This window comes from Anolis sagrei, chromosome 3 (genome assembly GCF_037176765.1).
Source record: "Anolis sagrei isolate rAnoSag1 chromosome 3, rAnoSag1.mat, whole genome shotgun sequence".
NCBI lineage: Eukaryota > Metazoa > Chordata > Lepidosauria > Squamata > Dactyloidae > Anolis > Anolis sagrei.
The window spans coordinates 25,993,619-26,120,156 of NC_090023.1; the positions used below are offsets into that span (position 1 = coordinate 25,993,619).

Here is a 126,538-nt window from a genome sequence, read left to right on the forward strand (position 1 = left end):
TCCTACGGACATTAGACTAGCACCATCTCTAATGGTATTCCGCAAAAAGGTGAAGACCTGGATGTTTGTGCAGGCGTTTGAGTAATTTAGTGCAATCTGGTAATGGAACATAGGAATGGAACAATGGACGACGAACCTGGACTACACTTGGATGATGAGAAGATTGGGTACGGTTGTTTTTTGTAATAATTGTGCATTGTAATTGCTTATTGGTAATTTATGGATAATGTGTTAAGTCAATTGTTATATGTTGTATGGAACCACTGCTGTTTCTACTGTTTTTACTGTTTGTGAACCGCTGTGAGTCGCCTTCGGGCTTGAGATACAGCAATATATAAGCAAAGTAAATAAATAAATAAAAACAATGAAACACAGGCAAAGGCTTCTCCTTTCATTTCTGGCTCTAGAAGCAGTGCTTATCTCCAGCTCTGTTTTAAACGAGATAAGGTGTTTATCTCTTTTAAAACATCTTAACCATTACTTTGTGGGAGTTGGGGCCCAAAACACCTGGAGAGCCCAAGTTGGCCCTTGGCTGCTGTAGAAGCCCCTGCATTTTGGGCGCCTTTCCCTTGCAGTTCCCTTCCCTGGCCAGCAGGGGGCCGCAAGAGCGCCGCGCTCTCCTCCTCCTCGTCCTCTTCCATTCATCTCCGTGGAAGCTGCGCCTTTCCTCCCAGCGGCGCGGTCGGAGGCTGCAGAAGCACCGGCTCCTCTGTCGCCTTTCTTTCCCAGGACTTCGCCACCCGTTGTCCCGAATCCACCGGCGAGGATGGGACCCTGAGAGGCGAGCCAAGAGGTGAGTGAGTGAGCCAGCCCGCACACAGCTTTGGGGGGGAAAGAGGCGAGGCGTCGTTTGGTTTCCTTCGCGTGACCTTTCCTTCCCTCTCTGCAAAGCCCACAATGGGGAAGATGGGCCCTTCTTAGGTTGGGGCGCTTATGCCCCGGGGACTCCCTCTTTCCCCTTCCTCTCTGGCTTCTTTCAAGGCTCCATGGCTGCTGGTGTTCAAGGGGGGGTTGGAAGAGGAGCCAGCTGGGCGCGTGGGTCGCCTAGCGACTGCTGATCAATTAATAATCATGGCGAGAGAGCGAGCGGAGAGAATGAATAAGTCGGCTCCCTCGGGCCCCCAATTCCAGAGACCCCCATCTGCACAAGCAGGAGGAGGGAGGCAGATGGGAGGCAAAGGGGGGGGGGGGCTCTTGGCTGTGTCTCTTGGGGCTTCTGCTCCTCCTCTGCCCCTGGAGATCTGCAGCAGCCTCTGCGCTCCCTTCTTGGCACTTCCATTCATTGGTGGCTCACTCCTCTGCCTTTCCTGCCTGGGCTGGCCTGCCTGCCTACAAGGTGCTTTACTTACCTCGTTCTCCAAGTAGGATAGTCTTCCAAGGTCAGTGTACTGGTGGGTACTGTAGAGCCCTATTCTTGACCTGCATCTTCTCCCACAGTGAGAGCATCGGTTTCTAGGTGGAAGGCGGTCTCGGTTGGGGTTGGTTTGATGCCCCTTCCTCTTGGCATGTTTCTCTCTTTCAACCGCCATTCGTGCCTCTTCAAATTCTACAGCACTGCTGGTCACAGCTAACCTCCAGCTGGACGCTCAAAGGCCAGGGCTTCCCAGTTCTCAGTGTCTATGCCAGAGTTTTTAAAGTTGGCTTTGAGGAAGGAGAAAGACGAGGCGAAGGAGGAAAGATGGAAGGAAGGAAGGAGGAGAAAGGGAAGAGGAAGATAGGAAGGAAGGAGAGGAGGAGGAGGAAAAAAGGAAGGAGAGGAGAGGAGGAAGGAAGAAGGAGGAGGGAGGAATCTCTTTTCCTGCCCACCAACATTGCATTTTCCGTTCTTGAGTTTGGAGTAGAACAACTGCTTTGGGAGATGGTGGTCGGGCATCCGGACAACATGGCCGGTTGAGCAGAGTTGGTGGCAGAGGACCATTGCTTCAATGCTGATGGTCTTTGCTTCTTCCAGCATGCTGACATTTGTCCATTTGTCTTCCCAAAAGATTTGCAAGATTTTCCAGAGGCAGCGCTGATGGAATCATTCCAAGAGTTGCATGTGATGTCTGTAGACAGTCCAAGTCTCGCAGGCATATAGCAGGGTTGGGAGGACAATAGCTTTATAAACAAGCACCTTGGTATCTCTACAGATGTCCTGGTCCTCAAACACTGTCTGCTTCATTCGGGAAAAAGTTGCACTTGCAGAGCTCAGGTGGTGTTATATTTTGGTGTCAATGTTGACTTTTGTGGAGAGGTGGCTGCCCAGGTAGCTACATGATGCAATCATGCCCTCAAAGCCTTCGCAACCTTCTTGCCCATTGAACTGGAGGCAGGAAAGTCAAAAGCCCCAGGAAGGTGGGTTTTAATCAACTTGTGCCCCCTTGTTCCAATTGGTCTTTTTCTTATTAGGATCTTGGTGGTTCCATAGAATCAAAGAGTTGGGAGAGACCTCATGAGCCATCCAGGCCAACCCCATTCTGCCAAGAAGCAGGAAAATTGCCTTCAAAGCACCCCCAACCATCCAGCCTCTGCTTAAAAGCCTCCAAAGAAGGAGCCTCCACCACACTCCGAGGCTGAGGGCCCTTCTACACAGCCCTCTAACCCAGAATATCAAGGCAGAAAATCCCACAATATCTGCTTTGAACTGAGTGGCACTGTGGATACTAAAAGCCATGGGAGATCAAATGCCATTGTGTACACTAGATCCTTCATATCCACTGGGGCTTGCTTATAGAGCTGGAAGAGACCTTGTGGGCCACCCAGTCCAACCCTATTCTGCCAAGAAGCAGCAAAATCACCTTCAAAGCACCCACGACGGATGGCCATCCAGCCTCTGTTTAAAACCCTCCAAAGAATGAGCTTCCAACACACTCCAGGGCAGAGAGTTCCACTGCTGAACAGCTGTCACCGTTAGGAAGTTCTTTCTCATGTTTAGGTGGAACTTCCTAACTGTGAGAGCTGTTCAGCAGTGAAACTCTTTCTTGAATGGAACCTTGAGATTTGGTTCCCAGACCACTGTGGATACTAAAAGCCATGGGAGATCAAAAGCCATTGTGTACAGTGGATCCTTCATATCCACTGGGGCTTGCTTATAATACAGTCATAGAGTTGGAAGAAACTTCATGGGCCAACCAGTCCTACCCCATACCAAACAGCAGGAAAATTGCATTCAAAGCACCCCCACCAGATGGTCATCCAGCCTCTGCTTAAAAGCCTCCCAAAAAAAAGGGAGCCTTCACCACACTCCAGGGCAGAGAGTTCCACTTCAAACTACAGGTGGAACCTCCTTTCCTATAGTTTGAGGCCATTGTTCCACGTCATAGTCTCCAGGGCAGCAGAAAACAAGCTTGCTCCCTCCTCCCTATGATTTCCCTCACATATTTATGCATGGCCCCCATCATGTCTCCTCTCATCCTTCTCATTCTGCAGGCTAAATATGCCCAGCTCTTTAAGCCACTCCTCATAGGGCTTGATCATTTGAGTCGCCCTCCTCTGGATACATTCCAGCATGTCATCCCAGCTTCCTGGACTCCTGTGGATACCAAAATCCATGGATGTTCACATCCCATTATATACAATGGAGCCTTGGTATCTGCTGTGTCTTGGTTCTTGGACTTTGTGGATAATAAAATCCAAGTCCCATTAGATTCATTGGTGCAGTAAAATGATGTCTTGACCCTTTCCAACTCAGTCCTTGCAGGCTCAGGGCCCTGGCTCTCTGGATCCCATGAGTCTATCCGCCTGTGATCCAGTCTTCTTTTTTCCTACTGCTTACTGTGGCCCCTTCGACACAGCTGAATAAAATCCCACATTATCTGCTTTGAATTGGAATATATAGCACTGTGGACTCAGATAATCCAGTTCAAAGTAGATATTGTAGGATTTTCTGCCTTGATATTCTGGGTTATATGGCTGTGTGGAAGGGCATTGGTATTTTCTTTCTTTCTGGTGAGCCATGTCTTCTCATGGTATGACCAAAGTATGAAAGTCTCAGTCATCTTGGCTTCTAGGGAAAATCAAGGCTGGATTTGCTCTAGAACCCATTTGGTTGTCTTTTTACAGTCGACAGGTATAGCATTGCAGTATTGTTTGGCAGGTGGGTGGGCTGCAGGGGTTTCATTGTTCTCATTATTGTGTGTGCCTGCTCAGTTTAAGAGGTTTCAGAGATGGCCTTGAGCAGCAATGATCTGAAAACCCTAGTTTGAGATCAGTATGAAAAGAACAAGAACCAAATATCGCTAGGCACAACCAATGTGACAAAATCTTGGCCTAATCAAAGAGATATCTGACTTCAGAGTAGTTTTTACTGTGAATTGAGATTAGTTCAAGATGCCATAGAACTCACAACCTCTGAGGATGCCTTATATAGATGCAGGCGAAACATCAGGAGAGAATGCTTCTGGAACATGGCCATACAGCCCGAAATACTTACAACAACTTTTGGTTATGTTTGGTTCTAGAGCAGGCATGGGCAAACTTCGGCCCTCCGGGTGTTTTGGACTTCAACTCCCACAATTGTGGGAGTTGAAGTCCAAAACACCTGGAGGGCCGAAGTTTGCCCATGCCTGCTCTAGAGCTTAGTTGAAGAATCCTGTCTGTATCAGAGTTTGGAGCAAAAGCTTACTTGAGAAGGACTGGCTTAGACACATAAGTGTTTGCCTTGAGTGTGGTTTTGAAGAGCTCTTCATTATCATATTTTCTGAGTGGTGACCAAACGTCAGCTCAATCTGAAATAGTTGGAGTGGAATACTGTGAAGTAGGGAAGATACTTCACAATGGGATGCATCATTTTTAGAGGTATTTCACACAATGTTCAACATCATTTCAGATGAGATAAGTTTCCATAGGCCAAGTAGCCACAGCCTATATGTTTACTTATCCCATTATATTTGTTGTGACGTATTTCCAGGTCGGTTGCACAAGATTGTTTGCAAGTTTGCTCAGAATATGAGTGTTCACTACAACAGGGAATATCTGGCCATTTAGCTATTGTTGGACTCACCACCTTTCTACAGTTGCTATTCTGGCTAAGGTTGATGGGAATCACAAACTAATGACATCTGGAAGCCACAAGTTGCCCAGTCCCAAGGCTCACTAGACCAAAGGTGGAAATGTCATGATCCTCTGAATGTTATTGAATTACATTTCCAAGCATTCTTTACCATTGGATCAGTACATAAGAGTTACAGTAACATCCAGTGCAGTGTTTCTCAACCTTCCCAATGACGAGACCCCTTAACATAGTTCCTCATATTGTGATGACCTCCAACCATAACATTATTTTTGTTGCTACTTCATAACTGTAATTTTGCTACTGTTATGAGTCGTAATGTAAATATTTGCTATGCAGGATGTGTTTTCATTCACTGGACCAAATTAGGCACAAATACCCGATACACCCAGATTTGAATACTGGTGGGGTGGGGATTGATTTTTTTCATATGTGGGTAGTAGTTTCTGGGATTTATAGTTCACCTACAATCAAAGAGCATTCTGAACTCCACCTGTGATGGAATTAGACCAAACTTGGCACAAAGAACTCCCATGGCCAACATAAAATACTGGAAGGGTTTGGTGGGCATTGACATTGAGTTTTGGAGTTGTAGTTCACCTACATCCAGAGAGCACTGTGGACCCAAACAATGATGGATCTGGACCAAACTTAGCACAAGTACTCAGTATACCCAAATTTGAACACTGATGGAGTTTGGGGAAAATAGACCTTGTCACTTGTGATTTGTAGTTGTAGGGATTTATAGTTCACCTACAATAAAAGAGCATTCTGAACTTCACCAACAATGGAATTGAACCAAACTTGGCACACAGAACTCCCATGACCAAGAGAAAATACTGGAAGGATTTGGTGGGCATTGACCTTGAGTTTTGGAGTTGTAGTTCACCTACATCCAGAGAACACTGTGGACTCAAACATTGATAGATCTGAACCAAACTTGACATAAATACTCAATATACCCAAATGTGAACACTGGTTGAGTTTGGGAAAAATAGACCTTGACATTTGGGAGTTGTAGTAGCTAGCGCAGTGGTTCTCAACCTGGAGTCCCCAGATGTTTTTGGCCTTCAACTCGCAGAAATCCTAACAGCTGGTAACTGGCTGGGATTTCTGGGAGTTGGAGGCCAAAAACATCTGGGACCCCAGGTTGAGAACCACTGTGATCGTTCATCTACAATGAAAGAGCATTGCATTGGCCTTGAGTTTTGGAGTGTTATTTCAGCTACACCCAGAGAGCAGGAGGAGGGATTTTGATGGGAGGATTCCCTATCTGTTTCCAAAAAGGAAGAAAAGAACAGGCGGAGAGATCTTGAGCCTTCTCTGCCAAAGGGGTTCCTAAGACCATCAGAAATATGTGTTTTCTGATGGTATTTTGTGACCCCTCTGAAAACCCCCTCGTTGAGAAACACTGGTCTAGGGCATTTCATTATTTGTGCTCAATGTCTACTCAAATGTCAATCCCTTTGAGTTCGGCGAGGCTTACTCTTGAATAAATGGGTATGGATTTCATCTTCAGTGTGACTACTCTATTTAGGATTTCATCTCTAGTCTAACGACTTAAAAGTGCTCTCTTAGGTATGTCTGCTCAGAAGTAAGCATGTTCAGTGGGTCATAGGATTGCTGCTACATGTGGGTTGGTCACTGTGAGTGACTATTGATTCTTTTGAATGAAGGTAGGAGGGAAATGTGCTCAGCATGCTGCCTGAATGAGAATAGAACTACATCCAGAACACTCAGGGAAGGTTTTGTTAAGCTGGGTTTGGGCCAATATCCAGGTGCCTTGTGCTACTGCAGCTCTGCGGTGTGTGTTTGTGCCGTGCTGCTAGTTGACAGCTCTAAGCACAATATGGTGGAAAGTAGGTAATAACAGCTGCTATTAAAAACCAAGTAGTCCCCGGTGTCTTAATCTGGGTTACAGCAACGTAAGATTGGAAAGAATCTAGAAGGGGACATTTTAGCCTAGGAGGGGAAGGAGAACTGTGCAGGCAGGATGTAGAAATTCTTGAATATTTCATGGTTGCACCTCCAACTTATTGGGAATTATGGTATGTTTTAATGCAGTGAACCCAGTTTAGCCCTGATAATGTAATCTTTATATCCTTAAAAACCATTGGAAGTAGATAGGAGGAGCAAGAGAGTATAATAGTTCATGCCATAATAGTGATGAAGTCTTTTATTTACCTCTGAGGAAGCCTGCCATAGGTGCAGGTGAAACGTCAGGAGAGAATGCTTTTGAAACATGGCCATACAGTCTGGAAAACACACAACAATCCTCTTTTATCATAGTAGGTCATGCATCTTCAATTTGTGCAGTGGGAAGAGGCTTTAAAGCAGGAATAGCTTGAGATCAGTTGCCAGCATGCTTAACTCTACTGCCTTTCTTATCAAATATTAAATAACGAAGGACATGCGTTGCTTCTGAGACCTGTATGGCATTCCTATTGACTCCTTTCTCTCTCCCTACAATATCTGCATGCATGGGACGCCGTTCTTGTCTTTTGTTAGTCTGTGACACGGCTAATGTTCTGGGCGGCTGCTGTATCACTTAACTGTGGCCTGATTCCATCACAGCAACAAAAATCTGCTACTTGTCATATAAGCATGTGAGCGGTTTTTACTGCAGGCCTCTCATTCTACTACGCAGTGATAAATAACTCTCATGCCAGCAAATGACACAGAGAGGTGCAATCTCCTACCTGGCTAACCTTTTTTTACATTTCCAGAGCAATTTTCATGACACTCATGGTAGAGCTCCAAATAACAGAAATTGTAGTAGTTAATGCAATGATAAAAATGAGAATGGTCTTCAGGTATTCTTTGAATTTTGAATTTCTGTTTTATTTCAATGTTGGAATAGTCAGATCGACACTAAGTAATATTTGAGTTGGTTTGTTTGAATGTTATATTCTAAGAAATTCACATTTTCCTTCTTTAGCCCAAGATGGCAGTAACAACAGTCATTCCTACGGCTGTAGAAATATTTTCTGAGCATGTGTTGTCAAAGGTTTTCATGGCTGAAATAACTGTGAATTTTCGGGGCTGTATGGCTATGTTCCCGAAGCATTCTCTTCTGACCTCTTACCCACATCTCTGGCAGGCACCCTCAGAGGTTGTGAGGTCTGTTGGAAACTAGGCAAGTGAGATTTATATATCTGTGGGATGTCCAGAGTGGGAGACATCACACTGCTTGAGAAAAGTGTGAATGTTACAGTTGGCCACTCTGATTAGTATTTAACAACCTTGCAGCTTCCAAGCCTGGCCAGTTGCTGCCTAGTTTCCAATAGACCTCACAATCTCTGAGGATGCCTCCCATAGATATGGGTGAAACATTATGAGTTAATGTATTGTCGAAGGCTTTCATGGCTGGAATCACTAGGTTCTTGTAGGTTTTTTCGGGCTATAGGGCCATGTTCTAGAGGCATTTCTCCTGACGTTTCGCCTGCATCTATGGCAAGCATCCTCAGAGGTAGTGAGGTCTGTTGGAAATAGGAAAATGGGTTTATATATCTGTGGAATGACTGGGGTGGGGCAAAGAGCTCTCTGCTGAAGCTAGGTGTGAATGTTTCAGCTGACCACCTTCATTAGCATTTGAAGGCCTGGCTGAGCCTGGGAAAATGTTCTGTTGAAAGGTGTTAAGAACATTTTCCCAGGCTCAGCCAGGCTTTCAAATGCTAATGAAGGTGGTCAGCTGAAACATTCACACCTAGCTTCAGCAGAGAGCTCTTTGCCCCACCCCAGTCATTCCACAGATATATAAACCCATTTTCCTATTTCCAGCAGACCTCACTACCTCTGAGGATGCTTGCCATAGATGCAGGCGAAACGTCAGGAGAAATGCCTCTAGAACATGGCCCTATAGCCCGAAAAAAACTACAAGAACCTAATTAGGAGTTAATGCTTCTGGAACATGGCCATACAGCCTGGAAAACTCACAGCAACCCATTTTCTGAGCATGTTCATGACATTGAGATTGCGCCCTGCCCATGTTATTTAGGATTTTGAAATTGTTTGGCAAATAAATAATAGAAAGTCAGTAGAGTTCTACTGCCTAATGGGGAATGCATTGGTACATACAATATCTTTCCCTGAGCTGTAAAGTCTGTCCAATGACAAGATACCTTCTCTCAGTTGCCTTTGCCTGAGGAGGCTAACCTACTGGGGCCGGCAGAGCTAACAGAACTTGACAGCCAAACTGCATTCCAGCAGCAGAATGCCAAGGTGGTGCTGCATGGTTTGGAAAGATTTTCCCCCTTTCCACTCTTTTTTTAACCCTGCTGTTGAAGCAGCAGTGGGAGTGCTAATATACAAATAAATTCAGGTGGTGCTTGGCATCTTAAACAAGTCATCCAACATGTGCTTCTCTGCATCCTTTGCTTCTTTCAGAGCCATAGTTGCAAATACCTTTGTGTTTGTAGATCCCCATCATGTTTGGCTTAACATTTAGTTATTGATAGTAGCTGGTCTCTTGAGAAAGAGTAGCCAGAAAGCACAAAAAGTGGAGGTTTTCAAGGAGAAAATCATTAGAAAGAAGAGAAGGACAGACTGAGCATCCCGTTATCCTGAAATCTGAAATACTCCAAAATCTGAAACTGTCCACGTGGGTGGCTAAGATTGATTTCTGATGTCTCAGTGTATACACACTTTGTTTCATGTATAAAATTACTAAAAAAATTACATATTGTATTATTTGTAGGCTATGTCTATAAAACATAAATTTCATGTTTAGAGTTAGATCTCATTTCCAGGATATCTCATTACGTAAGCAAATGCAAATACAGATATTCTAAAATCCAAAATAAAACCCAAAATATGGTCCTAGACATTTTGGATAAGGGTTAAGCCAGGCTTTAGCACAGCAGGTTAATTACCAAGCTGTAATAAATCTTGCCAACCAGAAGGTTGGTAGTTTGAAGCCCAGATCAGGATGAGCACCTGACCTTTCAGCCCAGCTTCTGCCAACCTAGCAGTTCAAAAACAAATATATGAGTAGATTACCAGGAACCACATAAAAGCAGGGAGATAATTTAGGCATGGCCCTTGTGATCTGAAAAAGGAGGAAATTTACAAACAAAGAAAAATAGTCTTTGGCAAGGAGATGGCACAACAGCACCCTCCTGTGGCTGAAGCTGAGCACAGCCTCCAAAGATGCCAAAAGATGGGAAAGCCTAAATACTTACCTCTATCTGTTGTCTGTCTTGTTATTGTACAACCAGCATTGAATGTTGCCATATATGTGTTCTGTGATCCACCCTGAGTCCCCTTCAGGGTGAGAAGGACAGAATATAAATACTGAAAATAAATAAATAAATTTCTCCTTAGATCTTCCACATCTGCTCCCCACACAGAAAAAAATGTGGGTTCAGAAATTGAGTCTACTTGCCATAGATAACCACGAAGAATGGAAGGTGTTTTTGAATGCTAGTGCGTTTTAGGAATTACACCCAGAAAACCATCAGCAATATGTGTTTTCTGATGATCTTTGGTGACCCCTCTGAAAACCCCCTCATGACCGCCCCCAGGGATCCCGACGTCCAGGTTGAGAAACACTGTCCTAGGAGCTCCCAGTGGCACAGTGGGTTAAACCCTTGTGCCGGCAGGACTGATGACCAAAAGGTTGGTGGTTCAAATCCATATACCACATAATGGTAAAACATCCAGGTGTTCTCTTGGCAATGTCCTTGCAGATGGCCAATTCTCATACACAAGAAGCAACTTGCAGTTTCTCAAGTTGCTCCTGACATGAAAAAAAGTCTCACTAATCCAGTGAGATCCTGGCCCAGAACAAAGTGAGAAAGTGAAGAATTTAAGTGTCTTCATAATAAATTACTTGGACATCTACCTTTTTTCAGAATTGACTGCTGGGTCAGTAGAAAACCATCCATTAGCATGTTATGATGGAGAGGCACTTGCCTTAGTGATGTCCTCCCTATAGGATGGCCTACCCCAGAATGTCTTCTGCTTCTTCAATTCTTTCTTAATCAACCTCAAAAACTTGAGTGTCCTGAACTGCCTATGATTGAAGGTTTTATTTTTCATGCTTTTTAAGTAGTAGAATGTTGTGGTTAACTTAATGATTCAGTTAAAAGTATTTTTATTTTATTGCAAACCATCTTGCAGAGACTTTGCTTCAATAAGACTATGTAAACATTCAAAAATAAGAGGCTGGACATTTCTGTAGACACCTCCAATCTTCAAAGAATCAGACTGTGCTATGTGATTAGAACTTTCTGCCAGGGCAATTTGGGAAATTATGGACTATGTTGCTTGTGTAAAATGTTAGAGATGCCAACTTAAGCATGGAGAGTTGCATGTTTTGCCTTCTTATTTGCACATGTCTTTCTCTCCCTCCCCCAGAACCTAGTGCCCTCCAAATGTGTTAGAGTATAAATCCCATCCTTGGAAATTGAGTATATGGGCTGGGGAAGATGGGAGCTACAATTCAGCAGAGGGCAATAAGTTGGTGCAGGCTGCTTTGAAAGAGGGTGCTGTGCAACCATCACTGTAGCTTCAGAGTCATGTGTGCTACCCACTCTTCCCTTTGGCCTTTCCTCTTTCCCTGATGGAGTGTGTTGTTGTTTATTCATTCAGTCACTTCCGACTCTTTGTGACCTTTGTGACCTATACACGATGATGGGGTGTATGTCCTGTGATAAGAGAGCATGTTTCGTATACTTCTTCAGTGGTTCTCATCCTATGGATCCCCAGATGTTTTGGCCTTCAGCTGCCAGAAATCCTAAGGGAGTATACTGTTCTATGGGCCTCACTAGTTCATGAACACACTTGATCCGGTGAACAGTCCAAAGGACAACCCATCCTGTCTCTATATTACACTCCCTTTGGTGTCCCATCTGCAAAGAGTCTCTTCACAGGAATAATTGTACAGTCATTAATATTTTGTTTCCAGACAGGAAACCATCAGGGCCAGCTAACACCTCCAAACAAAGGATGCCCCAAGCATGTAGCAGCCAGGCTTTGAAGCTGCAAGGCTACTCAATACTAATTAAGCTGGCCAATTGCAACATTCGCCATTGCCTCCAACAGACCAGAGTTCTTTATCCCACCCTGTACATTCCACAGATATATAAACCTCATTTGCCTAGTTTCCAACAGATCTCACAACCTCTGAGGATGCCTGCCATAGATGTGGGCAAAATGTCAGGAGAGAATGCTTCTGGAACATAAACTGACTTGAAAGCACATAGACATTCATACATGCTATAGGATTTTCATTGTTATGTGAAATATATTATTTTCTGAGGAAAGCCTATTTATTTATTTATTTTAAGCATTTATATTCCGCCCTTCTCACCCCGAAGGGGACTCAGGGCAGAGCACAACATATAAACAGCAAACATTCAATGCCAGGACATAGACTATACACATACATAAACATTAAAATATCAAAAATCATTAAAATCATTTGTCTCAGCATTAAAACCCACTGTTTAAACTGTCTCAATCATCTGCATCACATCTGGTTGGCATGGTGAGGTTTCCTATTGCTTCCTTATTGCACTGTCCCAAAGGCTTGGTCCCACAGCCAAGTTTTTATCATCCTTCTGAAGGACAGGAGAGAGGGGGCTGATCTGATCTCGCCAGGAAGGGAGTTCCATAACCGAGGGGCAATCACTGAGAAGGCCCTCTCTTTCGTTCCCACCCATTGGGCTTGTGATAGTGGTGGGACAGAGAGCAGGGCCCCAGAGGATCTTAATTTCTGCGATGGTTCAAGCCTACAAAGCGGTACAGTTTTAATCTCAGTCACATATGTGTACTTTCCATGAATCATGTTGCTCGAGATCATTCTCGCTGAGTAGATTTTATAGGAAGTAAATAAAATGCATGTTTTCAAATTAGCATTCCGATATGCAATTATAGAATTATTACATATTTTCTGTCTTCTCAACAGTACTAAAAGAAGAAAAGAGAGGGTTCCAATGTATGTTTCTATATATCTTAATTTTACAACATAGACTGTTGCTGCATTATTTGGAATTACTTGGATTAATGTCAACAGTTAGCTGTTTGTGCCAATAAGCAGGATTATGTGGGAGCTTGTTTTTCAGCAAACTGTGTAGCATTTGAAATCCCCAGGCATAAAACCAACAACACAGTTCCCTCAATGCCAGTTCAAGGACAAGAATTATACTATTGGGTAACAAACATAGTTTTATAGTAGAGAAAATTGTTCCGTCACAGAAGGAAAATCCTTCATCTGAAATCCATGAGAGCGTATTGGCAAAGGAAATGCAAGATCTACATTTGAATCTCTGCATTCAGCAAACTAAGTGGGGAAATATTTGGGTTTCTCCATTCTGGTTTGTGCATTGGAAGTCTCTCTGCCCCATTTTTAATCCAGAAGACAGGAGCAGAAATCAAAACGGATTAACAGATTAGAGAGATGGGCCAAAACTAACAAAATGAAGTTCAACAGTGACAAATGCAAGATACTCTACGTAGGGAGAAAAAATGAAATGCAAAGGTATAGAATGGGTGACGCCTGGCTCGAGAGCAGTACCTGTGAAAAAGATCTTGGAGTCCTCGTGGACAACAAGTTAAACATCAGCCAACAATGTGTTGTGGCAGCAAAAAAAGCCTATGGGATTTTGTCCTGCATCAATAAAAGTATAGTGTCTAGACCCAGGGAAATCATGTTATCCCTCTATTCTGAATTGGTTAGACCACATCTGGAATACTGTTTCCAATTCTGGGCACCACAATTGAAGGGAGATGTTGACAAGCTGGAATGTGTCCAGAGGAGGGCGAGTAAATGATCAAGGGTCTGGAGAACAAGCCCTATGAGGAGCAGCTTAAAGAGCTGGGCATGTTTAGCCTGAAGAAGAGAAGGCTGAGAGGAGACACGATAGCCATGTATAAGTATTTGAGAAGAAGCCATAGGGAAGAGAGAGTTATTTTCTGATGCCCTGGAGACTAAGACATGGAACAATGGCTTCAAACTAGAGGAAAGAAGATTCCACCTGAACATTAAGAAGAATTTCCTGACTATGAGAGCTGTTCAGCAGTGGAACTCTGTCCCGGAGTGTAGTGGAGGCTCCTTCTTTGGAGGCTTTTAAACAGAGGCTGGGTAGCCATCTGTCAAGGTGCTTTGAATGCAATTTTCCTGCTTCTTGGCAGGATGTTGGACTGGCTGGCCCATGAGGTCTCTTCCAACTCTATGATTCTATGATTCTAATAATCGAATTAACAAAACTCAAAACCACAAATGGGAGGGATGATGGTATATACTCATGGGAGGAGAGCAATGACCAATCTCGATAAAATAGTGAAGAGTAGAGACATCACACTGGCAACGAAGGTACACATAGTTAAAGCAATGGTATTCCCTGTAATAACCTATGGATGTGAGAGCTGGACCATAAGGAAGGCTGAGCGAAGGAAGGAAGACACTTTCGGACTGTGGTGTTGGAGGAAAATTCTGAGAGTGCCTTGGACCGTGAGAAGATCAAACCAGTCCATACTCCAGGAAATATAGACCTACTGCTCACTGGAGGGAAGGATATTAGAAGCAAAGATGAAGTACTTTGGCCACAGGAAAGTTTGGAGCAGATAATGATGCTGGGGGAAATGGAAGGAAAAAGGAAGAGGGGCAGACCAAGGACAAGATGGATGGATGGATTGTCAAGTGACTGGCTTGAACTTGAAGGAGCTGTGGGTGGCCACAGTCGACAGGGAGCTCTGGCGTGGGCTGGTCCATGAGGTCACAAAGAGTCGGAAGCAACAAAGTCAAACTTGTATATAGGCCAAGGTCAGGTTTTGGGGCCAAAAGTATGTGTATGTGATTTGTGGATAAGTGCACAGGGGAAAGCGCCAATGCATTTCAGGGGTCCAGCCATCCCTATCCCCCAGGCACTTTCAATTCATGTATTCAAAAAGGTCAGAAGCAGTGCTGTGGCAGAGAGAATGGAGGGCATTGATACTCCTTTTAGCTTCTCCCAAGGCAGACTATGCTCTCACCTTTTGCCACTCTGTTCAGAGGTGGCTCCTCTTTCAATAAGAGGTAAGGTAGACTCTTGGATAAGTCGACCCAGGATTTAGAGCTTGATTTTTTGGCTGACATTTCTAGACTTACACCGTATATATTGTGTGGAGATGGAAGCCCTACCTCAGTCATGGATCTGTTTCCAATCTGTTTCACTTGACAATCCCCAGTTCTAAAATGACAGATGGTGAATCTGCTTTTTCGACACTCCTATTTTGCTTTCCTATCGCCACCCTCCTCCCCTCTTGGAAACCACAAGATGATAGTTAGATAACAAGGATTTATCAGTGCCCTAAATGAATTAAATTTTCATTTAGAAAGTACATTAGTCTCCACCCCCCTCTCCCTCCCTGTCTCTAAGGAATGGCCAGAATGAAATGTGTTTAGGTCAATAATGCTTACAACTCATTTCAGGAACAGCTATTAATTTTCTTCTGACATCTCTTTGATCAGAAACCAGGAAGCCAGATGTCTCTGTCATTGGCCTAGGATGCTCCCTGTGTGCAACTAACAAATGCGGTTGCATTGTAATTGTTTTTCCAAAGCACCAGATCCCATCTTGAAAGCTAAGAGAGATCAACTCAGGGTTGTACTTGAATGGAGACAGACAATGGATGCTGTAGGTTTTGTTTCAAAGTGGGGAAGTGGCAAAGCCACCTCTGAATGTCCCTTGCCTAAGAGACCCCAGTGCCATTTATGGTTATGAATTCAAAACTGATTTAAAAGCACATAGAAATAATAAACATGACACAGAAGTAACATAGATTTGTAACTTAGCATTTTAATGGGTTGTCGTGAGTTTTCCAGGCTGTATGGCCATGTTCCAGAAGCATTCTCTTCTTATGTTTCGTCTGCTTCTTTGACAGGCATCCTCAGAGGTTGTGAGGTCTGTTGGGAACTAAGAAAATTGAGTTTATATATATATGTGGAATGTCCAGGGTTGTAGAAAGAACTCTTGTCTGTTTGAGGTAGGTGTGAATGTTTAAATTGGCCACCTTGATTAGTATTTAATGGCCTAACAGTTTCAAAGTCTGGCTTCTTACTACCTATGGGAAACCTTTGTTGGGAGGTGATTGGCTGGCCCTGATTGTTTCTTGTCTGGCACTCTAACCTTGTTGCCAATTCCCCAAGCTCACAGTTTACCTTTCATTTTTCTCTTGTCTGAATCTTTTACTATATAGCCTCCTGCCTTTTTGCTATTTTTGTACTACTTTCATGGATCTCCATTATAGGCTTATTTTGGAATGGTCCTCATTTTAGCACTAAATATTCTGTCCCTTTTCCACCAAAAGAGAGGAACATCTAGACCAGAGGTGCCAACTGCAGTCAGCCAGTCCTCATTCCCTAGAACTGCTGCCATTATACAAAAGGACTGACTCTCCCTCTGTGGTGTAATTTTCCTTGAAAATTACCCTCTTTGCATGGCACTTAAGCTGAGAAAGTAAACACCTTCCATTGTTGCCAGGAGATGTGGATTTTTAAAAAAATTAAATGTCATAATAATAATAATAATAATAATAATGTTTTTATATTATGTTCTATTTCCCAGAGAGGACGTACATATTGACTTTCCAAAAGGGTTTCATCCGAAGAGTGGGTATAGTCCTCCTGTCCATATGCTATAACCCCTTAAATCACATTCTCTCCAAAATGTGCTAGTCAGGCATAAATTAAAACTTCCATCAGTACTAATGGAAGCTTTTATATGTCCCCTATCTTAATCCATGGAGAAAAGCAAGTAAGAAATAAATTATGCTCCATATCATTGCTGCTACTAGTGCTATTTATAGCACTGGTTCCCAATACTTGATCCTCCAGGTTTTTGAATTTAAACTCCCAAAATTCCAGACTGGTAGCTAAACTGATGAGATTTTTGAGAGTTGAAGTCCAAAACATCTAGATCCCTTCTATACTTCTATACTATAATCCACAATATCTGCTTTGAACTGGATTATATGAGTCTACACTGCCATATAATCCAGTTCAAAGCAGATAATCTGGATTTTATATGGCAAGTGTTGAAGGGACCTCAGAGGACCAAAGTTTGGGAACTACTGACCTGGAGCTAAGTTGATAGATTGAGTATGATTTGTTTCTAGAAGGACGAGGGAGTGAAGTGTGTGTTTGGTACCTGCTTTTTCATTGATAATTCATGGGTATTTTCCTCAATTTATACAGGATCAAGGTGAGAGCCATCAAATGTACTCCTAGATCTTTGTCCTTAATTGGCATATAAAAATGCTCATTCAAGTGGGTAAAAGGAGGAGCTTATTCCGTTTACAGCAAGGCACCAATGCACCTTAAAAGTAATTGGAAGCACGTCTTGATTGCACAGTTCTGGATAATTTCCATTGTCATTTTCTTGAACAAAGTCCTCGAGTTGTGGTTGTCTACTAGCTCTAAGTGTTTAATTAAATCCATTAGATCCATCTGAGCTGATTTCAGGCTTCGTTATAGTATGGGGATCTCTTCAGTTGCCTTAGTAGATGACCTGTGGTGATCACAGACAAAGGGAGTGTCAACATTTTAGTTCTGTTGCACCTTTCAGCAATATGATTGTTCGTAGTCTATGTCTGGGTCACCTTTCAGGCATGGAATTTGGTGGCACCATTTTCCAAATTCTAGAGATGCTTCATTTCTTTCTTGGATGGGCAAGCCTAGAAAGCAAGGCTGTGGGATTCTTATTTGCTCCCTTTGCTGTTGGCATCAGGGGTTCATCAGAATTCTGGTTTGTTCCCATTCTATTTAGCACACCCTTGATGCCACTATGGAAGAGATTGTCTGGAGTTTGGGGGTCCCGTGCTACCACCATGCTGAAGAAATCCAACCCTTCTTCTTTCCAACTAAATCAAAGAGCATTGCTTAGCTTTGAACTGTTGTTTGGTGTCAGTAGTGGAATGAATGAATGAGAAAGGTCTCCAGAAACATCTACTTGACTCAGAATAATTGCCACTTAATAGAAAACTAATGCTTGTTACAGGGAATCTCCTTGTGGGGAGAAAAAAAGGTATAAATAAATATAATTATGAATATAATAATCCAGTAATAACTACCAGTATGTTTCAAGCATAATTCTGAGTACTGTTATGATTACAGAGCCTTATGTAGATTGGTACCAAGTTGTCTGAAGTACTATAACTCACCATATGAGCTCACCCAGGCTCTGGGATCTTTGGGGGAAGCCCTTCTTTGATCGTACTGTTCTCACAGGTTTGTCTGTGAAGAGCTTGATGTGAAAGAGGTCCTTGGTGACTGTTTCCAGACTCCTAGACCTCTTCTACACATCCAAATAATCCAGGTTATCAAAGCAGAAAATCCACATTATCTGATTTCAACTGGATTATCTTGGTCTATACTGCCATATAATCCAGTTTAAAGCAGATAATGTGGATTTTATATAGCAGTGTAGAAGGGATGCTAGAGAGGTTAGACTGGCCCTCAACTTGTCCTCTAGGCAGGCAGTGACTTGTTGACTGCAAAAAGATTTGAAGCATACATTTTGAGGGGACCCACATACCTAGAAAGAATATTGACATACTTTTTTAAAAAGTAGTTATCAATTTTACAGTGTATACATTTTGAAATTGTGCTCAAATTGTCTCTAGTTCAGCAATGTGCTATTTGTTGTTGATCACTGTCAAGTGTTCTCCAACTTGTGACTACTCTATATATAAAGGACCTCCCAAACACAGTGTGATAGGTGATTAGATGTCCCTGATTGTTTTCTCTCTGTTGTTTTGCTGTTGTAATTTTAGAGTTTTTTAAATACTGGTAGCCAGATTTTGTTCATTTTCATGGTTTCCTCCTTTCTGTTGAAATTGTCCACATGCTTGTGGATTTCAATGGCTTCTCTGTGTAGTCTGACATGGTCACCTCTCAACAAAAGATTGCCCCAGGCACTAACAAGCCACACCAAACAACTGCCAGGCCATCAAATGCTAATCAAGGTGGTCAGTTGAAATATTCACACCTATATCCAACAGACAAGAGTTCTTTGTCCCACCCTGGTCATTCCTCAAATATATAAACCCATTTTCCTAGTTCCAACAGACCTCACTACCTCTGAGAATGTTTGCCATAGATGCAGGCGAAACGTCAGGAAAGAATGCCTCTAGAACATGGCCATATAGCCCGAAAAAACCTACAACAACCCAGCCCTGTTAAGGTCAAACTGAGAAGCATGGCTTCTTTGATTGTGTCCTTCCACCTGTAGCAGAGTCTTCGTGTTTACCTCCTGCCTCCCATTTTACCAGCCATTTTCACTTTTTTCTGATGAATGATTTCATCTCATGACATGCCTAAGTATTGTAATTTTTGCTTCTAGGACCCATTTATTTATTTTCTGATTTGATGTCTGGTCCAATCAATTCTACCTTTTCTCATGTTCCATGAATTCTACTAGCATTCAGTCTCAGCAGGACATTGAATTCTGCCTGGATTTGAACTGCCCAAGGTGCTGACCCTATTTGGTACTTTGGATGCTCCTTTAACATCTGTACTAAAAGTTGGAACAGATTCATTGTCTCATTAATATGGATGCCATCACTGTTTATGGTTTATCAGAAGACAATTCCAGTTGCTTGTGTTGTGTTCCTCCTACCTGAGGGGAAACCTTAATGGTTGGAAGATCTTTCAACAAGGAAAGCAACACTAAATTTTAGATATTATTCCACTTCCCACAGTTCTTACCCTAAGGCCACTACAGGATTGGACCATTCTTCTTCCAGTTTTCTTACTGTTTCTCCTCCTTTCCTCTCCCCCAGTCTTGGTGTTACATAAGGAACATCAAACACTATTGAGGGAGTGTTAGATGCCTTCCTGTGGAGTTCAGTAATGAGTCAGTTTGCTTTTAGCCTTTCTCTTTTTCTCCTCAAGCAGGTGTCACCACTGTCAGTAGTAATTAGAGAAGAATTGGGGGACAGCAACAGGATCCAACCTGTCAAAGGAAATTGCAATGAAAGAACCTTTCACTGTTTGTGGCTTACATGCTCTTGAAGCAAAGGCTCACATGGTTTCCAAGTTGCTATTTGAGTGCTTGTTCCTTTCCTTTTGCAAGAAGTATATATATATATATATATAGAGAGAGAGAGAGAGAGAGAGAGAGAGAGATTTTGAAAGGAGAAGAAAGAGCGAAATATCAGTAGACAGATAAAAGGGATGCTGTTTGAGATAGCGGCATCATTGGATTGTGCAGTAAGACCGACTATGTTTTTGTCAGCCATACTCAGTACTTAAAAAGTGGGGGAAGGAATGGAAGACACGTAGGGTATGTGTCTGCCTGTTTTACATTATACCTGATTTTCACCATCTTATGTCTGTGTGAGTTTCTCCCTGAGATGATATCACCTTATACACCAAAATCCAAGTTTTTATTTCATGTGTGCTGATATTTGAAGACATTTCTGTTAACCTCTGGAAGCCTTTGCTGTAACATGATGAAATGTCAGCCTGTGCTAAAAATATTGGGCTTGATTGGAGCAAAGTTCAAATTGTTCACCCACGGTGGGAGACAGAACTTTAGTTTCTGCTGTATAAGATTTTGGACAGACTAGGAGAGAATTTAGTCCAGCTGCTAGAAAGTGGATCTTGAAGAAACGGAATGATTTTTAGCCTAGCAGAAAGCTTTATGTTCATCTTTAATAAAACAAATAAACAATATACGAGGGTTATCCAGAAAGTAAGGTTACAATATTTTTTAAAAATACAAAGAATTAATATATTTTAATAAAAGTTACATGGATTGTAGCATAGGAATTACATTATTTTCCCACATAATCACCATTCAGTTCAATATATTGTGTCATCCGTGGGGCAGGTTTTTGATGCCTGTGTCATAGAAGTTTCCCACTGCCTTTTTCAGCCAGTTCGTCACTTCGATTTTCACCTCGTCATCATCAAAAATATGTTTTCCACCAAGATGTTCCTTCAATTTAGTGAGCAGATGGTAGTCACTGGGTGCGGGATCAGGTCTGTGAGAAAGGTGGCTTAAAACATCCCAGCCAAATTCAACAACTCTTGTGTTGCATGAGCGCTGTGCGGATGCGCATTGTCACAAAAGAGACAGAATCCCACTGTCAGCGAAGTTTCTTCATGGTCTCACAATATATTTCATACCCATTTTGTCACATGCGGTCTTGGCATTACATCCTCTCCATAAACTGAAACGATTTTGTGATGAATCATCGTGGTGTTCATGTCCTTAGCATTTAGGTAGCGTATTACAGCACAAACTTCTCACTTGGAGAGAAACGGAATGAGGGCACTCATCTCTAATCTTCACCACAATACCAGTCAATGAGCTACTGACTACTGTCACTGCTTGTTCGCTTATGCTGGCTTCCTGCTACACTGCAGTGATACCAACTACAGTGATCCCAAGAAAATTCCCCATGAGAGCTACATGCCTTGTATCCTTACTTTCTGGATAACCCTCATATATTCAGTTATCAGATTTATGGTACACAGGTTCTGAAATTCAGTTATAGCTGTCTATCAAATTATATCTGGTGTCCTGAAGGCAAACCTATTGTGGGATTTTCTTGTCATTGTCTTCCTCGGAGGCTGATAAGATATGACTTCGCGAAAGTCATATCCAGTAAGTCTCTGTGGCTAATCCGGGTTGAACCCTGGTTTCCTACAACATCACACTTGCTTTCTAAATGTAAAACTCTATTTATTTTTGCTGAGTAAATATCTCACATGTAGATTCCTTTTCTGTGTTTTTCACAATTTTAGAATAGCACCAAAATAAATCAATTAACAAGCCTATATATACAGGTTGAGCATACCTTATCTGAAATGCTTGGAAACAGAAGTGGTTTGGACATTGGAATTTGTTTCTTGGATTTCAGGATATCTGTGAAATGAGAGGAATCCAGGTATATGCTTGGTTCTAATTCATCCTTTCTACCATTTCACAGATTCCTTTATTTATTTATTTATTTATTTATTTACAGTATTTATATACCACCTTTCTCACCCCTGGGGGGACTCATGTTTCTCTCCAGCCTCTTGACTCATTAGTGTGCCCCTTGTGTATGAGATGTGAAGCTGGAGAGAGACTTAGGATCTGAGAGACTGAAGCTATAAGGGACCTCATACCTAGGGTCAGGAGGTAATACTGTACTGTACAGGAGATCTCCACGAAGCTCACAAACCACCCACTTCCACCTTGCAAACAAAGAAGTAGTAGCTCTGCTCCAGTCACCATCGCAAAGGCAGAAGTGGAATCCTGTGGCAAAAGGTTTCAGATATTGACTCGTTTCAGATTTTCAGATACTCGCCCTGTAGTTTACAATTTTTTCTTTGTTGTAGAGAGGACATGAGATAATGCTGTTATCTTAGCTACACATGCATACATGTGTATAATTTCATGGCAGCCCTTTAACACATGCTCTAGTTTAGGAAAAAAAACCCTTACTGGAATGGAAGTGGAAAGAGCCAACTTGAAATCATCACATGAATACAACATTGACTAGTTGACCTTAGACTATTCACTTGACCTTAGACTATTCACTATTACCCTTTATTTATAACCTACATCACAGCATGGTTGCTACATTAACAATTACCTCATAGAAAGCTGGGATATGGATGTAATCAATAAATGCAGCTTAGTTTAATCTGCATTTCTTTATTAATGTATTTATACCCATCTTACAGCCAAAAGGACTTCTAGAGCAGCTTACTACTGGGCCCTTGGTTTCTGGTATGAGGATGTTCAAGTCCCACTCTGTAGGGCAGTGGTTCTCAACCTGTTGACCATGGCCCAGCAGTGGGAGGAAAGAATGAAAATCCAGTCCATGAACCTCCTTCCTCTTTATTTATTTTATTTCTTTGGGCCCTGGTAAGGTGGTCCCTATTTAAGTGGGCCCTGATCAAAGTGGGCCCTGGTCAAGTGGCTCCTATAAAAAAAAAGGCTGAGAACCACTGATACAGAGTGATGTAGTAAAATAGTGTCCCTCTTTAAAAATGACAAAATAAAGGTTTCTTTGTGGAAATTTATTTTGAATACTTTTAAGTAGTGGATAATGAAACATGGAAGGCCAGCTGTAGTTAATTTCTCTTAAAATTGCCACCAGAAACTTTGATATGTCTGCCATGATTCTCAAAAGATGGACCTTTTCTACTAATAATGCAACCAGCTTTTGCACATTATGAGATGGGTCTCCTGTTTCATCTGTAGATTTTATTGGATGCTCCCTGGTTTCTACTTATTTAGAGTCTAAGCCAGACATGAAATACAAGAGGGAAAGATGAAAGCATGAGGAGAAGAAAAAGAAATGAAGTCCTACAGTAACTAGGTCCCAGTATGATGGAAGTGTGTCTCCTTCTCCTCATCCCTCTCTGTGGCAAAAGTAATAGCACTTGGAACCAACATTTATGCTTTTTGCTAAAGTGTTTCTAATACTTTACACATAGTGTCTGTGTGTCTAATGGGAGCTAATGTAGAGCACTGAGATATGGCCATAACTAAATTGTGAGATGAATTTCAAAAATTGGCATCCTTTCCCCGTCTCTAGACATGTTAATAACATGAATGTGCTTTCCCTTCTGTCAACTATGTGAAGAAAAGCACTCCCAAGAGACCCTATTAACAGCCATGCTCAGGTTTTGCTATGGCTCTTGTGTGTAAAATGGTGCGATAACAAGATATTTCCAAACTGTTGTGTAAGCATGGTAGAACACTGTTTGGGGGTGAAGATAGATGCCGTATTTCAAGAGCTAGTCAAGCACGTGCTTTGTTTTTGTGGCCCAGCCTTTCCAATGTGAACATGTGCAATGAATCATACAACAATCGAGTGGTCTTCCTTCCGATTTATCATAATCACTGTTACTATTAATATTTATATTCTGCCTATCAATTGCAGCAGACCACAAGATGGATAACAGTCTATGAAAAAAAATGATGGCATCAATTTAAAACATGGGGAAATGTAATCAGATAAAATTGTAGAGAGATCAATATAGTTGGAGGAACAACAGCCAAAACTTTTGCCCTCTTGTCATTCTTCCATTGATTTATTTCAAGACATGCATGTTTATATAGTCATTCTTTATTTTATTTTTAATGTTGATTATTTTGTGTTAAAAAAAAGAGATGCCGGCTTTCTGGAGAAATGTATGTAGGATTTTTTAATGTCAGAATCGACTTGAGAAACTGCAAGTTGCTTCTGGTGTGAGAGAATTGGCTGTTTGCAAGGGCATTGCCCAGGGGACGCCCGGATGTTTTACCATCCTGTGGGAGGCTTCTTTCATGTCCTTGCATAGGAAGCTGGAGCTGTCAAACAAGAGTTTACCCTGTCTTGCAAATTTGAACCTCCGACCTTCTGGTCTGCAGTTCAGCTGGCACATGAGTTTAACTCAGTGCACCACCGTGGTTTCTTTATAAGGTAAAGGTCTTCCCCTGACATTAAGTCCAGTCATTTCCAACTCCATCTCCATTTCTAAGCTGAAGAGCCAGTGTTGTCCGTAGACACCTTCAAGGCCATGTGGTTGGCATGACTGCATGGAGTGCTGTTACCTTCCCACCAGAGCAGTACCTATTAATCTACTCACATTTGCATGCTTTCAAACTGCTAGGTTGGCAGAAGCTGGGGCTAACAGCGGGAGCTCACGCCACTCGCCGGATTTGAACCAGTGACCTTTCGGTCAGCAAGTTCAGCAACTCAGTGGTTTAACCCACTGCACCACCGTGGGCTCCTATGTATGTAGGATCAAATGCCTCAATAGCAGGAGAGCCATGTTTCCCACCTTTAGATTGGAATACTCAACCTGCAAAGCAAAGTTTGACCAAGGTTGAATATAGTAAAATATATCTAGGCCACTTGCAGCTCTGCCTGTAAATAATGGGCAGGCTCCTTTGGTGACAATTGGCTGTCAGACTATATGTCATTGGAGAAGGAATGCCACAGCTCTCTATCTTTGCTGAATCCCCAAAATTTGCTCTGTAAGGGTAGAAAACTTTCTGGGGCTAACCTTCTTTGGAGTGGAAGACTCCATGGAGGAGAGGAAGAAGGTTCCAGGTATTCCATCAGAGGAATGTTTGATTTGACCCATTGTGCTCAAGGATAAATCTTTCTGTTACTTGTAGTCTGAGTATCTTTAATATGTGATCATTAGAAAAGATCACCTATGAGGGTTGAATGAAAAGTAATGCTTCCACCTTTGTAACTCCTGAACAGATGGCAGTACTGGTATGCGATAGATACTGGCTTATTCAGTAGACTCTCTTCTACAGTTTCATTTTGGTGGAAAGCCTTAGCATTGAACGATTTTGTTGTTAAAGTGTGAAGTGTGGAACCCTGCGCAGATGGTCAGTCAATGCAACTTAAACAACGTGCAGTGATTTAATTCTTGACAGCAGAAGGTGTCACCCCAAAGGAGATTCATCAGAGAATGCAAGCTGTTAATGGTGACTGTGTTGATGTGAGTACTGTGCGTCATTGGGCAAGCAAGTTTAAAGATGTTGAGGTGACACCTTCTGCTGTCAAGAATTCGATGACTGCACGTTGCTTAAGTTGCATTGACCGACCATCTGCGCAGGGTTCCATACTTCGCACTTTAACAACACAACTGTTAAATGCTAAGGCTTCCCACCAAAATGAAACTGTAGAGGGAGTCTACTGAACAAGCCAGTACCTGCCGCATACCAGTACTGCCATCTGTTGAGGAGTTACAAAGTTGGAGGCATTGCATTTATTCAACCCTTGTAGTTTATACTTGGGCACTGTTTACTTTTCTCTTATCAAAGTGTTCAATTTGCCTTTACAGCACAAATACATTCTGGAGGAGCCATTTGCCAGGAACCAGCTGAGGATAATTGCTGAAAGTGTAAAGGAAAGCCACCACAATGAAGCACTTCCTGAGGTAAAGCCTATACCTTGTTTGTACAGTGTAACCTTGTCTTATGTCTTGATCCAGTCATTAAAACAAGATGTTTGCATGCATATATTTTAAAAATCAGAATTCTGCACCAAGCTCATAATTTGCATCAGAACAACAATCCTATTTGCCTGGTTGAAACTGATACAAGCTACACTCCTTGGCCTATTTTCTGTCTCTCTTGTCCTGTTGAGTTTCAAGGCAGAGTTCTAAAACACAAGCTTCCCGGGTATGGGAAATTTTACTTTGCATCTTCATTCATTGCCTTTTGTAACATCGCTAGGGATTGTGTGGTGGTTTCCAAGATCTATTTTTAGCTTTAGGGATTAGAAACTTGGAAATTAAAATGAAAGCTTCTTATCTTAGCCTAGTTTGAAGATACTGAATTTTGAGATAGAACTCAATGCTGAGGGAAGATCCAAATATCATTTTTTTCTCAGGACCTCTAATAAATGAGGGTCCCCATCTATTGAGAGTCCCCAACTATTAACAAAACATTTTGTATGCTTTCATTACATATATTATGTCAACATCTCAGGAATGCCCTCATTCTCAATTTGCTTTGTTCTCTGTTGATGGCATTGGCACAGCCAAATCTTAGCCGCATAGAACATTTCCTTATTCTGGGTCATCCCAATAATCCACCAAGCACAGCATTGTCACTACTATGGCCAGATTCTTTATTAACCATAACTAGAATCATAGCGTTGGAAGAGACCTTGTGGGCCATCCAGTCCAACCTCCTGCCAAGAAGCAAGAAAATTGCATTCAAAGTATCCCCAACAGAAAGCCATCCAGCCTTTGCTTTGAAGCCTCCAAAGAATAAACTTCTAGCACACTCCGGGGCAGAGAGTTACACTTCTGAACAGCTCTCACAGTCAGGAATTTCTTCCTAATGTTCAGGTGGAATCTCCTGTCCTGTAGTTTGAAGCCATTGTTCCTCATCCTAGTCTCCATCACCTGGAGATGATGTGGATTGAACCTGGGATCTTTTGCTTCCAAAGGATGGACTGAGCTGTCCTACACCTTGCCAAATCCAATTGGCTGTACAGTGCTCCCTTGCTACTTCGCAGTTCGCTTTTAGTGGACTCGCTGTTCTGTGGATTTTTGAAGATATTAATATAAAATATTTATGGCCAGTAGAGGCCAGGGACCCTGGAAATGTGGCAACCTGAGGCGTGGTGGGGAAGGCCCTTGGGATGGGCTGGGAGGCGGGTAAGGAAGCGCGGGTAAGAAAATAATATATAAAATATATAAAATAATGTATACATATTAAAATTAATATGGCGTCCCTGCTTCGCGGATCTTCACTTATTGCAGGTGGTCCTGGAACGGAACCCCCGTGATAAGTGAGGGAACACTGTATAGTATCATGACTTCTTCATGTTCACATCATGATCATGATTGACTCAAGGAGCCCCCAGTGGCGCAGTAGGTTAAACTGTTGTTCCAGCAGGATTGAAGACTGACAGGTTGGAGGTTTGAATCCGGGGAGAGCATGGATGAACTCCCCCCGTCAGCTCCAGCACCTCATGCAGGAACATGAGAGAAGCTTCCCACAAGGATGATAAAACATCAAAACATCTGGGTATCCCCTGGGTAACATCCTTGCAGATGGCCAATTCTCTCACACTAGAAGCGATTTGCAGTTTCTCAAGTCACTCCTGACACATACAAAAATGACTCTGATTCTTCCTAAGAACTGATCTGATCTCACTTGGGTAATCAGACTCAAGTTTTGTTTACCCAAGGCTTTCTGCATTTCAGCAGCCCAGCAGTTGCAAAAAGAAATCTTACTGCTATTGCTGAAAAGCTATGAGTTGAGAATGTTTGCTGCTTTGCTACAAATCACTTAGAAATCTGCAAATCTAAACACAAAATTCATTTATGTTCCATATACAATTTATATGCACAACCTGGAGATAATTTTATACACAACATTTTAATAACATTTCATAAGGGTAAAGAGACCTATTAAAACAATCATATGATACATATACCTGAAAACTGCATGACCGCTAAAAAGTACAAGGTTCATTTGTTTAGCTGGCCTTAAACACCCACAAAATGTTTTTTAAATAGTACAGTACAGGTTGAGCATCCCTTATCTGAAATGCTGAAAACTGAAAAATTCCAAAATCCAACACTGTCTACATGGGTGGATGAAATGTTTGCTTACTGATGGTTCATTGGATACAAACCTTGCTTCATGCACAAAATTATTAAAATATTGTGTATAAAATTGGCAACTAATTACAATAGATTATGAGAATTATCACTTCTTCATATTAATGGTTTAAGAGCTAACATGTGCTGTGTTTATAAATTCTGGCCTAGATATACAGAAGAGCGGCAGTCAGTTTAGATCACATGCAGTATTACTGATGTTTCCATCATGGCCAGTTTCTTTTCCAAAAGTATGGAACTGCTGCTTGAATTGATTATGCTGCCGTAGCTCTGAAAGGAAATGCTTTTCTCCTTTTGAAAGCGTTTAAAGCCATTGTATGTTGTGCTCCTGCTGTTGCTTGGGGAACAAGCTGGGTTGATGGGGGCAGTCTGGTCTCTGAGGCGCTCTCCATGGTGCTGTTGACTTCTAAACCGTCTCAGTCCTTAAGCAGAGCGGTTCTACTTCTTGATTTATTTAGAAGGCACCAGGAAAGATCAAAAGCCTAGCAAATGGGCTGGGTTGGGGGGTGGGGGGGATGTGATAGTACAGAAGGAACAATACAGAAAAATGTAGATCGTGCTTAGCAATGTAAGAGGATGCCAAGCAGAGCATAAATATGACTGCAATTCTGTATACCAGTGTTTCTCAAACTGTGCTCCTCAATGTATTTTGGACATCAGCTCCTAGAAATCCCAGCCAGTTTACCAGCTGTTAGGAATTGTGGGAGCTGAAGTTCAAAAAATCTGGAGGAATACAGTATGAGAAACTCTGCTGTAAACTATGACTTCACTTCTTCTTCTTCTTCTTCTTCTTATTATTATTATTATTATTATTATTATTAGTGAAGTCACAGTTTACAGCAGAGTTTCTCAAACTTTCGAATCCAGACTACAAAGTTTTGGAACACAATACGCCAGACATCACAATTGTGGAAAAGAAAAAGTTTGGCTTATTGATGTCGCCATACCAGGTGACAGTCGCATTGAGGAAAAACAACAGGAAAAACTCAGCTGTTATCAGGACCTCAAAATCAAACTGCAAAGGCTCTGGCATAAACCAGTACAGGTGGTTCCAGTGGTCATTGGCACATTGGGTGCAGTCCAAAAGATCTCAGCCAGCATTTGGAAACAATAAACATTGACAAAATCATGATCTGCAAAAGGCCACCTTACTTGGATCTGCGCACATCATTCAAAAATACATCACACAATCCTAGACGCTTGGGAAGTGTTCGACTTGTGATTTTGTGATATGAAATCCAGCATATAGATCTCATTTGCTGTGACATACTGTGTTTTTGTGTCAGAATAGTAATAATAATAAAATAATAATAATAATAATAATAATACTTTATTTATACCCTGCCTCCATCTCCCCCAAGGGGACTCAGAGCGGCTAACATGAGGCCAAGCTCAACAAATTACAACAAAGCAAAAGAATACAACAAAAAATCATAAGATAATACATCAAATAAAATACAATAAAATAAATCAAAAAAGATAATTCAAAATAAACACAAAATATAACATAAATAACAAAACATTGAACCAAGTGGGCAGGGTCAAATACAACGGATAGGATTTTTAAAACCCTGGGTGAGATGGATGAGTAGGGTAACGTATCTGATGGGAAGTAACACTTAACTATTACTAATAGTTACTAATAACACTAAGTAACACAATTTTTGTTCCTGGGTTATAAATGTCATTTTGTAATTGGTTCTATCATTTTAAAAAAACATGGAAAAAAAGTTTATTAAACTGTAAAAACTTGGCTTTTCCGGTCTGCACAAAAGGTTAAAATGGTATATGAAAGATTAAAAATGGCACATTGAAAGGTTAATATGGCAGCCACTAAAACAAAGTTTCTGGAGTATAACAAGAACTTTCAAAGTGAGTACTGCACAATTAAACAGGAAATAACAAACCAGGAACAGAAAATGTCTGCAATTTTGTTATGTAGTGTAAGTATTGAGGGCGTCACCAAGAATGCGTATTTCTTCATTAATACACTTTTTTACTAGTTCCTCAAACCAGAAACTTCCAGTGAATTAGAGGGTTTTTAAAAAATGCAGACAATATTGATAATTTTTAAACAAAGCAGCCACAGCTCTGTATGTAGCAGATAAATGCTGAAAACACAACCATGTGATCTATAACTGTGGTGAAACTAAGAAACCCATTAGTGAATTTCTATAAAAAGAGAACAGGTTGAAGTGATTTGCATTTCTAGTCTGTGTATGTGTTTAAGCAAGATGATTGGGTTGAAGTTTTTAGGGTGTAATCTGAAATGGCTTTCAAAGAAATCTTTTTGTTTTGAGTGACAACTCCATATGGCTTCCAGTAAGTACTCATTGCACGTTTTCACTCTGTTCCAATAATATCTTTATAGTTCTAGGGGAGAAGAAGAGAGTGAATTTCCACCAGGAAGTTTCACCTTAAGTTGACAGGACTATTGCAAACACAATGTTATCTGGGGGATGGACCTTCCTACTATATGTTGGCCTGGTTCTTCATCTTGGCCTTGTAACTGCTCTCATAAAATCATAGAGTTGGAAGAGACCTTGTGGGCCATCCACTCTCACTGAACTTCTACCTTATTCTGAGGTCTACTTGATGAGTTCAATCTTCATTATTGGCTTTCTCTTGCCTTCAGATGTCCTTGAATACAGCCTACTAAAATATTCTGGAGTCCACTTTTCTACCTTTTGTGGACAAAGTTGGTTTTAAGTACAATCCCCATGATGCAGTAATGGTGCCATATTCTCCTCCTTTCCTGTTGCAGTTAGAACCTGAGAAGTTATTCATGGTTAAAATAGATGGCCGTGCATTGAGACTGTGAACCGTGAAAACCTCTGCAATAAACCTCTCCCAAACTGTGGATGAAATTAGTCCTGAAGAAGATATTCACAAATAGTATTGCCAAATTGAAAATTGTAAAGCCTTCCATTAATATCTAGAAGAGGGGATTTCAGCAGGTGTTGCTTGTCATGGAACCAGTTAACATGAGAGTCAAAAGTTGTGGGACGAGATGAGTGGGACCCTTGGAGGGCTGCATTGGGAAGGCTGCAAGTATCATCTTGCTCCCCTGATGACTTAAGCGTCTTGCCCTCCAACTTGCCCCATTAGGGAAAAACAGGTCTCCTCAGGCAAGTAGCAACATAATTTCCCAAAAGTCTTGTGCTTATTGCTCATTTTCCTAATGAAAAGATAGTGAGCACTCCGACTCACCAGTTCCCACTTCTACCAGGATTCCCTCGGTCACAACCAAAAAGTACAGCACAGATAAGTTGTAACACAGTGGAATTTATCATGTGCACATTATGTCCATGATGATCATGCTCCAGCCCGACAGAAGGCTTGAACTATTGACTGGCAACTCCTTCCATCTTCCCCAGTTGTTATTGACAGCTTTTCAGTTTCTCAAGTCACTCCTGACACAAAAAAACCCATAATAATTAAATGGATAGAATACAATGTAACCAACACAGAATTCTCATAAAACTCAGCAAAGCAGGAAGCATCATACAACAATCTGTCTAAAACCTTCCTCATTACCTTCCCCCCAAACTATTTGAGGTTTTTGTACTGCAAAACAAACTGGCAGCTGGCAATAGCTCTGAAGCACCCATAGGGTGTGCCCACATTGTAGAAATAATGCAGTTTGATACAACTTTAACTGCCATTGTTCAATGTTACAGAATCCTGGGAGCTGTAGTTTGATGAGGCATCAGCACTCTTTGACAGAGAAAGATAAAGACCATGCAAAACTACAACTCCCGTGTTTCCATAGCATTGAATCATGTCTGTTAAAGTGGTGTCAAACTGAATGAATTCTACAGTGTTGGTACACTCCCAGTCTTTATTTTGCTTTATAAGGATTAAGTACATATATTATTTTGTAAATTGACATAAATATATATTTATACTTATTTGATATGTAGAGTTATTATAGAGTTAGAAATAGTAATTTGATTGTAAGGACACATTTAAGTTATTTTCATCTTAGAGCAGTGTTTCTCAACCTTCCTAATGTCGTGACCCCTTAATACAGTCCCTCATGTTGTGGTGACCTCCAACCATAAAATTATTTTCGTCGCTACTTCATAACTGTCATTTTGCTACTATTATGAATTGTAATGCCAGGATGCTTTTCATTCACTGGACCCAATCTGGCAAAAATCCTCGATACGCCCACATTTGAATACTGGTGGGGTTGGGGAGATTGATTTGTCATTTGGAAGTTGTAGTTGCTGGGATTTATAGTTTACCTACAATCAAAGAACATTCTGAACTCCTCCAACGATGGAATTGAACCAAACTTGGCACACAGAACTCCCATGACCAAGAGAAAATACTGGAAGGATTTTGTGGGCATTGACCTTGAGTTTTGGAGTTGTAGTTCACCTATATCCAGAGAGCACTGTGGACTCAAACAATGATGGATCTGGACCAGACAAATACTAAATATGCCCAAATATGAGCACTGGTGAAGTTTGGGTAAAATAGACTATGACAGTTGGGAGTTGTAGTTGTTGGGATTTATAATTAACCTACAATCAAAGAGCATTCTGAACCCCACCAATGATAGAATTGGGCCAAACTTCCCACGCATGACCAACAGAAAATACTGTGTTTTTTATGGTCTTCAGAGACCCCTCTGACACCCCCTTGTGACCCCCCCCCCCCAGGGATCCCAACACTTTGTTAGAAGGTGTAATGATGTTATACAGAGTAATATACTCTTAGCAGGTATAAGCTGGAAGTCGTTTTAGTATAGTTAATGTTTTATTTATTTTGCATATGTGTTGTCCTGTTCTGTTTTGTTTATTTAATTCAAAGAAATAACTGTAATGCAGTTATTTATCTTCTTTTAAAGGCTATTTGGAACATTTGCCAAATAGCAAAATTTTCATTACTCAGCTGGATTTGGTTTGTATTCATGTATAAAACATCATATGCAAATCTGTCATGTTCCTGTAAACTCAATTATACAGTCTTCCTGTACCAGGTTTCAGGTAGAAGGATTGCGGATATTGTTGTGCTCCAAGTCTAGCTGTAGTATTTGTTCCATCTACGTGGTTTCAAAGCACCAAAAAGGGATGTCTTTCCACATTGAATCTGCTAGTTGTCTCTTGTTCCCAGTCTGGTCTTTAAAGACCCAGCAAATTTCCATGCTGGCTCTGATATGTATTCTGCTCACATGTAGAGAAAAAAATCTCTGAGGCTGTTGAATCACAATCAGCCACAGACTATGGAGCAGCATTGAATGACTTTACTCTGATATGAACTCTGGTTGCTATGGTGCTTCTCTTTATCTAAACCGATGGATAGATAAGAGAAAAAAACATGTTTGTATCAGAGAATCTTGCTATTACTTGATACCATTCCAGAAAAGATGAGGATCTCAGAAGGATATGGGAAGATGTAAACAGCCATGTTCTTTGTTGTGATATGCAGGGCATGTTTTTGCTGGCCTCTTTATCAGCGGGATCATGTAAAAGCCCCTAGATCTCATCAGATATCCATCTTTACCAGCTGTTGAAGCTTAGTTTGAATTTATAAAAGGTTCATCCACACCAGAAAGCTCCTGGTTACTAACTGAGGCATAAATGAAGCTAATCGGAGTGGCATAATGAATGCGTACGGTTCAGCAAACTGCATTATACCAGTCTTGAGCAGACGGCGTGATTACCTTGTCTGCCACTTCCTCCTTAAGGCTAAAGCTCAGCTATCACACAGTTGTGCTATAGCTATGGGGGTTGGTAGAGTTGCATCCAAGCATTTAGAATCATAGAATTGGAAGAAACCACAAGGCCGTTCAGTCTGACCTCTTGTTATGCAGGAATATACCGTCAAAGCTCTCCTAACAAATCGCCATCCAGTCTTTGTTTAAAAATCTCCACAGACTGAGTCCCAACCATGCTCCAAAGCATCATATTCCACTGTCGAATAGCTCTTACTATCAAGAATTTCCTCCTAATATTCTGGTGGAATCTCTTTTTCTATAGTTTGTAGCTGTGGCTCCATATCTTAGTCTCTGGGGCAACAGAAAACAAGTTTGCTCACTTCTCAATAAGACATTGTTAAATTTGTCTGTGGCATAGACACTGAGAACTGGGAAGACCTGGCCCTTGAGTTCTCTAACTGGAGGTCAGCTGTGTCCAGCAGTGCTGTAGAACTTGAAGAGACATGAATGGAGGGTGAAAGAGAAAAACGTGCCAAAAGGAAGGTGCATCAAGCCAACCCCGACCGGGACCGCCTTCCACCTAGAAACCGATGCCCTCACTGCAGGAGAATATGCAGGTCAAGAATATGTATTGTCGAAGGCTTTCATGGCCTGAATCACTGGGTTGTTATAGGTTTTTCCAGGATATATGGCCATGTTCTAGAGGCATTTTCTCCTGACATTTCGCCTGTATCTATAGCAAGCATCTTCAGAGGTAGTGAGGTCTGTTGGAAATAGGAAAATGGGTTTATATATCTGTGGAATGACCAGGGTGGGACAAAGGACTCCAGCAGACAAAAGTCCTTTGTCCCACCCTGGTCATTCCACAGATATATAAACCCATTTTCGTACTTCCAGCAGACCTCACTACCTCTAAGGATGCTTGCCATAGCTTCAGGTAAAACGTCAGGAGAAAATGCCTCTAGAACATGGCCATATAGCCCGGAAAAACCTACAACAACCCAGGTCAAGAATAGTCCACAGTCACCTATGTACCCAAATGCCAGGACACCAAACTTGGAGGAAAATCTTACTTGGACAATGAGGGATCGCCTAATTTAAAAGTTAATTTGTTATGTTGTGCTGTTTACCATTCCCTTAGATTTATAAATGATTTTTATCGTATCAGAAGCAACTTGAGAAACTGCAAGTCACTTCTGGTGTGAGAGAATTGGCCGTCTGCAAAAACGTTGCCCAGGGGACACCCAGATTTTTTACCATCCTGTGGGAGGCTTCTCTCATGTCTCTGCATGGGAAGCTGGGGCTGACAGATGGGAGCTCACCCCATCTTGCGGATTTGAACCACCAACCTTCAGATCAGCAGTTCGGACAGCACAAGGATTTAACCCATTCGCCACTGATATAATTGTAAATGAGAAAATAGAAGAAGCAAGAAGCCAAGTAACTGATGAGCAATTGGCTCTCTTTACTCTGGGTATACTGAATGAGACAAAAACTTTGATAGGGTTTTGTCCCCTTCAAATGTAAGTTTCACTAAATGGGAATTCAGGTCCTGGTATACCACAGTTAACGAATTACAGTAGGCTCTTGGTATCTGCTTGGGTTTCGTTCCAGGACTCTGTGAAAATCAAAATCCATGGATGCTCAATTCCCATTGCATATAATGTCATAGTAAAATCCCATCCCTTATATAAAATGGTAAAATTAATGTCTGCTTTTAGATTTAAAAATTTTTTTTTCAAGACATGGATAATGGACTCCTTGGATATAGAATCCGCAGGATACCAAGTTCTGACTGTAAATGTGCATCTGGGAATCATTTTAGGCAGCAGAAGTCAAAATAATATGGAGATAATAGGAATAGATTCCTACATATACACACAGAAGAGCAGTTCATCATACTTACTTACCAGCTTACCTGTCCGAACGTATCTCCCTCTATTTATTTCAGACATTTATATCCCGTCCTTCTCATCCCCGAAGGGGAACTCAGTAGGGGCTTACAACTTTTTAAAACTTTTTTCCAATTGAGGTTACAGTTTAGATACATGTTTATGCTTCCAAGGCAAAAAGTTCATTTGATAGTTCTGTTATCTGTTTTACTTCTTTAACTTCTTATGACCAGCTTTCTTTTTGACCAGCTTAAGTCTTTTCATAGCAGTGAACCATCTCCAAGATTAAGATCGTCCTGGGAGGCCCTGCTCTTGGTCCCACCTACTTTGCAGGTGTGGCTGGTGGCGATGAGAGAAAGACCTTCTCAGAGTTGGCTCTTCGGCTGTGGACTTCTCTCCCTAGTGAAATTAGATCAGCACCTGTCCTGGCCTTCAGAAAAAAATACAAACCTGGCTATGGGACCAAGCCTTTGAGCAGTTTCATAATTTAATTGATAGTTGTATATTATTATTGTTTTATGTTAGATTTTTATATATGTGAGGCATTGAATTTTGTTGGAAACCGCTTTGAGTCCATCCCCCCACAAACAGGGTGAGAAAAGTGGTATACGAATGAATTAAATAAAATAAATAAACAGGTTTTAGCAAACATTTTATCAAAAAGAGCAGTTTTCATGTGTGAAATGAAACAACCAAAGCAGTTTTCATTTTTTTTAAAATTTTCTATAGACCACTCAAAAGCTTCTTCCAAAATGCATTTTGGGATTATTATTTTTCTATCAGCAGTATACATCATGTTTCTATGGGTATTCCAGAAAATGGGAGGCAGAACTGATAGGGCTCTGCTAACATGTATTTAGGGACCTCAGTTGAGAGGACATTTGAACAAACTTGCCAGATATTTCCTGATGTATTGTTGAAGGCTTTCATGGCTGGAATCACTGGGTTGTTGTAGGTTTTTTCAGGCTATATGGCCATGTTCTAGAGGCATTCTCTCCTGACGTTTCACCTGCATCTATGGCAAGCATCCTCAGAGGTAGTGAGGTCTGTTGAAACTAGGAAAATGGGTTTATATATCTGTGGAAAGACCAGGGTTTTTTTAAGAGTTTTTTTTTAATACTGGTAGCCAATGAACAAATGAACAAAATCTGGCTACCAGTATTTAAAAAACTCTAAAATTAAAACAGCAAAACAGCAGAGGGAAAACTAAAATTAAAACAGCAAAACAGCAGAGGGACATCTAATCACCCCTCAACAAAAGATTGCCCCAGGCACTTCCAAGCCATTAAATGCTAATCAAGGTGGTCAGTTGAAACATTCACACCTAGCTCCAGCAGACAAGAGTACTTTGTCCCACCCTGGTCTTTCCACAGATATATAAATCCATTTTCCTAGTTCCAACAGACCTCACTACCTCTGAAGATGCTTGCCATAGATGCAGGTGAAACGTCAGGAGAGAATGCCTCTAGAACATGGCCATATAGCCCGAAAAAACCTACAACAACCCAGTGATTCCGGCCATGAAAGCCTTCGACAATACAGTAGAAAAGGACTTTGGCAACAGCTGACTTGAGGCCTTTCTTGGCTGCCTGGTTTGAAAGGACATCAGAGTTACAAGTTCAAATGGAGCCTACAACAACCCAGTATTTCCTGATGGTTGGGTAAGGATGACTATGTAAAGGAGAAGATGGTTCTTGAAATAGTTGCTTTTACATATCATAGCGAGCACATAATCTTGAGCTGCACAAGATAAAAGCTACATGCGACTGGAAGCCTTAAAGCTTCTTAAAGGCTTTCATGATGAGAATCAGCTTTTCCTTTAAGTAGAGCGTCTAGGTTAAGAATCAAGTTCAGGTCATTTTGGGTTTGGAAAGCAACATGTCGCTTTCTCTTTAAAGCAGAGACGGGCAATTTCTAGTCTCAGTGGGGTGCACATATTTCACATTCCAATACCCACCTCCACCCCTGAAACCCTCCACAACCTCCCCAAATTCAGCTGTACCTGTGGCAACCCCCATGCAAAGAAAGTGCCAAGTAAAAACAAATAGGTTCATCATATTGTCGAAGGCTTTCATGGCCGGCTTCACTGGGTTGTTGTAGGTTTTTTCGGGCTATATGGACATGTTCTAGAGCCATTCTCTCCTGATGTTTCACCTGCATCTTTGACTACCTCTGAAGATGCTTGCCATAGATGCAGGCGAAACGTCAAGAGAGAATGCCTCTACAACATGGCCATATAGCCCGAAAAAAACCTACAACCCAAATAGGTTCACCACTTATTCTACTTTCCTACATAGTAGCTGCATGCAAATAGTTGCCAAAGTATACAATACAGGTAGGTGATTTTTAGCCACAGAGTTTGCCATTGATGACAAATGAGGGAGTGGATCCTATTCAGCATTTGTATTGACTTAAGTCCTTGGGTTCCTGATGTATACCTGCGCTGATGTATGTTCTACCTATGGAAAGATTCAAGCTGTAGGGAGGATCTTCTCTCTTCATATAAATGAGTGCTCAACAACTGGAAGACTACTTTAGTGTGAGTGCTGCCTGACATAGTAAAACAAGTTAATAAATCATTTTGTCCCCTGAATGAACTTTGTTGAAGCCCATTTCCACCATCATCCTGGCAGACAGCCACAGTTGCAAAGAGAGTGCTTAAAGGCACAGAGGAATCTGCAGTGGTGTTTATTACGCATTCAGTCATTTTTGCTCATTGTGGTTGGTAGTAAGAAGTATTCATCTCCCCAAGAATTAATTATGAAAGTGAGTGAAGAGTCTTTCATAATCTTGAAGTTTTTTAACATTTGATGTAAAATGCTGATATTAAATAGTGAAAGAGGCAAGGGAGAGCTTGAACATTCATATTGATTCCTTCAAGCCATGATAATATCTCATCACCACTTTGACTTACCCTTTTTAATTTAATTAATTTATATTCTATGCTACTTTTTCTCAGAGCGGGACCCAAAGTGGCTTCCAAAAACAGCAAGTTAGAAACATGCCACAAATGTAAATTAAATTATATATCATAAAACATAATAAAATCAATAAAAAGCATACAGAAGTTGGAAGAGATATAAAACATGTATACTAAGGAACAACCCCTTCTTATACATTAATAACTTGCTTTAATAGAAAAGCATGTATAGGCAACATTGGTGGGTCCCCAAGTTCATATGTGTTCAATTTTCCATGAAGTTCCATACTTCCTCATTTTTCCAAGGCTGAAAGGGACCAGATAGTTAGTTCTTAGTTTTGAAAAAAGCTATCTTAGGGCTTCCCTAAAGAGATGTGAAAAGTGGGAATGAAATAACTTGAGAAATGTACCCCCTTTTAAACCTATGGGGTCATCTTTTCTTTTGCCAATGAGGGGACTCTGGGGCCATCACATAATTGCCACCCAGTGGGGTCTTTAAACATCAGTATTTGTAATTTAGTGTGGACCAGTGCTGAGATAAAAGGCACTGAGACGCTGGCATAAATTAAGAAATCAAAGATTTGGCCAAATATTGTGTTCCTTCTGCTGCATTGCAGAAACAGTAATTGCCATCTTTCATAGTTAAGCACTTAAGATGCTGACTGTAGCAAATTAGGGAAAAAATACTTGTTTGGACTGCAGTTACTTCTTAGGTGGAATCTGGAAATTGTGGTCCTAAAACATACAATTGGCTCTCTTCAGGTTTAACTTTTGTAGATTATTAACTTTTGATTATTCATAAAATTGATTAATATAGTATCTCTGGGAACCTCTGGATCAGTGGGTCTCAACCTTCCTAATGTCACAACCCCTTAATACAGTTCCTCGTGTTGTGGTAATCCCAACCATAAAATTATTTTCATTGCTACTTCATAACTGTACTTTTGCTACTGTTATGAATTGTAATGTAAATATCTAATATGCAGGATGTATTTTCATTCACTGGACCAAATTTGGCACAAATATGCCCAAATTTGAATGCTGGCGGGGTTGGGGGGAGGGATTGATTTTGTCATTTGGGAGCTGTAGTTTCTGGGATTTATAGTTCACATACAAAGAGAATTCTGAACTTCACCAATGATGGAATTGAACCAAATTTGGCACACAGAACTCCCATGACCAACAGAAAATACTGGAAGGGGGTACTGACCTTGAGTTTTGGAGTTGTAGTTTGCCTACATCCAGAGAGCACTGTGGACTCAAACAATGATGGATCTGAACCAAACTTGGCACAGATACTCAATATGACCAAATGTGAACGCTGGTAGAGTTTGGGGGAAATAGACCTTGACATTTGTGAGTTGTAGTTGCTGGGATTTATAGTTAACCTACAATCAACAAGCATTCTGAATCCTACCAATGATAGAATTGGGCGAAACTTCCCACACAGAACCCCCATGACCAATAGAAAATACCATGTTTTCTGATGTTCTTTGGCAACCCCTCTGACATCCCCTCGCCCCCCCCCCCCCCCGGGGTCTTGACCTCCAGGTTGAGAAACGCTTCTGTAGATCCTCCAAATAGGTATTCTCTAAGGCTACTTATGGTTTTCCAGTTTTTGCAGTGGGCCTCCTCCCCTAACCTTTGCAAATGTGCAGAGCCTGTTATAATTCTTCCATTCTCTTTTTTGTGGTGATAAAGCTTGTCAGGTTAAGTGGATTTGTTGTCATACTTCAAATACAGTTCAAGCAGTGCACTTGTTGATGCTGACATCGTACTTAACTACAGTTGAGGAGAATTGTGTTAGATGAGTGGAGAGGGTGGACTTTTCATCTCATGACATTTGTTAAAAGACTGTCCTCTTCCCTCTGCAGAACTTGCTCCAAAAATGCTTGTGATTTGTTTAAATAGCACTTTGAAAAATAGGCATTATTTTGTAGTCATAGTTAAATTCATCTCAAAAGTCTAATCCATTTCATGAATAGTATGCTTTCATTGCAGGATTTCTACAAGCAAGAATTTGTTTTTGTAAAAAATGGCCATTGAAAGGATACCAGACTTAACTGTACTTTCCATTCTTGTTCCTAAAGAAGACCACCAATGTCATAAGTGTATCATTTAAAGGTATCCACCAGATGAACATTCTCTTGCCATAGATACCTAGATGGAATATAGTTCTTTCTTAGTACATCTTCTGTAAGTTGTGTGTGGCCTGTAATTGCTTCTTAGTGCTTTATTTCTGATCTGTTTTCTTCTTATTCCCTGAATTTTGACGTCCATCTAAACTTGAATAAGCCAGTAGATCAATCCTATTACTTTCTATACTTACTTAGAACTGAGAGCTTCTCAAGTAAGTGTGATTTGATTATGAGTAAGCGTACTTAGAGCTGCAGTCAAATTTTGAGTGGTGGACATAGCTTGTTTAGGAATAACCATTGCAAGATACAAATATCTCGTATATCAGATGGTTTGTTTACAAGTCGGTATTGCTAAACTTAAAACAATTCTGTTCACCAGCTATAAGCAAATAAGTTTGGTATTGATGGATGTGGCCTCCTAATCATAAAATGGAAGTGTAATTGTGTGGTCTTCCAGAGGATTTTGGACTACAACACTGCCTGGAAAAGCCAATGGTGAGGTAGGCTGAGAACTCCAAGAATGTCTGGAGGGCTCCTAATGTCTGGAGGGCTGCACAATTTCCATCCCATCTTAAAAGATTCAATGGATGCAAAGGATATTTTTGTTTTCCCAAAGAATAGTGTGATTTTTTTTAAAAGAGTGTCATAACCTTCGGTTAAGTGGCTCTTCTATTCAACCTCCTTGGAAGATAATGTAGATATTTATAGAATCTCCAAGGACCCTTCCACAATCTGCAAATATTGTGGGATTATTCCACTTTAACTGGCATGGTTCCATCCTATTAGTATTTAGAATTCTCTAGAAGAATCATCATAAATCAGAAATGACTCAAAGACACACAAAGTCTTTAGCACAGAACTTTCACACAGCTGGTTAATCGCCAGCAGCAATAGATCTTACCAATGAGAAGGTTAGCAGTTCAAAGCCCGGGTCGGGGTAAGCACCCGACCTTCAGCCCAGCTTACTGTCCACCTAAGCAGTTTGAAAACAGCTGTAAGCTGGAAGTAGAGAAATTAGGCACCACTTAAACAGGGAGGTATTTTGTGATACCATAAAAGAGATACCAGAAAAAATGCTGGTGATCAAAGGAAGGAGGAAGTCTGTGATCAAGGCTCTTCATCATAGAGGATGGAGTGACAGCACCCCCTGTGGCTGGAATCAAACACAACCTTCAGGATGCCAAAATTGGGGAAAAAAATGCTGACATAATAGTCTGTTGTCTGCCCTGTATATTTAACGGTATTGAATGTTTGCTGTATATGTGTTCTGCGATCTGCCCTGAGTCCCCTTTGGGGTGAGAAGGGCAAAATATAAATGCTATAAATAAATTCCTGGGGCTCAATATATTGCAAAGCCTGGGATGAACCATGCTAATTAAAGTGAAATATTTTTGCATAGAGTAGTTTCAGGCCTCTTTACATTTAAGAAGATTGCAGTTATATGTATGGTTATCTGGAAGTAAGTTTGATTTGTCACAGGAGATTGTAAATAGTTGTCATACAAAATACTAATGTTTAACTAAGCACTGTGAGATCAGATATGTTGAATGCCTGCCTTAAAAGTTGTAGTTTGGGATACATTGAGCTATTGTGCTAACAACTGCAGAATTCACACAAATGTGAGCATCTTAATTTTTATAAATCAGTGTTGCTCCTTGCTCTAAAAATAAGAAGCTATGTTTGCAGCAGTGGGCTAGAGGTTGTAACCAGAGATGTTCTAATTAATTTACTTGGAATGTAATTAATTTAGATAAAATAAACAGGGAATCATGTTTCTGAGATCAAGGCACAAAATATTAGAAAGCAGATAAAAATCAGTGAATGTTAGAGAAAATATGGAGTGGTCTCAATTAAGAACCAGCTGAAGTTCTTTCATTAGGACAAGATTGATGACAGGGAGAGGCATCAACAACTGATTGTTTATTTAAAAAAAAACTACAATGTACTATAGTCTTCCTCCAGTTAAAGCTAACCATGTTCCCAGTCACTTAACCAATTTCACCTTCCTCAAGCATCAAGAGGAAAAACATAGAAGCTATCAATTTCATAAAGCAAAGTTTTAACTGGGGAAAATCAAATCCAGAGGTGAATTTTTAGGTGTGGTAAAATAGGGAAGCGTAGACCTTACAAGGAGAAAATAAAATGAGTTAGTCTTCTCAAGAGTTTGGAAGACTTCACACTGTAAAAGTTAACGCATTGCCATAAGTTCTCTCAAACTTATGGTAAAAGAAAGTAAACAAAGACCTCAGAATGGACAAAATCTACAAGAAGTAAAAGAAGGATGAGAAAAGAAGAAAAAAACTTCTCTCTCAGAATGTGATCTTCTGACACCCCTAAATTTCCCTGCTTTCTGATTGGTTTCATTTACCACATCAATGAAATGTATTTATTTGTCAAGCATTTTTTTCTGCTAAAAATTAGCAGCTCTTGTGATCCTATGGTATCGTGTTGGCATTGAGTTATTGAAGATATCTAAAGTATCCAACCTAGTAGTGTCCATTGTCTTGTAGTTTTCCAGCGACTGTTCATCCTTCTTTATGCTCATTCCAGAATCCAAAACATTCAATCATACCAAATATTTCTCCCATTCCATGACATAGGACTCATTCTCAGTACCCCAGGCATTAAAATCAACATTCCCATTTTATATATGTATGATGGAAAGGTTATTTTATGTATATCTATATGACCTTGGAGGAATATTGTCATATTTTAGGCTTCTCTGGCTTATTTTAGTCCAAGTGAGGACTTTCAGTGGCCAAATAAGTAAATCACTTATAATATATCTCCTTGTCATATATAGAGATTGCAAGCTGGTTGTTTTCAGCCCCTTAATTCTTCTCTAAAAATACCAAGGAAATTAGCTTGAGAACACAGTTTTCTGGCTCCTGGTATATAGGATGCATGTGTAGAAATTAAATTAATGTGTTGTTGAAGGCTTTCATGACTGGAATCAGGAGATTCCTATGAGCTTTCCAGGCTTTCTAGCCATGTTCCAGAAGCATTCTCCCCTTATGTTTTGCCCACATCTATGGGAGGCATCCTCAGAGATTGTGAGGTTTAACTTCACAACGTCAGAGGATATCTGCGATAGAGGTGGGCAAAACATCAAAAGATAATGCTTCTGGAACATGGCCACAGAGCCCGGAAAACTCTCAGCAACCCAATTAAATTAATAATTGGAAACACTGCTTGTTTAAGAGCTTCACGTGTGAAGACTGAGGATGGTAGCATAGGTGATATTTTATGAATGGAATGATGTATCCTAGCTTAGCATAATAAAATGAATCTATACAAATAAAAATGTAATGCTCATTTGTGGGATTAACATAACTCAAAAACCACTGGCCGAATTGACACCAAATTTGGACACAATACACCTATCAGGCCAACAAGTGACCATCACTCATAAAACACTAAAAAAAAACACAATGGTAGGCACTTCAAAAGCCAAAAAATTAAAAAAATACATGCACAAAACCACATATATACACATAAACACACACATATACACACACAAAATACATATACACAGACTGGGCCACAGCAACATGTGGCAGGGGACGGCTAGTCTCTAATAAACTTCAGATACATGCAGTGCTAACCAGTCTGCAGAAGCAAAGAAACATTTGGAAAACTTTGCTTCCAGTTGTCATGAATCCAGCAAAGTGTAGATAATCTAATTTAGTATAATACAGGTTGAAACCACAGGTTATGAAGCTGTTTTTTTAAACAACCCATAATTGCATAGATGAAGTTTGGGTTTTAAAATGTAAATAATTGTTGTTTATGTAACTTGGAAAGAAAAGCTTTCCAACTGCTTTGTAGCTCCACTTTAAAAAAGAGTGAGGCAGGTGTGCACGATCCCAAGGTCACTAAAATTTGTTCTTTTCTTGCTAAATTGGTTAAATGTGTCATTGAAACTCCTCTATAAATTAGAATAGCCTGATGATTCCTCTACTCTTTCTGGGCTTAATGTATTTCAGCTGTGATGATTACTGCTTTCTGTCATCACTTTATTATCCTGCCAAAGGGTTTCAAGCTTGAAAACATTTAAACAAACAAATCTGATGTGGTATCATTCAGAATACATCAGTTAAAAACTCAGCTTCAAGAAGTAGGAAAACATGTTGGCCTTATTTCCATGTCCTTTTCAGGCTTCCTGGTGGTTAGGAAATGCTTCAAGTTCAGGACAGGCAATGGAGTTAGTAAAAGAGTCCACTCAGTATCTGCCTCATCATACTAGAGAATGAATCCACTTTAAATCCGGTTCCTGGGTCCTGCAAAATTCTGGGGTTTGTAGTTTGGTGAGGCTGTAAAGGCTCCTCCCTAAACTACAAACCCCACAATTTTGTAGGCGGCAGCAACCAGATTTAAAGTTGATTCATCCTCTATTGTGATGAAGCCATATGACTAGTTTGAAGCAGAGATAATAGTTCTTCATACCTAAAAGATCTGTTTGGTTATGAGTGCTAATATCAGTGTGCACAACTAAATACAGTACTACTCTGTTTCAGGAGCGGGCAGTTTGTGGCCTATAGCTTGTTATTGGAGAGTAACTACATCAACTGTAACCAGCATAGCCAATTGAGAAGGATGATGGGAGGTGCAGTTCAGCAGGATGCCCACAGGTTGCCCATCCCTGCATTGTTTACTATCACTTTGTCGGACTCTTTTGGACCTATTACATCCAGTGCACATCTGATCTGTTGAATCTACATTGTGCCAGAATCTTTGGCCATGTCACCAAAAAACTCCAATCAGCATTGGGAACAGTGTTGATCCCTGGTATCAGGAATACCATTAGCCCGGGGCTGGTTGTGTGCAGCATGCTGGTTTTCTGCATGATTGGTGTGTGACTCATTTTGGAATGACTAAGCATAAATGTATCAAATGTTCACTGTGGCCATGGTCCTCAAAAGACCTTGACAACCTTTTCCTTTGCCAAAGTTGATCCCAAAGCCTGCCCGGTTTAATCTAACCAAGAGATTCAGCTGATTCCTAGAAGCACTAATAAAGACTATCCCTATGAACTTTGCAGTCCTGACCCACCACCACCTGTGTCTCACAGACCTACCACATTGGAATCCCCTTTAATTCCATCTTTACTTTGTTTGTCTCAGAGAAATCATTCATTAGAATCACAGAATAAATAGTGCTTGACATCAGCTGTGGGCAGCTTTATCTCAAATCAAGAACTGGAGAGTCAACTGGGTCATTGATGGTTCCTGAAGCTGAGAAGTTTGGCTGAAGCCATACCTAGGCCTTATTGTAATGCTGGAGCCTGAAGTATTATGTCTAGGCAAGGCCAGGCAATTAGCGTCAAGCCTAACCAATGCAGAGGTGCCATACTAGCTTCCCACATGTGTTTCCCTTTCTGTGTTCCTGGAGGGAGCTCACACAATCCCAAGAAGCTCCCTAAATGTCTCTCTGTAGGCCTCAAGGCTTCAGATTGTGCTCCAATGAGTGATTAAACTCATTGGAGACTTTGGGTCACAAACATTTCTGTGCCTCTAAAATGCATGTGTCAAATGCAAGGTATATCTGGCCCACCACATCATTTATGTGGCCTATGAGATTTTCAGTGCCAGGGCAACATAGTTACATTTATAAAGTCTTACAATTGCAAACAGCCCTCTGAATACAACTATAAGGCTCATGTAGCCTTTAGTTATGAGTTTGACACCCATTCTCTAAATGGTATTTTATTGATTGAGTGCATTACCCAGTATTATGTTGTATTTGCAGCACTATCAAAATTAACCCATTCTCCTCATTCCCCATATAAAATAGGTGTGGATGCATAGAGAGTAGTGGGTGGAGAGTCAAAAAGAGAATGCTCCTTAAATTTCAAACTTTAGGGTAGCATTCTTTCCTGAGTATAGTTATCAGATTTTGCTAACTATGAATAATCTTTTAAAATACTATATAAATCTTACTTCTCCTAGTATAAACCTTAACTAAAAAGTAAAGGCCTCTACTATGCTTAGAAAAACTGGTGTTTCTTCAAATACTTCTTGGGGATCTTTTTGGTGGAACTCTTCTGAGGAACCTCAACTCAAGCACTTACTTGAAGCATTCTCTTCACAGAATGTTTGTCCAGGTCTGCCTGTACTTCTATTGTAAGTGTTTGTGGCGCTGCTTGAAGTTCGTGGTGAGGAAACTGACCGGACGATGTGAGTTGCAAAGGATCTGCTACAACACAAAGCCTGGGGCTGGCAGAACTATGAAAATCGGTAAGTGGTTGTATGGGGGGAAGCAATGCTACCTTTTGATATTTACTTTAAATTTGTTTTGTGTTGTAATTACCTTCCTAGTCTTACGCTACTTTAGAAGGCGATTTTAGCAGATGCTGCTTGTTAGCTGGTTGTGTGTCAAGCAACACCTGTTGACGTTCCTTCATCCACACCAATGCATCTCAAGCTTTAGTCCTCTGGGTGATTTGGACTTCAACTCCCACAATCCCCAACAGCTGGTAAGCTCACTTGAACTTCTGGAAGTTGAAGTCCAAAACAATTAGAGGATCAAACGTTGGAAAGCAGTGATCTACATCACCATTAGAGGGACCCTATATCTATTTCTGTCTCTGTGACAGAAGGGATGTGCAACTGTCCCAATATTGTTGGACTTTCGCTCCCATAATCCCTCAGTATTGCCTTGGTTGACAACACTCTCTCCCACCAAACTTTCACATTGTTTATAGTTGCTGTGCAAACTCATCATGTGTTGGTATTCTTTCTGGTTACAAGCTTGGTTGATCCTCTGGTAGCAGAAGTGTCATCCACTACCAGGGCCATACTCAGAGCTTTGACACCTTAGTAGCATTTGTTAGAACTTATACTCCACTGGCATACTTTCTAAGAGGGCAGTTTCCCCTCTACACCATGATGACACAGAAGCATATGGGCTGCATCGTCCAGGGTTCCTCAGACATTTTAAGACGAGGGCCGGTTCACGGTCCCTTAGACGATTGGGAGGCCAGAATATAGTCTTTTTAAGACTACAGTTGATCCTACATCATAGATTCTACATCCATGGATTCCACCATCCCCAGCTTGAAAATATTCAAAAGCAAATCCAAAAAGCAAATCTTGCTTTTGCCATTTTATATAAGGGACACTATTTTACTATGCCATTGTATATAGTGGGCCTTTGGCATCCATGCATTTTGGTAGCCACAGGGAGTCCTGGGACCAAACCTCAGTGCATACCAAGAACTCACTGTATATATTAACCTCAAAGCAATACAGCATACCATTAGAAGCCCATCCCAGTGAATTTCTAATACTAAGTTTTGACTTGCCAACAGAAGGAGCGCAAGGAGGGAGCCATCATAGCTTTCCTAGAGAGGTAATCCAGAAGTTCTAAGTACAGTGTTCCCTCACTTATTGATGGGGTTAGATTCCAGGACCTCCCGCAATAAGTGAAAAACCGTGATGTAGGGATGCTCTATTTATTTTAATATTTATACATTATTTTAGTAGTTATACACTATTTTCAGTCTTTATAAACTTAAAATAAAGTGAAGGAAAAGCCCTTCAACGCTGGAGGGAGGGAGGAAGGACTGAAGAGGGAAAGTGCCTTGGAGAACAGCAGCAGCAAAACCCCACAAAACAGCGAAAATACCATTTATCCGCATAGAGAGAGAGAGAGTCTGCAATAAGCGAAGTATTGAGGGAACACTGTATTTAAGCAAAGTGTCTCTTTGTCTTATTTTTCTGAATACATGTGGCTTACCTTTCTGTTATGCTGATACAAAAACCTATGACAACCGTGGGAATTTGATCCCGTGTGTCTATTTATAAAAACTCTCCCTCCTTTTTTATTTTTCTTTCCTAGTGATGATTCATTTATAAAGTCTGGAGTTATGCTTATTTTGCTGTTTTCTTGAAATTTGCCAAGCTCTAATGAGAACTAAAGCTTCAAGTATATTTCTTTTTGCAGAAACATCACTAAGAAGTTCAAAGAATAAGGTGAGTGACTGCCTGTCATCTGTATCCCAACTTGCCATACAGTGTTTTTCCGTTTTCTTCTTCCTACGTTTATAAACAGTTTATGCAATCCTGTAAAATAGGAATAGAAATTTTCAAAATTCCAGATGCCTATGTATAGCATCCAGCAATTCATAGTACATTCATAGTACTAGGAAAAACAAAATATAAGGGAAGAGGAGAGAAGAGGGATGAAGTCCTCATATCTCCGTAATCATAGGAAAACTATTTAATATGTTAGTGGCCTATATTCACTTCCTTACTTCGTTATGGTGCCCATGCGTATTTCCTTTGGCAAATTACACTCTTTGAGTCCCATTATCCACAATGGGTAGCAATTTGAAGACTTTTTGTATATTGAAAAGTGCTGCAGAATTAAAAAGAGCAGCATATGCCAGATAGAACACAAAGAATTCGCCCTACAATTCCAAGACCACCAAGAAATAAAGCAAACATTGTTAAACTTTTGTAAAGCAGCTTCTAACAAGCCAGGCACTTTTACAGTTCTTTTCAAGCTTCCTTTCTCCCTCTCTGACACTCTTGTGAGATTAGTGGTCACCATTAATCTCATTTAACAGATGGAGACAGTGACATGCCTTACTGAGCCATTGTCCATCCTGAGAGAGAGCCATTGTTAACATATTGATAGGTTTTGCTATATTTCTGTGCAAGCCACAGATGAATACAACCTCAACACTTGAGCAATTCTCGTAAAGGTTTCCTACAATCATTATTTCATTTTCTATAGCTAATGTGAGTTATAAATTATATTTCTAGGTGCTCCAAAATGCAGTAAGCGTTCATCCAGATGCTATTGAGAAAACCATAGACACCATCATGGAACTGAAAAAAATTAACCCGGATGTAAACCCACAGTAAGTTTGTGTGTTTGTATATTATTGGTTCTAAACTTTCCTAATGCCATAACCTCTTAATACAGTTCCTCATGTTGTGGTGACCCCCAACCATAAACTTATTTTCATTGCTATTTCATAACTATAATTTTATGAATGTTGTTCATTCATTCAGTCATCTCCGACTCTTTGTGATCTCATGGACCAGCCCACGCCAGAGCTCCCTGTTGGCCATCACCACCCCCAGCTCCTTCAAGGTCAGTCCAGTCACTTCAAGGATACCATCCATCCATCTTGCCCTTGGTCGGTCCCTCTTCCTTTACCTTTTTATGAATGGTAATATAATGTAAATATCTATATGCCAGATGTATTTTCATTCGCTGGACCAAAGTTGGCACAAATACCTGATTTGAATACTGGTGGGGTGGGCGGGAGGGGGGTTGATTTTGTTATTTGGGAGTTGTAGTTGCTGAGGTTTATAGTTAACTTACAATCAAAGAGCATGCTGAACTCCACCAATAATGGGATTGGACCAAACTTGGCACATGAAACTCCAATGACCAACAGAAAATACTGGAAGGGTTTGGTGGGCATTGACCTTGAGTTTTGGAGTTGTAGTTCACCTACATTCATAGAGCACTGTGGACTAAACAATGATGGATCTGTACCAAACTAGGCACGGATACTCAGTATATCCAAGTGTGAACACTAGATCTTGACATTTGGGAGTTATAGTTATAGTTCACCTGGCATTCAAAGAGCATTCTGAACCCCACCAACGATAGAATTGTGTTATGATTTTGCAAATTAAGCACCAAAACGTCATGTTTTACAATAAATCAACAGGAAAAGCAGTTCAATACACGATAACGTTATGTATAATTACTGTATTTACAAATTTAGCACCAAAACATTGCAATGTATTGAAACAGCTGTGGATCCAGACGGGAGGTAGATTGCAATGGATAATACAGAACATTGGATGAGTGAAGGTTGGATAAGCGAGACTCTGCTGAATTGGAAAATTGAGAATCAAATCAGCACATGTTTTCACTGTATAATTCCAGGCACCAAAAATCCTTGTTTGGATATATTTCCCCAAGGAGCTGTATGCTCAGTAGCAAATCCTAAATTGGTCTACCGGATGTAATAAATGGACCTAAAGATATTATTTTGACCACCAGAGACATTGAAATGCTGGATGAAATATTGCTCACGCAAGTATTGCAATGAAAAATAATGCCTTTGGGAGGAAAAACAGTGCTCTAACTAGTTGTAAATTCCCCAAGGATAGCACCAGATGTGAAGCCTGTATATTGATTGACAAAAGCTAACAGATCTAAGGAGGAGAAGCCCCAGTACCCGTTTTGTTGTCACATCTAATAGTAGAACGGCTGGTACTTGCTAATTTTGGGAGTGAGTGAAACAGTCTTTTCCTAAGTCGGTGTCTCATGATTTGCTTGTCTAAATGAGGACATTTCATAACCAGGGCCTTGCTGCTGAGAAGACAGAACTGTTTTCATTGCTTGATACCCTTTCACCGTAAGAAATTAAAGTGTTATGATCCCATGTTAACCACCACAGTTCCATCCTATGGAATCCTGAGATACTTGGAATGCTGGTACTTAGAAGTCTGAACCAGAGGAGTTCTACTATATTAAACTATAATATATATATATATATATATATATAGTATAAAATTATTTTATCCAGGATTCTATAAGATGTTGCAATGGCAGTTAAAATGGAACTACAGTGGTATAAATGTGTAGTGTGAAAATGGGAAATACCGAATTGGTCTGCTAGATTTCTGAAATGGCCCTAGAGAAATAATATTGTCTGCCATTGAAAGGACAGCACTGAAACGTTACATGAAATGTTGCATTCTCAAGTACATTGAGCCCTCCACAACTGCAGGTTTAACTTTTGCAGATTTGATTAATAAATTATCTCTAGGAATTACTGAGTCCTCCAGGTCAACAACTTGTTGACTGCAGAGTTACCCTGAAGAACATAAAGGTGTGCTCTTAGATTTTTTTAAAGTGGGGGCATTTTGGTGTTTTTTCCTAGTTTTGTAAGGGTCCTATGACCCAAACCCCAGCAAAAACCTACTTCATGACAATGGAAACCAAACCCTTTGGAAGAAAAGTTACACCTCTTAAATACCGCAATTGTAATGGTCTGTTCTGTTGTGCAATATGCTCTCCTTTCACTTTCTTCTGCATTTATTACACAGTTATTACACACACACACACACACACACACATATATCCTTTAGGCTACACCTGCTCAGTCCCATTTTCTGTTTGCCCTAGAGTGCAGCCATTCATACTTCTTGTGTGCAGTTTTAAAAAGTATCTTTCCTTACAAACCACCTAGGAACTTAAGATCATCGGGGGGGCCCTGCTCTCGATCCCGCCTTCTTCACAGGCGCATTTGGCAGGGACGACAGACAGGGCCTTCTCAGTGGTGGCCCCTCAGCTGTGGAACTCCCTCCCCGGGGATATTAGATTGGCCCCCTCCCTCCTGACTCTCCAGAAAAAAGTAACGGCCTGGCTCTTTGAACAAGCTTTTGGAAATGCAGCGTATTAGATAAATATGGTACTATGAACAAGTGGACATGGAACAATAATGGCAAATGAGTTTAACTGGAAGACAATTGGGATTATGTTTTTATGGTTTTATATGGTTCTTATATGGTCTTTTATTATGTCATGTTAAATGTTTTTAATGGTATTTATGATTGCTATGGCATCAAATTGCTGCCAATTTGTAAGCCGCCTTGAGTCGCCTTTGGGCTGAGAAAGGCAGAATAGAAATACTGCAAATGAATAAGTAAATAAGCAAGTATACAGAAAATGAGGCCTCAGTCCTTGAATATGTGATAATTTTTTTCTGAGTATTTCCAAAGTACATTTCTCACCATAATATAATGACCTGAGTCATGCTAAGCATCTGGTCCAACTTTCTCACCAGCCCATTTTAGAAATTAAGCTCTGTCATGAATTTCTTTGCCAAAATATTGTATGGCTGGAGGAGGAATGCAACTCTTTTCTGGAGATACACAAAATGTCCAGCCAGTTTTTTCCATCAACCACTTAGGCAGAGAAGCAAGTCTACTCCTAGGAAAAGCAATATAATTATCAAAAAGGGATTTTGAAAAACAGAGCAAGAAAAACAGGCTCAGCTTTCAGAAGATAGCAGCCTACATCTCTCTTGCCCACCTTTATCCCTGTCAAATACATTGTGGACCTTGCCCTCACTGCTACTAATGCAAGCAAAATAGTATAAACCAGAAGGATGTTTTTAATCATTATAAAATAGGTATTAGGTACTTAGAGTTACACCCCGAGTTAATATTAATCAAATGTGAAATCTGAATTGCTGGATGTGTGTGTGCTCATGCACTTTTGTTGTTTGGCTTGCTTGTTTTTCACTACAGGCTTGGTGTATCCCTGCAAGGCTGCCTCCTACAGATTGTAGGATACAGGAATTTGATTGCACAGGTTGAAAAGCTGCGCAGGGAACCCTATGACTCAGAAGATCCCCAGCACGAAGAAATGCTGCTGAAGGTAAGCATTTTCACAGCTGAAAGTCATGATGAAAACAATGAATTCTCAAGATCCAGCAATGGATCTTGGTCATGCCATTGTTGGGGGTGTTGGAAAGGGTATATTGGAGCCTCATCCCTTGCTGAGTATAGCTACAGTGTACAGTACAATCCTTGCATATATGGTGGGAGTGTTGTTGAACTTATCATGGAAACAAGAAACCAAGGGTAATAGTGAACCCTATTGAAATAAATAATCTGCTGGAATGTTGTAGATTTTTTCGGACTATATGGCCATGTTCTAGAGGCATTCTCTCCTGACGTTTCGCCTGCATCTATGGCAAGCATCTTCAGAGGTAGTGAGGTCACCTCAGTACCTCTGAGGATGCTTGCCATAGATGCAGGCGAAACATCAGGAGAGAATGCCTCTAGAACATGGCCATATCGCCGAAAAAACCTACAACAACGCAGTGATTCCGGCCATGAAAGCTTTCAACAATACAAATCTGCTGGAAGTTACCATAGAGTCACCCTGGAGGACCTAGAAAATTTCTACAGATGTGTCCTCCAGGTGCTGGGGTTAGTCAATTGTATTAATTGGGGCTGTTGATTATGAATTAACTTTGAGTTTCTGGGATAAGGAAGAGGTACCTTGGTGGAAAAAGAAAGAAAGACTGCATGAATTTGGGCACAAACTGAGAACTTGTATGTGAAGAACAGTCCAAATCATAATTTAAATATTTTGAAAATATTGTTTGCTGAAAGTATTTGTTAATCACTTTGTCAGCCAGGCAGGGCTCCTCAGTTAATGCAGAAACATAAAAATATTCTTTAAGAAACAGATTTTTAAAATCTTTTTGAAATTGTATTGTCGAAGGCTTTCATGGCCGGAATCACTGGGTTGTTGTAAGTTTTTTTCGGGCTTTATTCCCGTGTTCTAGTGGCATTCTCTCCTCACGTTTCGCCTGCATCTATGGCAAGCATCCTCAGAGGTAGTCAGGTCTGTTGGAACTAGGAAAATGGGTTTATATATCTGTGGAATGACCAGGGTGGGAATTCCACAGATATATAAATCCATTTTCCTAGTTTCTCAGTGCAAACGACAATTGGAACAGCTCCTGGTATATGCTTTTGGACTGTGTGATTTTAAGTAATTTTTAAGTTATATGTTTTAATTATGTGATTTTAAAGTTCACATTTTATTATTCTATGTACCTAAGGCATTGAATTGCGCCTTTGTTGTGAGCTGCCTTGAGTCCCCTTCGGAGTGAGAAAGGCGGGATATAAATATGGAGATAGATAGATAGATAGATAGATAGATAGATAGATAGCTATCACAACAACAATAACAAAGTGATCCTTTCTGATCTTGGAAGCTAAGCGTTAAAAATACTAGATGTGGTGGGCTTTATTTTAGAGTAAAGAACTCAGTATTTCTTGCCTAAGAAAACTCTGAAATTCATGGGGCTGCAATAGATCAACAGCCAGCTTGAAGACACATAAACTGCAAACAAGTCAAAAATACCACCTTGAATTGCGCTTAGGAGCAAATTGGAAGCCAGAACAGTTGATAATAGAGCAGTGATATATCATCTCAAGGGCACTCCTATTTTGCACTAGCTATATCTTCTGGACACTTTTCAGAGGCATCTCCATTTAGAATGCATTGCAGTAGATGGATCAGGAAGTAAATAAAGTCTGAAATGCTCTGGACAAATCTATCTTCCCAATAATCTTTATTTGTTTTCATCTATTTCTTTTCTCCTGTTTGTTGTGCCCTTGTGAAATTGTTGCAGGGGTTGGAGAATTGTAAAGATTAAAGCCCTGAGCTGCTGAATTTGCTGACTGAAAAGTCACAGGTTCGAATCCGGGGAGTGGTGTGAGCTCCCGCTGTTAGCCCCAGCTTCTGCCAACCTAGCAGTTCAAAAACATACAAATGAGAGTAGATCAATAGGTACCACTCGGTAAGGTAAGGTAACAGCGCTCCATGCAGTCATGCTGGCCACATGACCTTGGAAGCATCTATGGACAATGCCGACTCTTCGGCTTAGAAATTGAGATGAGCACCAACTCCCGGAGTCGGACATGACTGGACTTAATGTCAGGGGGAAACCTTTACTTTTACCTACTTGGATTCTCAATGTAAGTTGAAACCAAATGACCTATGCTTAAGTGTCTATGCCAGGCATGGGCAAACTTTGGCTCTGCAGGTGTTTTGGACTTCAACTCTCACAATTCCTAACAGCCAGCTGTTAGGAATTGTGGGAGTTGAGGTTGAAAACACCTGCAGGGCCAAAGTTTGCCCATGCCTGGTCTATGCACACAGTGTAGTGGTTTGTGTGTTGTATGACTTTAGAGACCAGAGTATGAATCCCTGCTTATCCATTGCAACCCAAGTCACACTTAGCGCAAGTCACACTTGGCGTCAGAGTAAAGCAAAGGCAAAACCCCTCCTAACATAACCTTAGAAAGAAAATCCACAGAAATGACTTGAAGGAATACAGCAATCACAAGGATCTGTGCAGAACTAGGGATGGGAGAGATATTCCTTAGTGTCAGTTTCCCATAGCAAGGCAACATTGCACTTTGACTTTAAAACACACACATTTTAAAAATGCAAGCAGCTAAAAAAAAGCATACAACTGTAAAATATGTGCAGACACACTCTAATCAGTGTGGACAATGTGTAAAATAACATAAGGGAAAGAGTCTTGCAATTTCACACAACAGAGGTTGGGATGAGAATGCAGATGCAATTTCTGAGTTACATCCCAATGCAGTAAATATTACAGCATGAGTCACTGGCAAGGGTTTTCACGCCATTTCTGTTCCAGCTAAAACAAGATTTCCCACTGGCCATTTCTGAAATGTTTGTTTACGTCTTAAGGAGCTCTTTCTGCCCAGTCTTTATTCTATTGTTTCCTCCAGGCTGCTCCAAATGCTCTGTATAACAATGAAGGCACAACCCGTACAAAACTAATTTCACAAATGTCAACCCTGAGTTGAAATATACCTGAGGGGTTGTTGTTTTTTTTTCTTCCTGTAGCTATGGAAATGCTTGAAACCCAATTCCCCATTGGAAGCTCGTATTTCCAAGCAGTGGTGTGAAATTGGTTTCCAAGGCGATGATCCTAAAACAGACTTTAGAGGAATGGGCCTCCTAGGGTTATATAACCTGCTGTAAGTATATTTTGGCATTTTTTTCACATATAAAGATATGTGCTGTTCTCAATTGCCTTTTTTTAACATGCTAGGAGACTCATTTCAGTTATTTGAAATTTTTGCATCCCTGTGGGTCCCCAGATGTTTTGGTCTTCAACACCCAGAAATCCTAACAGCTGGTTGTAGGCCGAAACACCTGGGAATCCATAGGTTGAGAACCACTGCTCTTGATGGTAAATTTCTTTATGATTTCAAAGTTTATTTCAAGTTCTTCACAGCAGCACTCTATAAATACACAATGTAATATAAGTTGAGCACCCCTTATCTGGAATTCCAGAATTGGAAATATACTGAAATGGCCCACGTGAGTCGCTGAGCTAGTGATGCTTCAGTGTATACAAAATTAGTAAAAATACTGTGTATAAAATTATCTTCAGATGTATATGAAACATAAATGAATTTCATGTTTCAGCTTAGGTCCCATTTCCAATTATCTACCTACATGCAAGTATATTCCTGAATCCCAAGCACTTCTGATCCCAGACATGTCACTTGAGTGATGCTCAACCTATATTCAGGAAAATGTTCCAGATTTTAATGGAAGGATCCAGTGTGCATTTAATGTAATTATTTATAACTTATTGATTCATTAAATTTCATGTATAGGTCATCTTTCTTCCAGACAACAAGTTAACTTAGCCTCTGAGGAGTAGTCCCATAGAGCCTCAAACAATATATCAGTTACCAGATGTTTTACATGTCTCTAGAACTGTGGTCCGTGGATCACCAGTAGTCCCCAAGAACTAAAATATGGTCCGCGTTTCAACATTACTACACCATTGCAGCAAGAGCGACTGGTCTCACAAAACCTCTTATAGTTTGAGGCAACAAGGATGTCGGGAGAGGAGAGGCCAACTACCCATGAAAGGTGCAATAACAAGCCTCCTGACTGCTGCTTCTCTTCCTCCCTCCCTCCCTTCCCCTGAGTAGAGCCATTCTATGTGGCACCTGGAAGCGGGGGCACCTTGGTGTCTTTGTTTTTAGGCCTGTTACTGGGATTATTTGGGGTGCTGATTCAGAAAATTGCATTGGATAAGCCACATCAGCTCTAGATTATTAAATATGGTTTTCTCTGGGCAAGCAGATGGCGACTACTGGATGGCATATGTTCTTTATCGGAAACTAAAGCTAATGTGGTCTATCCAATGCAATTTTCTGAATCAGTGCCCCAAATAACCAAGCCAAATCTAAAGTTGACCAAAAACAGATTCGTAACCCTTTTAGTACTAATGTTGGAGAGTGGTTCCTTGTCAGATTGATCTCTGGTCAAAGGGGTCCCTGGTCAAAGTGGTTGGGAACCACTGCTCTAGGATGCATGTGTACATTTATTTGGGATTCTTTAGTATGAAACTTTAAAAGTTACATGAGAAGGGACATTTTTCAGACAGAGAAAATCACCTAACCAGTTTAGGCTGCAATCCTGTACATATCTGCCCAAATGTAATCCCATCGAAAGTGAAGTGACCTGCTTCTGATGAGATGTTTTGAAGGATTTGCTATTAAACTGAATCTCTCTGCATTCATTTCCATGTGATGGAGACTCTGCAGCTGTGCTTATTTTGAGCCAAATCACTTGAAACTGAAGTGCTTTTTTTTTGCTCCCCAGATTCTTTGCTGAGCGGGATGCTGCTGCAGCTCAGCAGATCCTCTCCGACTCCCTTCAACCCAAATACAGGTAACATTTGAAGCTGAAAATAGCAGCCAGCTTTGATAAATAAAACATTTTAGCTGCCATCTTGTATTACTTTTACTCCTAATGTATGAGATTTTTCACCTTATCTGACTGGAGAGATAAAATGCCATAATTCCATATATTTTGCACATTTATTTTTTATAGTATATGCATTATCTTTAATCCATGTTTATGCTGATTTTTTTAGCTGCTTATTTTGTTTCCTTTCTTTTTTTCATCTTTCACAATGAAGGGAGGTCTCTAAAGAGGAGATAAGGTATTTTTCAGTTTTTTGCATTTTATAAGCCTTGAAATGATATTTTGAAACAGACTTAAACTCTGTTCTAGGAGATGCAACAGATCAAGGGGGCTTTCTAGGAGTGGGGTGAGCTGCAGCCTTTCCTTGGAAGCTGATTTAGTGACAGAAATGGCTGCAGCTTCCAGATTCATAAGAGGATAGTGAAAATAGTCACTGATGTAACAAGCACAACTCCAACTCTCCTGATGCACCAGATCCTGATTAACCTTGGAAGCTAAGAGGGGTGATGCCTGATTAAGACTTGGATGGGGGACCATTATGGTTTAATAGTTGCACCAGCTTATATTTCAGGGGAAGGCAAAGGTAAACCACCTCTGAGTATTCCTTCCCAAAAAAAAACTATGACATTCTTGGAGGTCACCAAATTTTGTGAGTTGGCCTATAAATTCTGAGACTTTGGGATTCTGTGAGTTGTGAAAATGAGCTTTGTGGACTCTGCCTCTTTCAGAGAGCAGGACTATTTCTTACAGCCTTAATTTAGGAAGGAAGATGTAAGATGACCCTCAGTGGAAACCACTACCAGGCACAGAAAAGAGAATATTTAGTCTAAGTTAGTCATCTTTTGGGAGTCATCTATATCCACTTTTCTCCCATAGAGCTCAGGTTGCACTAGAGCAGTGGTTCCCAACCTGTGGGTCTCCAGAGGTGTTGGCCTTCAACTCCCAGAAGTCCTAACAGCTGGTAAACAGGCTGGGATTTCTGGGAGTTGTAGGCCAAAACACCTGGGGACCCACAGGTTGAGAACCATTGCTCTAGAGCAGGGGTCTTCAAACTTTTTAAACAGAGGGCCAGGTCACAGTCCCTCAAATTGTTGGAGGGCCAGATTATAATTTGGGGGAAAAAATGAACAAATTCCTATGCACACTGCACATATCCTATTTGTAGTGGGGGGGGGGACACTTTAAAACAATACAATAAAAAATGAAGAACAATTTTAACAAATATAAATTTATTAGTGTTTCAGCGGTAAGTGTGGGCCTGCTTTTGGCTGATGAAATAGGATTGTTATTGTTGTTGTGTGCTTTCAAGACTTAGGTTGACCCTGAGCGAGGGCCGAGTAAATGATCGTGGAGGGTCATATCCGACCCTTGGGCCTTAGTTTGAGGACCCCTGCTTTTAGAGGGACCAGTAGGTCCCTTCCCACATTGGTTGTATCAGTCTCTCCCACCTTTATTGATAGAAGATTGCTCATGGACCTTCTCTTTTTCCTACTTGGTCCCCTGGTGTAAAGAGGCCTTCCCGATGTTGTCACCCCTTACAACTGACCCAGTTGGCTAATAGAGATAGGAGCTGAAATCTTGGTCCTAGTAGGTCCTCTTTTGAGGAATGTCTCAAAAAGGCAATGAGCCACAGTTTTTTTTCTATATGAGTTTACTCCTGGAAAAAAGCCATCATGTGTCATATAATATGTCAAGGCTCGTGAATATCCTCCCTTCCCTTCTGGAGTAATTACTTTGTATTCTCAAAAGAAGGAGGCATATAGTACTGTATCTCCCTTCTTTTTGGGCCCAGGCATGCTTTCTTCCTACCCAGGTCCTTCAAAGATTTCAGCCACCCAACTGACTTTACCATGACATGAGAGAACACATTTGCAAAGTGTAGTTTCATTTATGTTGCAGTGGCAGTAACCTATTTAGATGGTTTTAAATTGTGAAGAAGGGTTGTTATCCATGAGAGTTGCTTTTAGAAAACAATAGGAAAAATCCCATCGCCCTCCCTTTGGGCTTCTTGGATGCAGCTGCGCAAACCCTGGCTTCAGTATTGTCAATGAAAGACAAACCAGCAACATTTGGTGTTTGAAACATGTGTATTTTTTAAAACAATAGGTTTGAAAATGTATTTTTTTCTTGAGCTTCAACCATGCTCCATAAGGATTTGCCGTTTTTGTTTAGTCTTCTTGGCAGCGGTGTGTGCTTGATTGTTCTCACAAAAACACAATCTTGTTTTTCCACTACTTACTTGCATAAAGAAGTGGAAAGACTCTCCTCCAAATGTATATTAAAAAGTCCTAGGATGTGAATGTCCTAGAATACCCTAAGTATGTTTGAGCACAAGAGAGGAGGGTGAAACTTTCATATAAAAGGACAGTTATTGAAAGGCTAAGAGATTTTCTCACTTTGTATAATAAATTAGGGTTTTGTTTTTTTTAGAATTCAGTGTTCATAATACATTTCTAACAAAACCATATTCTGTTTTTGGAATGGAAATTTTATGCTGCTTTAGTTCTTTCTTTTTTCTTTCTTTCTGTTTTTCTATGCATGGCCTAGATAACACTTTAGTAGATTATGTCTTGACTGTGCATGCAGTTTTCCATTAAAAATCATCCACCAGCATCAGAAACAATTCCAGAGACATAGATCTTCTAGAGCAGGGTCTTCCAACTTTTGAAGCAGAGGGCTGGTTCACCGTCTCTCAGACTGTTGGGAGGCCAGACTATAGTTTGAAAAGAAAGGTATGCACATTGGACATACCTTATTTGTAGTGCAAAAATATGAAAGAACAATATGATATTTAAAATGAAGACAATATTAACTAACACAAACTTACCAGTATTTCCATTGGAAGTGTGGGCCTGCTTTTGGCTGATGAGATAGTCAAGTTAATTAGGATTGTTGTTGTGTGCCTTCAATCGTTTTAGAATTAGGGCACCCCTAAGTCTAATGTTTAGGGCGGGGGCTGGGCAAATGACCTTGGAGGGCCATATCCAGCCCGTGGGCCTTAGTGTGAAGACCCTGTTCTAGAGTATTCTATGTTAGTATTTGTGTGAGTATTATAAGCATTTCGAGTGGGATTTGTGACAGAGAAATCACATTCTTGAGCAATCCAAAAATGTCTTAAGATGCAAATTATGGACCAGTCTCAGTGTGTTGTAAGTCTTCACATTCAAATCTTGGACCAATATTTGGATATCAGTCCCACAACCTTTGATTTATTTACTGTGTGGCATGAATGACCCTGTTGGCTTTGTGGTACCTTTTGGCTATAGTATTCTCAAAACCAGCTTGACGCTTGTGTGAGTGTTTTTAAGTAGTATGTTTGTTTCTATCTTGGTTTTTGGTGGGAAAAGTTAGTTGGTACAAAATCTTTGTTTGTAGACAACATCAAAATAAGCTACTAATTATTCAACCCCCCCCCCCCAAAAAAAAAAAACACTCAAGTTAGTTCTAACAGGGAGCTGACTTAACACACCTCTTTGGACACAGAGTTTATGGTCAGAGTCAGCAATCATAGAGAAGACCCGAGCTCTTTGTCCATTGAGCTTCTAAAGTGGATCATGTCTTTAGAATTCACCACTATCACATTTTCCTTTCCTACCACTATTTTAAAGAAAGACCAGTCTGGATGTATGTATTCTCATTGAATCATAGAATCACAGAGTTGGAGGAGACCTCATGGGCCATCCAGTCCAACCCCCTGCCAAGAAGCAGGAATATTGCATTCAAAGCACCCCTGACAGATGGCCATCCAGCCTCTGTTTAAAAACCTCCAAAGAAGGAGCCTCCACCACACTCCGGGGCAGAGAGTTCCACTGCTGAACGGCTTTCACAGTCAGGAGGTTCTTCCTCATGTTCAGATGGAATCTCCTTTCTTGTAGTTTGAAGCCATTGTTCCACATCCTAGTCTCCAGGGAAGCAGAAAACAAGCTTGCTCCCTACTCCCTGTGACTTCCTCTCACATATTTATACATGGCTATCATATCTCCTCTCAGCCTTCTCTTCTTCAGGCTAAACATGCCCAGCTCCTTAAGCCACACTTCATAGGGCTTGTTCTCCAGACCCTTGATCATTTTAGTCGCCCTCCTCTGGACACATTCCAGCTTGTCAATATCTCTCTTGAATTGTGGTGCCCAGAATTGGACACAATATTCCAGGTGTGGTTCTAACCAAAACAGAATAGAGGGATAGCATTACTTCCCTATATCTAGACACTATGTGTGGAAATGTTTATAGAACATACTTAAGTTGGTGTGTCATTGACTGTCCTATGCTCTTTCCAGTTGTTGTTCTTCTAATTTGTCTAGACCTTGAGTAGGTACCTTGCCTCTATCCAGATCACAATTTCTCACACTTTCCTTGGGAGTAGTATACAAAGAGTACCTCTGGATCAGACCAAAATCATAGCTATCTGTTTTCTTCTCATAATGAGCAATCAGTTTCCTCCTGCAACCCTATCAGAAGGATGGGAATGAAGTTGAATCCTCTCTGTTGCATTCCCAAGCAACTGGTAGCAGAGGTCTCCTTCTCCCAAAATCAGAGGTGATACATCATCATCCTTAGTATCCATCATTGACCCCATGAATTTCTTCCATTTCCTTTTCACACCAGCTGTGTTAGCAGCCATCTTTATATCTTGTGGCAATAAATTCAATATTTTATTCCTTTCATGTCTCCACATTTTCTCATCATTCAGTTTCAGTGCAGTGACCTATTTCAATATGCTAGGAGAGGGAGAAAGATGTTGGGAAGGAAACAAAGCTTGAAGCTCTCCTCTGTCTGCATTGATTGAAACTCATTGGACACGGCTTGCATGGTCTACAGTAGTTAGGGAAAGCAGGCACCGTCCCAAGGTTATCTCCATGTCCTGCTGTGCATAAAATGCTGAACTATGTGTGAACTGGCTCTCAAATGCTTAGAAAGTTTCCACATGAAGGCTATTTCCCCCCTATGTCCTCATTCCAGTTAGTAGTGGTAGTTCCTCAGGCTTGTTTGAAATGATTTATGTCACATCTCTCTTGCAGAAAACTGGAGGCTACAGTCAACCTTGTTCAGGGTTGAAAGAGATAAGGAGTTTTCTGTGGATTCTTCCCCACTTCAACATAACAGAGTTGGCCTGACCCATTTAATATTTTTAAAGGTTGCACAGAGAATAAATTGCCTTTGACAGAGAGAATACCAAAGTCACAACCCTGTTTTAGATTACACTGAGGAGTATGCTCAGCAAGTTACACTACCCTCAGAGAGGTTTTTGGTGTGTGTATCTGCTTGAGTTTAAAAGAGGACAAAAATGTTTATTGCCAGAGTAAAATGCCAACAAAATCATCTTGTTTGGAGTAGTGATTGTTAAGGAAAGAGCTCTGTTTTGGACATGTATCAATATGTGTTTTAATTTTTCAGCAAATTCACTAAGGCTGAGTGGGAGAAGAAAAAGTTTGATAAAGCTATCGGGTGAGTAATAAAAACATAATGGGCAGGGGCTACATTGTTTCATGTTGATTTGGCATCTGTTAGGATAGGATCCCCCTGTGGCACAATGGGGGCCAGCAAGACAGCTGACGGAAAGGTTGGCAGTTCAAATCCAGGGAGCGGGGTGAGCTCCCATCTGTCAGCTCCAGCTTATTATGTGGGGACATGAGAGAAACCTCCTACAGGATGGTAAAACATCCGGGCATCCCCTGGGCAACATCCTTGCAGACTGCCAATTCTCTCACATCAGAAGCAACTTGAAGTTTCTCAAGTCACTCCTGACACTGAAAAAAATCTGTTAGGATTAACCATGAGAGGAGAAGGAATCCAGAGTGATATGGCTATGCAATTTCACTAACACCTTTTATTGTGCTTCCTGAGGACAGGTCTTGGAAATGTTTGGAGAGGCAAGGGAGTACAGCTCCAGAAGTCCCATAGCCAGTATCCAAAAATATAATCCAAAAAATAACAATTCAAATCCAGCTGCCCATGAAACAAGAAATTCCCCTAATTTTTGAGTTACAGAACAATTTAGAAAAATAATATTAAGCCAGAGTGTGGATATCCTCACAGTGCTTTTCAGTAACAGGCTGTGACATATGATTCTTTAGTCCTTTCTACCCTGTTTTAACCTGTGCTTGGTGTCTCTTGCAGATATTCTTTTGCGATTGTCGGCATTAATATTACAGACCTTGCGTACAACCTGCTTGTGAGTGGTGCTCTAAAGACACACTTCTACAACGTTGCTCCAGAAGCTCCGACGTTATCCCATTTCCAGCAAACATTCTGTAAGTAGCAGTGGGCATGGAGGAGGAAAAATCGTGTGGTACATTCTATTGATAACTTTTTCTTGTAACAAATGCATGTGGTTTTCCAGTGGTTGAATAATATCTGATTTGGTCTTTCCGCTGACAAAACCGCTGTACTTCTGTTGGTGAATGCTAAACAAGGTGAGACTTGGATGAGAGACTGACAGATGTATATGCAATATTTCATAGGAAGGCAATGGCAACCGACTTCTTGGCTTCAAAAAAAACCCTATGAAATTTGTAACTTGGCAAGCAACCTGAAAGCACATACACATATTCTGTATTACCTCAACCTATTTCATTTCTCACTTTTAGTTACACATAGCTCTTGTTACACATAGAAAGAATTAGACCTAGAAGGCATAGGTGAGTTGGGCAGCTTTTATTGATATATTAAGGATTATACATGTGTACAGGAAGGTATTATCCCAGCACACAGAACTTCTATGACCAACAGAAAATACTGGAATGATCTGGTCGGCATTGACTTTGAGTTTTGGAGTTGTAGTTCACCTACATCCAGAGAGCACTGTGGACTCAAACAATGATGGATCTGGACCAAACTTGGCACAAATACTCAATATACCCAAATGTGAACACTGGTGGAGTTTGAGGGAAATAGAGCATGACATTTGGGAGTTGTAGTTGCTGGGATTTATAGTTCACCTACAATCAAAGAGCATTCTGAACCCCACCAATGATAGAATTGGGCTAAACCTTCCCCACACAATCTTGAGGGCCAGCAGAAAATACTGTGTTTTCTGATGGTCTTTGGTGACCCCTCTGACACCCCATTGCAACCCCCCCCCCAGGGGTCCCGATCCTGCTCTAAAACAAGGATTGGGAATGTTCAACTTCAGCTTATTTACAGCTCCCATCTGTCTAATCCAGCACTTGCCAGCGATAAGAGATTCTAGGAGTTGTAGTTCAAAATATACAGAAGTCTGAAAATTCAACCATGATTTCAGGGTAGTCTAAGCCAATTTCACTACAATTTAGTTTTGTGCCATCACATTGTTCTCACCTGATTCCTGTACTGCTCTATGACTGTTACTTGATTTCCACTACCAAGTGTAGCTGGGGTCAGTGGGAGAGGGAGAAAAGCACATTTTGGGTGATTTATCTATTTTAGTGCCCGCAGGCTGGGTGTCTCAATTGCAGCTTGCTCTCATTCTTGTAGGGAAAGACTGATAGCTGGACTAATTTGGCCTTGCAGTTATTAGGTCAAATTCTGGCTGTGTTTGCATTCATCTGTTCCCTTTGGCTGTTGGTGTGCTTGTCTGTGTGGAACTCCAGCTCCAACCTCAATACAAAAGCAACATTTCTAATGCTCCAGGCTGTGTAGTAAATTGGACTGCTCCTCTCTGTTCATCTAAAATGACAACAGATATATGGTGGGATGGTGTGACCATTTCAGAAGGGAATAGATGTAAGGTTTAGGAAAGCAGAAAGTTATAACTGTTGATATTAAACCTTCCAGAAACAACATGCTCCTTCTTTTTCAAAGATAGGCACATCCTTCTTTTCACCCTTCAAACTTTGGTTAATTTCATCTAAAGCTGTTGAGAAAATATTAACTAGGTTAACTTTATCCTTTGCGCACCTTAATTTCTTAGATGGTGGTAGTTAATATGTGTATTTGTGGTGAACATGTATTTTTGAGATGCTCCCAAAGATGTCCTACATAAGTCATTTAGATGTTTTTATCCTCTGATAAATTATGTCTGTTTGGGTTATGTTAAGTTTTGTCTTTGGTTAATTTTGTTTGTCATTCAGTTTAAAATTAGGCTCTTTATATTGTTTGACGTGTTCTGCTTTGATGTAATTTGTTTATATGTCATCTTATCTTTGTCATTGAATGTTTGCCATATATGTTGGAAAGCACCCTAAGTCCCTTTGGGGAGATAGGGCAGTCTACAAATAAAGTTTTATGGCATCTGAGATGACACCCCAATTTTTCCCGTTAAAACATAGAGCTTGAGATATACTTGCTATATAAGACTACCCCTCTTCCTACACACACCAAATAAAAATTTAAAAAGCCATCAGATTTGATTTCAATATGGTAATTTTCCTGTTACTGTAACTCCTTCTCTGACTCTAGGATCTTGCACATGCGTGCCTGCACCACTTCACTGCAGTTCTCAGGAGTGGGGTCTGAGATACAGAGAAGGACATACAGTAATAGGATACAAGGGCAGGCCAGATGGGTGAAAGAGGTGTGTGTGTGTGTGTGTGTTTGGCACAGTGCCACTCTATCTCTTTTTTCCATACCCCAGGCGTCCCGGACGCCTACAGCTTGCTCCGCCCTTCACTTATACCTTCCCAGTGAGGTGCCCCCTCACCTTGCCATCAGAACCACATTAAGTCACTTCTTTCCATGAATCCTGGTGAGTGGATCTTCTCTTACCATACTTGTACAGCACTACCCTTGCTGCTTTCATACAGTCGCCACATACTGCGTATAAGATGACCCCCAACTTTTGAGAAGATTTTCTTGAGTTAAAAAGTAGTCTTATACTCCAGAAAATACAGTATTTATTATTATAGGATTGCCGTAAGTCAGAAATGACTTGAAGGCACACAATTACAATAAAAGCAGTAGCTGAGGCATGTGCTGAACAGATGTAACATTTATTTATTGTATTTCTATCCTCCAATGAGCTCATAATGGTGTAATTGGTTCTTCTCCCAACCTCATTTTATCTTCACAACAATTTCAGGAGGAAGAGTAAACATTAGGAACAACCTCCTGAATAAGAGCTGTCTGCTAGTGGAATACGTTGCCTGGGAGTGTAGTAGAGTCTCTTAACTGGAGGTTTTTAAAAAGTGTCTGGATGGCCCTCAGTCAGGAATACTTTGATTGTGTGTTGCTGCACGGCAGGCAGTTGGACTCGATGGCCTCTGTGGGATCTTCAATTTCAATGATTCTGTGATTCAGAAGTTTCATGGCTCAGTGGACACAAGAAAATGCTCTCCTACAAGTCCTAGTCAAACACTTTTTTGATTCCTACAGCCCGTGAGTCCTTGTCAGTTAATGGAGAATAGAGGGTTATTTCTCCCTGTACTTATAACCTTTTCCTTTGCTCTCTTAGGCTATTTGATGCACGAATTCCATAAATTCTGGATTGAAGAGGATCCCCTGGACATCATGGAGTTCAACCGTGTGCGAGAGAAGTTCCACAAGCGAATCATCAAACAGCTCCAAAATCCGAATATGGCCCTGTGCCCTCACTTTGCTGCCTCAGAAAGCCTCATCAACCTGTAGCCATTGACTTGGTCTGTTTTTGAAAACACTGCCTCATTCTTGTGTTATGCCACTATCTAGAGATAAATCGCTAATGTATTGAATGACCATAGCGATTGTATGCATGCCTCTTGGTGCAGTATTCATTTCCCCCATCTCTCTCTCTCTCTCTCTTTCTGGCATCTCCTCCCACCATCCTCTTTGAGGAGCTTTGTCATAAAAACAGAGAGCTCATATTGCAGCCTTTTGCAGTGTTAAAAACATTCTGAATCAATGTCCCATATGAAGAAGTTTTTTCTATTTTTTTAGACTTCTACACACATACACACACATATATATATGTACACGCACACACATACATGCACACACATACTCTCTTCCCTATTCACCATAATTCAGCCTTTAATTAAAGAACTGTATTTCTGTATCCGTGGGCTTGTTCTTTTTGGTATATGTGGAATATTTCAGTTGAAAACTTGTATTGTGGAAGCCTTTTAACTTAACTGATTTTGTTTTATGAGAAATGTTGACTTTTTTTTTTACAGTGGGCACGATCCAGCTGATGTGGTGCACTTTTAGATCCTATTGACCTGAAAGGCATGTGCTATGAAACCCACTCCAGCAAAAGCCAATGGGACTCTGGCTGGATGGTGCCCTGGGTTTGTACATTACTTAGAAGACAGTGTATTGTGACTTAAGCCTAGTTTAGGCTGAATGCATAAAAAGATCTCTTTCCTCATGCAACCATGCATGCTTCATTGGAAAAATCAGAAAGATTTATGATGCAAATGTGAGAGTAGTTGCAGGATCATGAGTGTAGAGTGAGTTTGAAGGCATTGACTGCATTGCTAGCAAAGACCAAACCCAACCGTCTTCTACCCTGATAGCAACCAAGCATCCAAGCAAGGTGTTCCTGTCTCAGAAGTCTGCATTGAAACATAACCGCCTGTTTATATCGTCACGACAAAACGATGAGTCACAATACTTAGAAAATGCAAGGTTAGTGGTTTGTGCTTCTGCATGTCCAAATGTGACATGAACTGATTATGTGTGTGTTTTTGTTCTCTATTAAGGGAGCAAAGAAGAATGGGGGGAATCTACGTTTTCTTCATTTCTGAAATATTTTAGAATGTCACTCTTTCGCTAGAGGAGAACTGAGAGGATTAACAAAGAGGCATGAAGGAAATGAAATAACTGGTTGTGTAACATTGAACAAAGTGCTGGTTAACTGAGCATTGGACATAAGATCCATGCACATGTTGTGTGGGACTTTGCCATGTAGACCGCATTAAAATGATGGGTAGATGTATTTATGTGCAACAGTGCTCATGCACACAATTCATTTTTTTTAATGGGCCTGCAAGCGTTTGCACCCAGCACTTCTGACATCATGTGTAGTCTTTCATACTGTAAAATTTACCATGGCATTTCATACCCATGGTAATTTTTTTTACCTTCTGACTATTATAGGTAGTTTGTGAAGTTGCTTGCATAGCAGGATTGAATCTGAGGTATTGCCTAACTATTTGTGGATTATATGAATAAATTACATCACTCCAAACTGGAAAGGCTGTGTGTGAGTGTGTGGTTCATGTCTACAATGCACAAATATTATTGCTGGGAATCAAGGGGGAGATGGGTGGAAGGGAGAAACAAGTGGTTTAGTGTTTATCTAGCAGTTCAAAAACATGCTAGATAAATAGGGAAGGTAAATAGTGCCCCATGCAGTAATGCTGGCCACATGACCTTGGAGGTGTCTACAGCTCTTTGGCTTAGAAATGGAGATGAGCACCAACCCCTAGAGTCGGACACGACTGGGCTTAATGTCAGGGGAAAACCTTTACCTTTACTGGCAAAGCCTTACATGTAGAAAGCCTCAGGTCTGATCTTTGCCTGGGAAAGAGTCCCATCTGAAACCATGAAGTGCCATCATACAACTTTGCTACCTTTGATTGGGGAAAGGGGTGTAGCTACTCTGGGATATCATACATTTTTCATGCAAACGGTTCCAGATTCAATCTCTGCCATCTCTACTTAGAGCAGGAAAAAATTCCTTTCTGAAACCCTAGGAAACCCTCAAACTACAAGAGAGGAGATTCCATCTGAACATGAGGAAGAGCCGTTCAACAGTGGAACTCTCTGCCCCGAAGTGTGGTGGAGGCTCCTTCTTTGGAAGCTTTTAAACAGAGGCTGGATGGCCATCTATCAGGGCTGATTTGAATGCAATATTCCTGCTTCTTGGCAGGGGGTTGGACTGGATGGCCCATGAGGGCTCTTCCAACTCTTTGATTCTATGATTCTATGAATGCTTCTACTCAAATATAGTTTACCTTCCATGGATTCTGTAGCCACTGATTCAACCACCAATGGCTTGAAAATGTTATTTTAAATATCTCAAAAAGCAAATCTTGTTTTGCCATTTGATATAAGGGATGCAAATTTACAGCATCATTGTACTTACGTATATACTTGAGTATAAGCCAACCCGAATATAAGCCAAGGCACTTAATTTTACCATAAGAAAATGTGAGAATTGATTGACTCAAGTATAAGCTGAGGGTGGGAAATGCAGCAGCTATTGGTAAATTTCAAAATAAAAATAGATACCAATAAAATTGCATTAATTGAGGCATCAGTAGGTTAAATGTTTTTTAATATTTACATAAAACGTATTTAAGGTAAGACTGTCCAGCTGTGATGAAACCATTATTCTAACCTTCTTGAATGTAAATGTACTTACGTATCCTTCCAATAATAATGAAGAGAGTAAAATAATTAATGTAATAAAATAATAATAGAGTAAAATAATGTAAATGTAATAATAACAATAATAGGGTAAAATAATAAATGTAATAATAAAAATAAAGTAAAATAATAATTGTAATAATAATAAAGTAAAAGAATAAATATAATAACAAGAGTGAAATAATAAATATAACAATAACAATAATAGAGTAAAATAATAAATGTAATAATAATAGAGGAAATGGTAAATGTAATAATAATAGAGAAAATAATGTAAACGTAATAATAATGAATAGAGAAAAATAATAAAAGTAATAATAATAACAGAGTAAAATAATAAATAACGTTGAGTATAAGTCGAGGGTGGCTTTTTCAGCCTAAAAACGGGCTGAAACACTCAGCTTATACTCGAGTATTTTCAGTATGTAATGGGACCTGAGCATCCACATATTTTGGGTGTCTATTGTGGGAACCAAAAACAGCAGATTACAAGAGCCCACTGTACTGAGCCAGATAGATTAATTATATCAGACAGTGTTGTGAGAAAATGAGTTGTAATCCCTTAAGGTGTGAATGCCTATGTATTGCATAGGATAGTCCCTCTTGGCAGGCACATAGCCATCTACCCGTTACAATACACAAGGCTAACAAAATTGGGAGAAACTGTCATTACCATCAAAAGTTCAAGTCTACCTCAGTACGTCAAGGAGATTGCAGAGTGACAGGTGATGCATTGGAAAGCAAGGAATGTAGCATGGACAAGTCAACTTTTGGACTGCATGGCAGGGGATTGGACTAGATGGCCCCTGTGATCTCTTCCAACACTGATTCTTTCCAAAGTGACTATTGGCTATACAGTACAGGGTGTGTGATTCTGGAAAATGTAATCCAGAAATTATCTGCCTAGGACATTGGTTCCCAACCTTTGTGCCTCCAGGTGTTTTGGACTTCAGCTCCCACAGTTCCTAACAATTGGTAAGTTGGCTGGAATTTCTGGGAGTTGAAGTCCAAAACACCTGAAGGCCCATTGGCTGGGAAACACTGGCCTAGGAGATGTTGGCCAATGCCAGCCCAGCTCTGCAGAGCTACTCATTTTTGTTTGTGAACAGAAAAAGTCATATGTGCAAAACTGGAACACAGGCACGAATTCTATTTATGGCACACTGCAGAAGCTACCTCAATTTTGTTTTTAAAAGGATGCCTGCTGACTAATCATCCCCAAAATATAACTGGATTTGGGTCAGAATGATCAGTGGGGATTTGTACTAATGAGATCCAGAGGCTATTTGTTAGACTTCCTGAAGTGTTAACTATCTCTTACCATTCTTATTTCTAAGAAAAACAATAGCATGAATTATTCAAAATACATGTTGTTTTGTTGGAAACCATCCCAATGTCTATGAATTTTTCATCATCTCTTCTCCCAACAGGTATGTGACAGCTCAGATCTCTCAGACAAGTTCTGCAAAACACAAGGGCTCTCATAACAATAGAGGACTATTGTATTGCACTGTTAAAATAACTGTAGCTCAGCGCTGCACCATGCTGTGCCAGGATGTACTGTCTTTGGGTCTGGGCATAGCAGCTACTACAACAGTATGACCTGCATTTTTCTTTCATTTTCTAGCGTTGTATTTTTCAGTTTCCCCAAAACATGGAGAGTGTGTTATATAGATGTGAAATTATGGATTAGGACAGATACAACATTTGATGAGTCATGGAATCAGGTTGGAAGCACACACATTTTATTCAGTTTAAATATAACTTTTCCTGCTACTGTAATAAAGGATTCTGCAAGTTTGGAACAGCAAGCAACCCTTTCTGGAGTCAGTTGAGTAGAACATATGACAATGCTAGAAAGACCCTTATATCAGCAGGGATACATATCTTGGCAGAATTTGGTTACCTGATACAATGTGATGCAATGGCAAAAAAGCCAATGGGATTTTGTCCTGCATCAATAGGAGTAGGAGTATAGTGCCTAGATCCAGGGAAGTCATGCTACCCCTCTGTTCTATCTTGGTTAGACCACATCTGGAATACTGTGTTCAATTCTGGGCACCACAATTGAAGAGTGATATTGACAAGCTGGAATTTGTACAGAGGAGGACAACTAAAATGATCAAGGATCTGGAGAACAAGCCCTATGAGGAGCGGCTTAAAGAGTGGGCATGTTTATCCTGAAGAAGAGAAGGCTGAGAGGAGACATGATAGCCATGTATAAGTATGTGTGATTAAGTCATAGGGAGGAGGGAGCAAGCTTGTTTTCTGCTGCCCTGGAGACTAGGACACAATGGAACAATGGCTTCAAACTACAAGAAAGGAGATTCCATCTGAACATTAGGAAGAACTTCCTGACTGTGAGAGCTGTTCAGCAGTGGAACTCTCTGCTCTGGAGTGTGGTGGAGGCTCTCTAGTCAGAATCCACATGAATATGGAAAAATGAGTACAAACACTTCTTTCAATCTGAGAAAACACCTCACTAGAAATCTTTAGTTCCTTCAGCACTACTTTATGGTCAAGCTCAAATGGAGATTGACCATAGATTTGCCCTAGAAGACCTGGAGATTTCTAGACAGACTCCATGAATAATCAAATCTGCAAAAGTTAAACCTGCAAACGTGGAAGTTTGACTATATAGCTACGCAGTCTTTGGTGGCAATTATTTTCCTATGCCCTCAATGCTCATGCGTTAGCTTCCCATCTCAGTCCCTTTTTATCTATCACATCGCCAGCAGCTTATGGCACATTCTCCTTTGCCGAGCTCTTTTCCTCAGTGCTTCTCTCATCTTTCTATTTCTTGTTTTTGGCTGCTGCCCAAAAACGAAAGGAAAAAATGTACTTTTCTTTTTATCCTTTTCCATTTGGGGATGGATCCAAAAGGGGTTTTTTTAGGCGAGACTCTGCTGTGCATGTGATGAATTCATTTCAAATGGCACAAAGATCCAAGGTGATGGGTAGAACACCCTGAAGCACACCACAGCACAGTGGGGGTGAGGGGGATACATTAAACCAAAAATCCATGTAAATTGAATAGCAAAATATATTGGGATGGAAACATTCTGACTAGCTCTTCTAGTAAAATTCACATGATTCATTCCAAAAGTTCAGTACTATCCAACTGAAGAAAACAGAGTTGGGACAGAATCAACTGCTAGAGGCTTGCTGGGAGATGGATATCCAGATAAAACATGTTTGCACATAATTCTTGAACTCCGCAAGTGAAGTACAAAATTATTGTTTTGTGCCTTCAGGCATTGCAAGAGATGGCTTACGATTCTCCATGTATTAGGAACAGCAGAGCATAATATTCGTGGCACATAGCTGTATCCTATTGCTGTATCCGGAAGGTAGTTTTCAGGCAAGGGGAGCACTGCCACTGCTCTTTATTCAATGGAGATTTCCTTTTGTACCTGCAGAGCTGCATGTACTACCTGGTCACATCTTCCCTTTGCTTCCCCAGGCAGTAAAAAATCATGGCAACTTCTCATAGGCTTGAAAATTGTGCACAGAAATTGTAAATATTTCTGTGTGCAACATCCAAAATGTGTTTGAGTATTGTACAAGGAAATACAGTCAGCCACATTCGCTGGGGCCAGGGGCTCAAAACATGCAGGAATGTGAAAAACCACAAATAAAGTAATTGCATTTTTAAAATATGAGATAATAATTCTCTTAGAATTTGTAGGTCTTCCAGCATGCCTATGTGTCAACATCTGTTGGAAACTGAAAATGAAATTACATTGGGGAACTTAGAGATTCCCAGAGAAATGTTATCTCTAGAAATCTGTAGGTCCTCTAACATGACTGGAGGAAATTGGCCACGGGGCCAATGGTTCTCAACCTGTGGGTCCCCAGATGTTTTGTCCTTCAACTCCCAGAAATCCTGTCAACTGGTAAACTGGCTGGGAGTTGTAGGCCAAAATACCCGGAGACCCACAGGTTGAGAACCACTGATCTAGAGATTCCTATAGACATTTTAAATCAAATCCACAAATAATCAAATCCACAAAAGAAAAAAACCAAAAAATGTTGCGAAATGACTGTAGTGAATATCTCCTTGTGCAGCATCCAAAAATATGCATATGTAATCTTGAACTAACCCCAAAAGAATTGTAATCATGGAGTTTTCTTCTCCCACTAAATTTAGCACTTTTTTTGGTTTTGCATAATATACAAATTTTCACAAAATTTACGCAATTTACACATTTTTTTCCAAATTAATTAGTGCATGTTTCTGTATTTTTCCCAAACTTTGTGCAGTTGGGTCATTTGCTTTTTTTGACATATGCATTGTTTTGTGCATGCATTTTTTTCTAGTAAGGTGTGCATTGCATAAGGCATGAGGAACTTTTTTGTATTGTCAGTTTTGGAAGATGCAGAACTGCTACTTGCATCAAGACTGCTGAGCCAATGAAAATTATTTCCATCTGCAGACTGATCCAGCTACTCTTACATTCCCAATTATACTTAAATTGTAGACTGATCTAGAGTTCTTTTGTAATTGCTCAGAGTGGATCACACCGTGGCCTTGTGACATTAGAGGACACTAGATGGCAGTGTAAGACTTTTGGATTATTCTTGGTAAGGATTATGGAGCAGAATTTATGGAAATCCACAAATTTCTTCATGTTTGGGATGTAACAGATTTTTTAAAAAGATATAAATGCAGAGAAATCATACAGATTCATCCATTTAGACCTGAGTCTTTTGGTACGTTTTCTGGTGGAAGTCTGGGTATGAATTTCACCAACATGTAGCCATTACTGTTGCTGTTATCTGCCAACCTATAATAACCCACACATAGGTTTTCTTGTCAAAATTTGTTCAGAGGAAATACTCTTAGACATAGAGTATGACTTGCCAAGATGGCTTCCCATGGACATGAAGGATTTGAACTTTGATTTCCAGAGTCATGGATCAACATTCAAATCACTAGAACATGCTGGCTTATAACATTAAGCCATACTGATGCTGAAAAAGGTTTGCAATCTCTTATTTTCCAATATCCTCCTCATCTTTAGTATTACATTACACATGCATACAATATAGTCATTTCTCCACAGTGAGTAGCTAGATATACCTATTGAAATTAGCTGGTGAATGGAGAAGTCTATTTCATTTCAATGGGAGGGGAGGGATACAAACATTTACAAAAGGTCTTCATATGGGAATTTAAAAATTGTATTTAATTGTATTTAAGAAATACCAATGCAAGAAAAATAAAAACCTAATACTTTGTCCTGGTTATTGTCCTGGTTAAACCGCATTGAGTCGCCATCTGAGGCTGAAAAATGCAGTATAGAAATAAAGCAAATAATAAATAAATAATTGTTGTTGTTGTTCATTCGTTCAGTTGTTTCCGACTCTTCATGACTTCATGGACCAGTCCACACCAGAGCTCCCTATAGGTCGTCAGCACCCCCAGCTCCTTCAAGGTCAATCCAGTCACTTCAAGGACACCCCTCTTCCTTTTTCCTTCCATTTTCCCCAGCATAATTGTCTTTTCTAAGCTTTCCTTTCTTCTCATGATGTAGCCAAAGTACTTCATCTTGGCCTCTACTATTCTTCCCTCCAATGAGCAGTCAGGCTTTATTTCTTGAAGTATGGACTGGTTGGATCTTCTCGCTGTCCAAGGCACTCTCAGAACTTTCCTCCAACACCACATTACAAAAGCATCTATCTTCCTTCACTCAGTCATCCCTATAGTCCAGCTCTCACATCCGTAGGTTACTAGGGGGAATACCATTGCTGGTTATATATGGTGAAAATAATAATAATAATAATAATAATAATAATAATAATAATCACTACTTTATTTATACCCCGCCACCATATCCCCAAGGGGACTTGCGGCGGCTTACATGAGGCCAAGCCCAACAATACATCAGTAAAAGCAAAACAGCAAGACAATATTCTGGTTTATTACTTGATCCTGGAAGAGGTTCTTTCTCTTCCATTATCTTGTTGACAATTGACCTCCTTTCTTGCTATTGGGGGCTTCCTCTCCTTTAAAAAACGAGTCTTAGCATTTGTTATCCAATTTCTTCTTGTTCTCATACTTCCAGATTGCTTTGCTGAAATCTGCTAACAATGCTCTTTGTGGAAAGATTTGCTAAGATGCATTTCTGTGATAGAGCCATCATGGTGTAGTGGTTTGAGCATTGTTGTTGTTCATTCGTTCAGTCGTCTCCGAATCTTCATGACCTCATGGACCAGCCCACGCCAGAGCTCCTTGTCGGCCGTTATCACCCCCAGCTCCTTCAAGGTCAGTCCAGTCACTTCAAGAATGCCATTCATCCATCTTGCCCTTGGTCGGCCCCTCTTCCTTTTGCCTTCCACTTTCCCCAGCATAATTGTCTTCTCTAGGCTTTGCTGTCTCCTCATGATGTGGCCAAAGTACTTCAACTTTGTCTCTAGTATCTTTCCCTCCAGTGAGCAGTCGGGCTTTATTTCCTGGAGGATGGGCTGGTTGGATCTTCTCGCAGTCCAAGGCACTCTCAGAACTTTCCTCCAGCACCACAGCTCAAAAGCATCGATCTTCCTTCGCTCAGCCTTCCCTAAGGTCCAGCTCTCACATCTGTAGGGGGAATACCATGGCTTTGACTAGGCGGATCTTTCTTGCCAGTTTCTACTCTTTACTATTTTATCGAGACTGGACATTGCTCTCCTCCCAAGAAGTAAGCGTCTTCTGATTTCCTGGCCACAGTCTGCATCTGCAGTAATCTTTGCGCCTAGAAATACAAAGTCTGTCACGGCCTCCACATTTTCTCCCTCTATTTCCCAGTTGTCAATCATTCTTGTTGCCATAATCTTACTTTTTTTGATGTTTAGCTGCAACCCAGCTGAGCATTAGACTAAAGCTGAGCGTTAGACAAAAGCTGAGCATTAGACTATTATAATCCACCTTAAGCAAATCATATTCTCTCATCTTCAGAAAAAGGCAAAAGCAAAACCCATTCATAATAAATACTGCTCAGAAAACTCTTGAGATTGTTTTGCCATAAATTGGAAACAAGTAAAAAGCATCTCAGAATGGTACAAGTTTGAATGTGGAACTGGATCGTAATTTGATGATTAACTAGGAATTGCTGCAGTCACTGATATGAAGTCACACAAGTAAAACTTCAGATCCTGTTAAAAGACAAGAAAGAAAGACATTCCACTTTTTGTTGTGTCAGGAGTGACTTGAGAAACCGCAAGTCGCTTCTGGTGTGAGATAATTGGCCCTCTGCAAGGACATATTCCAGGGAACATCCAGTTTTTTTTACCATCCTGTGGGAGGCTTCTCTCATGTCTCTGCATGAGAAGCTGGAGCTGACAGACAGGAGCTCACCCCTCTCCCTGGATTTGAACCGCCAACCTTTCAGTCAGTAGTCCTGTTGGCACAAGGGTTTAACCCATTGTGCCACCAGGGGCTTCTCCACATTAGGAGGAATATCTTGATTGTAATTGCTGTTCAAGTATAGAATATGCGGCCTTGGAAGATGATTGATCCTTTTTATTTGGATATCTTTAAACAGAGGTTGGGTGAGCTTTATTTAGATATTATTGCATAACAGGGAATTGGATTAGGTGGCCTTTGCAATTCCTTCCAATTCTATGATACTATGTTAACCAGCTTACACAGAGACTGCTGTAACTGATTCAAGACAGGATTCTTGAAAGGAGACAACCAGGGTCACTCCAATTATAATTACAAGCAAGTCATAATTAGTACACAATTGGTTTCTTTCCTTGTTAGTAAGTGGGGGAGGGGGTGAACCTGCTACAACCCCTATGGTATCAGTCTATTCCCTCACCCTCCCTTTTCCAACTTTGAGTCCTTGACTCCGAAAAATAGTGGGGAAAGTTTAGTTTGTATTAAGTAGCAAACACAAAGGGCGCCTCAAGCATGTAGTCCTTTGTTACTTGTCAAATTCACAAGGCCAGCACCACAAGGACATTGGATAAAACACACTGATTATCCCATAGCATGGTTATGTTTCTCCATAATTCAGCAAGGATACCCAATTTTCATGTGTTGCTGGCACTGAGATAAGGGACGTGAAGGAATTTCATTCACCCGGCGTTTTAATCTAACATGAATCGTATTGCTAGTCCCAGCTATACATCAGATCCTTTGAATTTGTGACACTTATTGATTCACCTTTCAACAACCAATTCAATGGTTCTGCTCTCATCAACACTACCAATAGAATACAAACTTTAATTTTTAATTTTGTGGCTAATATGCAGATCAAAACACAGTTAACTTTCAGATGATATCTGAAAGACTGCCTTTTCCCATATAAACCTGCTTGAAATCTAAGATCATCATTGGAGGCCCTGTTATGTCTGCAACTGCTCAGCAGGTGGGCAGAAAGGACTTTGTGTGATAAAACTCTTAGTAAAGTACAATATGGCCCCTTACCTGCTGGGATACATTCCAAGACACCCCTTGAGTACCTCAAACTACAGATAACAGTGAATCCTATATATTGACTATACCTGGGCCAGAGCCACACAATGGAATATCACTGGAGGATCTAGAATGATGTTTGTGGGCTTTGCTTGAGTTCCAGTGCTATTCTATTGTATACTTGGGCCAGAATGTTACCACAGAATAAAAATAGAGAAAGTTGAGATGCCCACCAACAACACCTCTGATTATGAAGTATTGGTGGACGTCTCTCTAGGTCGGTGGTTCTCAACCTGTGGGTCCCAAGATGTTTTGGCCTTCAACTCCCTAACACCTGGTAAACTGTGGGATTTCTGGGAGTTGTAGGCCAAAATACCTGGGGACCCACAGGTTGAGAACCACTGCTCTATGTTCTCCACAGGTATGAATGAGCTGGAAGAATATCCTAGAATCTCACTTGAGGAGCAAGGGCCCACCCACACTGGCCATGACCTGGGGGTGAGTGGACTCCATGGTGACCACACGACACATGGGGTCCATTTGCCTTAACACCCCATGAGGATGCCACTTAACACTTGCTCACACCACTCTTCACACTGCCATCCTGCTTTCTCCAAGCTTGGGCAGCCCAGAGGAAGGGGATAACATCTACTTCCCTCATTGTTCTGGCTTTCGGGTGAAGTTGTAGTTGTAAGGTCACAATACGGCTGACAGTGAACAGATGTAGATAAATATTCAGTGTTTATTAATATGATTGTGACACTATTGCTACTATTGTAAACAACCATTCCCAGTTACTCTACTGGAAATCAGTTGCATGGAAAGAAGGAGGTCCATTTTGTCAGTGATCAGAGCAGGAATAAATAATGTTCCTATCAGGTTTGGGAGGGTCATGTGAGGAAAGGTTACTTAGTGGAGTATATTCAACTAAGTAACTCAGAAGTAGAATACCAGTCAGTGTTTTTCACTTATTGTACCTCACCCCAGGGAATCCACACATAAATGCCATGAACAAAGAAACTGTAAAAATGTAGATTTTTTATAAAATATTCAGACTGATGGCAAAATTAGATTTAGGCCTGAATATGGTCCAGAACTGACAAGGACTAGAAATACCTCCATTTGGCAATTGTTTGTTTAGATAAAGCTTGTAAACTTTACTTTTTTAGACTACATTTCCCAGAAACGGGTGGTTCTCCAAGCTCTAGTTGTGATAATGCAATAGCTGAGTTGAGTTGAAAGTAGACAAAGTGCTCGGACAATCCAAAGATGTTTAATCGCTGTTTCCAAAAATGAACCATATCACATCTCCTGAATGGAAAGTTTTGTGGTTTTCTAGTGAAAGGGCAAGGGTGATGGGAGGCCGATACAGGCTCCAACAGACACACTGTGGGAAAAATGCAAGGACTACAGCTCTCAGAATAACCTGACAGAAGAGGAAAAGTCCTTTTAAGGAAGAGTAAAAACTCCTGGACATTGGGGGGGGGGGGTGTGCTCTAACAACCTTGAACTGTTTTTCAATTCCTTGGGTCTCTTTTAAAATAGAGAACTATCAGGAGTTAGAAAATGGAAAAAAAATTGGTTACACTGTGATATCATCTCAAGGAATGAATTTTTATACCCTGCTTTGGATGTACAGATTACAATTATCTCAAAGAAGTCTTATTAAACCGGTGTATCTCAATCTTCCTAATGCTGCGACCCCTTAATAAAGTTCCTCATGTTGTGGTGATCCTCAATCATAAAATTATTTTTGTTGCTACTTCATAACTGTAGTTTTGCTACTGTTATGAATCGTAATGTAAATATATGATGTGCAGGATGTATTTTCATTCACTGGACCAAATTTGGCACAAATACTTGATATGCCCAAATTTGAATACTGGTGGGGTTGGAGGGGGTTGATTTTGTCATTTGGGAGTTGTAGTCGCTGGGATTTATAGTTCACCTATAATCAAAGACCATTCTGAACTCCACCAATGATGGAATTAGACCAATCCTGGCACACAGAACTCCCATGGCTAAAAGAAAATACTGGAAGGGTTTGGTGGGCACTGACCTTGAGTTTTGGAGTTGTAGTTCACCTACATCCAGAGAGCACTGTAGATTCAAACAATGATGGATCTGGACCAAAATTTGCACAAATACTCACTATACCTAAATGTGAACACTGGTGGAGTTTAGGGGGAAATAGACCTTGATATTTGGGAGTTGTAGTTGCTGTAATGTATAGTTCATCTACTATAAAAGAGCATTCTGAACCCCATCAATGATAGAATTGCTAGAATTGCTTGACAGGATTTGCTAGCATGAGCCTTCCTCCAGCCTCGCATGCCCATACATGTGCACCATGGTGCCATTCGCCAAACACACCTGCTCTCCCCTCCCCTCTTGGAATCTAAGAAACAACCCTTCCCTTGGATGAGAGGCTAGCCAATCACAGCAGAGGAGGGCTTTTGGTGGGAGGATTCGCCCTCTGTTTCCAAAAAGGAAGATAAGGACAGGCAGCAAGATCTTCCATCTTCTCGACCAAAAGGGTTCCTAAGACCATCAGAAATATATGTTTTCTGATAGTCTTTGGAGACCCCTCTGAAACCTCTTCATGACCCCCCCCCCCCAAGGTTGAGAAACACTGCTCTAAGCAAAGTGTTTGCTGAAATATATCAAACCACTCTTCTCTTTTTGTGGTGTAGGATTCTGTCCTTATACTTTCCAGGTTATTTCCGCTTCTGGTGCCAAATTTTCTGCTTAAGAAGGAACATGTCTACTTCAGTAACTGAGGTATGTACCTCTATTTTCCATATCCTTGATGACAGTAACTTTTTTCTTGTATAACAAATTCACATTCTTTTTCTGTTTTCATTTGCCATATATATGCAGCGTTTTTGGGCTGAACCGTTTTTAACAGCTTTAATTTATTTAAATTGTGTTTTAACTGAATTACCCCCACCAATTGCCAGTGCCGTAGATGGGCAGCAATTATGAAGGCAATGATGAAAGGCTGGATATGCTATTGCTAACCAGCAGAAATACAGCAGAAAGATTGCAAGGTGCTATAAACCCAACTGGGCAAGTTGAAGAGGCTGAATTTGCAGGAAGGCACTGATTAAGAGGGGAGAAAGTTCATGGAGGAAAGAGAAGGAGTTACTGCACTTTATGACACCAATTCTAGTGATGCCACTGAGGCAGTAATTTTTTCTTCCAAAGGAAATCAACTAATTTAAGCCATTTTTAAAAAGAGAACAAATTGAAAGTGAAAAATGTAAGCATCTGTTTCTCACCTGGAAGCCTTCTATTCAGAATTATGGTCTCTTGATGGTTCCTATTAGTTCAAAAATAAAATAGTCTGGGCAAAATGACATGCTCACAGTTGTGCAGGCTCTAAAACAGCTGCTTTAATACATAATGAGTCTCTGGAAAAATATTTTAAGTCAGAGGGAAAACTTGATAATACCAAAGGAAGGTAAACATGATCAAGTGAGATAGAAAGAGAGGTATGTAAAAGATGAGGCTTATGCAGATTAAGTTTCTGGAGAGTCATAGCCTATAGAAATAGATCATGTGGGAGTGCTGCATGACTTAGATGTTGTCCTTGATATGCCACCAAATTCTGTGAATTGATGAAATGGTGGCAGCTTCTCCGGAGAGGATGAACTAATGCCAAGGTTGTGTCTGCTCACATAATCCTCACCAAGTTGACATCTTGGCCTGGGTTCTTAGGTTACTTTGGCAGTATGGAAGATATGGCATTTTTTTCCTTCTCAAACTGTTCAGGCAACATGAGAAGCCTGGGAGTGTGCAAGAAAAGGCCATTGACATGTTGCCTCCTCTCTAGGAATGGGAATGGGAAGAAGAGAACTCCAGAGGGATCTCCTCCGTTGTGTTTTGGATCTCCTCCTGTTCCTAATCCAAATGCTGCAAGTTCCATGATACTGAAACAACATGAGTATCACATCTTGGCTCCAAGTGCCTTTCTCACATGTGTATCAAAATATCCTGCTGCCTGAGGCAGCCCTGACGTGTGTGTGTAGGACCTAAGAAGACTGGCACCTCAAGACAGCTTCTTCCACATCACCAATGGAAAAAGTTTAAGTTGAGGAGAGAAGCTAAAATGACAAGGAACTGCTGTCTTGCATCCAACATCTGCCAGATGAGATGGTTGTCTCACTGCCTAATGTTAGGGATAGTCCAATCATTCTACTTACCAAATGGGGAAAGGGTTAGTTCATTAGCAATACAATAAACACTTGCTTGGGAGTAAACCAGGGAATGTTTTTGAGTAGAAATACCTGGGATTGCTGTGTTGGGTTGTTCTCTTAATGCTTCATTGAGCATTTACAAGATCCTGGATTGCAGGGAAGGGTATAACTTTCTGCCCAAGCAGTTTCACTCAGTTGGGTATGCAAGTCTGTTAGAAAACATAGGTGTGTGTGTTCCTTGGCCACTGAGTGACCGGTGAGGGTGCTGGACACTTGGGAACCATCCTGGGGCTTTACTGCAACCAAAAGTAAACAGCAGCTGTCTGTCTCTTGGATCTCCAAAGAGTACACTGGAAATCCAAGAGGAAGGCAGCTTTTTTTGTATTTCTATCTGCAGCTCGACAGTTCTTAGCCCGCCCCACCCCCATACTTTCCCCTGGCTGAGGACTTTATCATATGAGGTAGGCAGGCATGTATTTCAGTGGAACCTTCTCCCTATCACACAACACCATGTGCATCACAATACCATTTCCCTCTCCTGGTGATTCTTCCACCTCTAGTTACTGACAAATAAAACTTAATGCTCCCCATCCCTCTGTTTTCTCATTACCTACCTTGCGACCATGTCACATAGCCACTGAAATCGTCCCGCATCATTGAAGGGCATGGGGAACCCGGAGCCCCATGCTTCATATCACACGACTTCTGTTCTAGCTGAACACATGGGGGAAAGTGTCAACCGTGCGACTCCCCCCCCCCCCCCAATTGCTTCTAATGGCAACACGGGAAGCCTCCTGTGTTGTCGTGGTAGCAGCATGTGTTGGCTCTGCCCTACATCACCCACGGAGACGTAGTGGTGTCGTTTGATGGTAGTCAGCAGACTCCATGGGTGATGTAGGGTGAGACCAGTGTATGCCACCAAAATCTGCCCTGGTGATGAGACGGTTAGTGTGGGAGGTCCCTTCCTTTTTTGTGCCAGTATGTCAGCAGTAACATGGTGTCAAGGGTGGGGTTCCTTTCCTCCTCCCCGCTCCTCACTTCCCCTCATTATTTCAAAGCAGGCTGATTTTATTTTATTTTATTTTATATACCACATGTAACTTTTTCTTTAGCACTAGAGTTACACAATTGCACTAAAAGAAGGGTCTGCAGTATTGCAGGAAGGCAGAGTTATGAGAGTGAGCACAAGTATGATCACAAGACCACAGACTGGCACATCACCACAAGTGTGCTCCCGAAGAGAAGAACAATATTGAAGATGCTCATTGCAGTATGACATTCACTGTCTACTTTAACGGAACTGTAGCAGAATAACAGGTTGGCATGATAAAGTCATGTTTTTGCAACAAGGTTGTGGAAGGCGGCAAGGCATTCGCTCCTGTCATGTCACATTAAAACCCAGAACAATCAATGCAGAGAACAGGGAGGAGAGACGGAAGCCAGGGCTCCCTGTCTAAGGATGGGTTTCTTTCTGTGTCCTTGTGAGGATGATCCAAAAAAATCTTATCATCACCCTCCCCAGGCTACCCTCTCAGGGACCACAGCCAACCTTTACATGCAAAAGCACATCACAACAAAAATAATAAAAAGTTGTTATTTTTAAAATCATGAAAAACTCATCATAAGAGTGCATCATCATACATTTGCATCGACTGCACATGAAAATGTAAAATGGGAATCATGAAACCTCCAAATATAGTAACGCCAGTTAAACTAAATCCATGAACTTTTATCCCTATGTTAATAACCCTGCTGTTGTTTCTAACTGACTATCTGGTGATATTTATCCCATGATTACAGTGGTCTTCTAATAAAGTTGGAAAAGCTTTGCATCCCCAGATATTTATTTATTTAGGACTACAACTCCCATAGCCCCTTACCATTGAACACAATGGGTTCTCAAACTCCAAAACTTCTAGAGGTCCAATAGGTTATTTATTTTATTTACTATATTTGTACCCCACCCTTCTCATCCCAAAATGGACTCAAGACAGCTTTACAATAGGCAACAATTCAATAAAAACAACAATTAAAATAGACATTTAAATTAAAATTTCAAATTAAAACATTTAAAACATTACATCAACTGTTAAAACCACACAATCCACAATGGTAATCCAGACCGTTCCAGCAGTCATTGCACATATTCCGTATCCATTTATTGCACTACAATTATTATCTGAAAGCTTGGTCCCAAAGCCACATTTTCACTTTCTTTCTGAAGGCCAGGAAAGGAGGGGGCTGATTTAATATCAATGGGGAGGAAGATCCACAGCTGAGGGGCCACCACTGAGAAGGCCCTCTCTCTCATCCCCACCAACCGCACTTGTGAGGGGGGTGGGACTGAGAGCAGGGCCTTCCCAGATGATCTTAACCTCTGAGATGGTTCATAGAAAGATACGTTTGGACAGGTAAACTGGGCCGGAACCATTTAGGGCTTTATAGGCTTAAGCCAACACTTTGAATTGTGTTCGGTAGCAGACTGGCAATTGTCTACCAATTTCTACAAACCTTACTTGCAATGGTAACACCAAGAAGAGAACTGAGGAGAATAAGGCACACATAGTCTTACAAAGTTCTTTATTCAAATAACCAGAGCAGATAAAAGAGGGATTTCAACATACCAGCTCAATCGATTTTGCTACACAATGTTGAACTCATGAAAGCCATACAAGAGTGGCTAAAAGACAGACAGCTGTGAACGTTGATGCTTCCAGCCACTATCATGGTTCCAATTCAGGTATGTGCACAATTACAAAGGATAAGGAGAAAGAAAGTTATGCCATGCTTTGCATATAAATTAAATAATTTACATCATTTTATAGCCATTTGAACATTTAGATGCAACATATAGACAAGGGGGGCTTTAGAGTAAAAAAAGAGAAGACATTTCCACACAAAGAGAGAGAGAGAACACAAGGAAGCAGCATTCTTGTGTAGTCAAAATGGCATCCTTCTCCAACAGCACAGCCACAGGGGACTCCGGGGATGACTCAAGATGGTCATTTCAGTCTTGGTAAGACTTCACCAGAAGCCACATGAGGAGTACTGTGATGAGTACAATCATGAAGTTGAGGAAGAGCTCTTGTGCGGATCGGTCCATGGCCAGGGACAAGGGCAGAGGGTGGGCTGCAGAGGGGGAGCTCTTATTTCAGAGATGTCCTTGCGGTCAACCTTGTCCTTTCCTAAAGAACAAGAATAAAACTAGATGTGTGAAAATGGGAGGCCTGCTCCAGCACTATTTATAGCCCTGGTATAAGTAAATGTTATTCCTACGGTCAACCTTTAGAGCAAGCAAGAGATGTTTTAAAAAGACAGAGTATCTCTAACAGCTTAACGCCTTCTTCAGTTTCAACTCCACAATGGTTCCCATTTTTTGGTGTTGCCTCCAGCCCAAATATAGTCCTGATGAAGAGGCACTATCCCAAGAATGTCATTTGGAATTGCAATTGTTTTGATACCCAGAGGGACACATGGACTTGATTTATGATTTTGAAAAAGGGTAGGACATTTGAAACTGCATTTGGGAAATTGTTTCTAATGTTGAGACATTACCATGGAAGTGCTGAAGCTGAAAATTTGGGGGTATGAGCAATACAATGCATAAGTACATTTGGAATACAACTTCCAGACAGTGGTCATGACAAGCAAGGAGTTCTAGGAGGAGGAGTACAAAAAAGGAACTTTTTATTTTAGCTTAAATATATTTTTGACTCACTTATAACTTGTAACTCTAGTCCATGAATGGGCAAACTTCAGACCTCCAGGTGTTTTGGACTTCAGCTCGCACAATTCCTAGCCTAAGGCCTCTTCCTTTTCTCTCTCCTATTCAAATGTTGCCAAAAGAAAATAGGATCCAGCCACCAAGAAATGTCAATTTGTTTACAAGATGAGTAGGTCCACGACGGCCAAGTGTATGGGATAAAAAATGGTGGCCTTCTAAATCAGGGAATGACCATCTGATTAATTTAGTCCAGAGAGAACCACCAGGATTACTTTGGTCCATGGAGATTCCCTCTCTGGTCCCTCCCATCTTCAGGACCTTCTTCCAAGCCACACCTTTGGCCACAAAAGCCACAATTGTTGTGATGGAGGAGATCATTGCCTCCAGGGCTGTAGCCAGAGGGGAGTTAGAGGTTCAACCAGTTAACCAGTGAATTCAAACTGGTTAACCAAATCTCCATGCTAAGTCTATGAGAAGTAAAAAATTAACGAGTCCCCCTAAAACTGAAAGCACTATCACTAGCAAATTTTGACAATTTAGTCACAGTCATTACTTGCAGCCATAGGTGATATAGTGAAAGCAACCAAGTTGGCCCACCCATAACTAGCAGGCAAAGTTTAAGAAATTGGATTTGAAGCCCCCCATGAAGGAGGACAGAAAATTGATTTAATTAAGTCTATATAAAATATGGAATGAACCATTCTATTTAAATCATTTTGTGTTGTGGATCTACTCTTCATAATTTGCTAAAAAAAAAAGTCACCCCCCCCCCCCAATTCTGGCTATGGCCCTGGTAGCCTCTGGTCATGTAGCCATGGAATAATTGTGATATTTTTGTGGTAGTTTAGTCCTCTGGACAAATAATGGGTATGATACAGTCATTGCAGCAGAAAGCAAAGAGAAACAGATGAGCAACTCATTATATGGCCACAGCTATCACAAACACCCCCATATTGAAAATTGTTATTTGAAACAGGTCATTCTTGAGTCATTTGTGACAGTAGGGGTAGTGGCTGGTGGCTTCCATGGCAGTGGGACAATGCATATCCTATGGGTTTTATCCAAACTTTAGAGAAGACACCTAAGTTGCTGAACCCTATCCTAAACTAGACTCAGCAGTCAGCACCACGGATAGCTGTTTTTATTGTTTATTTGTTTGTTTACTTTATTTATACCCCACCATTCTCTCCCAGGGGACTCAAAACTGCCAACAACATTTATATTGTGTAAATGCTATTTTAGATTGTAAGTCGCTCGGAGCATCTTGGTGGAGAGCGACTAATTAAGAAATAAAGTGAAGTGAAGTGAACAACCACCTTTGTAACTGCATGGTAGCTGCTTGCCACCATGGATCAGTGGATCTGGTAATCCTCAAATGGTTCTTATGGAGATTTAGTTTACTAGACTGAAAATCCAATATTTTATGCCTGTAATTGATTTACATTGAGCCATCTGATTCATTTAAAACATTTTTAACCATCCAGAAAGTTCCAAGGGGGTGTACAATGGTGCACACAAAGCTACTCACACCAACATTAGCTATTATATCTCAAGTTATTTCTGTCACAAATCATGAAGATCTGATATGCAAAAGGGTGTCTTGCAAACATTTTTAAAATCAAAGCACATTGGACTGTATTACATTTCATGCCTTGACATGCACATGTTACAAAATCTGATGGCAGTTATTAGAGTGATCAAATCTCTCTCCTGCTTCATAAAAAGAATATCATGGAAAGTTTAATAGAAGGGCATCATTTAGGGAAAGCGACAGTTTCTGTGAAAGTAAATAAATAACTTATAATAATCTATTAATCAATCAATAAATCTATCTGTTGTTGGAGGCTTTCATGGCCGAAATCACTGGGTTGCTTTGAGTTTTCCAGGTTGTATGGCTATCTTCCAGAAGCATTCTCTCCTGATGTTTCACCCACATCTATGGCAGGCATCCTCAGAGGTTGTTAGGTCTGTTGAAAACTAGACTTCTTTCTCCCATGCTGAATATTCCACAAATATATAAACCTCACTTGCCTAGTTTCCAACAGACCCCTCAGCCTCTGAGGATGCCTGCCATAGATGTGGGTGAAACGTCAGGAGAGAATACTTCTGGAACATGGCCCTACCCAAATCTCCATCTCTCTGTCTCAACATGCATGCACCACATTTGACTATTCCATCTCGAGAGATCATGAGAATAGAATTAATAGGATAAATGTTCAGGACAAATTCTGAAAATGAGCTAGTTTGTCCATTAGTCAGGTCACTAAGAACAAAATCAAAATAAAATAAATTATCAGACAATGCACTGATTTGTAGTAAAGCTATGGAAAAGTTTTAGATTGAAACTATTCTTGCTGTTTAGTGGGTTAATGAAAGTTGTACTCCAAAAAAGCCAATTTTCCAAGCTCTGTTTTTTGCCAATATAAACTTAATCGTGTCTCTTTAGATCTTACTATAATTTTTCTCCTCTATCTATGTCCACTCAGGTCATAGATCTTAGAGATATATTTACAAAAGCTGCATAGGAGACTCTTTTCTGGTTTTATTAAAATGGTCATTTAATATTTCCCTTTTGGTAGGTTTTATCTTCACCTTTTGCTGAACTTTTAAAATGTTGAAAGATTGCATAACAGGGTTGTTGTGAGTTTTCCGGACTGTCTGGCCATGTTCCAGAAGCATTCTGGAGGTCACAACCTCTGAGGATGCCTGCCATAGATGCAGGCAAAAGTCAGGAGAAAATGCTTCTGGAACATGGCCTTACAGCTCAGAAAACTCACAACAACCTAGTGCAGTGTTTCTCAACCTGGGGGTCTGGACCCCTGAGGGGGTCATGAGGGGGTGTCAAAGGGGTCGCCAAGGATCATCAGAAAAGATAGTATTTTCTGGTGGTCATTGGGATTCTGTGTGGGAAGTTTGGCCCAATTCCATCACTGGTGAAGTTCAGAATGCCCTTTGATTGTAGGTGAACTATAAATCCCAACAACTACAAATCCCAAATGTCAAGGTCTATTTTCCCTAGACTCCACCAGTGTTCACATTTGGGCATACCAAGTATTCGTGCCAAGTTTGGTCCAGATTTATCATTGTTTGAGTCCACAGTGCTCTCTGGATGTAGGTGAACTACAACTCCAAAACCAAAGGACACTGCCCGCCAAACCCTTCCAGTATTTTCTGTTGGTTATGGGAGAACTGTGTGCCAAGTTTGTTTCAATCCCATTGTTGGTAGGGTTCAGAATGCTCTTTGATTGTAGGTGAACTATAAATCCCAACAACTACAACTCCCAAATGTCAAGGTCTATTTTCTCCAGACTCTACCAGTGTTCACAATGGTTGCTGATGACACAATAAATAAATAAATAAATACCAGTGTTCACATTTGAGCATACTCAGTATTCGTGCCAAGTTTGGTCCAGATCCATAATTGCATGAATCCACAGTGCTCCTCTGGATATAGGTGAACTACAACTCCCAAACTCAAGGTCAGTGCCCACAAAACCCTTCCAGTGTTTTCTAATCGTCATGGGAGTTCTGTGTGCCAAGTTCGGTTTAAATCCATCGCTGGAGGAGTTCAGAATGCTCTTTGATTATAGGTGAACTATAAATCCCAGCAACTACAACTCCCAAATTACAAAATCAATCCTAACCCCACTAGCATTCACATTTGGGCATATTGTGTATTTGTGCTCAATTTAGTCCAGTGACTGAAAATACATCCTGCATATCGGATATTTACATTATGAATTATAACAAGTATCAAGTAGCAACGAAAACAATATTATGTTTGGGGGTCACCACAACATATGGAATGGCATTAAGGGGTCATGGCATTAGCAAGGTTGAGAACCACTGACCTAGTGATTCCTGCCATGAAAGCCTTCAACAATAGATTGCGTAAAACTTTCCTCTTCCAAAATGTTCTGACCATTACATATTTCTGTTTAGTTTGGCCAGAGGCAATCTGATACTTTGATATCACTGTTTAATTTTTCAAGTTCTCCAGTGGTGACCTTGTAATATTTTTAGTGCATATTTGCTTGGAAGAAAACCCTGCCCACTTGCAGACAAATAAGCAAAAGTTTGTCTCTTAAGTTCAACCGAGCTGAATGGGACAAACTCCAGACTTCATACAAGCTACTGCTTGAGATTGGTAACCTTATTATAATATTATTAAGGAAGATATTAGATACCTATATGAGTTAACATTACTACAAAAAATATTTTAGCAATGGCAAATATCACTTTTTCTTTTTCTTTTTTTTTTTATTACCAGTTGTAGTGATTTATTTTCTTTTATCTTTCTCTTCAGCATAGATAGGTCCACAAATACCATGCCAAATTACATTCCAGAATAGGATCTTATTAAATCTATTTGTTATTGCTAAGTTTTGAATACAAAGTTTTATGCAAATATCACTTTTTCAAAGTGCTGAAAACACTTTTTTCAAGAAAAAGTACACTATTATATTATTTTCTTTGACTGACAGTTGGCTTGTGCTAAAATACTGTGGTTTATCAAAGCTACAGGTGGATACATCTTATGTGATATTTGCTTCTGGTTACTCAAAAGTTAGGCCAGTGCTTTACGCATGATGGTCGCTTCTGGTATGAGAGAATTGGTCAGATGCAAGGACATTGCCCAGGGGATGCTCAGATGTTTTACCATCCTGTGGGAGGCTTCTCTCATGTCCCTGCATGAGAAGCTGGAGCTGAAAGACGGAAGTTCACCCTGCTCCCTGGATTCGAACTGCCAAACTTTCGGTCAGCAGTCCTGCCGGCACAAGAGTTCAACTCATTGTGCATGGTGGTAAATGAGCTGTATGAAACAAAGAATCGGGGTGGCCCTGAAATCATTACATTGCCTTCAGCAGTAAAAGTTCTGAATCCAAGTCTCCCAGAAGTCTGAGATTCAACAAGTTGCCCTCATCAATTAACTTTCATTCAGCCTCAGTTCCTGACTTGCAAAGTGGAGATAATGGAAATTTTCGTGGGTGAGATTCCAGAGCAAAGAAATAATGGATGTGATATACAATATCCTCCCCTAGTTTAAATGAAAAGTTGGTGTATGTGTAAGAGAGAAAGAGATAGACTGTGTGTGCAAAATTTTTCTTATGTTTCAAACTTTCAAGTACTACATCAATAGCACTATGTATAGAAGCCCCCGGTGATGCAATGGGTTAAACCATTGTGCCAACAGGACTGCTGACCGACAGGCTGGCAGTTCGAATCTGGAGAGCAGGGTGAGCTTCCATCTTAGCTCTAGCTCCCCATGCAGGGACATGAGAGAAGCCTCCCATGGGATGGTAAAAACATCAAACATCTGGGCAACATCCTTTCATATTGCCAATTCTCTCACACCAGAAGTGACTTGCAGTTTCTCAAGTTGGTCCTGACACAAAATTTGGAGAAAAAAACCTATTTCTGGTTTGAAATTGTTATTCTTGTTTAATTGTGTAGTACGAACATTTTAAATAGTTGTCATACTCCAGAAACTTCATTTTTGTGGCTGACACAAACTATGTTGAATTGGTTGAGACTCGATGAGCTATTCTTTGCAAAAACAAAGCTGTTGCAGTTCAATGAACTTTTTCCATGTTTTTATATTAGAACCAATTAGGAAATGATGTTTTTAACTCAGAAACAAAAAATGTGTTACATAGTGCTGTTAGTTGTAATATCCTATCCAGAATGAAAAGAGAAATTGGCCATTAGATGGCCATTAGATGTAGCTAGAACCAGACTGGTTTAAATAGAGTTGGATTGCTGTGAGTTTTTCAGACTGCATGGCCATGTTCCAGTAGCATTCTCCCCTGAACTTTCGCCTGCATCTATGGCAAGCATCCTCAGAGGTTTGTTCAGACCTTGGAGGATGCTTGTCACAGATGCAAGTGAAATGTCAGGAGGGAATGCTACTGTAACATGGCCATACAGCACAAAAAAAAAAACACAACACTGATTCCAGCCATGTAAGCCTTCAACAACACATTAAGTAGAGTTGTTCTGCCTAAAGTACAAAAATTAGAAAGTCAGCACTTGGTTTACTTTTAAATGTTAGTGCTTCCCCTCTTCCCCATCTTTAGAGTGTTTTAAGTTTTCTATTATCTTTTGAAGATGGAAGATCCCAATCACAGCAAATGCATCTCTTGGTCTACCTGAAGAAGACAGGTGGGTGGATGGGTAGATGGATGGATGATTAGAATACAGCTCTTCAGCCTGTGGTACCCAGAGCTTCTCTCAGCTTCTCCTCATCTCCCAGGGCAGTCTGGATTCCCTGGCCCTTTGGTGGGACTAAAGTAGTACAAGGGAGGAGGAAAGGAATGAGGGTATTGGCAACAAAAGCCTTGACGTCACCAGCTGCATACTTAAGAGGGGGGCAGGCTGAAGACCAGCATTCAGTTAAGGCTATTTATGCCTGGGGAGAGGGGGTGGGTCAGTATTGCTTTACATGTTACCTTTAGATTCTTTTCTTCATAGAGTTGCTTGCACACCCAGGACTTCTTAACAGGGCAGGAAACTTACAGATGCTGTTTTCTTTAAAACCAGGTTTGCTTTGCTTCAAGGTTTCCTCTAGACTATAAGGAAAACCACAGAAATCTGCACTTGCAAGAAAAGTTCAAGTTCTTCAGGATTACGGCAAGGCTTCATCCCGCCTTTTGACAACTGGGTGGGTTCCAAATTCTAGGCAGTTTGCTTGGCAAGAGTGGCCACCTGTTGCTGTCTTCCATCCTTATTATAGTAGCCAGTTTGGCTTCTCGTGTTCCTATAGGCTTGATCCAAGGCAGAAGTGCAGGAGAAAAAAATTATTTGTGCTCAGATGTGGGATAACCAAGTACCGCTTTGGTAACTTCCATTAGATCTTGAGTTGCTTACTTACTTACTTAGGCAATTCCTCGAAGCTCGAGGATGATGGTTCTCCAAGTCTGGGGTCTTGGCAGTGGGTTTGTAGGTGGCTGTGGAGCCCTATTCTTGATCTGCATGTTCTCCCGGAATGAGGACATCATTTTCCAGATGGAAGGTGGTCCCGGTCAGGGTTGGCTTGACGCTCCTTCCTCTTGGCACATTACTCCCTTTTGCCCTCCATTCATGCCTCTTTGAATTCTGCAGCACTGCTGGTCACAGCTGACCTCCAGCTAGAGCATTCAAGGGCCAGGACTTCCAAGTTCTTGAGTTGCATTTATTTGAAATACAAATGCAACTCGACAGCAGTACGTGTGTACTGTTAAATTTCAAAATAAAAATAGATAGCAATAAATTACATTAATTGAGGTATACAGCTTATCCTCTCCCCTTGGTATAGCAACCCAGCTTTTCTCTCCTCTCTCCACACAGAGACCCATCTGGGTTGCTGTGCTGAACGGAGAGGAGGAACACAGCTGGTAGAAGCCCTGCAAAGGGCTTCTTTCAGCCCCACACCTTCCCACCAAGACCCTCACTCAAGTATAAGCTAAGGGGGCTGAAAAACTAGGCTTGTGCTCAAGTATATACAGGTAAAGATTGTCCCCTGACATTAAGTCCAGTCATGTCTGACTCTGGGGTGTGGCGCTCATCTCCATTTCTAAGCCGTGATATGATATGTCCTCACTCTCAGTTTCATTGTTTTGACTTCTATACAGAGTCCAGGCTTGATTTGCTTTAGAACCCATTTATTTCTCATTTTATATAGGAGCACACTATATAGGATCTCATATAGTCCAGTCTCCAAAAGATTTTACTGATTACAATACCCTTTATTTTTGTGTTCCCCAATGTACCTGTTAAAGGGGATTTTTGAAAATGTGAAGTAATGATTCTGGAATGAATTCTGAGAATGTATAGCTTGAGACAGTTATGTCAAACACTGGAAATGAAGTGAGATCCTCCACAAGATCTGAGGGCTGCAGTCCAGCTTGAGGCATGCAGGACAGATTGTTTAGAACACAGGACTCTGTCTTCCTACAGACAAAGACCACCTGACAGTATTCTCTACCTTAAGCAATCATGTCTCTCTTTGCCTTAAGGGAAATCTGGTCCAACCATACGGCAACTCTTCCTCACTTAAGGTCTGTTTTCATTTTTCATAGATAATACAGTTGGCCCTCCATGGCCACAAATTTTGTATGGAGTCCCTGGTGGTGCTACAGGCTAAATCCTTGTGTCAGCAGGACTGCTGACCAAAAGGTTGGCAGTTCGAATCCAGAGAGAGTGGGTTGAGCTCCTTCTGTCAGCTTCAGCTCCCCATGAGGGGACATGAGAGAAGCCTCCCACAAGGATAATAAAACATCAAAACATCCAGGCATCCTATGCACAACATCCTTGCAGACGGCCAATTCTCTCACACGTGAAGCAACTTGCTGTTTCTCAAATTGTTCCTGACATGAAAAACTTTTTTTATTCATGGATTCAACATCCACAGCTTCTAAATATGTTTTTTTTAAATAAATAATATATTTTTATTTTACCATTTTCCATTAGGGACAACCATTTTATTACACCATTGTAAATAATGAGACTTGAGCATCTATAGATTTTTGTATCCACCAAGGTTCTGGACCCAAACCCCTGTGGATACCAAGGATCCACTGAAATAAAATCCATGGTGTCAAAAATCTACTCTTGAGACTGTACCACTATTGCAAGAAACTCTTTCCCAGCAGAAAGACCTGTGATTTCATTTTCTTCTGGTACTCTTAGAGACTCAAAATGGTGTAACAATTCAAATATGACTCTAGAACAGTGGTTCCCAACCAGTGGTCCATAAGAACAAAAATATGGTCTGCAGCCTCACCATTACTACACAGTTGCCTCAAAACCACGCAGCATCTAGAGCAACTGGTCTCGCGAAACCCTCTTATAGCGCCAAGGCAACGGAGATGTCAGGAGTGGAGAAGCTGACTACCCACAAAAGATTACAACTACCACATCAGCTCTAGATTATTTAAATATGGTTTTCTGTGAGCGAGCAGATGGAGACTACTGGATGGCATATGTTCTGTATCAGAAACTAGAACTGTTGTGGTCTATTCAATGCAATTTTCCAAATCAGCACCCAAATAACCAAACCGAATCTAAAGTTGACCAAAAGCTGATTCGTAACCCTTTAGGTACTAATGTTGGAGAGTGATCCCTGGTCAAAAAAAGTTTGAGAACCACTGCTCTAGAGATTAGGGTTCACATCTAGGGTCAACCACAGAGGCTTGGTGTGTGAACTTGGACAAGTCACACACCCTTAAGTTCGGAGGATAGGAAAGGCACGCTTCCCTGAAAAAATCTTGCTAAGAAAACCCCATAATAAATTTGCCTTAGTGTTGTCATATATCAGAAATAACTTCTAGTCACACCACAATAACAACTGTAGTCTTTACATTTCTTCATGGTACGTCTGGAGCCTTGTTTGACTTTGTCTCAATGGTAGTTACTTGGCTACTGCTGCTAATGGATTTGAAATTTTCTAGCTGTGTTTTATGGCCCTTTGTCCCTGCTCCCCACATGGCCAAGAAGGAGAATGATGGCCTGTACTGATATACCTCCAGGCCATCTTAACAGGCAACAGAAATAATATCTGAGATTAAATGTAGACCTATGACTCTAACATTAGCACTTTTCTTTTCTTGTATAATTTCAAACATCTTTGCCTGATGGAAAAGGCAGTGAAGCTTCAAAAGCTTGTAAGAGGTGCTTAGTGCATTTTCATTGGCCAAATAAAGGCATAACTGATTTGTGGGTTTTTCTATTTTGTTGTGTTCTGCTGCAGGGCGCACACAGCTATCCCTGAATATGTTTGTTTTTGCAGACTAACACCTCTAGAATTCTCCTGGAGGGGGCATTCAGTTCCATTACCACTGCAATGAGGTGTTTGGTTGAAGGAATATCACACGCCTCTGCTAATCTTGGCCAGCAAGATCAGATGCAATCCCCTCCTTACAGGGAAAGAACTTTCTGCAGCTATGAGGGTAAATGGTGACTTGAAGTCTGGAAAGGCTCTAAACAAGGGTACAGAGAATTTGTAGTTTTGCCACATTCCACTTTCTAGAATTTGGGCCCTTCACTGGCATATTGCACATATTCTAATTATGCAGTTTCTGAATATGTGAATTTGGAAAATTAATTCTTCCATTTTCCCCACTATATTTCAAATTTTATTGTTCACTAATCTGAGATAACCAGTACAGGCTGAGTGTCACTTATCCAAAATGATTGATATGTGAAGTCATTTTTTATTTTAGAATTTGGGACGCTTGTATTTACATATAATTACATCTTGAAGATGAGGCCCAAATCTAAATATGAAATTCATTTATGTTTCACATACACTTTAGCCTGAAGGTAATTTTATTCAAAATATTTTAATGTTTTTTATGCATCTAATGATGTTTGTGTACATTAAACCATCAGAAAGCGAAGGTGTCACTATCTCAGCCCTGAATAAGTGCCCATCCCTGCTCTAAGGCATTCAAAACCCTGAAATAGACTTACTATTTTCAATAAATTGTTGAAAATTAAAATTCAGCTCTTAAGCACTCTATGAGGAAACCGATACCTTAAATTCTTCCTTTGTAACTGATGTGGATTTTTATAATCCATTTCAAAACAAGTTCAAACTCTAACCTTTGAAAAATCCCTGGCCTAAACTTCCTCCTCATGCCTTAGATATTTGAACTCAAGGTACTGATCTATATTTAATGCTTCCGTGTTTGCAAGGAATTCTTCTCCTTAGTCAACACTCGAAGTAGCACGTAATCTTATGTAACTGGAGTGCAATCCCTCATAATATTGTACAACTGAGAAGAATCAATCAATAGCCTAGAGAAAATATTGTAGATCTCATAGATAGATAGATGGATGGTGGCTAGATGATAGATATATAGACAGACAGATGTTAGATTAGTTAACAAAACAGAAATATTAGCCTTCTAGCCAAAGGTTTCAGCTTCTAGCTGGCATTTTATGGGTGACATATGCAGGCATAACTAAATCCAGCTCTCCACTTTTGCACAAGAGACCACCTATCTGGGAATATCTGGGTACTTTGACACTACTCTAAAGTCAACTTCTTCTGGAAGTTGACCATTGAGTAACACTAGAGGACTTAGTAATTCTTAGGATCTCATCACTCTAGCTGGGAGAGAAGGAGGTAGCCTCTTCTTCCCATCGTCTTCCATCTTGGACAAAGACATTGAATTTACCCTTTCTTATCATGGAGGAAAATTGGGGGGGGGGGGACAGGAAAAAATTAGGGAAAACGGAAAAATTGGGGAGGGGGATAGAAACAGGAAAAAATGAGTTTTTCCCCAACTTTTCCATTTTTCCCCAGGCTTTTCCATCTCTATTCATCACACAGCTGGCTGTTGTCTTCTCCCATGCCATCATCCTTGGAGGACCCACATCACATTTTTTTTTCATTTTTTTAAAATTGTGCAATTGTAGAATTTTCGAGCATTCAAAATAATAATAACAATAATAACTTTGATTTATATACTACCCTATTTCCCCAAAAAGACTCAGTTGCACAGTCACAGCAACATTTTTAAAAAGGAGGATATAATTATTTACTTGTCGTTTTCTGTGTCTGAAGAGTAATGGCAGCAGAAGGAGAATCAAGAGCATGAAAGGACTGCTGACATATATGCCCACACTGAAATGAGGGAAAAATGAACTGAAAACAGGCAACTGCCTCTTTCCCCATCCCACAAAAATACCCTTTTCTAAGCACAGTGAGATGAGTAGAGCCAATTCCAACCCATCTTTCAAATTTACCAATTTCTACACACTGTGGCAGAAGAGTAAGAAACTGTTGTTTCTTACTCTTCTGCCTCTGAGAAGGAGTGGGAATAGGAGAAGGCTGAAGAGGAAGGGGCTGGAGATTCTGGGCAGATGGTCAGGTCTGCTCAGGAGGAAGAAGAAGAGGAGGGAAGCAGATTGGTTGTTCCTACTTTTCAAGAATGTGGAAGAGAGCAACAAGAAAGGTGTATGTCAGCCAGGATTGCTGAAAAGATACGCAGCAATCAGACCACTCCCTAGAGACACATGTGCTGTGGACTGAGAACTATAAATCAGGAGCAAGAGAACCAGTTGTCGCTGGTAGCAACTGATTCAATTACCTAGTCTTTGTTCCTGTATCTGTTCCAGCAAGAAGGCTCATCTTTGTTAAGTGTATTTATTTATTTATTTATTTAATTTCAAATATTTGTACCCCGCCCTTCTCTACCCCTGAAGGGGGACTCAGGATGGCTTACAGCCGGCAACAATTTGATGCCCTCTGTATAAAAACAGGTAGAACAGCAGTTACATAATAAGTAAAAATTAAAATTAGATTAAAAACCATTTTAAATAGTGCAAATTGAATTAGTTGACCATGTCTAAGCCCGAGTTCTATTATCAACAACTTAATCCGAAGCCTGTCCATAGTCCATTTTCCATAGCATTGTCGTTATTTTATTGTCAGCCTGCTATGCGAATGCCTATCCGAATGCCTGGTCCTATAGCCACATTTCAACTTTTTCCTGTAGGAAAGGAGGGAAGCCGTTGACCTAATTTCGCTGGGGAGCAAGTTCCACAGGTGGGGGGCCACCGCTGAGAAGGCCCTGTCTCTTGTCCCCATCAAGCGCTTTTGCGATGAAGGTGGGATCGAGAGTAGGGCCTCTCTGGAAGATCATAAGTTTTGAGGTGGGATGTAGGTGGAGATACATTTGAACAAGTAAGCTGGGCCAGAACTGTATAGGGCTTTATAGGTCAAGACCAGCACTTTTTGCCTTGAGAGAAAACTACCAAAGCCTTTACTTTACTCAGCCAAGAGACTTTTACCTTGTTTTGTGAACTTGCCTTTTGTGTATTTGATTTTGATACTTAAAACTTTACTGAAGCAAAGTTTTTTTAGTTCCTTTATACTCAGTATTAAGGTTATTCTTAGGGCAAAACAGGACATCCATGGAACGGATTGTGCATTGCTTGATGCAGGCCCGTAGCCAGGATTTCGTTTCGGGGGGGGGGGGCTGAATTTTTTTTCAGGGGGGGGTTCGGGGGGGCTGAGTTTTGGGGGGGGCTGAGTCTGAGTGAAAGAGGGTCTAGCCTAGCAAACCTTTTGTATCATTACCCCAATACCCCCATGCATATGGGATATATTGAGTATGGTGGTCAGATCATGATATGAATAAACATAACAGTTTAAATAATGCACCAATAAGGCCTTTTCGCAAACCACCATGAAAATTTCGGGGGGGGGGGCTGAAGCCCCCCGAGGCCCCCCCCCCCCCCCGGCTACATGCCTGGCTTGATGGGATCCGGCAGATTTCATCTTTGAAGTGTGCAGAAATGGAGGGCACCTTCCATATGATGAAGTCCCAAAAATAATTAAATCCCCAAAAGTTAAACTTCCAAATGTGGAGGGACAACAACAGCTGTTATGCCTACATACGTGATTTCTTGGACCTTGCAGAAAGATATCTCCAGTATCTCACTCCACAAGCTGCTCACAGCATTATATTCCCCAAACATACCAGATCCCATCTGATCTTGGAAACTAAGCAGGGTTAGTCCTTTTAAGTATTTGGTAGACTGAAAGGATCTGCAGCCTATATTTCAGAGCATGCCTAAGAAATTCCTATGACATCGCCCCAGGGCTGAGAACGGCGGTCAACAAATGCATCAAATAAATAAATAATAAATAAATTCATGGAATTGCCATAAATCAAGAGACAACTTGAAGGTACATACAATATAACCTCCATATCTGTGGAACCAGTATCTGAGATTTCACTAACCCAAAAATATGTTCTCCCAGGACATATACTAGATCCTACAATGCAATTCTGTAGTATGCTTCTGCTGGAAGTTGTTCATTTAAATAGAGCTTGCTATTATCTGTGCTTTCATTTCTCAGTGGTAAATCCAGGAACATATTCCTCGTTGATATGGGAGTTGGATTGTATACACACACATTTAATAGATATATAAATTGAAATGAGCATGTATGCACACAAGGGCTGGCCCTTTCACTAGGTAAGGTAAGAAAACAACCTCAGGTTGAATATCTCAGCCTCATGTTTTTCTGCAGTGTGGTTGGAAGACTTGTAGACTAAAAGGGCTTCAACAGTTCAAATCCATGAGAGAGAAAGAGAAATGTTCATATTGCAACCTTCAGTGTAGGGAAATGATTAATCTGTGAGATGCAACCTCAATGGCCTTTTCTGTCACATCTTGGCAAGCTGCTTCCTATTTAGCAGGGAGGAGAAAGGTATGCCTGCCTACTGCTTGATCCTCGGAGAGAAGCAGCTGACTCAGTTGCCTTTGAAGGAAATCAAGCTAATAGATAGCATTTACAAGATCTTTGAGGAAGCCAAGACCTATTTTTAATAGAAATCTTAGTCAGTGGAAACAGAAGCTGGGTATAAACAAAATATTTTAACAGGATTAGCAGTAGATTCCTCCTCCCATGAGGTAAATCTGCACCCTGCCATCTTTATTATGAGATTGATAGACAGCCATTCAAGTGCTAATTTAGTCCTGTCTCTTTTCTCTCTCCATTGTTCCAAGAGATTCCCTATCTCAAGTTGACAAAGAAGTCAAGCCCTATGAAGAACACTTGAGGGAGTTGGGAATGTTTAGCCTGGGAAAAAGGAAAATGGAAAAGTGATGTAATATCTATTTTCAAACTTCTAAAGAGATCTGCATAGTTAAAGCAATTGTATTCTCTGTAGTTACCTATGGATGTGAGAGCTGGACCGTAAGGAAGGCTGAGCAAAGGAAGATAGATGCTTTTGAACTGTGGTGTTGGAGGCAAATTTGGAGAGTGCCTTGGACCGCAAGAAGATCCAACCAGTCCATACTTCAGGAAATAAAGCCCAACTGCTCATTGAAGGGAAGGATATTAGAGGCAAAGATGAAGTACTTTGGCCACATCATGAGAAGACAGGAAAGCTTAGAGAAGAGAATGGAAGGAAAAAGGAAGAGGGACCAACCAAGGGCAAGATGGATGGATGGTATCCTTTTTTGTAGGGGTTCTGCATCCCTAACCTTGCAGAAGTGGAGGGCCTAATGTAGTGTGAAAGAACCATGATATTGTTCATACGAATGCCAAAGATACTGGGTGGAAGAAAAGGGGAATTATCCGAAAAGTTTTCATTAGGCACAACAGCTATATACTCTGAATAACCAGAGCAGCCTCACTCAAAGAGAAGTAGCATTTGAAAGACGCCCATCTATCCTGACTAATTCCTCCTGAAACTTTCATCAAAACTGTCTGTCTGCTTCCCTAAGTTCATTGGTCACGAGAACAGCATAGTTGCTTAATTAATTAATAATACTTGTTAAATCTGCAGATGGTGTTTGGGCTGTACTTAATGGGACAGTTCATTAACTGTACCTAATTTAGAATGCTAATGAGATTACTAGGGATAGGAATGATAGATTTTCACATCTTTGTCACTCCTGTCTCTAGTAATCTCATCAGCATTCTCCTGTCATCCAACTTCAGCATTGGGTTTAATGTATTTTTTTATTCCAACATGGAAATTTCTGGTTATTTTGGTATATACTTTTTTTAAAGGTATCTATTTTAACATGCCCACTGTTTATATTAATAACAATAACAACAATAATAATAACAACAATAACCCTCTTTCTTCTCTAAAGAGACTCAAAGCAGCTTCTTCATGAATGTAAGAGCTCTTCTGGTATCTGTGATGGAGTATCCAAGACCAAGAACAAGCTATGAGAGTAAAGACAAAGATCCACCCAGAGGAAAAGTGTTCTTACCATACATCAAGAAAACCACTGACCGTGTAAGGAAACTGATGAGGAAACACAACCTACAAACTATCTATTGACCCTCTAAGAAAATCCAACAAAGGATTGCTAAGTCCAGCAAAAGACAAGAGACATCCTCTCAGCTCTGCAGGAGTCTCCTGTATACCATACAGCTGTGGACAAGTCTGCATAAGGACCACCAAATGCAGCATTGCAAATCAAGGAACATGAAAGGCCCTGCCAGACAAGTCGGCCATAGCAGAGCACCTGATAAACCAACCTGGACACAGCATTTTATTTGAGAACACAGAAATGCTGGACCACTCTCACAACCACCATGTCAGACTACACAGAGAAGCTACTGAATTCCACAAGCATGTGAACAATTTGAACAGAAAGGAGGAAACCATGAAAATGAACACAATCTGGCTCCCAGTATTTAAAAAAACTCTAAAATCAAGACAGTAAACAAAGAACAACTTTCAGAAAGCAGGGGCCAACCTTCCTACAAAGGATTCCCCCAGGTGGGAAGCAGCCAGGTTTTGAAGCTGCAAGGTTATTCAGTGCTAATCAAGGAAGCCAATTGCAACATTCTCACTTGCCTCAAGCAGACAAGAGTTCTTTCTCCCACCCTGTACATTCCACAGATATATAAACCTTGCTTGCCCAGTTTCCATCAGACCTCACAACCTCTGATGCTTGCCATAGATGTGGGTGAAACATCAGGAGAGAATGCTTCTGGAACATGGTCACACAGGCCGGAAAACTCACAGCAACCCAACCCAATGACTGTCTAGCATTGCTTTGAAACATTCATTCTGTGACTATATTTTGAGCAATGTGGCCTGAATCTTAACTGTGGCCTCTCAAGAGTACTGTAATAAGAGGCGAAGCTCATAATTTTCAGTACAGACATAAAGCAAGCCATCATGTCCTATAAGTTGAAAACTTTTTGATTCCAGGGAAGCGGTTGGCCATTATTTAAATCTTGATGGATGTTGGTCTTATATTACACACTTTATGTGTGTATGTATTTACATACCTTTAATCTATCTGATGCTTTCCTAATCCCATTCCATGTTGGAAACAAAGAGGGAGGTGTCCCACCATGCCAAATTGCACAGCTGTGCATCTTATTTCTATACTTCTGGTTGATATTCACCAGATCATGTTGTCACAGTCAAATCGGTAGCTCTGTAAACAGATGGTATGTTTTCTCTTATGTGCAAGGAATTTTTAAGCACAGTAATGTTGCTAGGTAACTACAGCAATAGCATATTACTCTTCTCTCCCCTGCCCCAGGTAAACTTGGAAATGATGTCAGTTGCAATGCTTGAGGATGAGCAGAGAGGTAAAATAAAAGTTCACTGACAAATGAATGGCAAAGCAGGAAGAGGCCTGTGATATCTTTAAGAATAATTTATTATGGCATGAACTTTTTCATTTTTCAGTCCCATTTCTTGTATGCACTGATGACAGTCATCACTCCACTTTTGTGGGATGACAGGTGCAGCCCACCCCCATTAAAATTATATATATATATACATATATACATATATATATATATATATATATATATATATATATATATATATATATATATAATGATATAGATATATATATATATCTGGGGCTGCAGTCCCTGAGAGGTACTATCCACTGGGTCCCAGGAGAAGAAGCAGTTTCCATGTAGCTCTTCACATCACTTCACTACAGACGCCAGCTGTTTGGAAGAGACCTCGTGGGTCATCCAGTCCAACCCCTTGCCAAGAAGCGGGAAAATTGCATTCAAAGCACCTCTCTTTCACCCAGACAAAGGAGGGGAGGTACAGTGGATAAAGGAAACAGGGAAAGGAGAAACCTCCCTCGCTTGCACTCACAGTGTCACTTACCCTGCTGATCATGTTTCTCTTTCCTCTTCCTTTTTGATCTACCTGGAATCTCCCTTCCTTTTACCCTAGAACAGCATTTCTTGACACACAGCCCCCAGGGGGAGGTTAAGAGGGGGTGTCAGAGGGGTCACCAAAGACCATAAGAAAACACAGTATTTTCTGTTGGTCATGCAGCTTCTGTGTAGGAAGTTTGGCCCACTTCTATTGGTGGTGGGGTTCAGAATGCTCTTTGATTGCAGGTGATCTATAAATCCCAGCAACTACAACTCCCAAATGTTAAAGTCTGTGTTCCCCAAAATTCACCAGTGTTCATATTTGGGCATATTGAGTATTTGTGCCAAGTTTGGTCCAGATCCATCATTGTTTGAGTCCACAGAGCTCTATGGATGGAGGTGAACTACAACTCCAAAACTTAAGGTCAATGCCCAACAAACCCTTTCAATATTTTCTGTTGACCGTGGGAGTTCTGTGTGCCAAGTTAGGTTCAATTTCATTGTTGGTGGAGTTCAGAATGTTCTTTGATTGTAGGTTAATTATAAATCCCAGCAACTACAACTCTCAAATGACAAAATCAATCCCCACTCCACAACCCAACACCACCAGTATTCAGAGCCTATCGGGTATTTGTACCAAATTTGGTCTGGTGGATGAAAATACATCCTGCATATCAAAATATTTACATGACAATTCATAACAGCAGCAAAATTACAGTTATGAAGTAGCAACGAAAATAATTTTATGGTTAGGGGTCACCACAACATGAGGAACTGTATTAAGAGGTTGTGGCAATTGGAAGGTTGGGAACTACTGCCCTTGAAAAACAGATTCCCACAGCACAAGGGGAGCGGAAAAGGAACCAGATCCACAACGTAAATGGAGTTGTGTGAGGAGTCAGTTCTTCCTCTCCTCGTGTGCCACGGGTGTCTAGCACTTGGGCAACACAAGGAAGATTCAGGGCAAAACAAAAATATGTGGCACACTTGGCTTCCAAACTAACCCTTGTTGGGTGGTTGTAGGTTTTTCGGTCAATATGGATGCTAGCCACAGATGCAGGCGAAATGTCAGGAGATAATGCTTCTAGAATATGGCTATACAGCCCGAAAAACCTACAACAACCCAGTGATTCAGATCATGAAAGCCTTCAACAATACATTAGCCCCCTTGTTTTCCCCCTGAGGACAAAGTGCCAGGAGGACGTAAACCCTTGCTTTCCATACCTCCTAAGAACTTGCATGCCATGTAGATGTTCATACAGCAGCCCCAACTTTGGGAGGTGAGGGTAACAGTACAAGGTTGTGAATAAACAAATATGTGATGGTGAAACCCATGAAAGTGATAGTGCAATACTCTTTTGTGCTTTGTTAGTGCATCTAAGCCTCCTTCCACACAGTTGAATAAAATCCCATATTATCTGCTTTGAACTGGAATATATGGCAGTGTGGACTCAGATAACCCAGTTCAAAGCAAATATTGTGGGATTTTTGCCTTGATATTCCAATTTATATGGCTGTGGGGAAGGGCCCTAAGATCAACCAGTCAGTTACTATTCAAAGTGGTGCAAGACTCCTTTCTCACACCCTACGCCTGCCATTAATTTCTTGAAATATTGAAACAGATGGTCTCCTCAAAAATAAGCACAGAAAAGCTAATATATATTCAGAACAGCAGGGAAGATAGCAGCAGTTTCTCCACACTTGATTTACTGCATCTTAATATTATTTCACTGGGTCACTACACTAGCTATGTATCTCTCATAATTCTCATACATTCACTAATGCCTTAGGTAACATAACAAAACCTACAGAATAATCCTTTTTTAAAAGCTATCAGGCAGAATGCCATGCCAGTGTTTTGAATTAATCCTCAGTTAAAAATTAATGAGATGGAAAAAAAGCATGAAAGTCCAAAATGTTGACTACATGTTTTAACTGTGAAGCCTGCAATTGAACCAAGTCGAAATAAGGAGAATGTACAAACCTGTTAATGATTTATAATTATAAATCATTAGCAGGCATATTCATATTAAATTATCACTGGAAATGCTTTTGTGGGGAATAGAAAATGTTGCCCCCCCCCCATCTTTGAAAACATAAGGTTTACCTATTGTTTACCCATTGGAAGAGGGGCTGACCAAGGACAAGATGGATGGATGGCATCCTTGAAATGACTGGACTGACCTTGAAGGAGCTGGGGGTGGTGACAGCCGACAGGGAGCTCTGGCGTGGACTGGTCCATGAGGTCACGAAGAGTTGGAGACGACTGAACGAATGAACAACAACAACATTGTCTCTGTAGAAACACCCAAGCTTTGGAAAGGACATGCAGGAGAATTACAATCCTTATGAAAAAACAAAATGGGAGGTGACATTTTAGTTGGTGTATTAGATTAAATCAACAAGATTCTTATTCACCAGGCTTTGCCACACTTCAGCCCTTTCTACACTGCCAGATAATCCAGGTTATCAAAGCAGAAAATCCACAATATCCTATTCGAATTAGATTTTCTTAATCTACACTGTAGAGCCCCCGGTGGTGCAACGGGTTAAATAGCTGAGCTGCTGAACTTGCTGATCAAAAGGTCACAGGTTCAAATCTGGAGAGCGGTGTGAGCTCCCACTGTTAGCCCCAGCTTCTGCCAATTTAGCAGTTCAAAAACATGCAAATGTGAGTAGATCAATAGGTACCACTCCAATGGGAAGGTAACAGCACTCCGTGCAGTCATGCCGGCCACATGACCTTGGAGGTGTCTACAGACAACACCGGCTCTTCAGCTTAGAAATGGAGATGAGCACAAACCCCCAGTCGGACAAGACTGGACTTTATGTCAGGGGAAAACCTTTACCTTTACCTTACAAGTGGTTAAATAATTTTAGACCAAAAACAGGCAACAGGTTAGGAGTACAGAACAGTTGAAGTAAAAATGTTGAATGTAGTTCTAAAAGTGGAGTGTTGTAATCCTTCACACAAATAGGCAAGTATTACCCCCAATGATACCGGGCAATGCACAGACCCCTGACTTAAAGCTGATCTGAACCGCAGCAGGGAGTACCGCAGTTCCTGGTTGTCTGGTTGGGCCAGCATCGGTGGGAATGCGACCTCAGCAGCAGCCTCAACTGAAAAGCCACTTCTTGCTTTGCTTTCATCCCATTACCCTAACATTGTAACAAATCCCCCAATAAAGTATCTTCTAATTGTAACTTTTCCCTCTCTATAGTGATACATTGTGTCCATTTACTGTCTCTAACACTCTCTAGCATGAACTTTTCCTTTCCCGAGCCACAGATCACTACCAGCTCACCTGGGATGCTTTTTCAGCATCCCGGGGAGGCTGAAACTGTGTTCCTCTGGACCACGGGTATGGAAGCCCATTGGGCCCCCTTATCCGCGGGTCAACAAATCGCTACCAAACCGGTGCCATATTCTTCCAAGACTAATTCTAAGACTAACAGCTACCTCGCATTTTGCACTGTGGACCCCTGCACTCCAGGAATAAGCTTTTTCACCCCAAAACTTCATTTGGAGACCAGCTGACAGTGATCCATGGCTCCATGCTGCAATTATGTTCTTGCCGCCGTCTTGCCGATGTCCAAAAGCCTGTTGACCTGGAGAACCAACTGAGGTCACCCTTGGGACCCACCGGGCCATGGACAGGCCATCCTGGCCCTCGAACAAAGTGGAAGTTCTAGTTTTCTCCTCTCAAACACATGGACCTCAATCCTCAGTGCTCACAATGACCCCAGTGTGCACCCCATGGACTCTTGTGGACATTTTCCCCTTTCTCATTTATTTAACTCTTTCCAACTTTTGGGAAACTTTTGGAACTTTTTGGGAACTTTTTCGCCCCAAACCCCATGGTCTCTTGCTACATTTTATGAACTTTCAATGGACTCCGGTGGGTGGGAAGGCCTGAAATGATTTCCTCTTCCCCCTCTATATGACCCCCTTGTATGCCTTTCCCCTTTCCCCATATCCCCATATGAAATATAAAATATGTAATGCCACCTCTGAACCCAGCACCTCATGGCTTCGGGAAGCCTCTTAACATTTTCTGAACCAACAAAAACCCTAAACAAAAGGACTCACCAGGAACTCTTTAAGTGGAAAATAAAACAAAGGCTCTTATCTTCTCAGACCTCAGAGTAGCTAAGCTGGTCCATCTGAGAGATATGGCCCCCAGACGATTTAATCATCTTCCACCAAAGGTGACATTCTGCCTGCGGAGGATTTGGCAGTGTAGTCTCATGTAATCCAGTTCAGAGAACATAATCTGGGATCAGATCCTGGCATATAGTACTGTGTAGATCCAGCCTAAGGCCCATATACACTGCCATATAATTTATTTATTTATTTATTTAGAAGATTTATATACCGGCCTTCTCCACCTCGGTGAGGGACTCAGGTCGGTTTACAGAGCATAACAGATACAATCATATAAAACAACAATTACAGATCAATACATATTAAAATAGTACAACTTAGTACAATAAAAACATCATCATTACATCATTACAATATGCCAAATCGTCACTCCAGTCGTAGTCAAAAACAAATTCATAGTCACAGTTCATCATGGGTCATCACAGGGAAGGTTCTAGGTTCAGTCTTCGAATGCCACCCTCCAGAGCCATGTTTTTAGCGATTTCCTGAATGTCAGGAGGGAGGGGGCAGATCTAACCTCTGGTGGGAGGGAGTTCCAAAGCCGGGGAGCCACCACAGAGAAGGCCCTGTCCCTCGTCCCCACCAACCTCGATTGTGAAGGTGGTGGGACCGAGAGCAGGGCCCCCCCAGAAGATCTTAGTAGCCTTGATGGTTCATAGGGGAGAATCCGTTCGGACAGGTAAACTGGGCCGGCGCCGTTTAGGGCTTTATAGGTCAACACCAGCACTTTGAATTGTGCCCGGAAGCTGATAGGCAGCCAGTGGAGCTGGCGTAGCAGAGGGGTCGTATGATCTCTGTACCCTGCTCCTGTTAGCAATCTGGCTGCCGCGCGCTGGACTGATTGAAGCTTCCGGGCAGTCTTCAGAGGCAACCCCACGTAGAGAGCGTTGCAGTAGTCTAAACGGGATGTAACCAGAGCGTGGACTACCGTGGCCAAGTCAGACTTCCCAAGGTACGGGCGCAGCTGGCGCACAAGTTTTAATTGTGCAAAAGCTCCCCTGACCACCGCCGAGACCTGGGGTTCCAGGCTCAGCGATGAGTCCAGGGTCACTCCCAGGCTGCGAACCTGCGCCTTCAGGGGGAGTGTAACCCCGTCCAGCACAGGCTGTAACCCTATACCCTGTTCGGCCTTTCGACTGACCAGGAGTACCTCTGTCTTGTCTGGATTTAGTTTCAATCTGTTGTCCCTCATCCAGTCCGTTACAGCGGCCAAGCACCGGTTCAGGACTTCAACAGCCTCCTTAGTAGCAGGTGGAAAGGAGTGACAGAGTTGGACATCATCTGCGTACAGATGACACCGTATATAAAATCCCGATTATCTGCTTTGAAATGGATTATAAAATTCAGTTCAAATCAGATCATCTGAATTATCTGATTTGATAATATTGATTATATGTCTGTGTAGATCCAGCCTTATACCTAGAGTTGTCATCCTAAAATCCCACAGCACAAAATGCTATTAAATTCTGTGAAGGAAACCATTCTGCTAATACTTTATTCTCAGATACTTGAAAAGTCTAAGGTTTGTGGTTGCATCTATACTGTCGAATTAATGCAGTTTGTCATAAGGTCTTCAGCCTTCTCTGCCACACAGTGCTGGCACCTGAGCCAAAGTACAACTCCCAGGGTATCTTCGCACTGAGCCGTGAGACTTCAAGTGGTGTTAAACCGCATTAATTCAACAGTGTAGAGGCACTGGATGTTAGTTCAACCTAGGTCCTGCTGAAATCAATGGAAACTAAGCAAAACCATCCCTACCATGATGCCAAGTGAGGCTGTAACTGTAGGCAGAAGATTTGGGATGTCATGAAAAAGCAGCACATTTTTAGTTATTTGCTTGGTTACTGTAGTATTTTTACTAGGGCAGGTGGAGAGAGAAGCTTAAGGGATTTTTCTGCCTCCCAGGCCATAACAACTTGCCTTTGATGAGTAGACTCTGCCTGAGGCAGTGAAATGCCTGGGCTTAAGTCATGCTTTAAACCCTGGGCTCTTTTCATTAGTAGTCCACCAATGCTGCCTCTCTGTTTATATTATCTACCATTGCTTTATATTATGAAGTGTCTAGGCTTATACTGGAGATCTTTTCTTGTGTAAAGGCCTATACAGGCATCCTCAGACTAGCTTCTTGTCATCGATTCTTACTGTGGGTGCATCTACACTGTAGAATTAATGCCTCCTGACACCAAAGTGGTATCAAACTGCAACAATTCTGCAGTGTAGCTGCACCCTGAGTAACTGAATAGCAACTGACTGAGATTTTTACAAGTTATGGAGATGGAGCTCAAAAAGACCGGAGCATTGGGAACATTGGATTAAAGATTCATTTTAGTCACATTGCACCTGACTCTTGATCACACCTAGCCCACTTCCATACCAGAGGACATTAGGAAGAGCCCATTGACAGTGAGAGTTGACCAACACTCACTGTCAGAAAGTGTGTCCATCAACTTTCTCAGAAGTTGATGGACATACTTTCTTTGGAGTTTTTCGGGCTGTATGGCCATATTCCAGATGTTAGGTGGCCATCTTTTGAGGGCGCTTTAGTTCTGTAGTCCTGCATAGTAGGGGGTTGGATTAGATGGCTATTGTGGTCTCTTCCAGCACTTTGCTTTGATGAATTGGCAGTCTGGAGAACTTCTGCACATGGAATGAAGATCCTACTTTGTATAGGTTGGCAGATGTCTTCATTTGCCCTCATAAATTGCCTTCTTGAAGACACTGAAAAATGGCCACCGGCAGGCCCGTAGCCAGGATTTCGTTTCGGGGGGGGGGGGGGCTGAATTTTTTTCGGGGGGGGTTCGGGGGGGCTGATTTTGGGGGGGGGCTGAATCTGAGTGAAAGAGGGTCTAGCCTAGCAAACCTTTTGCATCATTACCCCAATACCCCCATGCATATAGGATATATTGAGTATGGTGATCAGATCATGATATGAATAAACATAACAATTTAAATAATGCACCAGTAAGGCCTTTTCGCGAACCACCATGAGAATTTCAGGGGGGGGGGTCTGAAGCCCCTCAAGCCCCCCCCCCCCCCCCCCCCGCCGGCTACATGCCTGGCCACCGGGCTTTCCTCACACATAGCTTGAGTGTTTATGTATACTTAAACCAAAAAAAAATCTGAAAGAGGGTCAGAAAGTGGCAATAAACCATTTAGAAGGCACAAGAATCATAAGATTCAGTTATTTCTTGAAGCAGAACTGAGATCATTTTTAACAGAGAGATGATGTTTATAGGAGCTCTTGTAACCTGAACTTTTTATATTTTTCTTGATCCAAGAATAGGACATTCCCGGCTTCTTGCCATCTACCAAAGTTGCCAACCATTTAAGTGGGGGATCTCCTCAATTTTCAAGTATCTATAGCCACAACACAGAAGTATTTTATTACAAATAACAAATTCCTTTGAATTAATTTATCAACAGGGTTCACATAAAGAAGGATACGTCTACACTGTAGAAGTAATGCACTTTGACATCATTTTCAACTCCTATGCTCAATATACTATGGAATCATGCGAACTGAAGTTTGGGGAGGCACCAACACTCTTCAGAAGAGAAAGCTGAATATCTTGTAGCCCCTTTGGATCTCCTTGTGGAGAGAAAAAGCAGGGTATAAATGAACATCATAATAATCATAAATAATAACGATTGTAAAACTACAACTCCCATAATTCCATAAAATTTCACCATGGGCATTAAAGTGGTGTCAAACTGCATTAATTCTGCAATGCAAATGTTGTAACACAATGGGGAGATAAAATAATATCGCCCCTTTTATTATATAGCATAGTTGTGCTTGTTTTCATTACTTTTATACTTATGGGATTGTTATCTCACTATCACTGTCATTTTATGTGACCCTCTAGATGCTGGTCTATAACTCCTATATTCTTCATCTTTAGACATCATAATTAGAGTTGATGGGAATTGTGATACAGTAACATCTGGGAGTTGTTCTGTTTAGTCAGGATAGTGGGGTTTGAATTTAGATACAAGGCTTGTGGATATGTTGTCTAGCTTTAAATGTCCCTTAGCCTTTCCCCAACCTCAGACCCACAAATGCTGTTGGGTTGCAATTCCCATTATCCCCAGTCCACATGGCAGATAATAAAAAATGATGGAGTTATCATTCAGTAACATCTGGGGACCCAGCCACTATGGAAAGAGCACCAACCGCTATGTAAAAAAAAATATTATTGGGTTGTTGTAGGTTTTTCTGGGTTATATGGCCATGTTCTAGAGGCATTCTCTCCTGACGTTTCGCCTGCATCTGTGGCAAGCATCCTCAGAGGTAGTGACCTCACTACCCCTGAGGATGCTTGCCATAGATGCAGGCAAAACGTCAGGAGAGAATGCCTCTAGAACATGGCCATATAGCCCGAAAAAACCTACAACAACCCAGTGATTCCGGCCATGAAAGCCTTCGACAAAATTATTATTGGTCCTCTATATTCGTGGATTTTCCATCCATGTATTCAGCAGCCCTTTGAAGGTAACCATTAAGCTGATGTGGCCTTCAAAGAAAATAATCTTGACACCTCTGATGTATAGGATGTGTAAAGCACACAAAGGGAATTTCAGAAATAAGAGTCCACCACCAAGAAAGGCATGCCTCCAGATCAGAACCTGTTTGTTCTAACTTGCAGGCAAAAGGGTAGGAGTCCCTGATTATAATTTAAACATACAAAAAAGATTGCATGAGTGAAGGTGGCCCATATGTAGCCTTCTCCCAGACACAAATGAACCAACATAGAAGAAAGGAAGGAAATACATTTTCTTATTTTAAAGCTTGCTTTGTGATCTGTGGGGTTATTGCCCAGTACATTAGTAGGTGCTCTGTATCCACTTAGGTTTGGTTCCAGAAGCCTGGAATGAACACCAACATCTGTGGATGCTCAAGTCGCATTATATACAATGGCATAGCAAAATAGCATTCCTTAAATAAAATGGTGAACAAGTCAAAGAAATACTGGAGACAGAGACAGAGAGAGAGAGAGAGAGAGAGAGAGAGAGAGAGAAATGAGAATCCTTGAATGCAGGACCCAAGGAAATGGAGAACAGCTTTAAATTATTGTGCAATTGTTCTTGACTCCAGGAAAAGCATCCACTGGAATACGAGAGAGGCATACCTCCCCCATTTATTTCATAGTCAGTACGACAGAGCAAAGGCAAGAGTCATAGATAAGTCAAAGTATCTCAGCCTTAGCTAGATTTTCATGCAGCACCTGCTGCCTAGGATTACACAAGGTCCATAGGCTTAACCAAACTGCTTGATCTCAGCAGCCGATCTTATCTACATTGACGGTTGCTGCTAATAAAGCAATGGACTCAGTGCAATAAACCAGAGGCATGTGTTATAAAAGCATGCCTCTTGTCTTCATACTCCAATTATAACAATAGGCTTTCTTTGGGTGACTGGAGGAAAAGATTGCCCTTTAAATATTTTTAAATGGATTAAATGAATAGTTTGTCATTTTACTGGTGTGCAAAAGTGAAGATTTTGTTTCACTTCAACTCCATGCAGATAAAATTACAAGCAATAATTGAAAATGCTTTTTTTGTGTGTGTCAGTAGTGACTTGAGAAACTGCAAGTCGCTTCTGGTGTGAGAGAACTGGCTGTCTGCAAGGATGTTGCCCAGAGGACACCTGGGGGAGGCTTCTCTCATGTCCCCATATGAGAAGCTGGAGCTGACAGACGGTCACTCACCCCGCTCCTGGCACAAGGGTTTAACCATTGCACCACCGGGGGGGGGGCACCTTCGAAAATGCTATGTAAATATTAATTATCTCCTTCATTTTATGTTCTTCATTTTGCTTGTTTAATTATCACAAATTTGTTTTCTGTTGCTCTAGAAAAATAATGGATTCAAATTGCAAGAAAAAAGATTCCATGTAAACATTATGAAGAATTTGCCATTCAGTGACATTTATTAAGCTGTCTCCTCTATGGATATGGAGGGTTGTAATGTATTATCAAACTAAATTGAAATGAAGGGACAGTTTCTTTGTGGAATCATACCTGCCAAACTCAATCTTGTCTGCTAATCTGCCTCATAAATGACTCTTGTAGCTACTGCACTTTACAAAAAGGAACAGTGATCATTGGCAGTTGTCATTCCCTGTTAAATAAGTGTTCAGCTTTGGAATCTGAACTGTATTCTGAGATGGCTTTAGTTGGAGCTGGAAACACATTCCAGAATGAGTCGATGGAGAGAGACAAACAGGAGGTGAGAAGCTTTCTTTTAAACATTTATACGACAAGAATGCTACAGGCATCTTTCTTCCTTTTGGAAAAGCCAGTGAGTTGTCAAAAGAGATGCATACAAGAAACAGATAGCAAATATATTCCCAGTGGGTACATATGTCCTAGTTTAAACCAAATTATGCTCAATACATTTGGAAATAGAGGTGTTAAAGATGTCAGAGGAAGGCTAGCCATCCTATAAAAGGGGGCAATTCACATCACAGAAATAGGGTTTTATTGTTTCACTCTGTTATCATGTGGATATCTAAATTATCTCTCCTTACCCTACTGTAAATCCAAACTCCGTTTAATTTCATACATATCAAAACAAATAAATGCTTGCAGAGATTTCTTATTGTAATCGCATTCCATTTGTGCTTCCATTTAGCTACCTGTATCCATGGTTCCATTTATTTGGAGCCCAGATCAGGTGTTTGGGGATTTTAAAATGCGTACATGCACTAGTTCAGTCCACACCAGGATATACAAATGAAATCACATGTTTTCCTTGACTGCACAGTCATGTGAATACGCACATTTTTGCCCAAAATCTGGTTGTAAGCACACCTTTTTAACACATGTTTTTCCACTGTTTCCGCTGTTAATCCCAATCAACACTCATTTTCAAGAAATGTCATCTAGCCCTCCCCCTCTTTTATCCTGTTTTCTTCCACATTTTAGGATATATGCAGAAGGTCCTTCAGGCTAATCCAGAGTAAACCTGGATCTGGACCTTTCAATAAAGTAAGGATCTTTGCAAGTGCAGGCCCCGTGGGTATTGAATCTTAGGATTGACTTCCATGATCCCAAGGATCAATCCCCACTGCCATTCTGGTTTATCTGGTTCCATAAGTCCAAACAACAGGAATGGCACTGCCCATCTCCCTTCCCAGCCCCCATTTCCACCTTAAACTTTCTGGAGAGACCTGGCTCCATCCTCAGGCCTCTCGGACTAAGCTCCTAACATGCCATTTTGACACATCAGAACCTTTGTCCAAGAGGCCTGAGCCAGGTCCCAGTTTAAGGGGGAAATGGGGGCAGGGATGGCCACACACACCCTGTCCAAATTGCAGAATTTTGACCTGCTGTCTGGCCTAAATCTTGAGAGGAACCAGGATTTTAAATGCTGGTTCTGCTCGGGATTTAGGCTAGCCTGGACGGTCCCTCAGTGGTATAGTGACCTATGAGAAAAGCATTTAAAATTCCCAGTCAAAATGGGTACCGTGGTTATTGAAGGGTACCATGGCTGTTAAAGTGAAACAATAGCACTATAATATTATTGAATCATGGAATAACAAAGTTGGAAGAGACCACATGGACCATCTACTCCAGCCCTCTGTCTTGCAGGAAAAGTACAAAGTATCCCTGACGGTTGGCCACAATGAGGCACCCAACTCAAGCAGTGAATCACTCACACACACACACACACACACACACACACATCCTAGACACTGCTTTGGAGAGTATCACTATCTATTTTATAGCAGGTTCTGTAGCCAATAAGCAGTTATGGACTCTCCAGGGTAGGTTTCTTGCAATTCTAGAGATCTGCACCCATTATTTTCTTCCTATGACAACAGTGCAATAAAGACATTGTTGGGATGTAGCTTTCCCGAGTATAAGAGGCTGCAGGTGTCTTGCTCTGGTTGATCCCGACTATGGTCAGGATGGACTGGGAGACTGTCTGTGTTGCAGTGATACAGGTAGTCTTTATGGCCACCCTGCCTAAAGTGCCTCACTCTGAAAAAAGGAGAATTCACCTAAATATTAGGAAAAACTTGCCAACAGTATGGGCTGATCAACAGTGGAATACGCTGCCTTTGAGTGTGGTGGAATCTCCTCCTCTGGAGGTCTTTAAGCAGAGGCTGGATGTCCATTTGTCGAGAGTGGTTGGATTGTGTTTTCCTGCATGGCAGGGGATTGGACTGGATGGCCCCTTCAGCCTCTTCCACCTCTATAATTCTATTATGGAGAACTACTCAAAGCATAGCTAAGGGAAGGACTAAATCACTAAAAATGGGTATGGTTAGAGGGACACAGAAACAGAACAGTATGTGTCTTCCTGCCACACAGCTTGCACAAAGAACAACAAAGCTGTCAAGATGACAAACATCTGATTTAATTTTGACCTTACACCACCTCGATTCACACTTGTTGCAGTTGCATGTGTAGAACAAATGCCTCGCAGCAGAGATTATTTATGAGTTGCCGGTTTATGCCTTATGAAACTAGAAGGCATGAGACGTCGAAGTGGTAATGCTCAGTTGTACTTCTGTTATGATGGCTTTGAACTCTCTGAGGCTAAAATTAGCAGTTATTCACTCTTCATGAAAAGCTCTTGAATTTCAGTTCTGTGGGAGATTAGTTAAAGATCTCTAGCACGATGACTTCCCCATAGCCCACCAAATTACAATTCCTAGGAATCTGGGAGGAGGCATGGTAATTTAAGTTAGCACTGAAAGCAGAAAACTATGTTTCAATCCACACTCAAATCCAGTTCAAACATGCTCTCCTATGACAGCTGCCAAAAGTTACAGTCCTAGCTGTACTAAAATGTGAAATCATTTACTATAATAAAGCTTACTTTCAGGTGATTTACAGAAAGCAATCACGAATAAGTGAGTCATTATTTTGTATAGAATTGTTACAGTAAAAATATTATGAGTGTGCACATTTACTTATTTCTTCCTTCTCTCCAAATCTGAAGATCTTTCATGAGCAAATTTAAATAAATATATAATGGACTACAAGTCTGGACTCAAATCCTGGTGGCCCATGGCAACATCTATTCTGAAATATCCCCACGTATGTTGCTGTATCAGCAGGGACAGGTAGAGGTCCAGACTGCTATTTAAAGCTAATTATAGGGAGCAGACGACGCCCCTATTAAAACAACTCCACTGGTTGCCAATAAGTTTCCAGTCCCAATTCAAAGTGCAGGTTGTCACCTACAAAGCCCTAAAAGATTTGGATCCTGCCTATCTTTGTGACTGCACCCCCATGCTCCTGTATGAGTGTTAAAATCTGCCAGGGAGACACTCCTTGTGGTCTCGCCACTGTCACAAGTGTGGTTGGTGGGGACGAGGGAGAGGGCCTTCTAGGTGGTGGCCTCCTGGCTTTGGAACACCCTTCCCAGGGATATTAGGTAGCCCCCAAACTGTCCTGCTGCCCGAAGGAACTGAAGACTTGCAGGGCCGTAGCCAGAGGGGTGGTTGGGGGGGTTAAGGGTTCAACCCACCCCACCCCCACCCCCCGAACTGGTTTACTCATGAATTTTAACTGATTAAGCAAGTTATGAGTAAACCAGGTTTCTGACACATTTCAGGGCAGGGTTGAACTTTAAACACACACACACACCCCAAGCTATGGACCTAAAGACTGGGATGTTTGGACAAGCCTTTGAGAATGTTTAGCCCAAATGGTCCACAATTAATGACAAAGCACTGCACTTTCATTCCCGTGCCCTAGTTTGTGAGCTACAACTTCCACTATCCTATTCACTTGCTTCTGTTTACAGTTGGCCATGTTTTATGACCATTCTCATCATAAGTTATTGAGTGAGCTTACATTATTATTTTATATGCTATTGGTTTTATCTTTTAATGTATTGTGTGGGTGTTTTTAATGTGTTTTAGGCACATTGTGCCATATGTACGCCACCATTGAGTCCCTTCAGGGAGATGGAGGTAGGGTACAAAAATAAGGTTATTATTATTATTATTATTATTATTATTATGTCCCTATATTTGTTGTCAGACATGGGATAAGTACAAAGGTGCATCTATCTACACTTAAAATTAATGCTATTTGGCACCACATTAACAGCCATGGCTCAATGTTATGAAAACATGGAAGTTGTAGTTTTTAGCCTTCTCTACCAAAGAGTGCTGGTGCCTCACCAAACTACAATTCCATAGTACTGAGCCATGGCATTAATGTCAACCAACATTAATTATACTGGGTAGATGCAACCCAGGTCAGCAGTAATTTATATATTTCTGAAAGGCAGGCAGTTGCTCTATATGGTCCATGTGAGTCTTCACATTCTTTTTCAGATTGAGGAAAGCTTCACAATCTGAAAAAGATATTCATTCTCATGATATCCAGGAACATCTGAAGGTGGGGGTTAGCACCAACAGATTGGGAGCATTTTCTAAGAATCAGCAGAAGAAAGATACATTCACATAAGGCAGCAATTCAAAACAAAAATTATTTTGCCAATGCCCACGAAGATCCTTCTCCATGCTCTCTGTTGCTTTCAACATAGCATGCTGCTAGTTACATCGAAGTGGTTCCAGCTCAAGTAAACCTTAAGCATATGTAGAGTATATTCCACAAGGTACAAAGATTTATTGACATCAGTTACAAGGGAAGTGAAATACTGTGGAATTTCTGATAAGTAAAAGCCCTCCATGGTACTTGATCAGTATGAAGAAAGATGTCCTGGGATTTCTCCAGAAGCCTGAAGTCATGTTGAAAAGAATGCCCGAAAGCAGTGCGGTAAATAATTGAAAGAGATTATTTAATTATTCATGCTGTTTGTTTATAGTCTCTGGCTTGTTTACAGTCTTCTGAAGAACTTGACAGGGTATGTGCTGCTCTTGGTTCTGATGTGAACATAGAATCACAGAGTTGGAAGAGACCTCATGGTCCATCCAGTCCAACCCCCTGCCAACAAGCAGGAAAATTGCATTCAAAGCACCCCGACAGATGGCCACGCAGCCTCTGTTTAAAAGCCTCCAAAGAAGAAGCCTTCACCACACTCCGGGGCAGAGAGTTCCACTGCTGAACGGCTCTCACAGTCAGGAAGTTCTTCCTAATGTTCTCATGGAATCTCCTTTCTTGTTGTTTGAAGCCATTGTTCCGTGTCCTAGTCTCCAGGGAAGCAGAAAACAAGCTTGCTCCCTCCTACCTATGACTTTCTCTCACATATTTATCCATGGCTATAATGTCTCCTCTCAGGCTTCTCTTCTTCAAGCTAAACTTACTTACTTCTTTGGAGGCTTTTAAACAGAGGCTGGATGGCCATCTGTTCGGGTGCTTTGAATGTGACCATCCTGCTTCTTGGCAGAATGGGGTTGAACTGGATGGCCCACGAGGTCTCTTCCAGCTCTATGATTCTATGATTTCAATGCCAAAACTTGAGTTTTTGGTAAGGAAGACACCTGGCAAAAGAACAGGAGGTGGGCCCATTATATTTGATCATTCAAATATAATTGCATAGAGTATGTCATTCAAATAAAAACACCAAGACTAACAAATGAGGGAAATATATGTGTGTGCCTTTTTCAAAGCAGCTGCCATTGCCTTGAAGACTGGAGTCCCATTGTGTATGAAAATATGTGGTCAACCACATGGGTTTTTACAGCCAATCTTACTGTGAGAACAACAGTATAATAAAAACAGAGCGTATACATTTGGCCACACTTGGAAGGTTATTTCAGTTGTGTCAACAGTGTCATAGCAACATTGTTCACACCATGGAGAAATAATTCCCTCATTGCTATAGATCCATATGAACACTGCTTTATTGACCAGAAATGCAGTTGAATCACAGAAAGCCCTGGGGACTATAGACATGTGTTTTTAAGACTTTGCTTTGCACATTTTTGTCTGAAGACAAGAGCTTTACAAACCAAGCATCGGCGGATACCATAAAGCTATCACCTTTTTCTTTCTCTCTTGTTATCATTTGTTAAGTGAAGTAGAAATGTCAGCCCGAGCTGTTATAACTCAGTGGCATGTTTATGTTGACACAATGCATCTGCAATATTTCCATTGCCTGGTTTTATCTAGAAAGATGGACTGCCAAGCCAGATTAATTTATAAGTCTTCACAAACACCATAATTACTGTGTATTTCAAATGCTTTGTAGTGCAACTCAATGCACACTTACCTTGAATTGCCCCACAGGGCTTACTCCCAGTCCAGTTGGCATATAGGACAGTAATCATAGACTGTCATAGGACAGATGCTTGGTGTCTGTACTCTTTAAACCAGAGCTGTTGTTTGTACGTTTTACAGTATTCAGTTTTCAATCAAAGACATATAGCTTTGAGTGAAGTCCTGCTCGGGAAACTACACCAATCTATATAAATAAATATGTAATGTTCGTTTGTGGGATTAACATAACTCAAAAATCACTGGACGAATTGACACCAAATTCGGACACAATACACGTATTAGGCCAACGAGTGACCATCACTCATAAAAACACTGAAAAGCACAGCAGGGGGGACTTAAAAAGCAAAAAAAACCCATTACAACCACATATATATACACAAACACACATATATACACATATACACAAATATATATACACACACAAAGCACATATACATAGACTGTGCCACAGCAACGCATGGCAGGGGATGGCTAGTGTAAAATAAAATGTGTAACTGAGTAAGGTATACAACCTTACTCAGAGGTTGTATACTATTGTCCCTTGTGAAGCCAGTGGTTCTACATAGGGCAATGGCTCTCAACCTGAAGTCCCCAGATGTTTTTAGCCTTCAACTCCCAGAAATCCTAACAGCTGGTAAACTGGCTGGGATTTCTGGGACTTGTAGGCCAAAAACATCTGGGGACCCCAGGTTGAGAACCACTGACATAGGGTCTTTTCACTCACTTTTGATTCAACAGGTGAGGAAGTTATCAATTGTTGCATAATAACTGAGATTGCCTTGAGATCTGTTGAACCATCATTTCTGCAACCATCAATCCAGTCCAGCTATCCTGGCTAAATATTTTCACTATGCTGAAATTGCATAGGATATTGGCCTGTTTGTCAGGTCCTTGCTTTGACTCTTTTTTCTACTTAGAATTAATACCTTTGTTGACTAGTCCTACTGTAGTATTTTTCATAGGACTTTTCTTAAAGTCAAAACAGCTGCCTCAATATGCATATATTATCCAGATCAAGGAAAAGTATGATTCAGTTTTGATAAGATGTCACATGGAATACTTTATCCAGTTTGGGGTACCTCCGTTCAAGAAGGATATTGGCAAATTGGAACATGCCATGGCCAAGCGGGGATTCAAACCCTGTTTTTTTGAGTCGTACATAATCCAACTCTCAAAGCACCACATCTTACTAGATTCTTGATATACCAATATACTTTCTGTACTAATGGCCAAAGATTAGCTAGCAATCTTTGATTTTTTAATATTGGGAGACAGAAGTTATGGAAATTACTGATGTGGTCTATCATTCCCAAAATCAACTAAGCACCTTGACTCAAATGACATTACTGTTCCATTATCTGGGAGGACTCCATAAGGGGGCCTAGACAGAGAAGGATAGTCAATTTTACAGGGGGGAGGGGGGCGGAGAGACTTGAAGGATGACAACCATTTTCCCTGTTTTTGCTAGTTATTGTCCCCTCACCACTTCTCATGTCATAAACAAAGGTTGCTTCCATAATGGCAACAAGGGTGGGGGGAATAACAGGAAAATGGAGGGAGATAGTTTTACTCCTTCAACCCCCTCCCCTAAAATGGATTATTTGTCTAGGTCTCCTTTTGGAGTCCACCCAGATAATGAAGCAACACCCATAAAAGTAACTTTCCCAGGCTCTGAAGCAACAGCATTTATAAGGGAAGACGAATTAATGAGCAGATATCCAGGGTTTTTCTGTGTATACGTGTTTTGTGTGTATATATATTTGTGTATATGTGTAAATATGTTGTTTTGCGCATGCATTGTAATGTATTTTTATTTTTGGCTTTTTAAGTCTCTTTTGCTGTGTTTTTCAGTGTTTTTATGAGTGATGGTCACTTGTTAGCCTGATAGATGTATTGTGTTCAAATTTGGTGTCAATTCACCCAGTGTTTTTGAGTTATGTTAATCCCACAAACGAGCATTACATTTTTATTTATATAGATGGCTGCACTGAAAGCTGTAATCATCTAAATGGCTTTGAAAGTGAGTGGTGCCATATTAACTAAGCTGTGAGCTGTTATAAATTCCATTGTCTAATAAGGATTCATTTACAAATTGATCCTGAATTTACTAGGGCATCTGTAAAATATGTAATATATTACTGTAAGGATCCCACTATTTCAACACAACAGCTTTACAGCCTCCAACATTATAAGCAAAACTCAGGTTAGAGTAAAAATGGTCAAAGGTATTAACAAGGAAGAACACTCACAACAGAAGACAGGCACTGCAGTAGTTTGTTTTTGCCTCAGCATATTGGTAAAGACAAAACTGTACCACCTCCTCTTTTTTTTCCCTTTGGGGTGCGTCTCCTCCATGATGACATGATGGCAACAGTCTTGGACAGCAATGGCTTGCAAAGTGACCCCATTTAAGGTGGAATCAGGTGTCAAACAGGGATGTGTTGCCCCAACCTTATTTTCCATCTTCATCGCTGTGATTCTGCACCTTTTTGATGGGAAACTTCCCACTGGTGTGGAAATCATCTGTCAGACAGATGACAAGCTATTTAACCTAAGCAGACTGAAAGCCAAAACCAAGGTCACAACAAGCAATATGCTGATGATAATGTAGTCTGTGTTCACTCAGGAGAAGACCTACAAGTTCTAAATACCAATGAGAAAACCAAAGTGCTCTTTCAACAGGCACCAGCCAATCCCTCTACAATGCCAGAAATACAGCTTAATGCTATAGCATTAGAGAATGTTGAACATTTCCGCTATCTTGGCAGCTACCTCTCCACAAAAGTCAACATTGACACTAAAATACAACACCATCTGAGCTCTACGAGTGCTACATTCTTCCGAATGAAGCAGAGAGTGTTTGAGGATTGGGACAGTCGTAGGGATACCAAGATACTTGCTTATAAAGCTATTGCCCTCCCAACCCTATTATATACTTGCAAAAAATGAACTGTCTACAGACATAACTCTCAACTTCTGGAAAAATTCCATCAGCATTGCCAAAAAAATGTCTTGCAAATCTCTTGCAAAGACAGGTGGAGAAATGTCAGCGTACTGGAAGAAATAAAAACCACCAGCACTTATGTGATGACCCTCTGCCATCAACTTCATTTGATGGCCACTTTGTCTGAATGCCCAATTCCCATTTCCCAAAGCTGTTACTCTACTCTGAACTCAAGAACAGAAAACGGAATATTGGTGGACAGGAAAAGAGATTTAAAGATGGGCTTTACACCAACCTTAAAAACTGTGGCATAGACACAGAGAATTGGGAAGCCCTGACCCTTGAATGCTGTAACTGGAGGTCAGCTGAGACCAACAGTGCTGTGTTATTTGAAGAGGCACAAATGGAGGGTAAAAAGAGAGAAAGGTGTCAAAAGGAAGATGCATCAAGCAAACCCTGACTGGGATTGCCTTCCATCTGGAAGCTGTGGAGGAACATACAGATCCAGAATAGGTCTCTACAGTCACCTTTGGACTCACAACAAGACCCTACACTTGAAGGCAATCATACTCAGATACGATTTATAGCCTATGATGATGACACTGTAGAATTAATACCATTTGATACTACTTTAATTGCCATGATTTAATGATACGGGATCCTAGGTTTTGTATTTTGGTGAGGCACCAGCACTCATTGGCAAAGCAGGCCAAAGACCTTGCAAAACTACAATTCACGTGATTCCAAAGTATGTCAATTAAAGTAGCATCAAACTTCATTAATTCTGCATCCCTACATCATGGAATTCTTTAGTTAATTTGGACCCAAGGCAAATTTACTCCACCATCTGAACCAACTTCTGTATCTAATTCTTGTTAGTAGACTTCCAAATTCTAGAAAAAAGCAATAAAGATTGTCACACAAGTCAGAACTGTATTCACTCTCATTTTTAAGAGCACTGGTGAGCTCAACTGTTCTGCACACTAGAGTGTTTTTTTACCTAGAGTTTGGGGAGTCTTTTCCTATGCAATTCTGCAGTATTTCTCATTTCACAAACATGAGATGACTTAGAGCTTCTTAGATGAAACAGAGCCTTTGGGTGTCACCTGGTGACCATTAGATGGTACTACAACATATTGGCTGCTTTTTTGCGATTTCTAGGTCTACTAATACACAAAACTTCATGTGTCATTGCTTTCTAACAATGTGTTACTCAGGGTAAGAGTGTTTTTTTAATTAGGAAAGTAAAATCAGAAATTATTATGCTTGTTTTTAATGATCGTCCGTAATTTATTATTAGCGGCTTTTTAAAAAATGTATCATTTTTGTGAAATTGATTAGATTGTGAAATAATTTGATGGAAGGGAGTCTAAGGTCATTGCCTCCCCACCAAGTCAACTTCATGGGGTTCATGTAAGAATAAAACAGGAGTTATAGCTATATATCAATGAAGTTTTTTAAGCACAGTGGAATAAAAATATGAGAAATAAATAAGTTCACAATGGTATATGCATATTGATTTCATTTCAGACAAAATGATATGAATTTATTTTCATGTTTCATATGCTATAATACTGTTTTAAAAATTGCACTGTTTCTCAGCATCATTTCCTGGATAATATCTTGTTATGGGTAGAAATGCCTTCATTTTATACAAACACTTCTCCTTTAAATCAGGAATGGGCAAAGTCCAAACTTTGGATTATGTAATAATAATAATATACTTTATTTATATGCCGCTCTATCTCCCCGAGGGGACTCAAGGTGGATTACAGAATACATATTCAATGCTGTTATACAACTGACAAGCACAGACAATACATAAACAGAGGTAAAGGCTTTTCCATCTTTTCCCATCTCCAGCATCTGGAAGCTGTGCTCAACTCCGGCCATGGGAGGGTGCTGTTGCTCCATCTTCCATGCCGAGGAGTTTTGTTGTCTGTAGAAGCCCTCCTGATCAAATCACCGGCATGTCCTCATGGGTGCCTTTTATTACCTCCCCGCTTAAAGCAGTATCTATTTATCTACTCACATTGCTGTTTTTGATCTGCTAGGTGAGTAGAAGCTGGGCTGACGCTCAGGAGTTCACACCAACCCGGGCTTGAACTGTCAACCTTTCAATTGGCAAGATTTTCTATAGCTGGTGGTTAATCTGTTGTGCTAAAGCATGACCTTTGTGTGGAACGAATAGTATTTTGTGGTCCTCACCAAAAAAGTTTAAATATTTTTTCCCTATAATGCCCACAAATGCCCCCTATTGAATGGGTGGGAAAATCCTCCATAGTTATGCCACACCAGATATTTGACAGCCAGGAAGCCTGAGGTCTCTCAAAGTGATAAAATACCCAGGGTGGACAAAAATATAGGGAAATTGTCCCCATGGCCCTAAAGGGTACTGCAATAATTTGAGGATGACACTTTGATCTTTACTTTACTTTTGCAGCGTGGGGACCTGGCCCTCAAAGGTCCCTCTGGGGGAGTAATGTGACCCCATATTCCCTGGCAATTGCACATCACACTTTAAAATATAGTTAGGCATCTTTCTGGTGAGAAACAATGGCTGGCATTCTGTTTAGCAGGTTAAAAAGATCAGAGATTATTGGCTTTCTTGTTCTTGTCATTTCTGACCAATGATGACCCTATTATAGAAGTTTCTTGGCAATTGTTCAGAAGAGGTTTACCTCAAACAAAAGTGTGGACTGCATGCAAACCTTTCCAAATCAAGGTAGACTGCAATGAAACATTAGCAGACCAAAAGCACCCCAGATCTTAACCTAGTGAAATGTGCAACACTGCTCTGATTCCTGTGGCTGAAAATGTAGCCTAATAACAACTGTTTGGTGATTGCACAAGATCAATTTTAACCTGCGTGTGTGTGTGTGTGTGTGTACGACTGCTCTAACTGGAGGTCAACTGTGACAATCAGTACTGTGGAATTTGAAGGTGCACGAATTTGAAGGTGCATGAAGAAAGAGAGAAACGTGCCAACAGGAAGGGGCGTCAAGCCAACCCTGACCAGGACCACCTTCCACCTGGAAACCAATGCCCTCACTGTGGAAGAACATGCAGATCCATAATGGGTC

At 40.9% G+C, this 126,538-nt stretch overlaps 2 protein-coding genes across 3 annotated transcripts; one reads left to right on the top strand and one right to left on the bottom strand.

Annotated features, from left to right (window-relative positions):
- Positions 1–610: 610 nt before the first annotated feature.
- On the top strand, positions 611–69,094 carry ELMOD1 (ELMO domain containing 1). Of its 2 annotated transcripts, XM_060771006.2 has the most exons (12): positions 611–793; positions 25,764–25,859; positions 46,770–46,915; positions 48,624–48,652; positions 49,448–49,545; positions 52,967–53,096; positions 56,121–56,254; positions 57,903–57,971; positions 58,222–58,245; positions 63,402–63,452; positions 64,125–64,258; positions 67,375–69,094. In XM_060771006.2, the coding sequence occupies exons 2-12, from the start codon at positions 25,843–25,845 to the stop codon at positions 67,545–67,547; spliced, it is 1,005 nt and encodes a 334-aa protein (XP_060626989.1). In that variant the 5' UTR covers positions 611–793; positions 25,764–25,842; the 3' UTR covers positions 67,548–69,094. The 2 variants fall into 2 exon arrangements, with proteins under 2 accessions (XP_060626989.1, XP_060626990.1); XM_060771007.2 differs by lacking the exon at positions 58,222–58,245.
- A 16,340-nt stretch (positions 69,095–85,434) lies between these two features.
- SLN (sarcolipin) lies at positions 85,435–92,899 on the bottom strand. The gene is made up of 2 exons (XM_060766950.2): positions 92,745–92,899; positions 85,435–86,056 (listed from the first exon to the last, which is right to left on the bottom strand). The coding sequence occupies exon 2, from the start codon at positions 85,972–85,974 to the stop codon at positions 85,879–85,881; it is 96 nt and encodes a 31-aa protein (XP_060622933.1). The 5' UTR covers positions 85,975–86,056; positions 92,745–92,899; the 3' UTR covers positions 85,435–85,878.
- Positions 92,900–126,538: the final 33,639 nt, after the last annotated feature.

Coding starts and splice junctions, on each gene's coding strand:
- ELMOD1 (XM_060771006.2), top strand. Junction 48,653..49,447: donor TAAGAAGTTCAAAGAATAAG/GTGAGTGACTGC, acceptor TTATATTTCTAG/GTGCTCCAAAATGCAGTAAG. Junction 63,453..64,124: donor AAGTTTGATAAAGCTATCGG/GTGAGTAATAAA, acceptor TGTCTCTTGCAG/ATATTCTTTTGCGATTGTCG.
- SLN (XM_060766950.2), bottom strand. CDS start 85,974: ATGGACCGATCCGCACAAGAGCTCTTCCTCAACTTCATGATTGTACTC.